Here is a 116,732-nt window from a genome sequence, read left to right as displayed (position 1 = left end):
CACTTCGTCTTTTCGCATTAAAAGTCTACAATTTCCAAAAATATTCGAAATTGAGGTGATAATAATATGCGGAATCATTTGGTATCACCAGTATTTTTCTTATAAATACTATCAAAAGAGCGTTTTTTTTAGTTTACATAATATGTTTTGCCTACTATTGACAAAATTAATACATAGTTTTATCTTACTTTAAAAGACACATAATGTAACTGGTAAAAAAAAAAAAAAATGTTGCAAAGATGATTAACATTAAAAACTAGCTGACCCGGCAGACTTCGTAGTGCCTCAATCGATAAATAAAAAACCTAAACTTTTGTATGAAATAAACATAAAACAAACAAAAGGAATCTGTCCGACGGGAGACACATCAAAGGAAAAACAAAATTGATATTTTTATTTAATTTCGAGCATTTTCATATTTATCTACCTTTTAAACCTTCTCTGGACTTCCACAAATAATTCAAGACCAAAATTAGCCAAATCGGTCCAGCCGTTCTCGATTTTTAGCGAGACTAACGAACAGCAATTCATTTTTATATATATAGATATCACAGTTAGTAAGTTTAGAGATTATACAGTTTTAATACGAGATGATGACTTTTCCTTCATTTTTGCAGGGCCGTAAAATGTTGTGGTATCCCAACCTATTCAGTGTTCGTACTACCGGCCGGTGGCTTCTGGCTCAGTCTGAGTTGGCACATCGCTGCGTAGATACGAGTTGGCGGGAGACCTGTCGATTGTCGCGATAACGCAGGGTGCGTTCGAACTTTGTGAAAATTTAACTTAAATTTCGAATTACTAATCGAAATTTGTATTTTTTCGCGGGAAAAGAATACGTTTTAGCGACTGAACGTTGTTTTAAACTGTTTTTATTATTATTATTCAATTAGCTGCAGTACCTGGGTAAGTTCCTCATTTAAAAATACGCTTACATAAATAATAAACAAATTAAAGTATTTTATTTGTAACTACTATTTAGATTTATGTATTTAATTTTTTCCTATTTATATTAATTTATTATTTATAGATAATATATTGGATAATATTTCTTATACATATTTTATGTATTTATTTATTTAGTAGTGGTTTAAATAAAAATGTTGATAACGAGAATTTAACTTAAAGAATGAAATGTATTTTATTAATAATGAATGTATGCTTTTTTTTTAAATATGCTGCGGTGCTATATATATATTTTCGAACCCTAATTGTTTTTTACGTGCTTGTAGTAAACAAGTCAATGTCTTATCGAAGCCAACTGACTGCTCACAAGTCAAATGTAATGTAATCTCGATCAATCGAGATTTTATTGGAGTTTGGTCGTCTCGCAGACGCGGCAATCAACATAATGTAATAATCTTGGAATTTTTTTACATTATCAACATTCCTAAGTTACAGAGTTCAAAAATTTTAAAGAATTCAATTGAATTATTCTTTTTTCCTATTATTTAGGTATAATATATACCAAAAGTTAATTTAGGTATCTTAAAATAGACGTTTTGTGCACATTTTGTTCAATGACTCTTCTTTATCATGCCTGAGACTAGGAAAAACTCAAATATTTCAATTTATTTTTGTAGCTTCAAAATGACTGTTCCCGATTTCAACGGTGTTCTTTTTTCAATTCATCAAATTCGTGTGATCACCGGAAGTGTCCATTGTGAGCCCGCACGCATAGCTGGGTGCTCAGTGCTGACCATTTCTGACGCGCAGTACACATTGATACAAAAACCCAAGATGCACAGTCTCATACAAAAGTAGCTCTCGAAACTGTCCCCAAACACTCATATCGTTTACCAGGGTTTTTTAATACATCAATGGCAGTACAGCATTCTAGTTTTGAACGTACGGCAACAGTTACAAAATAATGCGACTTAATGTGGTGGTGGGGTGATTACATCTGTCAACTTCAATTCACCCATAGCGTACTTTTTATCATCATAAATGACACGACGGGTATATCTACTATTATAAACACTATAATGTAGTCATTCGTTCATGATTCCACGTAGCCATAGATCTACAAATCGATTAGTAATTTGCGGGGTAGAGCAGTAGCAAAAACAGCTCTCTGTCCTGGGATAACTAAACAGATTAAACCCTTCATTTTTGTTAAAAAAATTAAGACAAGTGAAACAGCACGGCGCGTCTTTTATCGGATATTTACTAATGCCAATGAAGAGGTACGAAGTTTGTTTTAAAATAAAAGATTCACTTTAAATAAACCTTTCGCGCTTGCAGCAGATAATAACATTAACAAACTGATTAGGAATACTTAAAAAACAGTTCTATTTTGAATATTGGTGACGTAAGCGAACCATCCATGCATAAATTATTTATTAGACAGACCCAGCGTAACATTAAGAAACAATAATTAGATCATATAATTTCATGCATTTAAAAAACTCTAACCCTTTTTTTAGTTAATTTGTATATTATGGCTACGAACAGTAAAAAGCTTTTTTTACACAATTTTTTTTCTGTTATTTCTTTAGTCGGTCAGATAATTTCACATCACGTCTAATGTTATGTGGTTATGGACCATGTGATGACCATGCCATTCATCAAAACAAAATGCAGGGTACTTACGCGACAGAAATGGACTTTTTTTTTAAATGTCAGCGATAAGAATCGGATATGCCATTCCTTCATCCCGTCAGGCGAAAATCTAAATTTTGTTTATTTTCTTACGCAAAAATATTTTGTTGATTTTAAAATATAAATCGTTTTAATTTTTAGCTAAATAAAAGCGTCTATTGCAGTGTTAGCCCTGTTTAAAATCAAGCGTTCATTACATTCTCACTGTCGTTAAAGCCAGACTTCAATTACAAGTAGATTGCAACAGTGTCAATATTGAAAACCAATAGGAGAACTAACAGGGAACTAACTGTCTTTGGAATCAGTCTAAATCAATATCACGATAAGGAAGATGGTAGGTGGTAGGTGAATTGAGTTTTGTATTTAGCCAACAATACGATATATTTGTTTTATGTTATATTTTAGATCAGGATATTAGATACCAAACCACTACCATATGATTCCAATTTCGATAACAAAAACTAAAATCCTTTGACTGCTTTTCTTATAGATCTAGTACATTAAATGAATGCAAAAAACATTTTTATTTATTTAAAAAAACGTGCAGCGCTGAGAAACGACATCGTCACGACATTATTTATCATCTGCGACGTCACTTACCTTGATGAAGGTGAAAGAGCTATTCGTACAATCAATCACAAATGCGGTATTTAACTGGATAAGATGAAGGAATGTTTAACTTTTAAAAGAAAACAAGGCATATTTAAACCACATTTAGGGTTTCAATTCGCCGTTTTTTTTGTAAATCTGTAAGAATTGATTTAAAATACGACTCGCGAAAACCAAAGAAAATGCTAAAACTAAGCCACTGTTTGCTTTATAACGTAACGTCAAGCCTCCAGTACTTATGTCATTGACTCAATTTTGAATTTTATTATAAGACGAACGTGTCCCAGCAATTTGATGCGGACAAACATGTACGTTATAATTTAATAATAAATTTATTATTAAAAGGATGATGACTATAATAAAGCCAAGTCTTCCAATATCTCCCCCGATCATCATAACAAAACAAAACATTTCATATTAGCAAGTGAGGGATTGTTGGAGCAAGTACACATTTAAGAGTCTCATTAAGGTCACTACGACCTTTCCAGCCCCGTTTTCAGGATAGTGGCTGTATCCATTTCTGCCATATTCCAGTCAAATATGGAACTCTGCTAATGCTGCTAAATCACTCGCAGGATCAGCACTAGGAAACGTCAGATACACGAAGAGCAAGAGACGGTGGTCAAATATTCGATAAATATTCGGCATTTGCAAGAAGCAAATATCAACTTGCAGATAAATCGGACCAGAACTATCTAGCACATATATATACTGAGAGAACCTACTTTACTGCGGCGGCCGCCGTGCACCGTTGCCATCAGGTTCATCCGTGGATATCACACCGTGTCCTTCGAGGCGGCGTGTGTATTGGTGGGCGTGGCGCGTCTCCCTAAAAGTGAGCTGTGGGCGCGGAAGGCCCATTCTTGGCGGTCTGTGCTCGAATCGTGGTCTAGCCGGCTGGTCAACCCCATGTGGGATCTACTGACCGTCGAGGCGGTTAGCTCGGTCTTTGATGACTGGGTGAATCGTGGACGCCTCACCTTTCGTCAGGTGCAGACGCTGACCGGGCCTAGATGCTTCGGGAAGTACCTGCACCGGATAAGAGCTGAGCTGACTACGAGGTGCCACCATTGTGGACACGACCTGGAGCATACGCTCGCTGTCTGCCCCACTTGGGAGGTGCAGCGCCGTTTCCTGGTCGCAAAGATAGGACCAGACTCGTTGCTGCCTGGCGTCGTGGTGTCGATGCTTGACGCTGACGAGTCTTTAGAAGCTATACTCGACTTCTGCGAGCACACCATCTCGCGGAATGAGGTGGCGGGGCGAGTGAAGCAAAGCTCTCCTCATTACGCAGAAATCCGTCGCCGCCGAGCAGGGGGTCGGGTCACCTAAGAGCTTCGGGCTCCACCTGCTTTGTGCGCGGAGGGAGCCAGGCGTGGTGCGGCGTGCTCGGCAAGCTCGCCCGTGGTAAGAAGCCGGGTGACGGCAAGCCGCGTTCCCCCGACCGTTCCGGGGGAAGGTGCAGCGCGGCGCCATAAAGGCGAACTCCCGGCCCTACGACCGAGAGAACCGGTGGTCGTATCACCGGCGACCGCCGGACCGGCGTCTGGGGAACGGTGGGATGGATGTAATATGCCCAGCGTCGAACCTGTCTCGCCGTCTCAATGGCCCCGACTGGGCTCCAGCCCGGTCCGGGGTCGGGCGCCGACTGTGAGTGGCAGAAGTTTTTGGTGAGGTTCCACTCCTACATACCCCACCCGCCGGACGGGCGGGGTTAATGTGATTTTCTCCGGTACAAAAAAAAGAGAACCTACTACAATCGAAATACTATACTATAACTTAACGACTCTTCTTCTATCTTCAAGCACAAATTTATATTATCTGATAAAAGATGCATCATATAACTATGTGTATAACTTTATGTCAGCCAACATTATTAAATCTATTGTTTTGTTTACCCCGCCTCTTTCCACACTACAAATAACACTACTTGCTGAAGTTCAAACTGTCCAACACATTATGCAGAAACACACTACTATACACCACACTGTTTTGTAGTTTAGGTACCGGAAAGAGGAAGTTCGAAGTTCCGCCAACAGTTCAAACCTTATTTGCGGAACATGTTCATGATTAAATCCAAAGTATGCATTCATCAGCACACATAAACGCACCTTTCAAAACTAGGGTAGCGAGGCCTTTTTAACATGCATTTATTGGATTGACCTACATATGTCTATATCTATACGAGTATATGTAACAAAATCTTTGAACATAATTTTCAAAAATGTCATTTTAAACTTGATTAACATGAAAAACTGAACCTGATGATTCGTAATATAACGCAATAACAATAATTTTATAACTTTTTCCTAATATCTCGACCTGAATAATCATTATTATCCTTATAAAAAATCTTTAAATTTTTGACTATACATTTTTCAACTACATTTATATTACAAGATTATTTTACACGATAAATTAACAGTTGCTCTAAGTAACTGTAAATGGCGGAGTATGGAAGGAGAAAATATGTTTCGCCGACTCCAGGTGATTGGAAGTAAGGCAGGAGAATAATGATGACGATTTTTACTGGTGGTAGGACCTCTTGCAAGTCCGCGTGGGTAGGTACCACCACCCTGCCTATTTCTGCCGTGAAGCAGTAATGCGTTTCGGTTTGAAGGGCGGGGCAGCCGTTGTAACTATAATGAGACCTTAGATCTTATATCTCAAGGTGGGTGGGGCATTTACGTTATAGATGTATATTGGCTCCGGTAACCGCTTAGCACCAGGTGGGCTGTGAGCTCGTCCACCCATCAAAGCAATAAAAATAATAATAATAATGAAATTAACAGTGTTGGAAAGTAAACAATAACGCATTGTAATCATCATTACGGAAACTTAAAAAGGGTTGCACTTAAAATTATTAGGCCGTGTATTTGGCTACAAGCAGGTCGATTTGAAGTGTAGCCAATGGGATTTAGACTTGACTCACGACAAATCACGACTTTAGCCCTGCACGGGTAATCAATGTAATCCAAACCCCAACCGTACCGACTTAAAACATAGAATGCTTCGAACTTCTATTAGAAAAGTCGCAGAAACATATTAGTAGGTACGTACCATGTATGTCGTGTATGTTTCCACTGCCAGAAAACCGCGTTCCGACCGCAACAGCACCTGCTTCATGTGAAACTCGCATTTCAGTGTGTCTAGTCAGAACAATCAAATTTCAAATCACGATACAAAAAAAAAGAATAGCTTAAATAAAAATAACAAAATACGCTTTTATAGAAAATCCAACTAAAAAATAGAAAATAAATTTTAATAAATTTGAATTAAAAATAGTGTAAGAAAAAACGATTTTATTGTAAAAAAAAAAGCGTGGGCTGCTTTTCAGGATATTATCAAAATACCCCTTCTACTCATACCTGTTCATAAAATATTTATAACTACTGATACAATGCACCCCACGCTTTTTTTTTACAATAAAATCATTTTTTCCTACACTATTTTTAATTCAAATTTATTAAAATTTATTTTAAATTTTTTAGTTGGATTTTCTATATAAGTGTATTTTGTTAGTTTTTTTAAACTATTATTTATTTTTCATTGTTTAGTTGAATTTAAATTTTTTCATTTTTTTTTTCTTTTTTTTTATATTGAATTATCATCGGTCCTTAATTAGTATAGGTACCAAATTTCGAGTTAATCCGACGTTTTGAAGGGGGTCAAAATCATGTTCAAAGATTCCGTTACAAACATACATACGTCTGAAGCTAATAAAAGCGTATTAATTAAATAATTCATCCACATTCGTATGTATGTACACAGAGCACTGTTGTTTAAAAAACATTTTTACAATCTAACAAACACAATGTGAACCCTAGCAAGATTTCAGAAAATACAATTTTTTTAACGTGAACATTCTAAATATGCGGAGTTATCACTGTAATGTTGATTTTCTGATTAATGCTAATCTCATTGAAACCTTCGAAAAAGGCTTGTTGGAGTGCGTCAACATTTTACGCTTACGAGAACCAATTTTATATTGTTGATGACGCATCGTACATTTTTGTTTGAAAACACATTAAAAATACTAAACTAGCCGCGTTGTATTGATAAAATGGACGAAAGCTCTGGGTTTTGCTTTTTTTCTACTGTACTGAGCTGCTGTGGTACATTTACAACCGATAAAGCATTTTCACATAAACTCAGTCAACATGATTTAATTCTTGGTAGTAATACCAAGATTTCCTGCATTTATTTTACTGATAACCGGTTACGAGCAGAAAGAAGTATGGTTACACTAAAATAAATCTATTACTTTTATTTAGCTCAACTATTTTTTTTACAAAACGAAGTATGTATATATCAATTTTAGCTCGATGGGTAGATTAGCTCTCACAGTCCACCTTGTACCAGCCAGTGCCTTGTGACTTTCGTCTTTTGAATTGAATTGTATAATGGGTGACCCATTCATCAATTAATATGATTGATACACGACACGTGATATATACTTACCATACGGCCTCAATAAATACCCAACCAATAGTAAATGCGTTATATGAATCTCGTGATCGTGAATGCGTTGTAAAAAGGTATGTATAGAGAAAATAAAACAAATGACTTTATGTCTATTGAATTTCAAAGTAAATACGGATTAAAACATATAAGTAGTAAAATTATAAAATATAAAACAAATCTACGTTAAAAGAAAACTATGTTGTAATTAGTACTTTCAAACAAATCTATTAGAATTTATTCATCGCTTAAACAGTTCGATGACAGCCCTGAATGAAAATAACAAAATCGTTTAACTCATTTCAAACAATGAATATTACAAAAAATGCAACCATATTTGGGGCTCAAATATTAAAAACAATTTTCAAGCGAATTTGACTAATTTTCACCTTTATTGCAAAGACAAAAGAAGCCGTTTCATGTCCCAACAGAATCGAAACAGCTAGCAGTACCAGCAGAGTCTTTATATTATGTAATTCAATCAGCCGACGTCACGTGACCGTTTTTAGTTCTTCGAACTCAATTAGCTGGCCGCACCATCGCGTTTCCTTCAAACTCCCGAAAGCGATCCGAAGTTGTTCCAAAAAAAATTAATTTGTTTTTTGGCTCCGGTAACCATTTAACACCAGATGGGCCATAAGCACATGAACCCTACTAAGCAATAAAAGGACAATTAAAAAATCGCATCTTTTCATTAATGGCCAGCCTTATTTTTTAGTACGAATCGTATTACAGTCCTTTACGTAAAGCACAATTCAAGGGCTGGCAGAATAATAGTTTGCTCGTAATGTTCAAGTACTCTTTATTCCAAAACTATTTACTAGGGATTTTTTTTCGTCGAGTACAATCTTCTTTTAGAATACTACAATTTTTATTTAATTTTTTAGAATAATACAACACCCCGTATATATTTTTTTATGGAAAATAAGTGAATTGTTTGAATATGATTCTTTTAATATTGGAAATAACCTATTCTTATTCTCTTAATATTACGCACGCTTTCTATTAAATTAATTCAGTTCAATGAACATCCAGCATAAGTCGTCAATCAATCATGCGTAAATGAACATCAAACATGAGTTAATCATCAATCATCGTCAATGCCTATTGTAACACTGGACGTACTGTTAATCTACCTAATTCTAATTTAGAACATGGCATACGTCTTTTATTGGTCAGCAGAAATACCTATATAAGTGCTTCAGTTGCGATAAAATTTATTATTATTTTTGAATGACAGATATTTTGTTACTAACAAACGATTTAATTACCTATCTATCAAATTTTCGTATCAGGAGCTTTAAATGAATACAATTACTTAAGGAGCACACTTCAAAAAAAGACGTGTGGTGTCGTGGGACATCGGATAGGAACGAAGTTCCTTATTATAAAATATTAATTTTAAGTTCTATTCGAGATATAAAGAAAATAAAACCAGAGTTTATGCAACAACCCACGGTCATTCGGTAACGTGCGAACTTATTGTGGTACACTTCATTCACGATTGTTTGCATAAGAGTTAGTGTATTGCGCAAACGAACGCTCTGAGATCGTGGTCAATGAATGTTAAAAAATATGTTATTTTTTGTGCGTTTTTACAAAGTTAAGTCGTACACTGTGTGCAAAACTAATAAAAATCTTACGTTACGGACATTTTTTCCCGGTTAGGGTACCCCTCCGCATTGTCCCATAAGGAACTTCGGTCCAAAAAAATTTGTAGATCGCGTCTCAAATGTACCCCTGACTGTTGACGTGCATGAGCGACGGTAACCACTCACCATCAATTGGGCCGTATGCTCGTCTGCCTGCAAGTATAATAAAAATCAGGAAGTTATAAAATTAAAGTAACTTTACAACTTTAACACAAATCCATCTACTCGGTGCTTAAGATTAATAATCTATAATTTACTCGTGTTCTTAGAATGTCGCTACAATTAGTTCTGAACTATAGCAGTGCATGATCTCATTGGAATAAGTCCACGTTGCCATCAACGAACATTCCCTTTGCCCTGCGAAACCGAGGCAATCCAAACAACATCCTGAACGTATTATTTTGCGTATTGTATTGCGTCCGTGTAGCCTAATGTGTTTGTCATCCACAAGCGGCACGACTATAATGTCTGCCAATAAGTTCGAAATCAATTCGATTTTATTTGTACATCGTGCCACATGCAACAAGGCCATCGAATCCCAGATTTTAGTGGAATAATTTTCACTTTTGCCTATAAAAATAGAATCATTTGTAAAAATATGATGTTACCGAATAATTTTTAAAATTTTCATATAGTAAATAAGAGTTAGTAAAATAACAAAAGAACACGTTAATTTTAGTTTAGGAACATTTTTTTGTTCCACAAACAACTAATGACTTTAAAAGAAGACAAAGTTCTCGACAAGATTTCAAGAGATTTTATTTTTGTCAGCAGCCAACAATATTAATATTGCGCCTCTGCAATATCATCGCGTTTAAAAAAAACAAGAGGCCTTTTCCTCATTAAAGAATATTAAGTGTAATACTTTTTTCGTCGTTTACAAATGTAAATGAAAATAATCCAACAACAGAGGAAAAGTCTTGTTCAGAAGGAGGCGGCGTCCTTAAAGAAATCAGTTTTTATTTCATTTTTTGGATTAATAATTTTTAGATTATCAAAAGAAACTTCCTTACTTAATTTTATGTATTTCTTCTGTTGTGGGCACTGAAACTGGTTTTGAAGAATACTGAAATCATCATTATAATACACTGCTTAATTTTATACAAATTCTATTTACATACCTATACTTAAATTGTTTTTTATTACTCATGGTGACGGATAAGGTGAGGCCTCACCTATTTTTTATTGCTATTGTAGGCAGATTAGCATATGCACTACTGGATGGTGAATGACTTTCAAAAATACAATATATTTTTTTAATTTATGTTTTTTTAGAGTGAATGATTTTAACCATGGAGATACGGAATACCTCTTAGATAATAATACCCTCTCATTTGACCTTCACGTCCGCTACGAAATCATAAAACCCACGAATTCATTCGAGTGCCAAACAACGTCATAACGAGACAACAACAATTTTGCTCAATTTTATTGCTGGCATGGAATTGTACTGACTATTATATCCCCTAGCTGGATTACGGTTATGTTCAAACACATTATCATAATTATAAAAAGGTCCTAACGAATATTAAGTATGCCGAATAAGCCAACGTATTAGTCTATTACTTACACTTTGTGAGAAATTTACTTAATTTGTGATTAAGAACACTTTTTCTTACCCGACATTTTTTACCTGATCATTTTGGCGATCGAAAAATATTACATGAAATACACCTGTCTCTACGAAGTCTGCCCGCATCATCTCTCTTATGTTAATGTTACTAAATATGTATAGCAAAAACTTTCATTGAAGTGCTACCAATATTTGTACAAAGTTCTAACTCAAACGTCCAAGAGACGTGCGAATTCATTGAAGACAATTCATTATGAAGTTCAGCTAGAATTGCGAAATTCCGAACACACTCGACAGTAATAATCTCAAAATCTACGAATAATCCCATTTGCTAAAACTGCACTTGGCCACTTTTTCTTTTATTGCTTAAATGGGTGGACGATCTCACAGCCTACCTGATGTTAAGTGGCTACTGGATCCATAGACATCTACAACGCAAATGCGCCACCCACTTTGAGATATAAGTTCGAAGGTCTCAAGTATAGTTACAACGGCTGCCCCACCATTCTAACCGAAACGCATTAATGCTTCATGGCAGAAATAGGCAGGGTGGTGGTACCTACCCGTGCGGAGTCGCAAGAAGTCCTACCACCAGTAAACTTATCGACTCTTAGTCGCTAGAATCGTCTAAAGTGCCAACAACAACTATAAAGCTTAACAGAATATCATAACACTTACCCGAAAGCACAAAAACCCAAAAATATTTTTATTTCTATTATTTTTATATATCATATTATATATATTTAGATTTATATTATATTATACTATTTTATGTATATTTTAAATTTCTATATTAATTATCTTTTACAGTGAAAATTATCTATATCCTCAGTTACAAGTAGCAATTACTTTATAACGAACTCCATTGTACCTACATAATATAATGTCATAGTTACTATGTCCTATCACTTCATGGTATTCCAATAAAACAAGCGCAAAGTTCTCAAGGTGAGGTTGGAGATGCTAAATTAATCCAAATCCTTAGTCCTCTTGGTGATTTTATAAAAATATTTGTTCTTGTAATTTTAATATTGTGAATTTTTAAGAATAACCTTCAATGTTTGTAAGCTCTCAATGAATCATGCATATTGCAATGAACACAATGACAACGTCTATAGTTTGGTTGAAACTAATTCGTTACAAATTTTATTGAACTTTTTAGATAATTCTGGTATATTTAATAGATTAGTTCGACATAAAACGATATGACCTAACTAGATGTAAGCGGCATGTCTTAAAAATACAAATACCCTCTTGAATATTATGACAAACGAACACGTCTAATGCTTGATCTCGGAACTGGATATAACAATTGTTCCTTTATTTTTTAGAGCTAAGCTAAGGAAAACAATTACCGGTGGTAGAACCTCTTGTGAGTCCGCACGGGTAGGTACCACCAGCCTGTCTATTTCTGCCGTGAAGCAGTAACGCGTTTCGATTTGAAGGGTGGGGCAGCCGTTGTAACTACACTGAGACCTTAGAACTGATATCTCAAGATGGGTGGCGCATTTACTTTGTAGATGTCTATGGGCTCCAGTAACCACTTAACATCAGGTGGGCTGTGAGCTCGTACACACATTTAAGCAATAAAAAAAATAAAAAACATAACTCGGTAAAAACATACCAAAATTATGATCTTTAGACTAAAATGTTAAATTTTGCAAATTAAACAGGTAAATGCGATTAGCAGAGCCTTGTTTCTGTCCAAAACCGATTATGTACACCCATCGGTCGCACGAACATAATCTGGCCATGCACAATAAAAAGAGTACTTTTCTTAAATTGTAACATGACTAACAAACTAGATTTGACGACTAACAGTTCATCTTCACAATTCCGTGCAACAATGTAACTTTAATTAACTGATCAGACGTATAAAGTTCTGATTAAAACATAAAATGTAACTAGTTTTAGGGGGACTGTAAAGTTAACATCGTTTAGTTGACGAAGCGTTGTTTTATATACGGATACGCATCTGTGAATCGATCCGAGGGCAGCTACCAATCAGGCGATTCCACAAACAACTTTCCGGATGAAAGACTAACATCATGGATATTGTCGAGATAAAATCAAACATGGAATATATTGGAATTTGACGTAACCTAACTCGCATTACGTTGTTCCGCCATCCAGCGTGCTTACATTAGAAATAATATTGCAATTTGAAAAGCGTAAGCCGTAATTTCGAAGTTAATAATGATTTGAACTCAAATCTCACTCGACTAACTTTCTTTTTATTTTAGCCGCTTAGCCGTCTTGAACCGCGTATCCGTAAATAATAAATAATAATATAATAAGTAGCAGATATAATTTTTTACATTATTTTGTAGCTTCATTCCGTTGAATATAGATGGTTAATTATGAAATAATCTTGATTATTAAGCTATGATCAGATTACGTATCGTATGACTATTGAACTAGTCCTGTATTAAAAATGTTGGCTTATAATTTTATCTTTCCAGAGGTGACATTTGGGTAAAAATGATTTGGAATGACTTGGAATATAATAAACTCTAGCAAATAAAAGAGAAGGTGTTAAACTTTTCGTGAAAACATTTACAGATATAAATCGATTTAATATTAAATTTTTATACGCACTCTAGAAGTATATACGGCATGACCCGAAGTCGAAATTTCAATTGGACTACATAACGCATGCCTCACCATACAAACTCGAACGTATCATTATTTAATTAAAACCACTTTTACGGTTCAACCCCGCGTTTATTATAGTCATTATATTATTTCGAATATTTCGAATGCTCAGTTTTCGTGGTCACGGATAACTCTTCCAGGCCGATGGCACCAAATCTTTCAAAACTTAAATTTACATAGATAATTATGTCTAGAACTCGCGAAAACCGAAAAGTAATGTATGACGGCTTCCCGCCAGAAATATACAATAGCACAATAAGACACAGCGCTGGTAATTTATGTACTTCGCTTTTACTACACGATATTCTATATACTATATGTAGAAGTCGTTCGAGATTACAAGCCAGTTACGTATTTATAAAAACTATAGGTCCCGCAGTAGTCGAATTTCGACTATAATTAATTGGAATTGTAAGTTTGTACACTATTATGATTGTATTTTATACATCTATAATAACAAATTTCGCCAAGACTACACTATAAAAAATATTAACAAAGATAAACAATATTTAATCTATTCTCAAATTGACAACAGACGTCAAGAACAAAAGTTTGACAATAAATAGTATGCATGTGTGTGTGCGTCAAATACATAGTATGTAGTGTGTGTAATGTTTTTTTTATTGATTTAATGTATATTTTATACATTATTTTAAAAAAATATTAGCATTGTGCACTTCTTCTCTATATTCTCTATAAGTGTGGAAAATTTCACACTCCTCCGTCCGCGCAATTTTCGTAAAAAGGGATACAAAGTTTTTGCTTCACGTATTAATATATAGATAGGATCTGAACAACTGCATAGACGGCAATAAGCTTCATGATAGTAGCGACAGAAATTCATAGGGGAATTAGCATACAATGATACTTTAACGACACTAGATAAACATTGATTTAGTATTGTGTAAATTTCACTTGACCCACTTCCACTTTTTTTGTTATTCAACATTAACATTGAAAAACATCGTAAAAATTCTTCCTATTTTCGGTTTGGCCTGTTTTTTATTTTAGTAGATATTAGTCAAGTCTTGTCTTGTCTTCTTGTCTTAACTTGATTTAAAAAAAAAGCAAATCATTGAATTGCTATATGTTTTTATAAATTTTAATGTAGGTACATTATTTAAGGTCAGTGCCGTTGTAAATGAATTTTTAATTATTATTTTAAATTACATGAAAATCAGCGACTTTACGAAATAGAAATGTTTTTTAAACGCCATAATCTTATCATCGAAACGGAGTATCCAGATAAAAAAAAACAGCGACAGTTCTGCCCTAATAATTTATTTGTTTTGAACAAACATTGTGCAAAGCCGACATTTTCAATCTTGCAAATCAAAAATGTGTCACATGTCTACAGAAAACCCAATTTCCTTTTAATCTTGGAACAACAAGACAGGTATTAAGTCTATCAGAAGCTTCCAATGTCACCTCGTTTTACCCTAGAATTAAGGTAAATCTCCCCGAAACAGTTTGACATCCGTGGGCTGACTTCGTTCGTAAATTTTAATTTTAAAACAAGTCATGCTCGCGTTTACAAATTCTCGTTATCATGTTAATTTTTATTTTAATTATAATTTGAAATTATGCATAAGACGTTATAAGGTTTTCACTTCTACTAATGCGATCACACAACTTCAGACATGTGGATGAATTTGTAATTTTAGTTTTTACACTAAAAGCAGAAATAAATTGAATAGTCGTGGACTCAGATAACATATAGTTACATATCATGGACAACACTTAATGAAACGCCACAAACTCATATCTATACTATCTATACTAATATTATAAAGAGGAAAGATTTGTTTGTTTGTTTGTTTCGAATAGGCTCCGAAACTACTGGACCGATTTGAAAATTTATTTTTCCATTAGAAGCCGACATTGTCCCTGATGAACATAGGCTACTTTTTCTAATTATTTTTTTTTGTTTGTTTCATGTGTGTTTTAATGTTTCCGAAGCGAAGCGAGGGCGGGTCGCTAGTAATAATATTATAAAGAGGAAAGATTTGTTTGTTTGTTTGTTTCGAATAGGCTCAGAAACTACTGGACCGATTTGAAAAATTATTTTTCCATTAGAAGCCGACATTGTCCCTGATGAACATAGGCTACCTTTTTTTATTTTTTTTTATTTTATTTTTTTGGTTTCATGTGTGTTTTAATGTTTCCGAAGCGAAGCGAGGGCGGGTCGCTAGTATCAATATACACAGAGGAACAACAATACAGATAAAAGTACAACAACACTTAATAAGCACAAATTCTTTTCTATAAACAAAAACTAATGTGTTTGATGTTCTTTTTAACCGACTTCAAAAAGGAAGAGGTTCTCAATTCGACTGTATGACTTCGACTGAGTGAATCGATTTTGATGATTCTTTTTTTATTAGAAAGCTGACGCTTCCCGTGTGGTCCCATTTCAATTTAGTCCAGTCCTGATAATGGTATCCATGAGAAAACCATATAAATCTTAAATTTGCATTAAGTGCGTGCGCGACAAATATGTGAATAACTCAATAACTCAATATCACGCCAACCGATTTCGATGATTATTGTTTTTTAGTGTATATTAATTTGTTTTGGAATATCTTTTTTTTGATATTTGAAGTCGGTTTTCGTTAAAACTTGTTTATTTACAATTATATTATTAATTCCTCCTTGTGTCGATAATACTCAATGGCAAGGGTCATAGACTCTCTGAGTAACCTTCGTTTATCCACCGCTGCGTGGATGTCATTGTAGACTAATGCGTTGAAGGCAAAGCGTATCTCCTCCGCTCAGCTTATTGGTATTAAACAGTTAAATAAACATTATTTGAATAAGCCATTCAGTGTCCTTTCCAATCGACGTCCCCTAAGCACGTGCGTGAAGCCATACGTAAACTAATTAAAGCAAAATCAAATTACTCCCGTAATTCGAATCACTCAAACTTGGATCTTAGAAAGTCGTTATTGTACTGCACATGTCAATCCACAAAGGACTTGGGGTAATAACCTTAGTTCTGCGTGTAAAATCTTCAGTTAACGTCTTGTTTTGTTTCATTAATTTGCTTAAATGGTGGAATTTTTATGCGATGTTTCTGAATGAAATTTTCTTGATCAATGAATAACCTGATGTTTCAATAATGACTTTATGCCTATTGAATTTTAAGGTACAAACAAGTGAGAGTGTTAATAAAAGTGCTTAGTTGGGATTGTATTTTTAACGAATTAAGTAACTTCAGCTATTCTTATCTATATAATTTAAAGCGTCATGTTTTTTTTTTCTCAAAGCAACTACGTTTTTTTTTTTTTTTTTTTTTTTTTTTTTTTTTTTTTTTTTTTTTTTTTTTTTTTTTTTCCACAGGAGAAAATCGCCGGATCCCCACCCGCACGGCAGGTGGGGTATGTGGGAGTCGAACCTCACTAAAAACTCCTGCCGCTCACAGCCGGCGCCCTACCCCGGACCGGGTGGGAACCCAGTCGGAGTTATTGAGACGGCGGGACAGGGTTTACGCAGAGCACATTACATCCATCCCGCCGTCCCCCAGACGCCGGACCGGCGGCCGCCAGCAACATGACCGCCGGTTCCCTCGGTCGACGGGTCAAGAGCCCGATTGATAGCGCCGCGCTACACCTTCCCCCGGAGCGGTCGGGGGAACGCGACCTACCACGCCGCCCCACGCCTAAGCTCCTCCCCGCACAAAGCGGGTGGAGCCCGAAGCTCTTAGGGGGCCGGGTTACGGACGAGACCCCGGTCCCGACCCCCTGCTCGGCGGCGGCGGGTTTCTGCGTAGTGAGGAGAGCTTTGCCTCACTCGCCCCGCCGCCTCCTTCTGCGAGATGGTGCACTCGCAGAAGTCGAGCATAGCCTTCCAGGACTCGTCACCGCCAAGCATCGACGCCACGACGCCAGGCAGCGACAAGTCCGGTCCTATCTTTGCGACCAGGACACGGCGCTGCACCTCCCAAGCGGGGCAGACAGCGAGCGTATGCTCCGCCGTGTCCAGGTCGTGTCCACAATGGTGGCACCTCGTCGTCGGCTCAGCTCCTATCCGGTGCAGATACTTTCCGAAGCATCCGTGCCCAGTCAGCACCTGCACCAGACGGAAGGTGAGGCGTCCTCGGCCACGATTCACCCAGTCATCAAAGACTGGGTAAACCGCCTCAACGGTCCGTAGACCCCACGTGGGGTTGGCCAACCGCCTCGACCACGATTCGAGCACGGACCGCCGAGAATGGGCCTTCCGCGCCCGCAGCTCACTTTTGGAGGGACGCACCACGCCCAGAGCACGAAGCTCGCTGCGCCACCGATAGTCGGCAGCGAGCGACTCCGCCTCCAGCTCCCATGGCGGCGTCCCCGCCAACACACACGCCGCCTCGAAGGAGACGGTGCGATATCCACGGATGACCCTGATAGCAACGGTGCGCTGCGGCCGGCGCAGGAACCGAGCCATAGTGGCCCGGTTGCGTGGCTCAGCCCATACAGGCGCACCGTACAGGGCCATCGATCGCACCACCCCTGCGTAGAGGCGGCGCACAGCCTGATCCGGCCCCCCGATATTCGGGAGCAGTCGGCTCAAAGAACCGGCTGTCCTCATCAATCGGGGGACCAGCTCCGCAAAGTAAGTGAGCACGAAAAGCCCACCGGCTGTCCAACACGAGGCCGAGGTACCTCAACTGCACCCCGACCCCTATTCGGACGCCTCCAACCACGATGTGGGCGTCGACAGGTGGCGCTCTCCGTGGCCCGTGAAACCACAAGGCCTCGGATTTACTGAGCGCCACGTCGAGGCCCAGTCTCCTTATCCTCCCGACAACGAGGGCCACCCCCGCTGTGGCGAGACGGGCAGACTCTCTATAATCATCCCCCCGGGCCACGACCAACGTGTCGTCCGCGTAACAAATAACGCGGAGGCCCGGGAGGAGGGCACCCCTCAGCACCCAGTCGTACCCGATGTTCCACAAGAGGGGTCCGAGAACCGACCCCTGCGGAACACCCCGCACGACCGGAAAACGGTGAAGGGTCCCACCGTACCCGGTACATTCGACCGACCTGGCCTCCAAATAGGAGCCAACCAGCCGGCGGAGGTAGAGGGGCACTCCATGCCTCTCCAGTGCCCCCCCTATCACGGACCAGGGCAGGGTGTTAAATGCGTTGGCGATGTCAAGAGACACCGCCAGCGCCACCCCACCCCGTGAGACAGCCTCGTCCGAGAGGGCCCGCACCCGAAGTATTGCATCCACGGTCGAACGGCCCTCCCGGAAGCCGAACTGCTCCGCCGACAGGTCAGGTCCAACCCCGACCAGGTGCTGAACGATGCGGGCAGCCAGAATACGCTCCAGCAATTTTCCCGCCTCGTCCAGCAGTACGATAGGACGATACCCGGCGGCTGTATCCACCGGGCGCCCCTCCTTCCGCAACAACACAAGTCTGCCCGTCCGCCAGAGCAACGGGAACCGTCCCGACTCCAGGCAACTATTAAATAGCTCCAGGAGCCGGTCCCCTAGGGCATCGAGGGCCAAGGCCAGCACCCGGCCATGGACTCCGTCCGGGCCGGGGGCCGTGTCCTTTGCAGTCATCCTTACAACCGCCACACGGAGCTCTGCCCCAGTAATACGGGGCACCTCAGCAGGGGCTTCACCGTCGATGGCGTCCGACGGCTCACCCATAGCGGGGGGAACAAAACCCTCCCGCTCCTGCGGGAACAACGCCGAAACGATGTCCCGCAGCTGTTGAGGCTGGAGTCGCTCAGTCATAGGGGGGGCCCACGGGCGCAGCTTGCCGCGCACCAACCTGTACGGGCTTCCCCATGGATCCGCTTCGAGCGCCTCCAAGAGTCTCTCCATGTTCTGCTCCTTGGCCCGCCTGATGGCCAGCCGCAGGGCGTCCTTCGCAGCGCGATATTCGCCGTGCAGCCGGGTTTCCTCCTCCGCAAACGCGACGGGGTCGTCGCGCCGCAGGTGGCGGCGACGGCGGTGTCTAGCGCATTGGCGGCTCGCCCGAATGGAGACCGCGCGCAGTCTCGCAATTTCAGGCGACCACCAGGGAGACTGCCGCCGTCCGCAATGCCGAGAGCCGACCCGGGGCATTGAGGCATCGCATATGCGGTGCATCGCGCCGCGGAACCATTCGGCCTCGGCCTCCACGTCGAAAGGGTGTGGGCGCGTGGGCGTCCACGCCGCCACCATAGAGGCCTCCACCAGGAGCTCCTTCTTCAGGAGCTTCAATGCCCACCTAGGGAATGACCGGGATGCACTCCGCGGGGGGTTAACCCCGCGAGTGCCTGCGGCCGGTGTTGGCGTGGGAGCGGAAAGATCGAACCGGATATACCGGTGATCTGACAACGATTCCGCCCCCACCACCACGCCCCAGCCGAGAATGCGCTGTGCGACGGACGAGCTCGCGAACGTCAAGTCCACAATAGACTCTCCTGTCCACCGCACGCATGTCGCGACCGAGCCCCTGTTAACGATACAGAGATCGGCCGCGACCGCCCACTCCTCCAACAGCCTACCACGAGCGTCCGTAGATGGGGAACCCCAAGCGACAGACTTCGCATTGAAGTCCCCCACCAGTATCACGGAACGGGGAGAGAGGTGACGAGCGATCACCTCTAGCCCGTCCAGGAACCGCTCGAACTCGACGGTAGGCCGATTCGGAGAGAAGTACACCCCGATCACGACGGTATTTTCTAATTGTACCGCGACGATCCCGGGACCCCTGGTCACCATCGCCAGGGGGGGAATCATCGCGGATCTTCTTATATGTATGGCCGCCAAGCCATCAACGTCCCCAAACCAGCAGTCGTCTGCTAGGGGAACGAAGTACGGCTCGGCGACCACAGCCACGTCAATTGACCACTCCGCCATAGTCTGGAGCAGCATGTCCTGAGCCCCGGCGGAGTGGTTCAAGTTTCCTTGGAGGAAGCGATAGGTGTGATCCATTAAGACTGGACCACATCCATCGCCCCCTCCCTTACTCCATTGTCCCCGCTATCGGGCGCGAACGCCTCAGCGTGGGCCAAAGTGCCGGCCGGTGCTCCCCCGGCCAACAGCTTCTTTTGGCGCCGCTTAGCTTGGCGGCGCCAATTTCTGATTGCGTTTTTGCCGGCTGGGGGGCATGCCTTGCCCCCGGTCCGGTGGTCAGCCCTGCGTCCGGCCGCCGCACACAATAAGCAATGCGGCGCAGCCGAGCACACGGCCGCCTTGTGTCCAGGCTGACCACAGCGGAAACACAGTCCGCTGCGGTCAACCGCACTTACGCACCTGGCAAGGCAGTGCCCAGTGCTGAAGCACTTTAAGCACCGCCAGGCGCGTGGTTCTAGCAGGCGCACGTGGGCTGCTATCCAGCCCACGCGCAACCTACCCGGATCCCCCAAAGGTCTCCCGGGCGGAGGAGCAGCCAGGGCGAAGGCCGCCTCCACCGGGCAACGTACCCACACGGAGCCGGCCCCGCTATAACCGGGACGCAGCTCGCCTACGGTTATATTCTGCAGGGCACAGTTGCCCTGGGAAGCGACGGCCGCCGCCACCTCATCCCTGGTGGTGCATTCGTCCAGGCCGGTCACTTTCAATTCGGCCATCTTGACCGGCCTATGCACCCGCACCTCCTCTTCAGGCAGGACCGCGCGGAGCCTTGCGGCCAGACGCTCTGCGATGCCGGGACTATCGGCACCGGAACACTCTAGCAGTTTGGCCCCATTGGCTGTCTGCCTAGAGCGGAGACCCTCCCCCGCCCCGATCTCATTCAGATCGACTGCCGCGCGCGCCCGAGCAATGACATCTCCGTATGTCATGCCCTTGGCTTTGGCAGCCGGCAGCAGCGTTAGGACCACTGCCGCCGACCGCGGCGCGCGCGGTGGCTTCTTTGTTTTCTTGTTTTTCTTTTTGGCGGCTACAGGCGCTCGACCCTGTTGGGGAGGAGCCTGAGCCGCCGTGGCCGCCGGCGCTTCACCCACTTGTGGAGATGCCAGTGGGACCTTCTTGGCACCCCGCCGGGCCACCACGTTCCACCCCTCGTCCATGTTGGATGGGGGCGGAGGCAGCGGACGGGGCTGGGGTGCTTGCGATGGGCGTTTCGCGTTGGCGCCGCCCCCCCGCTTCGTTCTATCCCGTCCCGGGCCCAACCTAGTGACTGGAGTCCGTACGGGGGCGGGGTGGGCGGCTGGAGCACCCAACACTGCTGCATGTGCCGGTCGCCGTGCGTCAGCCGGGGCAATAAGTTGCGCCTCGAGGGCCGCCAGCCTGCCGTCCAGCCTTTCCAATACAACCTGGACGGTGCGAGTGATGACCTCGTCCAGGCTGAAGTTTCCAGCCAGCTCCCGTGGCCCCACGAGTGCCTGCTGCCTCTTGGTAGCGGTCATCTCCCTAGTGCGCGGCGATGGGAGACGTGGACGCTGCTCTGCCACGCGCGGTGGTGGCAGCACAGGCCAACTGTCGCCAGTCAGCGCTGGGGAACGGCGGCTCCGAGGGGCCCCAGTGATACACGACGTCGCCATCGGTACAGGAGCCGGAGGAGTCCGCAACCCAGTGGCCCGGGGTACCGCAGGTGACGCCGTCGCTGTCGCTGTCCTCTTCGAAGCAGCAGCCTCATCATCAGGCTGCTGTTGGGCTTGAAGTAGTGCTCGAAGCCTCGAATTTTCCGCCATCAGCTGTACCACCTGGTCATTGGCGGAAGCAACCGAAGGCAGAACCTTCGAGACCTGCGAGACCACCTCTCGCAGTTTACGGCCAGCGGCTTTGGTCTTAGTGCCGTTGGCCGCATATGATTTGACGGTCCTCATGGCCCTGTCTATGACCAAGGCAGGGTCCTGAAGGCCGCCTTCTTCCTCCTCTGTCGTTCGCCCGTCCAGTGAGGCGACAGACATCGACGCCGATGACTGCACCGGTGACGGTGCGCCCCTCCTCCGGGCGGGTCTTCCTTTCGGGGGCGGCATCTCCTCCGCAGCAGAGGCCGCATCGGAGACTACCAGTACCTTCTCCGGCGGGGCATCTGCGCCAGAGGATGACGTTGGCTCCCCTCCCCCCTCGCGTGAGGAAACTCGCTGGGTCTTCCTTTTCCGCCTTATCTTTTTGGCGGTTGTCTCTTTCGAGCCAGCCGCCTCGCTGTCACTGACGAGCCCAGAGTGCGTCAAGTCAGCGCTGGCGTGTCTCTGTTCGACGGGTTTTCCGCTGCCCGTCATACAGCCCCCTTCGTCATGGCAAGCTTTGCCCCCCCAGAATACGCGGGGCTGCATGCTTCCACCAAGGTGGAAGCACGGAGGGATTCTCCACCTAAGGTGGTACCCTCCTGGGGTAAATTTTTTACAAACTTTGCCATCATTAATTTTTTCCTTTGATATTTAACCAGGGGTCGGTCCCCTGGGACGGCCCTCACGACTGGACTCCCTCCAGCCACTCATCCCATCACCGGGCACGTCACAGGCTTAGGATTAGGGCATTTTTTATAGAGGTTCGCATCCTCGCGGCCCCTGCTAGGCAGCGGCCCCCGTCCCCTACTCGGTAGGGATTACGGTATGCTTCTTCGAAGCCACGCCGGTAAACCGGTACCCCCCTCTGGAGGGCCTTCCCCTTTAGCTGCCAAGAGGCAGCCGGGGACATGGCAACCAGCGACCGGAAGGGAGTGCCCTCCGGTTCACTTCTCATCCACGTGGGGTCTACCATTACTGACAGACCCACACGTCTGACCACGGCGTGACCACGCCGGCGTGCCGGTACCCTCCTCTGGAGGGCCTTCCCCTTTAACAGCCAAAGGGCTGCCGGGGACATGGCCTAGCATCCAAGAGGTCTCCAGAAGGGAGCCCTCTCCCGCTTCACGCACCCTTTGTCCAGCAAAGGTGGGAAAAAGGAACACTGTGTGCAGTCTTCTTAGTTCGCGGCACCCCTGTGCAGACAACGCTGCTCCACGATATCGGGGTGCACGCTTAAGCCCCACCGCCGCGACAAGGCGAGACCACGTTGTGTGGGGAAAGCAACTACGTAGACTAAGTTAGGTCACGATAAGATATATTTTAATTACACTTAGGCTAATCTATTCTCAACTTAGACGTTTAATCTTTTTATTATTTGAGCTTAGAAAAGTTTCAAGTACTTAAGGAACTAGTTAGTTTTTTAATGGGGATGAAATTACTGACGGGAATGGAAAATATTTTACGAAGAAATACGTTAATTCGTATCTGCTGTATTACTAATAATAATAATAATAAAGCTTTCTTTATTCCTGGAGTTTCTATTAACTGGAGCTTTCTGCTGGCTTTGAACCCAACGTATTCGCTTCAAGTAAGCCGTCCTATGTTTGAAACCATAACGATATAGATACTGAACGGTGTTGACTATTGAATGAAAATGACACAAATAACCTAGGTTCCACTTAGGAGGCCTAACGCAGTTTAAAGTACCCCGATTCACGATCCCACGTAATGGATCAGCGCTGCACTTACCTACCAATTTGCATTTGATAGGTATTGCCTCATCTGAAATGCTGATAATGCCTTGATGCTGGAATTTTCTTGCAAAAACAATTTTTATTGCATAAAACCTTCGATCAATAATACTACCATAAAACTGTTTTTTACTGGCAACGTAAATCACGGTCTCTTTTAAGAAGGTAGAACCCATAGATCAAAGCATGATATATATTAATTGCATGAGGTTTAAAACATTGCGGTAGGCAGCGGCTTGGCTCTGCCCCTGGCATTGCTGAAGTCCATGGGCGACGGTAACCACTCACTATCAGGTGGGCCGTATGCTCGTCTGCCTACAAGGGCAATAAAAATAATAATAATTGTAACTGTTAATGATATTTACATATTTATATAGTCATATGGTATGGATTGGAAGAGGTCTATGTCCAGCAGTGGACGACTGTAGGCTGTTGATGATGATGATAGTTATTGATCCTTACATGCACTTAGTATCGGAAGGTATCGGTAGGTTCGGTTATTTGCACACAAAAATTACGCAGGTATTTGGTTTAACCCATAAGGGCTTATGAACCATAATAAGATGCATCGTATTTATTGCGCCTATTTCGGTCGCTAAACACATGTTCACGTTCACACGTTACACGTTAAATACACGTTCTGCTTTGATAGGAAACTTCGACGTCAAGTGACAAGTTGGAGGGAGAAATTTTTATTGTACTGTCTATAGACCCTTTCTTTTTTTTTCGGGCAGGGGGCCAAACCTCTTACGAGGTTTCCGTGCTTAGGGGGCACGCAGGGTATGTGGGACTTGACAGTCTGCAGATGTTTGGAGTAGGCCGCGGGCCCAGGGATATTTTTAGGGCCGTAAAAAACGACTCCCCTTGCACTCTCTCAACCGAAATCTGATCACCAGCCGAGGTCAAAGCCCGGACTGATTCGCGGCGCCACTTCTAGGCGCGGCGGCAACCAGACTCGCGGCGCCACTTCTAGGAGACCAGACCGACGGGTCGTCGAGACGATAGTCGACGACTCCCTTGGTAAATAAGCAACAGAAGATGAATAGTGACCAGATTGAAAAATAGTGCAATAAAACAATATGATTTATCCTTCATTTGTCGAGCAGTCCGAATATCTGCTACGCTGCAACAAATATCTGGTAGTAGCGAATAGTCGTAAGAAAAGCGACAAACATCAAACGCCCAACCTTGATATCGCTGAGCCATGAATGAATCACACTTGTTTTTGACTGAAAGTATCTCTGTTTGATGCAATACGGTCTTTACTTATTTGTAGATGAGTATTATGAGTAAACTATTGAAATATATCTTTAAAAACGTAACATTCTATTTGCATTCGTGTTTTTAAACTAAAAGCTTAAGAGCGTGGGCTGTATGAATGTGTGTGCAGTACAATAGTGTTTTGCCTACCAAATAGATTTTGAACAATCTCATTTAGAGAGCTATATAACAATTTGATATTCATACACCACTTACAACTGCATTTTCAAACTTTTTATAATTCATAATGATTTTACGGGTTCCCTATATTTTGTCTTATTTTGAACTCCAGATCGCGAGCACCAATTTAGGACAGTGGTTCCGGAAATGGCGCACCGACATGGACCCCACCAAAAACACAGTCGTGCTCTCCAAAGGGGTCGCCCTCCCGAGACCACCAGTGCCAGTATCTCGTCACGACTTACTCCATTCCTGGCATCAAAATCTTTGGCCAGCACATACTATGGGCTTCGAAGTCCAAGAACCCAGGTGTTACCCTCGACAGAGGGATGAGATTCGGTCCCCACATAACTTAAATGCACACATAATAAACATGCACTAAAATTCGCAAGTCAAATAATGACAAAGCATACACGCTGCTTTTAACTGATGTAATAACTCATTTTCAGTATGCTTAGCGAATTAATGATTTCTTTCTTTCTTTCACATTAAACCAATACGTGACCGAGCTGTGTTCCTACTCGGTCAACTCTACCACATAAACTGCAAGCGAAATAAATTATCCCTTTGCAACAAGGTGACACTCTACAAAAGTTGCACACATGGAATTTCTTATAACTCAATTTATTAAAAAAAATAATGATGAACCTCACCGTGAATGTTTATCAAATAGAAGTAATTTTGATTGAAGCAGCCAATTTTAAAGTGGAAAAAGAGGAAGCAAATTGAAGTGGAAAATACCATTCAAAAAACGATAGAAGTAAAAATCTACGGTGTCTTTAAGATGTAAAATTTGGACTATCTAGTGTATAGATAGCATTCCTTCATAAGCCATCGAAGCTAAACGAAATGGTTTCAGATGTAGAAAATTAATATTTTACTATGCATTACGTAATAGAGTACGTCGCCTCTAATAATGCTGTCGTTTGTAATAATGCCACAATAAGCGCGTTAACGGATTTTCTGTGTCAGCACACAAAATTATCAGATAAACGAATACGCTATATCAAAATGCAGACCAATATAAATTTTATTCCTCTATTAGATTGTGGTTTTATTAGCTGGTAATGAGCGGTGGCAATTTTATGCGTTATTTTAGTTTTTCTAGTAGTTTTTTACTTTGTTATCTCTACTCTGTTACAACGTTGTAATTAAAGTTGAAATGTCTCCAGAAAGAGAAATGGGCGCTATAAATGAAAAATGTATCGGTGAATAAGCTAGGTTTATCTTTCCCCCGGTCTGCTTCGGATGAGTTCTGCCTCATCTGAGGTCCGTACGCTCTGTTGAGCGACAGAGGGTTTTAGTCGGTTCAATTCTGACAAGCCCCGCCTACCAGTCCCAACTCGTCGGCAGAATTCCGACGATTTCGTCCTTTCAAAAGTAAACACTTTGGTTAAAAGTAATTTTCTTGAAAACGGAATTTTGACGACTTTTTTAATTTTTTTTTAACTAACAACCCGGTCGATTGTATATATCTAATGTGAAACACCCAACTGTAACCTGCATAGTAATGGATTTAAAAATTTCAAATCTAAAACTATATTATTGTGCCATTTCAGATTTTGTATTTTTGCAAACAATAAAATTGGCTTAACTCACAAGTTCTTCTTATTCTTAATTATTTCTTAATTGTTCACTGCTGAGGCTCGTGACTCCATAACATCGTTTCAAAATTATGCCTCCATTTGACGGAGTCAGCGACCTGGTGAAGTGCGATGCTAATAGATATATCCAATCGGTTGGATAACTGATACGTCCAAAGTGTTGGGCTCCGACCTCTTGGCCTTTTCCCTTCCACTTTCCCTGTCACTAATAGCAGTTCCAAGTAATCAGGACTATATCTGACAATCTGCCAAAAATATCGCATTATATGCTGTAAGAAGACTGATGCAGACGTTGACAATTTTATATACATATATGTAAGACCTTCAGAATCGACACTTTTTTGCAGTGAGCTGTCCATCGTATCCTAAGCCATATACGGCAACACAACAATTCGAAAATGTCACTTTTTGCCTATATGCAGCTTTTGACATCAACATCTTAGCTTAGCATCCAATTAACTAAAGCCCTCGATACTTTTGAACAGCGTCGACGAATTAAATTGATCCGCCATCAACATGTAAGTCGCTTTGTACTCATAATTTAATTTGTACATTGCCTTTCATAACCGAACAGTATGTAAATCGATTCAATTTGTGCGCCATGTATTTGTTAAAGCGAAAGTCTCGTTTTATTAACGTATATCAATGGAATCGTGCAAACAATGATAGCTATATCGTATTCGGGAACGTTTCATTGTCAACAGCAAAATTTCCATTCGATGACGTGGGCAAAGTAACATTTCTGTTCTGCCAATATAAAATTTAAAGCGTGTTTAATCTTCATTCGAGATAAAAATTAATGCAATCGATATCACTGTGTGATAGGACTTTGAATTGGAAACAGTAAAAAAATGTACTTTATATAAAATAATATATGTAAATAAATGTTAAAAGTTAATTTGTTTCCCTGAAACCTTTTAAATAGATCGATTTTTGTCCATTTTGTATTTTTTTTTTAAGGAACTGGAAGTGTCTCTTTTGGCCCGGAGGCCTTTTTAATTTCACTAGGACAGGCAGGCGAGCACGGGCTAACCCGTCGGCTAAGGGGTGGGATTTACTAGCAGCCGCCCGAGCGCATCCGAAGGAGACCTAACAGCTCAAGGGCAGTTACTTCGCAATTGCATCTGCTACTGGATCGGAATCGCAACCCGCTGAAAAGACTCGGTGAGAAACTCAACGGGCTGATGTATACGTTGGGTTGTTCGTCGAACTGCATGCCTGTTCCTAATGCTATAGGTGTCTGTGTGTAAATATATTGAATCGGATGCATTTATAAAGAGCTATCTAGGGTGTCGACGGTGACTAGCTCCTGCGTGAGCTAGAGTCGGAGAATAGTCAACGGCGGTATCGATGTCACGATTATCATGACGCACGGCCTCATCGAAGCACCGTGCTGACGCTGACTTGTTTCTTGATCGATTCAAGACCCAGATCGTCGTACAGGTTGACGTTCCTCTCAGACTACGACGCTAACCTGCAAAAACGAGATTGGAGCGATTGAAGGGTATCTATGCGAGTGCGGACCGCGTGAGCGAAAACAATTCGCATTATAGATCGTGAGCTAGTTTTCTAAAGGTTCATCTTGCTGTGAAGGCACATTATACTTCTCTTACAAATCACGGGATAAAGTTTGCGGATGATAAAGTCGCACATAGACTTTATGTGTGGGTGAAATGTCATGGACGCACCCAGATTCATCCACTCCCAGATATTTGACCCGACCCAAGATGTTGATTGACTGAAGAGAGTGATCGAGGGAGCTGAAATGCCCCTCATAGTTTAAATTAAACTGTGTAACACATTCACAGCGAGATTCAGGGAACTAATAATCATAAATACTAGGTACTAGGAACGCGCGTAGTTTGTTAAAACTTTAATATCGTTATAATAAACTAGCGACCCGCCCTCGCTTCGCTTCGGAAACATTAAAACACACATGAAACCAAAAAAAAAAAATAAAAAAAAAATAAAAAAAAGTAGCCTATGTTCATCAGGGACAATGTCGGCTTCTAATGGAAAAAGAATTTTTCAAATCGGTCCAGTAGTTTCGGAGCCTATTCGAAACAAACAAACAAACAAACAAACAAATCTTTCCTCTTTATAATATTAGTATAGACTAGATAGAGGATTAAGAGTTGCATATGTCACTCTCTGGTCCATTTCTTTTTTTTTCCTACCTAAGCTGATAGCCTTGAGAGGCTATATCAGCGGAACCTTAACGGTGAGCTCACGGGGCTCAAACCTGACGACGTTGCTAACACGAACCCTAGCAAGAGCCGTGCTTCGCAGAATCTACCACCGGATCGGAAACGCGACCCACTGAGAAGATCTGGCGAGAAACTAACTAAACGAAACGTAGCACGATTCCCGAGAGATGGCAGCACGATTGCAGTATCGTCAGAACTCGGCTAACTTCGTGCTACGACAGAGCCTAGCCGATGGATGCACGTAGACGCCATCACACTAACCAACCAGCCTTCTTGAAGTGCGGTGCCTCCGTCCTAAGAACTGTCATTCGTTTTCGTTCGCTAACGTCAAGAGAAGATTACCAAATTGTTCAAAGACAACAAACGTGATTGGTGTACCTACTCAATATTTCTCTTAGCTCGATCACCCTATTCGCCGCCATGATGTCTGATGATGGAGTTAATAATGTGGCTTCTCTGACATATATATCTATCATGGCAACTTTTGCCATGACTGTGAATTGCTATTATGTATTTATTATGCGATGGAAGATGAAAAATCTAATTTGTTTAGAATTTACATGAAATCTATTATTCCTAACCATATATCACGAATGAATTATATTATTTATGCCAAAGGACAATGCCCAAACTTAGTACCATAGTTTTTAAATTCGTCAATAGGCAAAGGGCTTGTTAGTCCATACAGCCTTATAGTAAACCTATATGCTGCCAAACGAAAGAGTTGTCTGTGACTTGAACAACAAATAAAAAGCTAATGGTTATAATTCACAGACTTTTTAGTTTATTTTTGTTCAATTCAATATTTATATATTGTAATGATAATTATTACTTAAAACCATGAGTTATTTTATTTAATATTTTTAGATATTAATGATTCCATTAGTAAAAATCTCAATGGCCTACCATTACTCTATTCTTATTATATATAATATGATCAGAGAGTTTTGGCAGCAACCCGAGTGAAGCGTCACTTGAAGTTTTATTTTAATGTTTTTTTAATAGTTTATTGTGTAATTTGTATTATTTGTATTTGTAATATTGTGTATAAAAGGTCTGCGTAAACTCATGCTCAGTCAATGTGGTATTCGTCGAGTTGACGTCAAAACTCCCAAAAAGCAATAAAAATAGATACACCGGCTTTTTTTTGACATAAAAAATATATAACTTCGACAGACTAGGCTGTATAGGCTACGCTCTTTGCCTGCTTATTGGTGAATTTAAAAACAACAACAACAATATCGTTGCCGGCTTCCGGATTTTCATTTCATTTTATTATTAATATGAGGATATAATAATAATAAAATGTGCGTAAGGGCTTATTTCTAGCAACATTAACCACAATTAACTTATTTAATACTGTAAATAATTATGAGAGCGATTATTGATTTCGAAGAAAACAATTAACAACTTAATTTTAGCTGCAGAAAAAAACAGATTTCTCTTAAACCTGGGTGAGAATATAAAAATCGTTTTCTGAATATGAAACGATATTTCTTTGTCTATCAAATTAAGTTAAAACCATCATGACAGGACAACTTTTTTTAGGGGCCCAAACGCCCATACAAAATGGGCATTGTCCTTTATATTAGACAGTTATTTTCAGAGATTTCGTGATGAGTGACGTAATTCGCTCACTGGATTTCAAAAAATCCAAAACTCTAATCACTGTTATGAAGCTGAACCAATTAACTTGAATTCCTTAATATCATGAATAATTAAATTAAAAGATTCTTTGGAAATTAAGAATTTAAGAATAAAGTTAAAAACTTTTATTTATTAATCAAAAATATTTTCAATCATTATTAAAAAATAATATTCGAGACGAAAGCGTAATTTTCCGGCTTGGATTTGTTTGTAACATAAAATTCTTTCTTTTTTCCATTACCTCACGTATCCCATCAAACGAACAAATTGAAAGATAGCGCAAAAAACCTTTTTATCAAGATAGAATAAAGTGTCCTACATTGGTTTCTCCTATCAGGAGCGATGTGGCTGTATAAATTGCATTCGGTAGGTATTTGATGATAAATTATTTCGGAAATACAACTGTATGCATAATAGAATTGTGTTGAATATTGCTAAAAACATCGCTTAGTCTATGCATAGGTTTTTCGTTCCAGTTCAATGGTAGGACCGCCTTTATACAGTATAATTATGACTTCGACCCCATATGTCAAGCTGGGTAATGGCAGTCACGTTTTGTTTACGAGCTTCGATAACGATTTAACATTCAGGGAGCCATGACCTCATTAACCTTTGCAATAAATAAATAAATATTACACAGGAGCTGTGTGGAAAAAAAATATATTTTCAGAGCATAAGCATTTAAAAAATTTGCGCTTAAGAAAAAATCGTCTTCGGTTCTTTTTTTTCACGATATATTAAGATCAATCATTCGAAGACCAAAATAATGGTAATAGATAGAGCGCAACTTCTTCCACGTTCTGATGCACTCAGCGGCTACAAGAAAGTAGCGGATTTCATATATCTTGGGTCGCAAATAACATCCGAGGGGAGAAATACGCCGAAGATCCGGTATGGCTAAAAGTGCGATGGTCAACCCTGAGAAGATCTAGAAAAAACGTAGCATTCGCTATAAAACCAAAGTGCGCTTAGTACGGTCACTAATTTTTCCCATATTCCTCTACGGATCGGAGACACGGTGCATGAAAAGTCGCGATCGCAAAAAGATCAATGCCTTTCAAACGTGGGTGTGGCGAAGAATACCGTGGACTGCTAGGAGAACCAACGAGTCCATTCTAAGGGAGCTAAGCATCCGAAAAAGGCTCTTTGCCATCTGCCGGGAACGTGTTATGAGCTTCTTCGGACACATCATGCGGTCTCCCAGACATGAATTAGAGAAGCTCATAATTACCTCAATGAGAATTCTTACTTTACATTATTTGATTATTTTTGGTACTTACGTATTAACGCCACCGCGGCAAAAATTCTATTAAAAAGCCGATAAAAAGCAATCTTTATGTTTTTATATAGTAGTCTATCTTTTGGCCTTCTTATTGTTTGCTGATTTTTAGCTGATTTTTGAGCTTAAGTTTGAGTCCGCCTTATCTCCGGCGCTGCGGGAAGAGCAGCCCTTCCGCTCTTGCGTGCCAAAGCACGGTCATTCGTGCTCCGCTTCGCAGCTTCGGCTTGTTGGTCGACCAGCCTCAGCCGCTCCGCCTCGCACTGTTTCCATGCTCCGTCACAGCGGGCGAGGACTGCTGTCCCTCCGCGCCTCCGGTTTTTTATATACACTCTAGGGGTGGGGCAGACAAGACCAGGTGGAAATATTACATATACATAATATGTTTATTATTATTTAAGTACAGATTCATTTACCTATAATATCTAAGTAATAAAAATTCAAGTTGGATTTCAACGCACAGTTGACTGACAATTTATTTCATAATGTATATTAATTGAAGTATATTGTACGAATGGATAGGATTTTTTTTTTTGGTCAGGAGGAAGTCACCGGACTTCCGCCCTCCACTGGGGATGGAGGATGGAGCATGTCGGAGTCGAACTGACTAAAGCCTCCTGTCGCTCAACAACCCACGTCCGAACCTCACATGACACAGAAGTCATGAAAAGGCAAAGGGGGAAAGCGAAGCGTTTAGTGCGGAGCACATCTCTCCCATCACCCTCCCCCTCGAGACGTCGGACCGGCGGTCGTCGGCGCCACGACCACCAGACAAATGGATAGGATAAGGTGTTAATGAAAGTAAATCGAACAACGGGACTTAAATTGACTGAGAGTCGATTATGTCTGTGACGTTTTCAAATATTAAAAGTCGATCTTATTCATTTATACGTCGAAACTTTTTTTATAATTTTAAACAAAGTTTCTTGTAAGTTGATTGCAAGTTTTACTTTCAAATTATTTATGAGGCTTCAAATTATTTTTGTGATCAGGGCGTGATTACTTTTCTCTGAAAAATGAATAGTCATCTTCAGAAATTTTCATATGGTTTCAGAAACGCTATCGAATGAATACGAGGCCAATTCGTGTTAAAATTAAAATAGTTGCCATCCCACGCTATGCATCGAAACTATGAACGCGCGTTTTACTAATGACAGTACTACAAAAGAATAACAAAAGTTACAGAAGTGTCTCATAACTGAGGACTTTTTGGTGGAAACGCGTGGCTCTTCTGTTGTATGAATTATTTTATTTTGTTACCTGATAGTTGCTTCAGATTTTAATGTGTAATAACGGTAGCTTATTAACTGTTTATTATCTGTGAAAGTGCACAAATGCGGAAAAATGAAACAAAGCTTCATAAATCGACTGAAAAATTCTCAATATATAACCGCTATTTTACTGAGACTATATTTCATCCCATATCATCTCGTTTCATTTCATTTCATCCCAATTGATTAATGTGTCAAATTAATCAAATTCATATCATTTTTCATAATACAAAATGTAGGGAGTGATACCTTCGCCTTTCCAGTTTGAAAAATAGAACTACTTTCCTCGCATTTAAAACTCAAACGTAACTGAATAGTAAATTTAAATCATAATTAGAATATGTTTGGAATTATTATTATAAAAACAAGTTAATACCTATAGTGTATAGCATTTTCTTTTTTTTAGTTAAATCTAGCGTTCTTTATTGTCATTATATTATTATTTCCAGTGTTATAAAATATTTAACAATTTTCGTGGTCACGGACGACGACATAATAATATAATGACAATAAAAACGCGAGACTAAACCGTAAAAGTTGTTACAAAAAGATAATTCGTAGCCAAATTGAAACGTAATTTCGTTTGATTGAAAAATTCGTAGCTCTCTCCATGATTGCGAATAATATTCGTAAATTCGAAATTCGAATCATAAAAAAATTTGCACGGAACTAAACCCAAAAACATTTTAATCGTGGATACGACCCGTGAAAACTCCAGTGGATCCTATAACTTATCTCGTTATATTCAATTCAGAGGCGAAGATAAGCATAATACAACCTTCCATTGTTCAAAGGGTAATTCGAAAAATCTTGCCATGGAATTTCGGTTAATTTTATGGCATACTTTCCGAGACATTAAGATCGTGTAAAAATGTGAGAATGTCTTTATGATTATGAGCAATGAATCATCCTCCATTGGAGTAGCCTTCTCTTTTGGAGTATTATTATGTTTATTATATCACAAATTTTTTTCCGTTTTACGGCTTGGCTTTCTGTTGTTATTATTTAACTTCTAATACTCAACAGGCGTAAAGTAATAAAATTATTATTATACTTTCGAGGAAATGTTATACTTATAAAGTTAAAAATATTACCACACTTAATTAACGTGTCAACACATTCAAGTTTTAGCAACATTGAATGATTGATTACATTGAAGGTAATTTTTTAATATCCTAGTACAAATATCAGCGCTTTAATAAGATATTCATAAGTAAGTGCAATAGTATTCTATTATATTATTTCTATACTTCTATGTTGTACTATTTCTAAATAAAATAGTGTTGTATCTAGTTTTTGGTGTCGTAGTTTAGTTTATTTTCTAAATGTTTTTATTGCATTTTTGAGTTTTGATAGGTACACTAAGTTTTTGGGAATATCGCCCACTGAGTTTCTCGCCGAATCTTCTCAGTGGGTCGCGTTTCCGATCCAGTGGTAGATTCTGTGAAGCACTGCTCTTGCTAGGGTCAGTGTTAGCATCACTCCGGTTTGAGCCCCGTGAGCTCACCTACTAGTTAAGGTTACGCTGAAATAGCCTCTCAAGTCTATCAGCTTAGGTAGGGAAAAAAATGGGAATGTTGCTGTTAAGTACTATGGTTTGGATCGCTCATTTTTTTAAATGAGTAATTATTTTTTATAAGTGAAAGAAAACTGTTTTTAAATTCATTGTCCTTGTAGACAGACAAGTATACGACCAATGTGAGGGTTAGTGGTTACCGTTGCTCATGGACTTCAGCAATGTCAGGGGCAGAGCCAAGCCGCTGCCTACCGCTGAGGACGTTCTAAAAACTTCATTTGAAGAAATGTCATAGTGCTGAGGAAACACTGAGGAGGAAAGTTCAGTCCACGGTCGTGTTTGATGTGGCAAAAAAGATATCTGGAAAGGCATTATGGATACGAACGAATAGTATGGATGAACTCTGCTCCGGTGGCGGATAATGCGTTGGTAAAAATGAGATGACTGGATCGAATCAAAACAATTTTTCAGAGCACTTCTTATGGAGCATATGGTACAAAACTCAGAGAAAACTGAAGTCCCTCCGTAGTCACAGAGGTGCCCAAAGATTTTTGGCACCTCTCATATGGAAATAGGTCATATTAGTCAATCTTTGGCCAAATTCTTTGTCATTTCAAAATACGTTCTTCACCCAATTTTAATAGTTACTTCCACAACAAACCCGACCAGTAAGTTACAGCACTAAGAGTGCAATTAAGTGCCTTTCACCAAGAATCGTTTCTTCAAAGTCGTTTTCATAGTTTATTCTTGGTACAATTCAATTTCAGTCGGTGCTTAAGCTCAGCCTTAGCTTCGTGAAATTGAATTAAAAACACCGGTCTACTCTTCAACAAAGACTGGAAATAACTTCATAAGTGGTGGGTTAAATTACTGTCCCCGTTTTGCATAATGGATTCCATTAAAGCAGTTATTTTCACAATTTTGAATAAAGAATCTTCTGCATATATATTTTTTGTAATTAAAGCATTAAACGAAGTGTAAGTAATAAATGGGAAACCTGAATGTTTATTTTTTTATTTTATTTTTTTATTGCTTAGATGGGGGACCCCATAGACAACTACAACGTAAATTTGCCACCCACCTTGAGATATAAGTTCTAAGGTTTCAATTTAGTTACAACGGCTGCCCCACCCTTCAAACCGAAACGCATTATTACTGCTTCACGGCAGAAATAGGCGGGGTGGTGGTATCTACCCGTGCGGACTCACAAGAGGTCCTACCATCAATAAAAAGTTCCACCAGTTCTCCGAAGAGACTCGCATTTACTACATTGTCTCCCTCCTTATCTGTGTATACTGTTGATAACTTTATTACAGAGTCATTTGAGAGTCTATAATTTAGGTATATTAAAATATTTTTTCGCGTCTCTTTCCGTAGGTGTCGCAAAACACGACTTGTGTGACAGGAGAACGGACTGTAGCATTCTGCGAAAACCGTAATAAGCATACTGCTATCACCAAATAGCATTTATCGGAGATAAGGCGTATTACAAACCGCATTGGTAGGTACCACGAACTAGCACGTTTCTACCGCGAATAAATCATTTTTTTTATTGCCCGTATAGGCAAACGAGCGTACGGCCCGCCTGATGGCGAGTGGTTACCGTCGCCCATGGACTTTAGCAATGCCAGGAGCAGAGCCAAGCCGCTGCCAGCCGTTAAGTACTCTCCACAAGACTCGTTTGAAGAAGGATATGTCATATAAGGTTATATAAGGGTTTTGTTTTTTTTGTTCCCCTTGTAGGCAGACGAGCATACGGCCCACCTGAATGTGAGTGGCTACCGTCGCCCATGGACTTCAGCAATGCCAGGTGCAGAGCCAAGCCGCTGCCTACCGCATATACATAATTCTATTCTACCTATTTTTGCCGTGAAGCAGTAATACGTTTCGGTTTGAAGGGTGGGACCAGCCGTTGTAACTATACTTGAGGCCTTAGAACTTCTATCTCAAGGTAGGATGGTGCATTTACGTTGTAGATGTCTATGGGCTCCAGAAACCACTTAAAAACAGGTGGGCTGTGAGCTCGTCCACCCATCTAAGCAATAAATAAATAAAATATTAAATGTTACATAACCGTTCTATAATAAATTTAGGATTACGACCAACAGCAATATTGAGCTCATGCACTAATCTACACAATAAATAAGTTAATTAAAAAAGCTTCTCGATTCTCACGTCGACGAAGCGAAATCGACAAAAGTACTATCACGAAAGTCTATTCAATAAACAGACTATGGCTACGTAACCTGTCACGTGCACACCCGCAATGGATCGAGTGGTTCGTTGACCTTCTGTCTACAACGTAACTCTTTCCGTTTTTTTTATAGAATACAAATATTTATTTCTAAAATATTATGCACTTCCTCAAAATGACATTAAGGGTCAAAATAGCAAGGCATAGTCATACTTGGCCACTGGACAGAAGTTGCGACGTAACATCTATCAGTTCCAATACCATTATCATGCCCATTATATTATGATCGATCGCGACTTTAGGCTACCGTTTATAGCAGTAAATACATCTGTCGATAACTACGACAATATCTGGGTATGAAAAGTTTTTTTTTTCTTCTTTTAACATTTATAGAAAAGCTGTGTTTCAGCATGCTAATTCTTTAGTCCAATTTCGTACCACTGTAGTTAATAGAAGTACAATTGACATCTTCTAAAGGGCAAGGCCGGGCAGTCTATGGTCGTTGATCTAATGAAAAGAACATCTGCCGACACATGGCAGATTGATATGAATGGCCGTTTCATCGAATTGGACTTGAGAATGGAATCTTCTTAATGACTATTTTGTATTGTAGACGCAAGGTCAGTTTGACGGTTAGAAAAATAATTGGGGTGTAGTTAAAACCAGTTTCGTACAATTCATTGGATTCAATTCTTCTAGAGATTAAGTGAATATATTTTAGTATGTTATTATTTCAGTATAATGAATAGATATGTATACGAGAACCCATATAGTTCCCCTCGTAATTGAAAATACTTATTTAAATACTAGAATTTTATTCCATAAGGTAAATAATTTTATTATTAATCTTAGTATCTAAATACTTAATATTATACCTTTAAACAAGCAATTCTTGTATATTAATATATAATATATAATCTGAATTTCGGAAACGGCTCCAACGATTTTCATAAAATTTAGTATACAGGGAATTTCGGGGGCAATCATCTAGCTACGATTTATTTTCAGAATATGTTATTTTATTCGTGTTTTCAATAATCAACTCTTCCCGATATCTATTGGCGAATAATAATACTATACTAACCGCTTTAAAGATACAACAAGATGGCGTTATCAAAAAAGAAAACGAGCAAAGCTCGGTCATCATCTAGTATATATTATTAATTACCGAAAACATCAAAAACTCAACGCATTATGTTCCTAAACATAATTATGAGGGTATGTTTGAATTTAAACCCTGCCAGATTTTTTTTTGTTTTATTAACACTAAGCGCTTTTATCGCAAAACGAAAGTATTTAATGAAATAAGAAATCGAATTCTCGTAAGCAACGGTAGAAAAACTAAAAAGGGTATAGTTATTATTTTGCATCTTCAAAATTTTTAAAATCTATTCTCAGAATCATTTTATGTTGTTATTTTCGTTCTGGTCGTTGACCTGAAATCGTAATAAAGAATCTACAGATTATGAGAATATTTCCATAAGCGTTTTGTAATATCTTGAGATTTACAATAAGATCCAATGTTATATTTTTTAAAAGAAATAACACAATACCTACGTTTTCTTTTAGTTTGTTTTCTTAACTGGCACACGATGATGCAATCAATAGGAAATTGGCACAAAGTAAAAAAAATTATCATAGTTTAACTGTTGGGAATAATCTAACGATTTCCAGAGCATCGTCATGAATAGTTCTGCCCATCTTAAGACGCGAGCTTGAAGTCCCAATTAATGCAATAGTTGTCCTCAAAATCTTCCCACGATGTCTTTGATTTCTTCTAAGTAGATATATAGACAATAATGGATCCTATCCTATCTCTGTCCTATAATAATACTTTAAATATACACATATTTGTCTACTTTCTATGTGAGACCAATAAATACTATCACAGACAGGAAAATGGTCGCAGTAATATGAGAATCCGATACCATACCTACCTTCCGATTTCTTACCTTAACTATACTGAGACCTTAGAACTTATATCTCAAGGTGGGTGGCGCATTTACGTTGTAGATGTCTATGGGCTCCAGTAACCACTTAATATCAGGTGGGCTGTGAGCTCGACCACCCATCTAAGCAATAAAAAAAATAAAAAAATTACCATACAGGCGGTTATCATTAAAAACCACTGACCAGACATAGAACTGCTAATTATCTAAAGTTCCTATTGTAATTGTACTATAATGATGAACCTTTCTATACATTTCAATGATAAGGGAAAATGTTTAAAATAGCTAATTTAATATTGTTATACACTTCAGGTGACAAGATCCAGTGCCAAATGACTATGACTTTGGCGAAGCGAGAACAAAATTGCCAAACATAATTGAAGTAACAGAAATAAGTAATCCTTGACGTTTATTGATACTTAGTCAGGTCATAAATTCTGTCACATGTTTAATGTAAAATAATTGAAACAAGTTTATTCATTATGTAACCATTCATATACGAAAATGAACAAAACATAGATTCTTATGACACTAAAGTTTATTCAAAATGACCTCCGTGATTTTGAATACAGGCCTTCAATCTGTGCGGCCAGTCGTCTATCGCAGCACGAACGAGGTCCATGTCAATATCGGCGGCTGCCTTAATCAAGGATGTCTTGAGTGACTCCAAATTGGGATGAGGCTTTGAACACGCCTTTTCCTCCAAGTGTTGCCATATCTTGTAATCTAACGGATTCAAATCTGGACTGGAGGAGGGCCAGTCTTCGTGCCGGATGAAGTCGATTTCACGCGCCGCCAGCCAGTCTTGTGTGCTCTTCGCTCTATGAGCTGGCGCCGAATCTTGTTGGAATACCCAGTACCTGTTATTGAACATGGTATGAGAAACAGGTTCCACAAGGTTCGTCAGGACTGTATTTTGATACACAACTGCATTCGTTTTTACACCTTTCTCACAAAAATGTACCTCTGTTAAGCCCCAAAAAGAAACTCCCAACCATACCATGAGCGAGGATGGAAAATGACCTCGTTGGACACGCGGAATACGGTTGCTCGCTTCTTCACTACTGTGTGCGTACACCTTATCATTTTGTTTGTTGTAGCTCTCTTCTACGGTAAAAAATTTTTCATCCGAAAAAAGAGTTTCCCGATATTTTTTTCCCGCGTACCGCTTCAACAAAGCGCGGCATCTCTTCAGTCTCAGGTCCATTAGACGAGCATTCAAACGATGTCCTGTTTTTCTTCGATATGCCCGAAGCCCTAAGTCTTCATTTAACACCCTTTTCACCGTGGTTCTGCTTAACCCCATCTGAAGGGCCAACAGTTTCTGCTTACGTTTGGGATTTCTTTGAATTCGCGCCTTCACAGCTTTTATCACTGCTGGAGTCCTAACAGACCGAGGGCGATCACTTCTTGACCTGTCATCTACACAAGAGTCTTCATTGTATCGTTTGATGGTACGATAAGCGAATCTTTTGGTTACATTCAAATTTTTCAGTATGTTAAAAATTTGAATTTTTTAGTATGTTAAAAATTTGAATTGACGCGTAACCGCAACGATGCAACGCAATAACTGCAACACGGTCTTCTTTAAGCGTCCACTCCATATTTAAAAATGAGTAAAATTCTAAAAGTATACATTTTTATTTTCATGAACAATTCGGAATTCGAATTCAATAAACTTTTTTGTGGCCAGCATTCTAAAAGAAAAGTTTTTACTGTGTGACAATACTTATGACCTGACTAGTTATTTTTATAAATTCTGCTGATTAACAAATGTTGATATAAGTTATAGAAAGGGCTCCGTTTAGCGGTTTTAAAGATTTAATTTTAAGGAATTTTCAGAACTGTTGTTTTATTTCATACATGTAATGTGTTTTGTGATGAAACAAAGAACCGAGTTGTTGCTCTGCAAAGAGTTTTTTATTATTATTATTTTATTAACTTATTTCTACACTTACAATTATTATAATTATTTTTGAAACTGCAAAGAGAAACAACATTGAAAGCTATTGCTTCAATATTTAGACCTTTTTTTAAATCTGCAAGTTTTTTTAACCTATTAAGAAAGCACGTTATATTTTTGAATGTCCAAAGCCAGAGAGCAAATCCAATTTTAGAACGAACATAGCTTCCCCTATAGACAATACTATTATGATAGTCGAAACCAATGCGCGGGAAATTTAAATGTAATGAAGGGCCAAGAGAGCTTCATTTAAATCGCCCCATCCAGCTTTTCAAAATTCTATAGGTAATAAATTTGGTAATATGAAATAAGTTTGATTTTAATTTTTTGTAGCCCGTACATAACAGAGTCAGTAATTTCACAAGTTAACTAACGTAATAACGTTGCAAATCTAATAAACAGGAAGTCATTTATCTCTTCCCGGCCCAAGTATTTGTAGGTCAATTGATTCCAAATTACTCGTTACAAGCTCTTAGATGTTTAATAAGTAACACAATCCATCACGGCTGCCTGTTCCGATTGTTGTCGTTCCGAAACACATTAATCTACATGTTAAGACAGAGATGTTTGGAACAATTCCGTTCCACGCTCTCTGTCAGTCAGCAAATAACCTGAGAGCTCCTTCAATAAAGCTCTCAGTTCACGTCTCGTAATATACGTATGTTATACGCAAAACAATTAGGGGCTATTAAGGCTCATCACACATTAACCGAAAATATTGTACGAGGCATCATTAAATTTATTCGATGTGTCATCATCAAAAAGTATCTTATTTAAACTCCACTAAAGCTGCCTTTTCTAGTTTATAGTTTTTTGGAAAATTTATTTAACACTGCCTAAGAATGCCGGCAGATACCTCACTTGTGCATCTTCCAATCGAAATCGCAACCTCCGGCGCAAATCCGACGAGTGAATTAATCGTGCGCTAATATTGTGCGCTCAGTGTCTCTTTCAGATGGCTAGATTATCAATAATTGCTGAAAGAGATTATTCAGATATGGATTATCTTCTAGTATTAGGTTTTTTTTAATTGCTTAGATGGGTGAATGAGCTCACTGCCCACCTGATGTTAAGTGGTTACTGAAGCCCATAGACATCAACGACGTAAATGCGCCACCCACCTTGAGATATAAGTTCTAAGGTCTCAAGTATAGTTTAAGCGGCTGCTCCACCCTTCAAACTGGTAGGTATGTATTAGAAGATATTATCTTTTAAAATCCTTGAAACTTTAAACTTATCTTTTTATGGACACCTTGCACTTGTCGAATCTTTCAGGCATTTGCCTTACTCATTAGGCTCTAGGAATTTGTACATTTTAAATCATCTTGCGTATTTTTTTGGAACGAAGTTCCTTATGGGACGATGCGGAGGGGTACCCTAACCGGGATAAAACGTCCGTAACATAAGATTTTCATTAGTAATGCACACAGTGTACGACTTAACTTTGTAATAACGTACAAATTAGTAATTCTCACAGTGTACGACTTAACTTTGTAATAACGTACAAAAAACAACATATTTTTATCATTTGTTGACCACGATCTCAGAGCGTTCGTTTGCGCAATACACTAACTCTTATGCAAGCAACCGTGAATGAAGTGTACCACAATAAGTTCGCACGTTACCGAATGACCGTGGGTTGTTGCGAAACCTCCAGTTTTATTTTCTTTACTAGCGACCCGCCCTCGCTTCGCTTCGGAAACATAAAACCAAAAAAAAAAAAAAAGTAGCCTATGTTCATCAGGGGCAATGTCGGCTTCTAATGGAAAAAGAATTTTTCAAATCGGTCCAGTAGTTTCGGAGCCTATTCGAAACAAACAAACAAACAAATCTTTCCTCTTTATAATATTAGTATAGATATCTCGGATAGAACTTAAAATAAATATTTTTATAATAAGGAACTTCGTGCCTATCCGGTGTCCCACGACACCATACATCTCTTATTTTCATTCTAAGCTGGCAAAAAAACGACACAGATTACTGAGAGCATTATAACGTCAACTATAACGGGAACAGTCCGACACCTTGCGAGATAAAGTTGAGGTACATGAAATAAATTACTGTTCTCACGCATTATTGCTACACGGTCCACCTAATGTTTAATGATTACCGCGGCTCAGATTAACAACGGAATGCTGTCACCCACCTAGACACGTGAGTTCGTAGTCCCAGGCTTACTGTAAAATGCCTATCCCAGCCTTCAAATGCAAAGACAGTGACTGGTTTGTTACTGGTGGTAGGACCTCTTGTGAGTCCGTGCACGTAGGTATCACCACCCTGCCTATTTCTACCGTGAAGCCGTAATGCGTTTAGGTTTGAATGGCGGGGCAGCCGTTGTAACTATACTTGAGACCTTAGAACTTATATCTCAAGGTGGGTGGAGCATTTACGTTGTAGATTTCTATGGACTCCAGTAACAACTTAACACCAGGTGGGCTGTGAGCTCGTCCACCCATCTAAGCAATAAAAAATAAAACAAAAAAAACCTAAACTTAGTTTTTTTGAACAAGTGCACCCGTTTTAAATAATTTTCAAGCATATTTTAGTACTTATTAACGATGACAGAATTTAGAGTGCGTTACAGCACACAACACTTAGATAGACTTTGCTTTGAGAATTTCGCGATAGTTCGGTGTGGCACAAAGGTACCTACGCTTCGCTACAAAAGCATTCTTGGTTTTCGAGTATGTCTTTGCTAGCTTTATTAATATTTCGTATTCTGTCACCAAAATTTATTATTACTCACAATTCAGATATGCACTGTGATAGATAATCGTTTAATCCCAGTGAGTAATGGCAATAAGATGTTGACAATACCACTAGTCCATATTTTCTCGTGGATGTCAAAGCAAATTAATTTTATAGTTTTCGTGGTTCGTCTTCATTAGAATTTTTTTTTATTGCTTACATTGGTGGACGAGCTCACAGCCCACCTTGTGTTAAGTAATTACTGGAGCCCATAGACATTTACAACGTAAATGCGCCACCCACCTTGAGATATAATTTCTAAGGTCTCAGTATAGTTACAGCGGCTGTCCCACCCTTCAAACCAAAATTACCGCATTACTGTTTCACGGCTGAAATAGGCAGGGTGGTAGTATCTACCCGTGCGGACTGATAAGAGATCCTACCACCAGTAATTACGCAAATTATAATTTTGCGGGTTTGATTTTTATTACACGGTGTTATTCCTTCACCGTGAAAGTCAATCGGGAACATTTGTTAAGTACGTATTTCATTAGAAAAATTGGTACCCGCCTGCGGGATTCGAACACCGGTGCATCGCTCGATACGAATGCACCGGACGTCTTATCCTTTAGGCCACGACGACTTCATAACTACCGTCAATTTTTTTATAATAAATATTTCTGTACATATAAGAAAAGTACTGGATATAGTTGCTTCACTCGATGCGAACATATCAGACAGTTTACCCATTTGTTTAGATGCATCGATTACCCGAACGCACGTGCGTCATCGACCTCCGCTTAGACTAGGCCACTGATCCTGAGCATTAATTGCGCATACATTGCGTATACTATAATAATAAAAAAAAAAAACAAAATGTGTGCAATTCACACGTGGTAGAAGTGAAACCTTTCAAAATCAAAATACAATTATCCTAAACGTCTTAAGTATATGTAAAATTTTGTCATTAGTAAATAATTGTAAGGTAGCGCCTCGTGAATTGATATTTTAATTTCACGTATAATCCTAAATTAAAATTCACTACAAGAGCTTTCATACACACGTTAGTATTAAAAAATCTCACAGATGGCGCTGTATTAAATAGTATGTACTTTTCTGTCTCATTCTTTGCTGGCTTCATCCTACACATTTTTGTATTTGTGTCTCTTACCTGTCGTTTTTTTCCGTTGCATCCGGTTTGAAATCACAACGATTCTAAAGAAGTTTTCACTTCAAAATAAGTAACCCCTTCATTGTTTTTGATTGCTTCCCTTAAGGTTGTCGTGAATGGTAATGGTTTAATAACAATCACCTATTATATTTACAAAAACCATAAATTAAAACAATTAAGTATACGAATTTTTAGTGAAAATAAAAATGTTCGTTAAAAATACAATAAATGAAAAGCCCCGTCCGGTTAAATAAAGCAACAACAATAAGACTGTTTCTTCATAACAACCCTTCACCTTCACAAGAGAGTAATTTTAAATCAGCCGCCTAAATTAACTCTTGTCCGTCCGAGGCATAAAGGACCCTTATTTAAAACGGCCGGAAAGAGTGATTTAAAAAAGAACCTTTAACAGTGACTTTGTAAATTTAAATACACCTTTAACGCTCCGAAAATAAGACTCCTTTTCTAGTTTACGAAGTCACATTTCAGGCAACTTTATTGCTTTGGTAACTTGTTTACGTTTCGGTAAAATGTTGTTTTTTGTTACCCTTTATTTGAACTGAATTAACGTGTGCGTTTGAATCTGTTTCAGAAGCCTAATATTTTTTCACTATACTTATATGTACTTTAAGGTATTAAGGTAATATGCTCGTAATTGATAAATGTAATTATATTACGAGTTAGCTAAACGTTGTTTTAAATGTCAACGTAAACTATCATTTTACCTCTAACCATGAATAAACCACGGTTTTGCAGTTACCTCCTTTAAAAAGTAGAAAATAAGTGAATATAACTTCAGAAAATAGGGTGCTTAAGAAAAAAATATATCATAAAAAATTGTGAGGATTATTGTATTGTCATCGGTCCTTGATAAGTTTCAAATCAATCCGATGTTTTTAAAGGGATGAAAATCACGTTCAGAGATTTTGACATCTAAATATAAATAGTCAAGGATCTAAAATTAGACATGTAGTGAAATGATCATCATCTTTTGAATCTTATTTCGTTAATGTAGCGCAGTAATAAAAATAAAGATACTTTCATTGAGAGCAAATAAAAATCATTAGCCTCCACTCTACTGAACATAATGGCCAAATATTGAACCTCAGAAACCCGAACCACTTTAGCTTGGAACTCGAGTAGGCAGGCACGTTAGAATAAATTTGTATTAACTAATAAAATTTGAATTACTTCGTAAGGCTTCAGTGAGATCCCGCCGCTCATTCGAGATTCGATTGCCATTTCTAAGTGCCGAGACTTAACAAATTCTTATTTAAATTAGCCTCTCATTTAATACTTTCTATTCTTTGGGTACCATTGTTTCGTTTTTGACTTAAACGGTTTCTAGAACATTATTCTATAGCAAGATTTTGCACACAAGTGAATCATGTACCTGTACCATATCGATTCGAGACAGGCATATATAGACTAAAGCTTGGAAGTTCGACGTTGATGCCAGCATAATATTTTCACTCTTATAAGGTCTTGATAATTTCTATTATTATGATCGATTTCTATCTATTAAGATCTTGATAATTTTCATAAGATTATATATTTCATAATTAGTTTAGCAATAAAAAAAATCTTCTGCGAGCTTTTACACTATGGAGTATCTGTGACTTTTTCAGAACAATGTGACATTATTCAAATGAAGTTAGGTAGGTATTTAGGCAGCGTTCGCATTGACAAGTTTATGCTTATGTGCGTTTGCGATTGAGATCTAATTTTCATATTCCATACTCCCGTATGTTGGATAGTTTGTAGATTATCCGGGTAATATATACAAGAGGCATCTTCCTGTGGTGTTCCAGTTCATCCAATTACTCTGCTAGTCTCTTGGAAAATGACTTTGGCAACTCTGGTTCTGAAGATTCATTAGATACTTATGTGCACTCCAGTTGAATCGACAGTAGTTTTTCTCTCACTTCTTACATAGAACGTTTATACATTTATTGATACCGACATTATTGGTTGGTTGATTGATTTCTCCTGTGTTATGAAGACTGTAAACAAGACAGTAAAAGCACACCGAAAACTCACTATAGTTTATAAAGGCCTAATGATTGCCAAATTAGTTGCAAACGCCCCACTTTCGCTCACTAACACCTCAAGATTAGATTTCTTTAATGTATTATTACATTTCCTCTCTTATTGTACTAATGACATTTTAAAAGATGATATAGTCAGTTAGAAGAATATTGAAACTTTTCAATAACTATGAAATACATAAAAAAAAAAAAAAAAAATTCGGCTATGAAACAGAGAAAAATGGTTCTTATCTCTTCTGTTTTATCGATTTAAATTATATAGATATGGCTGATGACGAAATTAAAAGAAGAAAAAAATCGCTTAATATATCTAACAGGATGATTGCTATTGCGTCAGCCAAACTCACCTCATGTACGACGCAGATTCAAACAACTTAAAATGTTCTGTTTATTTTATTTTAAATAACGTAATAGGAACTCGCGATCGTAAAAGTTTGAAAGAACGTAAACATAATTAAAAATAGATCAAAGATGACAGTGAATAAATCGGTGTCTGAAAACATCGCGCGTGCAGCGGTAATTTAAAATTCAAAACGAGATACCTACTTCAAATACTCACATTAATTATATTCAAGGGATAAAATTACACAAGAATATTTGTAATTACGTTCGAAAATTCTCTCAATAGCTTGTTAACTGGATTTATTTAATATTCTATAATATATCACTACATAGTATAAAATAAAGTCGCTTTCTCTGTCCCTATATCCCTATGTTTGGTTAAATCTTTACAACTACGCAATGGATTTTGATTCGGTTTTTTTAATAGATAGAGTGATTGAAGAGGAAGGTTTATATGTATAATAACATTCATTAAATAGTTTAGAAATCAATAATAAATTACAGTTTCCGAAGCGAAGCGAGGGCGGGTCGCTAGTTAATATTATAAAAACTTTCAAGGTGCGTGTGGAAAACGACTTGAATGATTGTGTGCTTACTTATCGATCTATTTTATCTAATAACAAAATATTATTTTCTACAAATCGAAACACCGGTGATAGCACCGGTGACGGACATAGCAGCCGAAGTCCCTCTTCAAGGTCACGCCAAAGTCAAGCGTAACATAGTCCATCGAGAACTTGACCTAAACGTAGTATGAAGGATCTCCTGTGTGCTAAGCAGCGGCATTTCTGTCTTATCTTCTCCCTTCCAAATACATGTAGCCCCAGCCCCGTTATTTCTCTCTCTTATAGTAAATCCCACATGTACCCTACATATGGTTTCTCTATATTAAGTTCGGTTAATGAGATGCCTGGTCTTTCCAATCTTTCTGTATGGGGCTGAGACGTGGACGCTGAGGATGCAAGACCGTCGTAAGATTGACGCACTGGAAATGTAGTGTTGGAGACGTCTCCTCAGAATTCCGTGGACCGCGCACCGTACTAACATTTCAATCCTGAAAGAGCTCAACATCAAGGAGAGACTATCGTCAACAGTCCAATTACGAATCCTCAAGTTTTTCGGGCACATCACTCGTAATGAGGATTCCATTGAGCGGTTGGTGGTGCAAGGGAAAGTCGAGGGCAAAAGATCTCGCGGACGATCTCCAACACGATGGACCGACCTCATAAAATCTGTTACTCACTCCAACATAAATGTTTGCTCTCACTCTGCGAAACATCGTGCCACATGGCGTCGCATCGCGAGAGCATCGGTATCGCAGGATCCGACTGATGCATGACCACGACCACTCTGTCAAGAGTGTACGAATAGGAAAGAAAAATATTAAGCATTCCGACTTGAACAAGTTACTCTCATAATAAATCGAAGTATTTATATAGTCGTTATATATAAAATCGAAGTCGTCGTGGCCTAAAGGATAAGACGTCCGGTGCACTCGTATCTAACGATGCACCGGTGTTCGAATCCCGCAGGCGGGTACCAATTTTTCTAATGGAATACGTACTTAACAAATGTTTACGATTGACTTCCACGGTAAAGGAATAACACCGTGTAATAAAAATCAAGCCCGCAAAATTATAATTTGCGTAATTACTGGTGATAGGACCTCTTATGAGTCCGCACGGGTAGGTACCACCACCCTGCCTATTTCAGCTGTGAAACAGTAATTTCGGATTGAAGGGTGGGGCAGCCGTTGTAACTATACTGAGACCTTAGAACTTATGTAGATGTCTATGGGCTCCAGTAACCACTTAACACCAGAAGAGCTTTGAGCTCGTCCACCGATCTAAGCAATATAAAATAAACAAAGATATATCACCATGTTTATTCCAGAATTTTCATTTGTTAACCTTATATTAGTTTTGTACAACAATGGTTGGTTCAAAATAAGTGTACCAAACTATTGTAATTATTACACTCATGCAGGGTTAAAGCTTGTCAAGACAATACTTACTGACAATGAGTAACTAATAATTACGTAGAAAATTGAGTTGACTAAGACAACTTCACAGAACCAATTGGAACATTGAGAATGTTGATAACACGAAATTCCTTTCAAATCGTGTTTTCAGTTTGAGTTATAGCCGTTTGAAATGTATGTTTAGCAAGTGAGAACTCGTTAATGTTTCTACGATATTTAGCAAGTGAGAACTCGTTAATGTTTCTACGATATTTAGCAAGTGAGAACTCGTTAATGTTTCTACGATATTTAGCAAGTGAGAACTCGTTAATGTTTCTACGATATTTAGCAAGTGAGAACTCGTTAATGTTTCTACGATATTTAGCAAGTGAGAACTCGTTAATGTTTCTACGATATTTAGCAAGTGAGAACTCGTTAATGTGGCTACGATATTAACTTTTGCCTTCTCTTTAAAATGTAGTATCTATACGAATGTTATAAATGTGAAAGGTTGTATATTTGGATATTTGTTCCTTTATCAATAGTAAAGGTGACAAAACGGTTTCGGATGAATTTTGCACAAAGATATTAAATCAACCTAGATAAATATATTTGATGGTTATCACAAACGACACGGCCTACGACGGTTATGGCAAACATAACAGTGTTTTTGTTGGTTCGTGATCGTTTGTAAATTGTGATTTTGCGCACTAATGGATCTACAAATCGACTATTAACAAGTACAAATTTATAGAGAGATTGATTGACACGAGTAATTCTTTATTTCAGTACATAAATGCAACGAGCTTAATTCTTTCTGAATTATAAATTTAACCCTGGGGAAATCGCGTTGAACACATAGTAAATACGTAAAAATAAATAATTAGAATAAAATTGACATTATTAAAAATTAAAACCTTAATCGTCCGTGATCACAGATCCTCTAAAATGCCCGACGAATTCTTCTTTATTTTTATTTCGCTTTCAGAATATAATATCATTATATAGTAATAGTAACTTTCTTATCACTACCACCTTTCCTATTTCCGCAGCCGTCACACATTTTTTTAATTGCATAGAAGTGTGGACGAGCTCACAGCCCACCTGGCGTTAAGTGGTTACCGGAGCCCATAGACATCTACTACATCATAAACATCTAGTTACAACTGAACTTCGACCTCATATCATTGTGGCGCCATTAAGGTTGTGGTGTATAGCCACCGATATCCACTTAACATAAAGTGGGCCGTGAGTGGGCCAATGCTCTAGTGTTTTTACACTCAACAGAGCAACGGCCCATAGCAATAAAATAAAACTTTATAAATACAATAACGATATACTGGTATATTCCAACGATAATTTCTTTTATCGCTCAAACAAGCTGTATTCACTTACCCTCTTTCCATTTCAAACAAACCAGAAGAATAAATAAAACCATCCTATAAGCACCCTACTAAACGATATCGAAAAAAAATTGGCCCATCTTTTATTGATCCTACGAATTTCTCGAACGATTTGGAACGATCCAACTTACACTATTTGAAGTATTGAAAACAATCGTTTACAGGGTGTTCGGAAAATAGAATTTTATGTGATAAGGTGAGCGATATCTTGAATTGAATGTAGAAATTTTCTTCAACACAAATGGAATTAATCTTACAAAGCTATTTACACACACAGATGCATGAAATTTTTGTATTTGTCATTGTATTTTTGAAGCTATACTTCTTTAGGCACTTTATGAAAAATTTATGAGAGTGAAATTTTACGATGCGCGCGCACCGTGACACAAAATTAACAGAATGAAGTTGCCCACTAAATCGCTGATTACAATACGACCGACGTAACTTGGCGAGTCTGAATATAGCCACAGGTGAACTTTCCGAACCGTACCGAGAATTATCGAATTTATACGATGTCAAGAAAAGGGATGTCCAACATGCGTGTTTGAAGATGCTGTTAAATCGATTTTTTTCAAATTGATTAAAAAAAAAATTAATAAATTTAATAAAAATAAAGTATAACTTCTTAAGCGCGTACATAAGTACACGCACCCTTTTTTTTCAATCTAATAGTTTGAAATACGTTATAATCCTTTAAATATTTATACTAAAACAAAACGTTGTAAATGAATAACTATCAACAATAATAATATATTGTTCGTGTACCTACGAAGTAACACCACAAAGTCACAAGAGACGTAATATTTGCACAGTTAATTCTCGTGCTCGTGAAAATTAATCGTTTAAATGCACCGTCATAAATAATGTTGAAAACGTAATCTTTTTATCATTCTCGTTTCTATGAGGACTATACGACAAAATTTGATTATTATATTATCTTAATATTCGTTTTTATTAAAAGTTTTATTGCTTAAATGGCGTGATAATTGAAGCTATTGAAATTTTTCGTGTACAATACGAAAGTGAAAGGCTGATGACCCCCTCTTTATATATGAACAGGTTTTAATTTTATTTTCGAAATTCAGATGGATCAGAGATCAGAGAGACAGATCAGAGATCTTTATTGACCAAAAATTAAACACGCGAATTAAACCAGATTATGTAGCCTATAATGTGGCGGTCGTCAATGAATTTTAATGATCGAAAGTATTCATTTAAAGTTTCAGTACAATTACCTGTTAACAATGTACAGCGTGCTAGTCTGAATATCTCATTTGGAATATCATAAAACAACAGCGTTGAAGGTTCATTGTACGATATAAATATTAACTACTTAAAATAAGTCTTCTTCTTTTTCTCCACCTTATCCCACTAGGTGGGGTCGGCGTAGCTAATTTTTCTCTTCCATTCTCTTCTATCAGCCGTCATCTCAACACTCACTCCTCTCTCTCTCTCATATCGTCATTCACACACTCCATCCACGTCTTCTTCGGTCGACCTCTTCTCCCTCTACGTCCCCCCTTAAAATAAGTATCAAAACTGCAGATAATAAAAACTACTGTGTGTAACTGAACTAGGACAAGCACCTGGATTATGACATTGCTGTATTCTTGACTTCTCTAGTATGTGTTATTGATTTTGATAAGAAAAGAAAATCAACCGATATCTTATTGGATTTAATTTTGTTTTAGTATGAAATAAAATTTGATTATTATTGTTCAACTTTATCAGATATTAGTAAAGTTTACAGTATCATTAGTACGTCACATAGCATGAGTCTACAATAAATGTTTATTCACTACGTAAAAATGACGAAGGTGATTTTTGTTTGATCTAAAACTTATCATGCAATTATCATTAACCTTTATTGATGTAATAAAATAAATAATTGACTGCCGATCTAGTATAATACATGTATAAATACAAAGGGTAATAATTTTTGATTCGAATTTTTATTACAAAGAGGTAAATGTGTACTATTTACCAATACTATACGTAACGGACTGCGTCAGCCTAAAATTACTAATCATCAAGACTCTTCACTCTTGAATTTTGAAGTTTTAACTACTGCGTGTGCTATTTCATTCGTTCTGCTAATATTAAAGGTAAATATACGCTCTCTGTTCATTATAATAATATATCTAAAACCGTTATAGTAAATAAATTCAATTCAATTTAATTATGGCTTGATTTGATTCAACTTGGCTATGGCTATAGATTCGCCATTTTTCATCAACTGTGTGTGTAACGATTATAACTTGACACAGAAAATCACTAGGCCAAAAATAGCAAACTACTTATTATACAATTTGTATCACACCGACCGCTAGTACTTTTTTTTGGATTTTTGGGCCCGAAGTTCCGAGATCGGATTGAGTTTACGTAAAGATTCACGTTGAGGGCCACTTCAAAAGATCACAGTCGAGCTTTTCGCAGAGTCAACGCCATCATCGTTACCTATATATCGACAGGTGAATGGTTATTTGGTTTAATCGATATTTTTGGAAATTTACAGGGCAGCCATTTAAAGTTGGAAATTTGGAAAAAAATTCATACAAGAAAGAAAGAAAGAAAGAAACAAACAAAAATCTTTCTTCAGCTATTTGAATAGAGTAAACTTAATTGAAGTTCAATTAAAAACATCTAACTGTTGATGCTAATACCAAATAAAACACACCTTTAATTACAAAGATAAATCTAGTGTATTAAGGGAAATGTCGCTTAAACTAAATAGCCTTTCACCCCTCGATATGTATGTCATCATCATCATCATCTTAGGCCTCATAGCCCAGGGTGGGTCTTAGCCTGGTCCGGTATGTCTCTCCAGACTGCTCTGTTCAGGGCTTTCTCCTTCCAGTTCCTGACACCGATACCTTTAAGGTCGTGCCCTACGCCATCTAACCATCGGAGTTTGGGCCTGCCGCGACTTCTGCGGCCCTCTGATTTTTTTTTATTGCTTAGATGGGTAGACGAGCTGACAGGCCATCTGGTGCTAAGTAGTTACTGGAGCAGATCTACAACGTAAATGCGCCACCAACCTTGAGATATAAGTTCTAAGGCCTCAAATATAGTTACAACAGCTGCCCCACCCTTCAAACCGAAACGCATTACTCCTTCACGGCAGAAATAGGCGTGGTGGTACCTACCCGTGCGGACTCACAAGAGGTCCTACCACCAGTAAAGCCATAAAGTAGTTGTCTTGGCAATCTGGTCTTCTCCATACGAACTATATGTCCTGCCCATCGATATGTATGTACCTCCTTCCTATTTTACATTGGCACGATCCAACTTGTCCTATATCAAGCCTAAGTCACACTATTATAAATTATTCATCAACATAAATTAATTTCTCGAAATCTAAACGCATACGTCGTATACATTGTATAAGCAAACCAAATAAAAATGAGGTCAATTTCAACATAAATACGTTTTGAAATCAATTTAAAAAAAAAATAACATGAAAACACGGGATGTTTGACGACACTCCATTAACCGGATTCTATTCAGATCTCTTTAACGAGTTCCTGAGCAAACATTTCTCAAGATAAACAAATTCTTAAGACATTATATTATATTTTAAGAGTGTTTATCTTAAAAGAGTTTTTTTTTCGCTCCGGTTAGCTCCTATTGTGCTATTTTAGATGGAGCTAATAACCAAGGATGGCTTAATAGTATTATTATCTACAAGTAACCTTTACATTACTAGTCATTTGAAACGTTATAGCTAGCAATAAATTCTAAATTCAAATCAATTTTATTTTTTTATAACATGGAAATCTATTTTCAAATTGCGTCATTAAATGTGTTTATTGATTAGTGTTTTGTTTTCGCTGCATTTGTGTAATTTTCATTAATATGGACATTATAAGAATATGAGTAATTATGGAATACGAGTTTGTAATTATTAATGACGTGTACGGACTGAACAATACAAACGAACGCACCATTCGTTATTAATTTGAACTCGTCCGACATGGAAATTATGTAATTAAAAATGAACCCCATGATCGCCCGAAAACTAAAGTCAATAACGATAAATTAATGGCGACACTGGAAGCTAACTATACCCAATCTACCGCTAAGTTATCAACAGGTTTCAACATTCGCAGCAAAACAACTTTAAATATGAATTATAAAAGTAACAACAAAAAACACGTGAGTTTTTTGTTGTTTTCCAAGGATTACAGACTACCTTAAAAATATGAACTACGCATTACATTGAAATATATTCCACAGACTAGATATAAACTAGATGTTATATTCTTTAAAATACCCGTTAAAAATGACACAGTGAATAGGTTCACGAACATGTAAATATGAATTTTACTGAGTACACATTTAGTGAAAAACTTAATTCTAAAATATATTATAATTAAGTATTATTTACACACACAAAATACGTTACATATGTCAAACATTTCCAATTACTTAAATTAGTTATATACATAATACACATTATATTTATAAAGTATTTACAAAGACTAGAAAATAAACATGAAAATTTTCATATAAACTCATCACGTCTCCTATGTACCGGACTCCTTCAAGAAGGCATTTAAAGCTGGCAAAAATGCATGGATGCTATAGGTGCATATTTTGAGTGATAGATTTAAAAAATATTTAAATAAATGACTTTAAATTTCCGTATACTACCTAAACGGCAATTTCTAAGATAAAGTTCATAAATAGGAAGAAATCATTAAGAATAACTGAAATTCACATCAACAATATTAGTAAGATTTTTTTCTGATGATAAATTATAGGCCCTGTACGGATAAAGTAATGATACTCATTAAATACCGTTCCTTTTATAAAATAATCTGTTTGAACGAAAATTCCAAGCGCAAACTCTGTAGGTACAACCCAACAATTCGGATTCAGTAGGTATTTGGTCCCCGAAATTCCAAACTGTACAAAAAATAGCCACAGCTAGTTTCCCGGTTGGACTTACAAAGCTATTACTCAGTCATTACCTTTCTTTGCGTAGTCGACTAAAAGGCTGGATAATTTATGCTCTCAAATAAATTGTACCGAAGCGTAGGCAGGAACATTTGTTCTTACAAAATCATTACTCCACATTACGTATGTATGTATCAGAGTGAATGTAGCGAGGAATGTTTTATAAATGAACCTGGAACTTAATGATAGCAATTTACCGATACGTAATGGAAATTCGTAGTCAGTAAATTGTTGTTTCGATGAAAAAGCAATCAGTGGAAAGCAATGAAAACAAATTTAAACTAAACTCAAGGACGATTTGCACACACTATTTTGATGTTAAAAAGCTAAACAACACGTTTAGATTTAGAAAACTAAAAATAAGAAATGGCTTTCGAAATTCTTCCTTTAAATTTCTCGATTAATTCAACAGAAAACAGAACAAGAATTTCATTTAATCACAAGTTTTCTGAAAAAAAGAAACACTAGTAGTAATAAATCACTTTATTGTTCGACCGTTGTTAGAATGGATTTTTGATAAGTCGGGATCGAACGAACGAAGTTTACAGTAACATTGAGTTTACGATAAGAAAAAAAAGCCTATTTCCCTTCTAACGAATAAAAAGTAATAAATCAGATAAATATTTTAACTTAAAATAAATGTTAATATTTAATTTTAAGTACTTAAAAAATACATCTGCAAGACAATAGAAAATAAATTGTAGCTTGATCACTATGGCGCAATCAAACTAAATTAGCCGTACTCGCCCGCTTCACTGGGCATTTAAAATTAACATTATTATGCATTTATTGGCATTATTATTATGGAGTCCAACACTCATATAAATATAAGCCTATCCATAAAGTACATGTATTTTCTACATGGATACCAAGTTTTAAGTCAATCGGATGCATGGTTCAGTAGTAACGGAACATCCGTAAAAACCACTGTAGATTTATATAATAGTATAGATTCGCGTTCGCATCAAAGTCAGTAGTAGCTAAGTCAACAAACTGACATTCAAAGCCAAACCAGTTGATTATGTTTCCCTGCTTCACGGCAGCTACCAGAATGCGATCATTGACTCAGTGTATCTAGTCAGGCCATCAGTCAACGAATTATATGTACATTACTTCCCCATTAACGTGATGCGAGACGTGCGGGCTCGTATTACCCACCTACCCATTTATGTTGCAAAACAATCACACGCTCCGGATAAGAATAAAGATATGTAGAAGTAGAAAGATATATAAGAAAAAAGATATACAACAAAATATGCCGAAAGTAAGCAAATGCTTGTTTTAAAAGGTCGCCTTATCGAATTTTGAACATCATAGGCTCGATCATTGTCAAACTTCCCATCGGCCAAATGTATTGACAAATAAATCTGCTTCTGACACAAATGTAATTAGATGAGATCGGATCATGTATATACACTGTAGTTTGATTTATCTTACATTTTTATGATTGATCGCTTGTTTGACGTCAACTAGAACTTTTCAAATTCAGACTTACAATAGGAACAAAAGGCAAATCGAGATCAAAATTAATGACCCTCCCATTGACTTACAAATAAGAAGATATTGATAATACCAACATGAATGGGAAAATAGCAACCTTACAATATGTAACAGTATTTAACAATATGAATTCGAATTAAAAATTCAAAATTTTCAAATAAATTATCTTGATGGATTCGTGCGCGTTTTTTTTTCCTCACTATTATCTAATATATAAAATTCTCGTGTCACAGTTTTCGTTGCCATACTCCTCCGAAACGGCTAGACCGATTTTCGTGAATCTTAGCGTGCATATCGGTCAGGGTTGAGAATCGAACAACATCTATTTTTCATCCCCCTAAATGTTAAGGGTGGGTCCACCCCTAAATTTTATTTGTTATTTTTAAGACAATTTTTTTTTTTATGATACAGCATACAAAAATACATACAACCCTAAATTTTCATTCCTCTACGATCAACCATTATTTTTTATTTGCTAATTAAAAACTTTAATTTTTTTGGCAAGATTTTCATTTTCATTTTTATTTTGTCATGAACTAAAATAAAAAATCTGATGTTACTCTCAATTTTTCATCCCTCTATGATCAACCCCTATTTTTTATTTGTTAATTATAAACTTTAATTTTTTTGGCAAATGTATTATTTTGTTTTGTCATGACTTAAAATTAAAAAAATCATATTACTCTCAATTTTCACTCTTATACGATCAACCCCTATTTTTCCATCCCGATTAATATTTTTTTTATTCTATGCACAGATCCGCAATAAGGTTGCAAGATGGCAATCAAATATTATAATTGTAGTACGATAAATTCTTATTCAGAGTTTATAATTTCAAGTTCCTTTAATTATGATTTTTTTTAAATTGAATTTGTTCTCCCGCCCTCGCCGGTCGACTACTGATCTACTATCAATCGATCAGCTATCCCCGCCAGGTGTCACCACTCATCCAGCAAACATTACGTAGTAGGGATGAGGACGAAGCCGGTCTCCTGTCTTACTTACTCACTATACATCACAGATTATACACTTAATATATTTGAGAGCTATACAATACTATTCATTTTTCAGCCATGTTTTTTTTGGTTTTATTTGTGTATCAATAGTATGTTCAGTATGTCTGAGAATAGGCTACTATCTATTTTTCATACCCCTAAGTGAAAAGGGTTGTCCACTCCAAACATTTATTTTTTATTTTAATTTTTTGGATATTTTTTTTTTGTTTATAATGAGGTATTATGTGGTTAAATGAGGTTTTTTTTCTACAGTAGAATTTCCCTAGAAATCTTATTTAAGGCAACACAACGTTTGCCGGGTCAGCTAGTAATAACAATAAAAATATAAAAACTGGAACAAATTACGCACGTTCATCCGGCCCCAAATTAGGATTCTTTGTATTATGGGTTCCAAAGACTCGGTTATGGGTACTTATATACGATTAAATAACATATATAGATAATAAGCACTCAAAGAGCAAAGAAACCGAACATCACACGAATGTTTGCCCGATGTTGAAATCGAACCCACGACCCTCGGCGTAACATTCAGGGACGCTAACTACTGCACCATCGGATCACCATTTAAATATATTAGGATCTCTATCATATATTAGGCAGGATTTCAATCTCATAGAAAAGCGCGATTAATCATGACAGATCTATATCACATCGCATTTTAATTTTTATTCGAGTCCATTTCATGAAGAAACAAAACAGATGCCTACAAATTCTGATAGTTAAGAGCTGAGTCGCACCAGCTTGGAATGATGCCATGCATATTCATAAAGCCAAGAGGATCATCAATTCAAAGTGTAATGTATTCCAAACAATATGTTTGGCTTCTGGATAAATCTTATGACTAGTTTTTAGTCAACAAAAATGATACTTTTTCTGTTTTCCGGAAAATTCGAATCTTATTAGATTTATATGTAATATATATTATTATGATCGATACTTTTATACGTTTATCCTTTACTAAGCAAACGTATAATTACACTTTCTAAAAAAGCGCTCCCAAGCAAAATGGTTAATGACCGTTCTGAGTCTTTTACGGATAAGTCATTAATCCAGATGAATTGATTGTGAACAACTTTGCTTTCGATAGAAACTTAAGGAAAAAGAACAAAATATTCGATAAAAAAAATATTCGTATAAAAATGTGTCAATTAGTATTCTCGTTTATATTTTGTAGATCTATAATAATACTCTTCATTTGTTCCAGGTAAATTCAACAAACGGAGATAGCATGTCATCTAATAAAGAAGGAGCATGATATAATGTATGAAAATCTACGAGAATAAAATTTAAATACAGTCTAACCACAAATAAGCACAAATAAGCTATGATATGCTTTAAACGGATACCAAATAAAAACATAAAAACTACAATTCAATTTAAATATGATAAGAGTAAACCAGCTACGTTCACAGTACCGAGTTAAGAAGACTTCAAAACTATGCCGACCGAAACATGGACGTCTAACGACACAACAGCATACAATGGAACATCAATCACTGTTAACCATTCTAATGATAATGTAAACGCATCTTTCATGGACCCTATCGAGTATAAAGGAGTTCAGGCAGCCTTCTGTGTTGCGTACACTATAATCTTCGCAGTAGGAATATTCGGGAATGCACTAGTATGCTATGCCGTCATAAGAAATCGGGCAATGCAAACAGTCACTAATCTCTTTATCACGAACTTAGCGTTATCGGACATTTTGCTCTGTGTGTTTGCTGTACCGTTTACTCCTCTTTACACGTTCCTGGCGAGATGGGTATTCGGCAGTTTGTTATGCCACATCATGCCTTACGCGCAAGGTTGCAGCGTTTATATTTCCACGTTAACTTTAACATCAATAGCCATAGATAGGTTTTTTGTTATCATTTACCCATTTAAACCTAGAATGAAGATTAAAACTTGTTTAGGATTAATTATTTTCATTTGGTTCTTCGCATTATTAGTTACTTTTCCATATGGCTACTACATGTCTCTTACAGACATTTACTGTGAAGAGAAGTGGCCTTCAGATCATATACGAAAAGCGTTTGGGGCTATTACCACTATTATGCAATTCGTGATACCTTTCATAGTAATGGCATTCTGTTACACGTGTGTTAGCATTAAGTTGAACGACCGATTGAAATCTCGACCAGGAAGTAAAAATAGTAAAAAAGAAGATGCGGAAAGAGAACGAAAGAGAAGAACTAACAGAATGTTGATAGCAATGGTAGCTATATTCGGTCTTTCCTGGTTACCATTGAATCTCATCAACATGAGTACTGACTTTTACTCTTTGACTGAGATCTGGAAGTATTACATGCTAGTATTTTTCTTGGCACATTTTATTGCCATGTCTTCCACGTGTTATAATCCATTCCTCTATGCTTGGCTCAACGAAAACTTCAGAAAAGAATTCAAGCAAATACTTCCATGTTTGGGTGCTTTCGTTACAAAGAAATCTAAGAGAAAATTTAATCAATCCGATCGTACCGGAATGTACAGATCAGAAAAAACTTGCAACGGCAATGACACGGTACAGGAGTCCCTCTTAACATCAACTATAAATAAGATACCTTCAGTTAGATATAAAATAGAATTCAATGATAAACTGAAAGGATACGACGAAGAAGCCGTAGATAATATTAGTCCAGATGAAAAACCTGAAAGCAACCCGAGTCCCAACGAAGACTGTTTAAATATGTACATGTTTGCAGATAAATCTGTGATTTCTTCAGACAAGGAACCTATAGTATCAGCGCTATAGAACATAGGTAAGTTACTTGGTATCACAATTAATCTACTAATTTAGTAAAAATAATTGATCAGTCCTATTAAATTCATAACGACTCCTATTGAAACTTGTGATGATGACAATAATTCACTCACAGATTTAGAGACAAGGACCTTTTTACTAACACAAATGGATGAAACATTTTGTCTTGAGATATATAAGATATACCGGAAACGAGAAATTACAGGCATGAGCTCAAAGTCCTATTTGTAATGGAATAACGGCTATCCAACCCTCTAAACGGAGAGCATGATTACTTCGTGTCAAAATTCCACATGAACTTTATATAGAAAAGTGGAAAAGCTGGGTAGGAAAATGAAATGAGAATCTATTACTAAATCCGGAAAAGGTATGCCGGGTCACTTTGTATATCCTTATCATAAGTAGCCAGACAGACTAAAATTGTCAACTTTCTTTAGACTTCAATTTCGTACAACCGAAAATGCAGAGCCAAATGCTAAATCCTGCTAAATCACCTCGGTCTGATATGTGTGAGCATATCGACTACCCATTACAAACACTGTATTACAACATCAAAAACGAATACGCACATGATAAAAGATCCGAAATTCATTCGTTCGCTCGTGAAAATAAAAAAGAGAGCCCAGAAAATCCACTTACAATAACAGCTTTGATACAACTGAGGGTATCGCAATAACACGGACAAAATCTTGCCTAAAGCAATAAAAAATCTGGTTTTACTACCGACGATAATGTTATTTACGATTGTAAAACCACTCCGATTTGTATATTGGTCTGGTTTTACATGCCACAATGCGGACTTAGATTGATGTTGCATTTCCTGGAAATATTATTTCTAAACGCCATCAAAACGACGGTCGCTATATAAAAACATGGCGGCATTATATCATTCCAATTCATTTTATTATCATGAAATGTACTCAGAATATTGACAATTGACAATATATCGACCGTATCCGATACCGTATCCGATACCGTATCCGATACGTCGACAGCAGCAACCACTAGCTACTTCTTCAGAGCTCTTTCAGTTATTCTATAATATTATAGTAATAGCTCTCTCTTCGGTAACATTCATCTTTCTAAGCGATTCCCATTATCGGTAGGCAGCGGCTTAGCTCTGCCGCCCGCATTGCTGAAGTCCATGGGTGACGGTAGCCGCTCACCGTGTTACGCAGGTGGGCCGTGTGCTCATCTGCCTACAAGGGCAATAAAAAAAACCTCCCTAATCTTAGCGTAAAGCGGTAAAGCGTTTTGTAGTTTAGAATAATCGTATTAAAATATGGCGAATACTTCCACTTTATATCTGCGGATAGCCATTAATTTTCACACCACAAACTAACAGAATTAAAAGCTTTCGGCTAGACCTAGAATTATATTTTCCAATCTCTTATATAATTTCCATATAGCAAAACTTATTAAAATACAATTTGTAAAGGTGTTCAGAAAACATAAAATATTCGAAACCTCGAACGCAATACGATCTTGAATACATCCCGATACAAAGTTTGTACAACACAAAACTGTGAAACCTTTAAGTTCAAAATAAAAAATCCTCAGAAAATAAATAACTTTATTTTATCATCATAAAGTTATATGTATGTATTATAGAAGACATACTCATTCATCTTTGTCGCAACATAGTCAATGAATATCAATTGGACCGAATCGAAAATTCGCGGACGGCGTATCAGCTTCCGCTGTAATAAAATAAATTACCACAACATGTTCAGTATTAGGCCTTACTGAAAGAAATCCGTAATTTCAATCGCAAAAACCAGACTTACAAAACAGAGGAATAATAAAGCCCAATACAGTAAACATATTTATTTAGTCGGTTCATTTGGGAATCAAGTGATTATCTGAACCAACAAATACTACGTCTTTTCCACTTTTCAGATCGGAACGCATGGTTACTTGGCGGACGAAACAAGAATATTGGTGGAACAAAACCAGCAATGGTTTCTAACATTAGTCATTATTTTTGAGCTATCAATAAAACATCAGACGCGACTATAATAACGTCGTCCAGTAAACTAATTTCCAGAATGTTGTTTCCAATCACGATATTCCATTCGACCAAACCACACATCTTTTGATAGATTTATTATTTCCTCCTCTATTTATTATTCCCATGTTGAACGAAATACGGCTACGTTGGCTATTTGCTTATCGTCACGAATATTGTGTTAATAGAGTCATTATTTTAAATAAAATTGTAAATTGAGTACTATTTACTTATTGCTCAAAAAACATGCCAACCAAATATATTAACTACTCGTTACATTTCCAAATAATAAACTTGTTCGAATTATAAATTATACTGTACAGTTGTCTCAAAAGCTTGCACAAATTCATTTAAATGATAATTGGATTGGTAAATAAGTGCTATTTTTCAACACCAATTAAAAGTCAGATATAAATATTTAATTTCCAACCAATTTTTGTAATTAAATAGGTACTTAACAAATGTTCACGATTGTCTTTCACGGCTAAGGAATAACAACGTATAATAAAAATTATAACTTGCGTAATTACTGGTGGTAGGACCTTGAGAGTCCACACGGATAGGTACCACCACCCTGCCTGTTTCTGCCGTGAAGCAGTAATGCGTTTCGGTTTGAAGGGTGGGGCAGCCGTTGTAACTCTACTGACACCTTAGAACTTATATCTCAAGATGGGTGGCGCATTTACGTTGTAGATGTCTATGAGCTCCAGTAACCACTTAACACCGGGTGGGCTGTGAGCTCGTCCACTTTTTCGTAACCGCGAAACTTTTATTAATTGTCTGAAGCCTGCATCCCACATTTACTATAAAATTTCAGAAATATCTTTTGAAATTAATTTTTATAATTCTAATAGAAGTTATTTTTTCGCAGGTACACAACTCGAATCTTCCAAAGCGTCAAAACATGAAAACTTTAAAAACAACTTCGATTTAAACAATTAGACAAAACTCTAAATATTAAGTAATCGTTTTTAAATGAATACAAATTTATTTGTAGAAACTTTTGTAATAATTTAACACTATACCTATATTAAGGAATGGCTAATTGTTATAAATAAATATAGGCACAAAATATAAAAGCATTGCCAAAAAAAAAGCTGTAAGGAAATTAGAAATAAATTAGTAGAGTATCTAAAGGCACTCTAAATTTGTAAATATACATATATTCTAAAATAACTCGTATACCAATATTCATAGAGGTAGTAATTAAACTTAAAGAATTAAAGTATTTACGTCAATTAACCGTTCGTAACGAACTTTGAGCCCATTGACGGAATTACTTTTTTCTATAAATGTTCTTAGTAATATAGAAAGTTAGCTGTGTTAAAACTATTTTTATAAATATATGTATTAAAGGAAAAATGTAAATAGAGTTCACTAAGCCTTATAATTTAACGTCAATGTATGAAATATGTGCAATTTGCTGTTCATCAAATAAAGAATACCAAAGATAATGACTATAATATATTCGTTTATTTTGTCCTGTGAGTTTTTAAACTATTGCATAGCTTTTATCGCGGGCTTTGAGTGCGGCGACGGAATCAAGAAATTCCGTAACGAATATAAAACCTAACACCCACACTCCGCCTACCATGTAGCTCGCGTTCAACACATTCACACGTTGCGCTTGTGTAGTGTTTGTGAATAAGCGCGCGGCGTGACGTCGCACTGCATGCGCATCTTGAAAAGTCTGCCCATCTCTCTCGCGCGCGGTCTAGCTTATGAGTGTGAAGGGGACAGTTAATGTTTTGCTTTTGTTGATGTTTATAAATATAGCGTGGTCTTATTTTATTATTGTTTTAATGTTAAATTATTATTGTATAATTATAATTGTAAAAGTTGATAAAAAATACTATGCAATAGCTTTACCCCGGCAGTCCTCGAGTGCCACACGTGTCTTTTTTTATCAGAATGAAAGCTGTTCCAAGGCTGTTGGTGATAGGTGTACCAGTGTCCATAGATATAAAAACTTGAATAGCATCGGCTATCTTGAGACATCAGGCCAATATAACAAACTTTTTTTTAAGTAAATACGTACCGGTTACATTTCCACGAAAGATTTCGGCGATTAAAATATAACTTCGTGTAATATAATAAGATGGTGTAAATGAGTGATAGCGGTGACGTACTGTGTGAGTAGGTACCACTGTTCTGTCTATAGACAATTTAGACTTCCGCCTTAAGGTGAAGGGCGATATTCTAATTGTAAAGTGTTCTATCGTCCCCAGTAACTACCTTACATTAGAAAGAATAAAAAAAAGACGTGTGCTGTCGTGGGACACCGGATAGGAACGAAGTCCCTCATTATAAAAATATTAATTTTAAGTTCTATTCGAGGTTTAGAGACAATAAAACTGGAGATTTCACAACAACCCACGGTCATTCGGTAACGTGCGAACTTATTGTGGTACACTATTGCGCAAACGAACGCTCTGAGATCGTGGTCAATGAATGATAAAAAAATATGTTATTTTTTGTACGCTATTACAAAGTTAAGTCGTACACTATGTACTTTACTAATAAAAATCTTACGTTACGGACGCTTTTTCTCGGTTAGGGCACCCCTCCGCATCGTCCCATAAGGAACTTCGTTCCAAAAATTACTGCATTTTCACTGTTTAATTTTATAGGAATTACGAATTTGAATATGTTGATAAAACATAAAATACAACTAGTGAAAGCACACAAGCCTTCAGAGCTTTCCCATGCTAAAACGACGTTCCTAATTAAAAGTATTCGAGCTTTAATAACATAGTAAATGAAGGGAAAACAGTTTTACAGAAGCAAAAATTCTCAAAGCTCCAAGATACGTGTCTGATCGGCGAAGTTCGCACGTAACTCTTGCGTGACCACTTTTCAGATTCAGAGAACGAACGCTTTATAAAGTTCAGGAATTCCGTTCAATCAATCTACAATTCGCTTTAGATTATATGCTTTCCAAACGATTTGCTTTCGACAATGCGAATATCCGCTGAAGAGATTCCATTACGCCGATTTCACTAATATAATAATGTGCCAGAATCCGTAGTTAGCAAGCAAGATTGAAATATATCTTATCGCTGACTTACTTAATCAAAAGGTTACATAGATGAGCCATTAATATGACTTGGCGCTGCTGTCAATGATTTTTTTTTCGGCTTTCGGTCCGAGGAAGTCGTCGTGGCCTAAAGGATAAGACGTCCGGTGCATTCGTATCGAGCGATGCAACGGTGTTCGAATCCCGCTGGCGGGTACCAATTTTTCTAATGAAATACGTACTTGCCAAATGTTCACGATTAAATTCCACGGTGAAGGAATAACATCGTGTAATAAAAATCAAACCCGCAAAATTTAATCACCTCTTGTGATTCCGCACGGGTAGGTACCACCACACCGCCTATTTCTGCCATGAAGCAGTAATGAGTTTCGGTTTGAAGGTTGGGGCAGCTGTTGTAACTATACTGAGACCTTAGAACTTATCTCAAGGTGGGTGGTGCATTTACGTTATAGATGTCTATGGGCTCCAGTCAACACTTAACACCGGGTGGGCTGTGAACTCGTCCACTCATGTAAGCGATAATAAAAAATAAAAAAATAAAAAAAGAGGACCGTACCTTCTACGATGTCCATGCTAGGTGACGCGCCAGTATGTGGCACTTGACGATCTGTAGATGTTGGGAGCAGACCGCGGACCCAAGGATATTTTTAGGGCCTTACCGCACTAAGCAACTCCCGTGCACTCTCACACACAACGTCCGATCTCCGTCCGGAGTCAGAACCCGGTCAAAGTAGGTGTTGTCAAGGACATGCTCTTAGTGACAGCAAAGTCTCATAAAAAATAAACATCAAACGTCAACAATCAACCTACAAAAATACTTAAAAAATTTTAGTCTAATCAATTTCCGTTGGTAGCATGTTCTATATCGGAATTGGACCAAAACATAGGATACAAAAAAAAGACAGGAAAATAAAATTACAACCTGAAGTTGTACACTAAAAATATATGAAAAATAGAATGTTCTATTTGGTAATTTTGAAGCACACTAATAACTTCTGTCACTACGTAAATCTCGAAATTAACTGAATTACTATATTTCCTATTCCGCAGTATAAATGTACAGATCACACATCATTATTGTACTGATATTTCGTCACAAAACTGTCTGGTTAAAGATAATAATAATATTAAATACATTGGAAGAAAGCTTACATTGAAAACGCGCCCAGAATTTTCGTTTCAATAATAAGTAACCAAAGCTTTGGATTATTAATATTTCGCTCAATCGTTGTCATATCGCCTAAAGGAAGGAGCTTGCCAAATTCGATATCTTAAATTAATGATTTTAATTAATAAACATCGTCTCTAATGAACTCCAGTTTCTATTGATTTGAATACGAGAATATGTATCGCGATTTACGTAAATAGAAAACGGTGTTCGGGCTGTAATTGAATTGTCATTGAAACCAGAGGGCTGCTACTGGAAATTGTATCTTTCATAAAATTTCGATGTAATTTGAATTTTATATACATACCTACACACAAGCTATAATATTTATTTTACTTTGTTCGAAACGCTAGTTTTAGTGTTTGTGATTACAAACCAATACTCCTGACGTAGGTAATGAAATGGATTTCTTACCCTGACTTCACTAAATCTACAAATTTTATTAAATATTTACTGTTTAAATACAAAAGTTTATGCTAGTATTTCGAATTTTAGGAGTCCGATGTCCTATATCGAACGATGCGACAGTGCCGGTGTTCGGATCTCGCAAGCAGGTACCAATTTTGTAATGAAATACGTACTTGACAAATGTTCACGATTGACTTCCACGGTGAAGGAATAATATCGTATAATACATATAAATGAATCCCGCAATAATTATAATTTGTGTGATTACTGTTGGTAGGGCGTCTTGTGAGCCCGCGCGGCTAGGTACCACCGCCCTGCCTATTTCTGCCGTAAAACAGTAATGCGTTTCGGTTTGAAAAATGGAGAAAACCGTTGTATTGTAACACTGAAACTTAGAACTCACGTTTCAAGGTAGATGGCGGCATTGACGTTGTCGATGGCTCCGGTAACCACTTAACACCTAATGGGCCAAGAGTTCGTGCACCTATCTAGGCAATAAAAAAAAAAAAATTTTAAGTATGCTATTTGGTAAGTAAAATTCCTAGTCATATTGTTATCGTAATCGGTGAAATGGAAGCTGCTAAGTACACTAAAGCTCTGCAATCGCCCATCGAAATTATTAGTAGAACGTATTGTGAGCCGCCTGCACTGATAAGTACCACAATCTTGCCTATTTTGTAGCGTAGCAGTCACGCATTCCAATTTGAAAGGTGGGGAAAAGCCATTACATAAAACAATTGACATATCGACCTCATATCTTAAGGCAGGCGGTGTCATTCACAGTTATGATGTCTATAAGCCATGGGAACTACTATATACTAACTGGGCTGTAAGCCCATTACCAATTTACGTAATAAAAAAAATACGCAAAATTACAACAAACATACTAAGATTGACTGACACAATGAGTGCTCTAATTATGCGCATGTTTACATTATACATAGCAAATTAAAGAAGCATTTGCAGACTCTGTAATAAAGAAAATAATATGTGCGTAAGTAACACAATTTTTCCAATAAGTATCCCTAGTCCGAAGACCAAACAGAATGTAGATACATTACATCGCAAATAATATATCAATACGGGAAACCAAAACAAATTATCGTGATAAAATAGCATATAATACGTAATACAGATCCGGAAAGGAAATCTGCTAGAGGGGAAAAATATGGCGATGGTTCTCCACAGATTTTTCACGTAAATATAATCCTGGTTAATAAATTATTTAGTAATTTTCGACTGCCCAGTGGTTATTGTGAATGATAATAATAATAACAAAATATTTTATTTTTGGGTGTTGATCGATAATTTTTACTAGTAAACTATACATCGACATAAATATGAAGACAATGTTGATTACGTCAACACGAGACATTGCTGTTAGCTTCGTGAGCCAGATCTAAATGTTTTATCAATATATACATACTTTACCGCATTCACGAGTTTCTCATCTTAAGGAACGGTGATATGTACTAACACAACAATGTGGTCACCGTAGAATAGCCAATCTGTTCTCGTTTAATCGTAAAAAAAACCTCTGAAAGATTCACCAGGCAATGAGCAGCAGAGTTATCTGTATTCCCTGTGTAGTGTGCAGCTCGCCTAACCTTATATTTGTAACTGCACACACTAAATTATGACAGTATTACACGAATTGTCGACTTGAACAGTTCTCTTTTATTTTGCCTACATCACTCCAATACATCTGGCTGTAAGGCGTATTGTAAGCCCATGGGCAGATGCCACCATCCTGTCTATTTCTACCGCAAAGAATGCCTTTTGGTTTGGACAGACCCCAGTTATACAATACAGTTGATACTTCGACATCTATGTCGTATGTCTATAACTTCACACCCAGTAGAATGTGGTTTCCCCATCTTCACGAAAAATATTTTCTAGACTCACAATAATTTATTATGTACTAAAGGGCTTAGGTCAGCAGGAATTCAATAATGCGTCACTTTACACAAACAGCTTGTATTTATTTCCACTTTGCACTTACAGAGTAATTTACAGTGATCGTGCTTACACTTTCAACTCTCTGTCGAGAATGAATGCTACCTCGGTGTGCTTGAATATATATTGTCTGATCGCCCCACCACAACGGAGTGGTGGTGCGACCGACGTCACTAGACGAGTGAAGTCAACCGAGTCAATTGAACAATTATTTAAAATTATTATTAAGTTAAAATAAATTCAGTTAATTATATCTGAGATACTATTATCTATTTCCAGAAGTAATTAGATTAGTTTTAAACATATTTATCGAGATTTAATAGAATACGATCAACATCATCGGATATGCGTAGCAACTAAGCCATCACGACAGCAGACTTTATTATAATTTATGTGATATTTATGTGAACTTGTATTATGTACTTATAAATACCTAACAGTACCTTCTTAATTATCATGAGTTCAAATTTAGAGGTGACAATAGTCCTTTTCATGAAAATAGTTCGGTTCCAACGGAACGTAACATGACAATTTTCAACGACTGACTAAGGTTTGATACTGGTACATCGCTACACTGTTGTCGAAAAAACCATGCTTCAAAGCATATTGTTAACAAAGAATTCTATTCTAGTCACTCGTTTGTGTCCATGCAGGTTCTCGCCATCAACAAAACGTTAATTACGTAAAACAAGCATAAGCCACACCCCACAACGGCGTGCAACTCTTAAAATAACGACAGAAGCCATTTACTATTCTGTCGACGTAGACAAATTTATGGTGAACTCTCCAGTATTACATAAACTACGTTTATTAGCAAAAATCTTAAACTCGAATTATTTATTATTTACAAAATCAATAATGCTCAAGATTTTAGAGAAGTTTATGTTTAAACTGTCTCACTAAATTATCGAATCTCAATAGAATTGAATCAACAAAACGTCATTTCGAATCCTCCCGATCCCCTAACGGTGCTTTTGGGTACCTCAAGCACCGGTCATCGTTCTCGTCGAACCGGTCGTTTGCGATTAAGGGCTCGACGAGTAAATTAACCTACAGACACATCCCACTGAGTTTCTCGCCGGATCTTCTCAGTGGGTCGCGTTTCCGATCCGGTGGTAGATTTTGCGTAGTAATGTTCTTCAGATGAGGTTTGAGCCCCGTGAGCTCACCTATTTGTTAGGTCACGCTGACATAGCCTCTCAAGGCTACCATCAGCTTAGGTAGGAAAAAAAATCAATACTTCATAGAAGATAAAAGTAATTAACGACATCAAAATTAGATGACTGTGTGAGACAATGATAACGGAGGCACGAACGCAAACATTGGACATAATATAAGGAACGTGCCGTATCCTGTCTCGGAAAGATTTTATTTTAACCAGTAAACGTAGATTATATTCAGTACCGAGGACTTTCAAAACAAAAACCAATATCTCGAAAGAATGAAATGAAGATGAGGAAAGAAAAAAAAAACGGGCCGTTAATTCTAAACTTCGACAATCAACTATATATACAAAAAAGAATATTGATGCTACATAAGCTAAAAGATCAAAGTTTCATTCAACTTAAAATTTCCTTCTTTATTTTTATCAACTACAGATTATTATTTTTTATTAGCTAATACCAACAGAGGAACTCACAGAGCAGTTAAATAGCGCATATACAACTTAAAATGGCAACTCTTCAATTATAAGATTTCATTTTCGATTACATTGGGATTGGCTGTAAGAAAGTCAATTCAAAACACAGGGATACTTCGCGAAGCAATAGATGGTGATAAGTGTGTGAGCGATGCCATACAACCTCTATCTCTAAATAGTATATGGCATGTGGGAACTGGTGGTAAGTGTAAAAATTAATAAGGCTACTAGTTTTATGGAAGAGAAAATAATGAAGACAATATGACAGTTAAAATCCTCAGACTTGACTTAGTTACTCGATTTATTCGTTTCAAATCCATTAGCTAGCAATACCACTCAAACAAATTGGCTTGATTATCACGAAAGTCATTCACTTAACTAGGGCGTGCCTACATGAGTCTATACCATCGGGTGCATACTTTTTACATTGTAATGCTTACGTCTGTCGGGAAATAATCATGTATACCGATTTTTACAACAATTAAGTAGTATAGTCGTCATTACCTTGTATTAAGAATGATTTAACTTTATGTATCGAAGAGTGATTTGTTCCCATTGTAGTGTCTATCGGTATAAGGTTTAACACCAGATGGAAACTCCTTCATACGTCTAACTAACTTTAAATAAGGTCTTAACGTTAGTAATGTCACTAACGTAAGGTTGAGTGTCAAAATTAATAAAAGAAATATGTATGAAATAACATATGAAACACGTATCTAAAGAAGCTGAAAGATAAAAATTAAACTGTAAAGGCTTCTCAGTACATACTTTGAAACGAACTGCGGTTAATGTAAAGGGAAGTTCATTATTGATAAACATTTACTAGCGTAATGAACAAATAAAGTTACAGGAGAACTGGCAATTGAGTTTTGCATAATTCCCATTCGCAACCAAGCTTACATCCTACTTAATGACAAATTGAAAATGGTATTTCAATTTGATGGTGTGCCTGACTTGGCATTAATTTTGTAAGCTTTTATTAAATTCCCTAATGTTTACTTCCCTGACGATTTTCTCGGGAAAGTAGTTGCAATAGTTTCCCTTTTGCACCGGACTTTTCGGTTATTTGGACCCTAAGGCCTCTGCTGACCACTGTTCAGGAATGTGGTTATACCGTTACTGCTGTGTAGCTATTACCTCGTCTGTTATTTTGCGGTAACGCAAAATACCGCCGCAGACGATATATTGCCCGCGCGTGCAGTTGAAGTTGACAATTTGGCCCGGAAAGAAGTCCGTTTTCCCGTTTCCTTCCTTACCCTACACAATAATCATGACCGGTCTGTTATGAGTGAGAAGAAGAAGAATAGAAGAATTAAATTCAATGAAAATGCAAATGAATTAATAAAATTAAACTTAACTGCTTCAAATTGTAAAACGTTGTTGTCGATTAATTATCTGAAACTTAATGTAATCTGGCTTCGCAGATTACGGGTGTATTTATTTTATTTTTTACTTCTAGAAGATACTTCTTCACATTATATAACTATTTATATCATGGTTTATTTATTTCTTCTTTACATAAAGTATAGTTTGAATTTCATATTAACTTTCTCATATAGATCTCATAGATATTGTTACGTAGCAAAAATTTATTGATTTAGTGATTTGTGAGCTTCTTAGAAAGTTACTGGAGTGCAAAGGCTTAGTAGTGATTTAGAGTAATAATATATTACTAGAGGTCCCGCAGTAGTCGAAATTCGACTATAATTAATTGTAATTGTAAGTTTGTACACTATTATTATTGTATTTTCAACGCCAAGACTACACTATAGAAAAATATTAATAAAGACAAACAATATTTAATCTATTCTCAATTTGACCACAGATGTCAAGAACAAAAGTTTGACAATAAATAAATAGTATGCATGCACACACGTGTCAAATACATGGTAGTGTGTGTAATGTTTTATTTATTTATTTAATGTATCTTTTATGCATTATTTAAAAAAAAAATTAGCATTCTGCACTTCTTCTCTATATTCTCTATAAGTGTGGAAAATTTCATACTCCTCGGTCCGCGCAATTTTCGTAAAAAGGGATGCAAAGTTTTTGCTTCACGTATTAATATATAGATATCTCCCCTTAATGTAGTGTAGTACAAGAGCTATTGAAGTTGATGAAAAATGTATCTGAACGGTTCGATTCGGTTAAATTCAGTTCGGTACTAAATCACACATCGTCATATTTGTAATTTGTATGTAGCGAAAAGCGCTCCGTCGTATATAATTTTATATTTATTGCCTCGATTTGAATTGACAGGTAACCGATATTTCGTTTTTTGCATATAAGGTTTCGAATACATGTGTATTTGATACGTGTATTGCAAATTTCAAATAAATTGGCTTAATATCGGATTACAAGAGACGAAACAGAATATAAAACATTTTTTCTAGGCAGAACTCTCTATTTGGGAACAGATGAGGTAAAGTATGGAATAGCGCCTGCCATAATCTAAAGCTAGTGACTAAGGCTTTGATATAGGATCGAAGTTTCCAATAATTAACCTTTGTTAATCGAACCTACTTTGATATTCAAACCACAATGAATATCAAAGTTGGAAATAAACTTTCCAGGAATTAATCCATTACAACTAATGAACTTCACTCAAATGACGAATTCAAGTTTAGAGGTAACAACAAAGGGGAGATCTTCCGCCCAGTGGAGGAATTTTCTCGGTAGACCGACGTTCCGAATTTTATTGTTTGGAACTTCACATAAAGTATCTTGAAAATATCGCTAGCGAGATTCAGGAATCTATCAAATATCTCGTGTTCTATGATTGCGACCGCCCAAGAAACATAACTCCTTGTTACAGTGATATTTGAAGGTAATCATTTTTGGGTATGTCAAACGCAATGTTACAAAATTTTCGATTTCATTTCCTCGACACATTTTCCTTTTTTTTCCGAGACCGCTATTTCTGTCATTTTTCTTTCTATATTTGTTCACTTTCTTGAGAAAAATAGCTACGGTCGAATCATGAACGGATAATTCCCTAATGGAACAATAAGCCGTGGAGAGATTTTGACGGAAAAACATAACAGCCTGTGGACCGCCAAATTTACATAATAATTAATTATTTGGGTTCCCTATAAAGTGGCAGCAAAACAACAAATATTACTTAAATAAATCGGCCTACTTCGAAATTTTATTTCAATACATTATACAGCAAGCACTGTTTGCAAAAATCAAACATATTATTATAGCTAATACTTGCTTTCTGTTCTTTTTATTGCATAGATGGGTGGACGAGCTCACAGACCCCTGGTGTTGTTATTCCTTCACCATGGAAGTCAATCGTTACGTCGAACATTTGTTAAGTACGTATTTCATTAGAAAAATTGGTACCGGCCTGTGGGATTCGAATACCGGTGCATCCCTACCCACGTATGCACCAGACGTCTTATCCTTTAGGCCACGACACCTCTGCTTTACTACATCATACGTCAAATATAAGTACTCGAGAAATATCAATGCTATTTTATCGAGAAAAAGATACATAAACGATGGTCATGTTATCCGAAACATAATGACACGATTAGCCTGGGGACCAAAACCTCAACTTTACATAATGTAACATTCCAACACAGAAAGAGGTCAAGTGCGGTCGCATCTCATAGAGCCTTCATATCCCCTCGTTAAGTAGGCACTCAAAAATTGATGTTTCATGGTCATTTCGTAGTTGGGTAATGTACGTAGTACGTATAGAATCTAGCCTATGTAACTCAAATTATAATAACAAATTGTGCTAGTCGTAAGACGCATTCTGTGCCCACAGAATTTTAAATTTAGGTATTATTAGATTTAAGTTTATAGATTAAGATTACAGGCAGCGGCAGAATAACAGCGACAGTTTCAGCTATCACAAAGCTGAGCCGCGGCCTTTTTATTGAAGTTATACTTCTTTAAGCGCGTTATGAAAAATTGATGAGATTGAAATTTTCCGATGCGCGCGCACCGTGACACAAAATTTACAGAATGAAGTTACTCACTAAATCGCTCATTACAATACGACCGACGTAACTTGGTGAGTCTGAATATAGCCGCAGGTGAACTTTCCGAACCGTACCGAGAATTACCGAATTTATACGATGTCAAGAAAAGGGATGTCCAATATGCGTGTTTGAGGATGTTGTTTAATCGATTTTTCTTCGAATTTAAAATTATTTAAAATTTACATAAAATAAAAAAGAAATAAATTTAATAAAAATAAAGTATAACTTCTTACGCGCGTACATGCACCTTTTTTTTCCACTGTGATAGTATATTGTAATATTGTTTAGAATTAGAATTTTTATGTCATGTTAATTGAATTACTATCCAGCCACGTCCACATCTGAAATACTTTTCCCGTTAGTGGTCGGAACTAATCGGTAGCCGGTGCTTATAATAGGTTCTAGCAGCAGTAAATAATGATGCTGCTGCTCCTGACCGGATATACAGCCTCGAGGCCCACTCCATACCTCCCTAAGCGGCATGACAGTCCCTGTGGAGATGTTTCTGGCGGTTCTCCTCTGAAATCCACCTTTTACGCCACCCACGGTATAAGGTATGTTGGTGCTATTTTAGGCCATAAAGTCTTAAAATAATCTATATATTAATACGTGAAGCAAAAACTTTGTACCCCTTTTTACGAAAATTGCGCGGACGGAGGAGTATGAAAATTTCCACGCTTATAGAAAATATAGAGAAGGAGTGCAGAATGTTAAAATTTTTTTAAATTATGCATAAAAAATACATAAAAAAAACAGAAAAAAACATTACTCACACTATCACGTATTTGACACACACACGCATGCATACTATTTGTTAATTGTCAAACTTTTCTCATTGCTTATAGTCTGTGGTGAAATTGAAAATAGATTAATTATGGTTTGTCTTTATTAATATTCGTGTAATCAAGGCAAAATCTGTGATTATAGAAGTATAATAGTCTTTGAGAATAGAATCATAACAGTGTACAAACTCATAATTTCAATGAATTATAGTCGAATTTCGACTACCGGGGGACCAGTAGTAATAATAGAATAAATATTCTAAAGACATTTTTATACCTTTACCTGAACTGTACAATTCACGTAGTTACAGTTCACTACAGTCCACTGGTAACCCAATTGTTTAATAAAACACCCAGACCATTGAAAAGGCAATAAAGTTTCATTGTCGAGGTTCAATTTATAGCCTGAAGGTGTCGGCGAATTCATAAAAACACAAGACTTTTTTGTGTTGTAAGAAATGTGTAGATTACGCTTCAACGTGTTTTTATGTTAGCAATTTTTGGCCTCTTTTACTGACGTCAAAAAGTAGAAACATTATACTATATAGAAAGTACCGTCTCAAAAAAAATCATGGCTTTTCTAGTTTAAAAAAACACTACCAAGTAATGACCAGGCAGTCATTTTTGAATCTTTGAATTGAGTGAATTATAGAATCAAATATCATTGATTCTGCCAAAAAAAGATGTTTGTTTAGCAACAAAGTTTTTCTACATGCGTAAAGACTCAACGCCTATTCATTCATAAAAAAATTGGGCGGAATACTTAATAGTATTTTCTATGAAGAAACCCTTGACATCTTAGAAACAATGGACCTGTTATGGTTGCGATGATGGCTTAGTGTGGGACCATAGTTATTGGTGGCTTGTGTTGAACTGCGAAAGCGGGAGCAACCGCAATCTGTATTAATGACGCTCTCATAGTGTCAGTATGAAGGCTGCAGTAGTTCTGTCGTAGATCACCAGTTTGGGGAACGAAAAAAGGAAGAAGTTCCTCTAAGCGGGTGTTTTTGCTTGGTAGATCAATTGATCTATTACTAATGATGTTTTTACCCAACTGCTGGGAAGGGGAAAGCATATATGAGCATATGTATGTTTAATTAATTCTTTGGCACGCTCTACAACCATTTGATTGATTGCAACATATGAGATATCATTAGATTCGTTTTAGTTGTCTGAGAGTGCGAATATGAAAGTGCAATAGTGCGATCAATGAAATCAAAAATCGATCAATTTGAATAAACTGAAACTGAAACTAAAATGCAAAAAACAAACTATCTATATATTAATACGTGAAGCAAAAACTTTGTATCCCTTTTTACGAAAATTGAGCGGACGGAGGAGTACGAAATTTTCCACACTTATAGAGAATATAGAGAAGAAGTGCACACTGCTAATTTTTTTTTTAAATAATGCATAAAAGATACATTCAATCAATAAAGAAAACATTACACACACTACCACGTATTTGACACACACATAGACTCTTTGTTTATTGTCAAACTTTTGTTATTGCTTAAAGTTTGTGGTCAAATTGAGATTAGGTTAATATTTTTTATTTTTATTAATATTCGTCTATAGTGTAGTCTTGGCTAAATCTGTGACAATAGAACCATAATAATATTTAAACATAAAATTTCAATTGATTAAAGTCGAATTTCGACTTCTGCTGGACCACTAGTATTAATAAAACTTTAGGTACTAACGCGGCTTGTTTTCACTTATTTTTACGAGTTAATCTTTTTTTTTAAAGATTTTTTTTTCATTCATTCTACTAGTTATTTTCACGATGTTTCTGTAAAAATCAGTAAAACAAGTCATTATTCCGCCGTTGCGAATCGTAAAAAATTCACGAGGGTCTTATACGGCTCTTCCCTTTATTGAAAATAATAGCGCCTACGATTTTCTTCTATAAATTTGTTCAGTCTTATTCGATTTTTTACGGCCCGTTTCAGCTTCACTACCTTAAAGTTTTGAAAAGGAAAAATTATTGCTGACATAAGCTAGACACCCATGACTAATGTTTCTGGATCGTTTACTTTTTAGGTGTAACGTATCTGGACAGTAAACAGAAATTTTAACATAATCAATTTCGCCGCTTTGAACTTTTGAAGTAATATGTATAATAATAACAATAATAATAACTGGGCGCAAATTACGCACGGTCACCCGGCTCCAAATTAGGATTCTCTGTGTTATGGATACCAGAAACTGACATGTATACGTCTTAAATGTATACAAATATATAGATAATAAACACCCAAACAAAGAGCAATTAAACCTGTTCATCACCCGAATTTTTTACTGGTGGTAGGACCTGTTGTGAGTCCGCACGGGTAGGTACCACCACACTGCCTATTTCTGCCGTGAAGCAGTAATGCGTTTCGGTTTGAAGGGTGGGGCAGCCGTTGTAACTACACTGAGACCTTAGAACTTATATCTCAAGGTGGGTGGCGCATTTACGTTGCAGGTGTCTATGGACTCCAGTAGCCACTTAACACCAGATGGGCTGTGAACTCGTCCAACCACTTAAGCAATAAAAAAAATTAAAAGACGTGTGGCACTCGGGAACTGCCGCGGTAAAGCTATTGCATAGCATTTTTTATCAATTTATGCAATTATAATTAGACAATGATAATTTAACATTAAAACAATAATAAAACAAGATCACGCTATATTAAACATTAAAAAGTTGTAGATGTATCTGGGCTCCAGTAACCACTTAACATCAGGCGGGCCGTGAGCTCGTTCACCATCTATGCAATAAAACAAACAAAAAAAAGAAGTTGTAAATGTATCTGGGCTCCAATAATCACTTAACATCAGGCGGGCCGTGAGCTCGTTCACCCAACTATGCAAATAAAAAAGTATAAATTAGTTCAAGAAGTCGGCTTATGCAAAGAATCCAATCACTGGTACAAAATTTTAAAAAATCAAATATCTAAAAATAATAATAAAGAAATCAATAATTTCATGATGCGCATGCAGTGTGACGTCACGCCACGCGCTTATTCACAAACACTACACAAGCGCAACGTGTGAATTTGTTGAACGCGAGCTACATGGTAGGCGGAGTGAGGGGTTTCAGGTTTTTTTCGTTATGGAATTTCATTATTCGGTCGCCACGCTCAAGGCCCGCGATAAAATCTATGCAATAGCTTAATAAAAAAAAGAATATTTGTCCGATTTGGGAACCAAACGCACAACCATCGACCCGGCATTATTACTGCTCCACCGAGCTATTCAATAATAATATGCAAAATTAAAACTTGTTCTAAACAAGCACATTGGTAATGGCGGTAGATACTACGATTGTTCCGTAAAGAGACAAAAGATATTACAAATTAGAATGCATACATTTACATTTTTTGATTACACAAAGAGAAAAATCCTGAATATTTGTAATTCAATAGGGCTTATTCAAATTTTCTTGAACTTGAGCACTAACAACAGGCTCAGGCCTTCGCGAAAATTTGCATCTAATTCAAACTATTGCAATTGGGTTTTTTTTCTTTTCTTCGCCAAAATCGAAGTGTGTAGTTGAACTGTTATACATTTTTCGTTTGGTGCTTGGAGCTTTTAATTACTGTTAACTAGTCGCAATATACTTAATTACGGCTTGTTTACATTTCCTACACGATAGCCATTTTTAAATAAATCCCACTCAAAAGAAGCAGAGTGAGTTTTCGCACTAATTTGTCAATATATTTGCATGTTCTATACTCAAATACAGACGAGAAAATAATCCTAACGAAGGTCATGAAAATAAGTAAAGATATTGCAAAGAAAATTGTTACGTGATTAAATACCATTTCGTTGTTTTTTTGTACGTTTTATATCACGAACAAAATGCCTATCAGGATTATATTGTTAGGAAAGATTACTAGATTATTAGTGTTAATGTGGAAATAGGATTTAACCTCCTAAAACCCCAACCAACAGGAAATAGCCTCGGAAGCACAAAAAATATACTTTTGTTTTAACAACCCAAAACAAACAACACAATGACATGGTCCGTGAAAGTGCTGATTTCAGCTAAAATACGACGTTATAAAAGCAACACCATGAAGTTAACTATGGTTATACTAAAACTGAGGAAGATTTTAGCCAGCGGGCTTGTGATAAAACTTGAACAATATACTAAAATGTAATCACGGGAGGTATCGCCAAGCGAATCCCGGCGATATGGTTAACGAACTGTGGAATTTGCCTCAGAAGAACGATGATATGACATTTTGCTAAATTGAGTAATACAGTAAGAAACTATAGTTAACAAAATTTTCACAAACCCTACACTAAAAGATTCCGCCTCCACCACCTGCCTTCGTAAGATCCTGAAGCTTTTAAATCACATGGCCCAAGTGGATAGAACTCAGAAAGTACGTATTACTGGGAAGATTGATACTAAAAGAGGTTGCACTACAATCAGATGCTCCGACCAAATTCGCTCAATTGTCAAGATCTGGTACTGGTGGTAGGATTTCGTGTGAGTCCACACCACCACCCTGCCTATTTCTGCCGTGAAGCAGTAATGCGTTTCGGTTCGAAGGACGGGGCAGACGTTGTACTGTTAAAAGTGAGACCTTACAACTCATGTCTCAGGGTGGGTGGCGGCTTTTACATTGTAGATGCCTATGGGCTCTAATAACCACTTAACACCAGGTGGGCCGTGAGCTCGTCCACCGTCTAAGAAAAGAAAAAAAACAAACTACCTGATGCTCTCGATGACGCCAAGGGTAGAAACAGACGAAGAAGCACCGTCAAAGAGAAATTAATCTGTCGTCGAGGGAACCACGTGCCTCAGTAATGAAAAAGACGACGCGAGGAGGATACTGAAATTGTAAATTTTTAAAACGACGAGTGCATTAACTTAAGCAGATTTCAACGTCAAAACATTTCAAAGTTCATGGGATTTAAGAGAATTTTCAGAGTGCTTGCTGCCTGTGATAATTAAAATAAATTTTGAAGTAAAGCGTTATTCTAGTAACTAGCGACCCGCCCTCGCTTCGCTTCGGAAACATTAAAACACACATGAAACCAAAAAAATAAAATAATAAAAAATTTAAAAAAAGTAGCCTATGTTCATCAGGGACAATGTCGGTTTCTAATGGAAAAAGAATTTTTCAAATCGGTCCAGTAGTTTCGGAGCCTATTCGAAACAAACAAACAAACAAATCTTTCCTCTTTATAATATTAGTATAGATATAGAAAAACACCCCGTATTGAATACCTCGTTGAAGACTGCCATTGTGAAACGTAATATTATTTTTTATTTATTGCTTAGATGTGTGGACGAGCTCACGGCCCACCTGGTATTAAGTTGTTACTGGATCCCATAGACATCTACAACGTAAATGCGCCACCCACCTTGACATATAAGTTCTAAGGTCTCAGTATAGTTACGACGGCTGCCCCACCCTTCAAACCGAAACGCATAGGCAGGGTGGTGGTACCTATCCGTGCGGACTCACAAGAGGTCCTACCACCAGTAATGTAATCAGTCGAGATATATTACAATCTGCAACACAAGTAACAAACCCCAAACACATTTCATATTAATGTTAGTACTTCAAATAAAGAGTGAGAACACTACAACATATATTCGCCTGATTACAGAGTACAAGAGAGGAGTCAAGATTCAGACAAATTGCGTCATTCACACCAGTGTCTCGATAGAATTAACTCGCACGCGAATAACTGTACGAAGTTCCACATGTAATTCATTGCGAGTGTACAGTTAACAGAACCATACAACAAAATGATTTAACCAACATTGTTAGTTTATAATTGGAGTAGGAGCTATTCAGTTTTTATTCATAGTGAGTTTTTGGGTATGTTGTCAGTATCTTAATGTGAACGCAAATAAATTTTTACTGGTGGTAGGACTTCTTGTGACTCCGCGCGGGTAGGTATCATCCTTTTTTTTTTTTTTTTTTTTTTTTTTTCGGGTAGAGGGCCGAACCTCCTACGAGGTCCCCGCGCAAAAGGGGCGCGCGGGGTATGTGAGACTCAACGATCTGCATGGTGTTGTGAGCAGACCGCGGGCCCAAGGATTTTAGAGCCCACCCACTAAACGACTCCCCTGCACTCTTACACCCGACGTCCGATCCCCTCCGAGGTCAGAACCCGGATGAGGTAGGGGGGCTACCGCGGTCAACACTACAACCAGACAGCGCGGCTCACCCCAAGGACGCCCAGCCGACGGAGCCTTCGAGGCGAATCGAAGGCTCTGAAACGTCGGCCGTCTCGGTACGGCAGCCCGTCGGGCCGCCCAGACGGTGCCGCTGGTGTCCCGGAATACCCCGCTGGACCAGAACCAGCCTGCCGGGTCGGGACGCGATACACCGTCGACCGGTCGCTCTATTCACTCCACGGCAGCGCGCTAGAGTGCTGGTAGCGCGCCGCGCGGCCTCACCCCCTCAGGTCGCCCCTTGACCTTCACCGGGGGGAGGCCGCCACCTACAGGGGCCGGGACGTACGGGCGTATTCCCGCCTCCGGCCCCCGGCTCGACGGCGACGGATCGGTGCGGAAAGGGAAGAGCTCTCCCTCTCTCGCTCCGCCGCCTCCTTCTGCGAGATGGTGGACTCGCAGAAGTCGAGCATCGCCTTCCAGGACGCGTCGCTGCCGAGCATCGTAGCCACGACGCGCGGCAGCGAGAGGTCCTCTCCTATGACCGCGACGAGGGCGGCGCGCTGCTCGTCGAATCCAGAGCAACGCGCCAGCGTGTGTTCCGCTGTGTCTTCCTCGTCGCGGTCCGCGCAGTGGTGGCACTGCGCCGTCGGTTCCCTTCCGGCTATCTTGTGCAAGTACCGGCCGAAACAACCATGGCCGGTAAGCATCTGCGTTAGCCGGAAGGTGAGGCATCCGCGGTCGCGGCCCACCCAGTCCGCGAGAACCGGGCGGACCGCCTCGACGGTTCGGAGGCCGGCCGACGGGTCCGCCAAGCGGCGAGACCACGCCTCCAGCACGGACCGCCGAGAGTGGAGCCTCCGCGCTCGAACTACACCTTCGCCGGGGCGCCCTTCCCCCCTAGAGCGGAGGTCGCTACGCCACCTGTAATCGGCAGCGAGCGCCTCCGCCTCCAGGTCCCAGGGTGGCGCCCCGGCGAGCAAGCACGCCGCCTCGAAGGAGACGGTGCGGTATCCTCGGATCGCCCTGACCGCGATCGCACGCTGCGGACGTCGCAGAGCCGCGACGTTCTTGCGGGTCAGGGCGCGGCACCATACGGGAGCCCCGTATAGTGCCATCGACCGCACCACCCCCATGTAGAGGCGGCGCGCCACCTGATCGGGACCCCCGACGTTTGGAAGCAGCCGGCTCAGAGAGCCGGCCGTCGCCATCAGTCGAGGGCCCAACTTCTCAAAGTGAGCGCGGAAGTTCCACCGACTATCCAGTTCGAGGCCGAGGTACCGAAGACCGGTCACCCCAACCCCGACGCGGACGCCTCCGATCACGAGGTGGGCACCCACAGGCGGCGCTCGTCCCGGCCCGTGAAAAAGCAGGGCCTGGGTTTTATCGAGCGCCACCTCGAGCCCCAACCGTCGGATCCTAGTGGGGTAGGTATCATCCTGCCTATTTCTCCCGTGAAGCAGTAATACGTTTCGGTTTGAAGGGTGGGGCAGCCGTTGTAACTATACTTGAAACCATAGAACTTATATCTCAAGGTGGTTGGCGCATTTACATTGTAGATGTCTATGGGCTCCAGTAACCACTTAACACGAGGTGGGCTGTGAGCTCGTCCACCCATCTAAGCAATAAAAAAAAAAAACACCTCTAGGTTTTAGATTAACTTCGACAAACTACTTTCACTTTTTTATTGATCAAGCACGTAAACAAAAAAAAAGAAATAAGTCGACAAACGATTGAGAATAGGTATGTTACATATAGTAGGTACATGCAAGATCGCAAGGAGTACAGATAATTTAATAGATATGAGACTTTTTAGCGAAGCATTAGATTTTAGGTTTTACAATACAGCAAATTAATAATTAAACATTAAAGTGAACTAATTCAAAAATAAGCATTACTATTGAAAAACCCAACCAAAATTTCTTTTCGATTGGATGAATTTCGAATACAAAATGAATTTTGAAAAACCTAAATTTGAATTTACTTAACCTTTAAAATCTTTCAATTTCCTTCTTAAAAAATAAAATTAAATAAAACCAATTTGCATATGAAAATTCAGTTGGAACAAAAATATTGAACCTTTTCCGTATTCCTTTAGCAATATTATAAAAACGGTGGTGCATATAAAAATAAACCTTACTATAGTTGAAATAAAGTTTTACTATTCTGCATATAAAGCTTGCTTCAAAAGTCAAACCTCCACGACCGATACAAAGTGGCTATTATGAAACTACACTTTACAGTGGTTTGAATCGATTCAAATATTTTTCAATATTTGAATAAAATGGCTTTTATAATAAAAGCGAAAATTACCCGATTTTATTAACAGGAATAGAGACGTTTAAGTGTGTATAAATTTATTGGAGATATTTCCAAAAATGTTAATAATGGTTTTTTTTATTTTATATTTTCTTCATTTTTGTGAACGCTTTCTATAATACGGTAGATCGGATGCTGGGTGATTGCGGCAGCCCATAGACATCGCAAAGTGTATGCCGCCACCGATCTTCAGACGTGAAGCATCAATAATGTTGTATAACAACTACCCTGCCCCTTAAACCGGATCTCATGACTGCTTCACGGCAGAAAGGTGGCACTTACCCGTACGGACTTACATATAATACACCCTCCGACATATTTAGATGAAAGTGTGTCCGAAACATTTACATATTTCTTTTCTGGTCGTCTTTTAGTTGGTACACATACAGGCACATAGTTATGTACATATATACTTAATATACTATTCACAAAACATGAAATTATAATACTAAAACGAATAGTATTTATGCCACGTTATGTCGCGCTCATTAAATTTGCTAAATTTATTTTTGACTGGACAAATGAATATTTCTTCCATTTATATTAAACTAATTATTATTATTATGTTAAACTAATTCACTTTACGGAATTCTACGAACGACTTCAATCTACAGAATGAAACAGTACGAACTTTTTGTCTGATTTTCTCTGAATTTTGCATGCTAATTGCCGCAATAGCCTTTAACTGTGGCTTTCAATAACGATCGGATTAGCATAGACTTTCTTCCACTCCAATTAGTTGCCAATTAAAATAAATATAAAAGAGCAGAACACAGAAACGCTATTCATTTGTTCATCTATTTCACTTTTATATTAAAAAGCGCATAGAGATGAAAATGACAAAACCGTACATAATCTAAAAAAAAATACTTCCCACATTTCTGGAAATTGGTTAGTAATAAATAAAAACCAATCGAATTTAAAAGATGCCGCACCTCGTACATTTTTGTATTTAGCACCGACCTTTTTGTTAATTACCATAGCATAATCGTTGTAGCGAGATCTCGGTGATGCCCCGAGGCTATGACTCTTCAATTTTGCACCGTATTAAAACGATCATTAGGTATTAAAAGGATATTGAATTTATGTAAATCAAGTTTCGTCGTCGTCAAGATTAACATCACGGCTTAACAGTACCTAAATAATACCTTCCTAGTTATCTGTTATAAATTTAAACTCTGTCTCGCTGTAAAGTGGAAATTAGGTACCAAATTTGATCAAGCTGATTATTGCTACGTATATTCGGATAGTATTATATTTTATGTTCGATACAAACAAATGTGCTGAAGGTATCTCCAAAAATACCAATGGAATAAATAAATGGATAAACCAATGGATAAATGGAAGGTCTGAAAATGTCACTTACCCTAATGTCTGATTAATCTGGACTTCGACTGTTTTATTTGGGCACAAATTAGCCTTTCAGTATCACATCTTGGAATAGAAAGAATCAATTTACAAATAAAAATTATAGACAAAGGCAAAACAATTAAACACCAGTTTCTCTCTTGTTTGTCAACTGTTTTTTTTTGTTCAGTAACTATTGACTTGCTTTAGTGCTATCAATATTTTTGTGGAAATAGTTTAAGCAGAATGAACATTTAATCACAATTAATGTAGGCATTTATTACACATTGTAGGCATTTGGTTTTTTAAAAGGTCAATATCGAAACACAACAGAAAATGTAATACATTAACTTAATCTTTTCATTAACTTACATTACCGTAGTACATTAACTTAATCTAGATACTGAAGTTTTTAGTGATGATGGTCGAATCAAATCGAATGGGTGGTGCAATAATCAGGCAAACACTAGTCTGACCGAATAGCAAACAAAATGCGAATGTAGATATTCTTAATTAAATAGATGTACCTTTAATTGCGGCTGTGGTTTCTACAAACAAACATAGCTTCAACTGTAGCTAGATTTTCTTTCTCTGTTAGTTAAATTACTCTTTCGTCTGCACCGACCATAAGTTTGACTAAGCAGTGACAGAGACCACGCTGTGTATTTAATTAGTAGAATTCAGGTTAAACATTCTACTTTACGTATAACTTTGTAAAATGTGTGATGTCTTGGGTCTACGGAATTCGTGACGCACATTTCAGGCACAATTTTGGTACATTACTACACTTTTTATGTTAGGGCTGACACCTGAAAATATTTGTGGCTTTAATGAAATGTCACAAATTTTATCTGATTTTTTATTATACATTCTTTCTGGTGCCAATCACTTGGTGCCAATTACTCGTTTTCGTGGCTGAAGCCTATAGATACAAGATAAATAAGACTGATTCTCATGAGACAATGTTTCCAAAGCAAATTAACACTTAAACGATTGTTGTTTAAACAAGAACCTGTCAATTATCCAAATTTATGCTATTAATTATGGCATATTGTGAATTACACGGATATATCAGGTGGAAATCACACGACGGCAATCACTTTAAGCCACGACGACTTTTAGCAAGTCGTCGAGGCCTAAAGGATAAGACGTCCGGTGCGTTCGTATGTAGCGATGCACCGGTGTTCGAGTCCCGCAAGCGGGTACCAATTTTTCTAATGAAATACGTACGTAACAAATGTTCACGATTGACTTCCACGGTGAAGGAATAACATCGTGTAATAAAAATCAAAACCGTAAAATTATAATTTGCGTAATCACTGGTGGTAGGACCTCTTGTGAGTCCGCACGGGTAGGTACCACCACCCCGCCTATTTCTGCCGTGAAGCAGTAATGCGTTTCGGTCTGAAGGGTGGGGTAGCCGTTGTAACTATACTGAGACCTTAGAACTTATATCTCAAGGTGGGTGGCGCATTTACATTGTACATGTCTATGGGCTCCAGTAACCACTTAACACCAGGTGGGCTGTGAGCTCGTCCACCCATCTAAGCAATAAAAAAAAAACACAACTACTTAACAAGTAAGAAATACATAATAGTTTTGGGACAGATTAATGATTTAATACCAGCCACGGCAACGTTTTGAAACGATATATTTCATTTAATATTCAATTTTAAAATATTCTTATATTATATTATTATGCGAATCTGTAAATAGTCAAAACCTTATTACTCTTCTTAGTCTGGCAGCCGAGCTTATGAGAAGCCAATTAAGAAAATAACAATGAGCAATATGAGGGTTCTTAGTAGTGGTAGAGCCCGTCTAAATTATTCCATTTCTGTCACCATTGAAATTTAATTACATATTCCGATTTCAAAGCTCGGATAATGACAAAACGTGAAACGCTGAAGGTTAAGTTTTTTTCTTCAGAAATTTCTGTGTTCTTCCAGTCCTTAAATAAGATATTTTAAAAGGAATATTTAATAGTTTTCGATTATAAAATACAAACGTAAGATTAAAGTGTAAAAGTGGCTTTGTTTATGTCTACGACCCGAATATCGGAGCACTGTAAATTTATCTCAAGCATCTATATATTAATACGTGAAGCAAAAACTTTGTACCCCTTTTTACGAAAATTGCGCGGACGGAGGAGTATGAAATATCTAACACTTGTAGAGAATATAGAGTAGGAGTGCACAATGCTAAATTTTTTTTTTAAAATAATACGTAAAATATATTTTAAATCAATAAAGAAAACATTACACACACTACCATGTATTTGACACAACACATACATAAAAATATACTCTTTGTTTACTGTCAATTGGGAAACTTTTGTTATTGTTTAAAGTCTGTGATCGAATTGAAATAGATAAATATTATTTATCTTTAATATTATTGATCTATAGTGCAGTTTTGGCGAATACTGTGATTATATTATCGAAATATAATAGTGTTTGACAATAGAACCATAATAATGTATAAAGTTATAATTTCAATTAATTATAGTCGATTCTCGAGTACTGCGGGGCCACTAGTTTTTTTTTAATTGCTTAGTCTGGTGTCACCCTAAGTGGTTACCAGGGCCTATAGACATTACAAGGTGAATGCCTATGCTATGTCAAATTTGAATTGAAATTACCCAAGTGCGTGTTTGCGTCTTATACAAATTCGCTTACTATTAATTTCAGTTCGTTTCAGCTCAAAGAATGAAACGTAGTGCACGAATTGCCACGAATCTCATCAACAAATTAAAGGTTTTTTTCATATAGCCGCCTATATTCACTCTAAAGAGTTCAAGAGATTTGTTAGTCATGAATAGTTTCATATTCAAACATCATAATGTCAACCATAAGTCGCAAAAATAATAATAAATTATTACGTTTACTGAATAAGGGTAGCGCGATGGAAGTCACGTCCTATGAAGGTCACATACAACGAGGTGTTATTGTGTTCCCGAATGTTTGCAGAGCGACTGCGGACCTCAATTAGCGGAGCACAAATATGGCCGCCACTCCTTATTGGTCGCGGTTATGGTGTAAGGTATAAGTTCTTGCACTCATCTTGCTGTAGTATATATTGTAACATTACAAAAAAAAAATTCTGTAGTTTCTAATCCTTAAGTCTTTTGAAACCACCCTCGAATCGTTGGTCGGACCTCGGGGAATTCCCCTGCAATGATAATCTCCCTACCCGATTGGGCAGGGGTGAAGAGTGTCGGAATGTGTTATCTGTATATGGTATGGTATTCTTAAGAGCGAGACTAAAACTAAAGTTTTGTGTCATAGCGTTTTTTGTTTGCCGAGAATGCAGCAACGGTATAACACAGACAATAAGCTAAATCTAACCGAAATTTACTACTGCTAGACTAAAGCTATAATGCGGTAAGCAGCGGCTTGGCTCTGCCCCTGGCATTGCTGAAGTCCATGGGTGACGGTAACCACTCACCATCAGGTGGGCCGTATGCTCGTCTGTCTACAAGGGCAATAAAAAAAAAACCTACTACCGGTACTTCTACATAAAAGATTTTTTGTTGCCCTTGTAGGTAAACGAGCACACGGCCCACCTGATGGTGAATGGTTACCGCTGCTATGGAAGACAGCATTGCCAGAGACAGAGCCAAGCCGCTGCCTACCGTTAAGTACTCTACACAAGCCTCGTTTGAAAAAGGACATGTCATAGTGCTCGGGAAACACCGTGGAAGGGAGCTCATTCCAATTTTTTTTTATTGCTTTAATGGGTGGACGAACTCGCAGCCCACCTGGTTTTAAGTGGTTACTAGAGCCCATAGACATCTAGAACGTAAATGCGCCACCCATCTTGAGATATAAATTCTAAGGTCTCAGTATAGTTACAACGGCTGTCCCACCCTTCAAACCGAAACGCATTACTGCTTCACGGCAGAAATAGGCAGGGTGGTGGTACATACCCGTGCGGACTCACAAGAGTTCCTACCACCAGTAATAAAGTCAAATGGTATGTACGTGGCAAAAAATATCTCTGGAAACGCACTATGGATGAACGCAGTGGCTCCAAGTAGTATGGATGAACTCTAGTCGCGGGTGGTGCGATGGTAAAAACGAACTAGTGAGGGAGACAACCACCGATTCCCAATCTTATATTATATGTTTTCTTTTTATTAGCTAACATGTTTGGATGAGAGTGATATCCACGCCCTAATTACGGCAGATTTACTGTAATTTTTTTTTATTTTCCACCTACCGTAGACTTTATTACGCTATTACTGTGCCACATTCTACCCTAATTTTATCTGTGTCCTAAAGATCTCTATAATGGCTTAATATTTAATTTATCACTAGCGTTCAATTTAGTTAAATATTAGTATTTTGTAACAACACCACCGCAACGGAGAATAGGGGAATGAATGGGATTTCAACTTTTGACAACTAAAATTTTATATCTGTGAGAAAAAAAAAACAGTGGACGTGCGTGGGGTGATAAAAAAAAGGAAATTGATAAAAGACCAACTTCTCTAAACTCATCTTTCAAGTTATTACCCCGTATAGCCTCCACGACCATTAAAGTTCCGCAGACTATGGACGATGAAAAACACTTCCATTCCAAAATTTAACCAACAAAATTAAACTCAGTTGGACAAACAGGTTATTAAGAAGAGACCATTTTTTAATTTCTAGTTTAAATTCTAGCAAACTCGTGATTTTATTTTTTTATTTAACGCTACTGTAATATATTTGATACAATAAATTAATCAATTTGTAACACGCTTTCGCTCCTAAAAAGTGTCATTACTTAATACAACGTCATTGTTTACATGCTCCGATACAAGGTTAGTGTAAGGTTGCATTTTAATCATCCAAATGCGGCCGATCATCGACTTGTGCCTTCAGAAATAATTATCTTCAAGTTTATTGCTTAATTCTACGAATTAAGTAAGAAATAATAAGAGAACAATGCTATTTTAATGCTATGAAAAATCCAGATCCACCAGTACTTACTCACACTTCATAACTCAGCAAAGCAGACTTATTTCTTTTACTTATATTAACTGTTATATATTATTGTCTGTAATGATTTAGAATCTCTTTCCTGAATAGTTTTAAGCGAAGTTGCCATCTACCCTGTTTCTACGCTTGCTTCTTCTGAGTCACATAATCGATTTTGACACGGCTTTCACAAAATTTCGCAAATTTATGCTTAATCTTGTACAAAATATAAATTTAACAGTATTGTATCGGAAAAACAGTTTTCATACGCCAACAAGGCTAACGCAAGCCAAATATAAAGGAAAAATAAAATCCACGCGGGCGAAGCTGCGGCTAGGAAGCTAATATACATGTTATTATATTATTATAATTTACGTGCAAGCTATAATAGAATATTTTATTGTCACCATAACTGTCATATTCTGCACCGAATAATAAAAGTACATCTTTTCATTGAAAATATGATTTTATTAAAATGAAATAGGGTACATTTTCTACAATCTCAAAAATAAAATAGAAATTAGGCATTATAATTTATTGTTATTATAATATACTAGCTTTTGCCCGCGACTTCGTCCGCGTTGAATAGTTCACAAATAATGCTTTATTTTAAAAAAAAATTGGTTAGCATAAAAAACGTTTTAGTGAGCCAAACTTAACATATAGACATATGCCTTCGCGAACTTTTTTTAGATCTTTTAAAGGGGAACAATTCTGTCATACATTATTTTACTGAAACTTTAAACTTTTCTGCAGCGCACGCAGCAGAAGCTCTCAAAAGGTAAAAATAACCCCGATTTTGAAACATTCTTTATTGGTGCTCCGCTTGTATTGGTCTTAGCGTGATGTTATATTCCTTGATAAATGCGCTATCTAACACCGAAAGATTTTTTCTAATCGGACCACTAGTTCCTGAGATTAGCGCATTCAAACAAACAAACTCTTCAGCTTTATAATATTAGTATAGATTTCTTCACTGACTAATTTCGAGCACTATAAACCATAGCGCTATTGGCCTCCGACAAGAGAACTGATGCGCAAATTTTATTTTCAACTGACTTCAAAAGGGGCATGGCTGTTCTTATTCAGAAGAACCGTTTATCTTTTTTTAAATATATAAATTTAATCTATACTAATATTATAAAGAGGAAAGATTTGTTTGTTTGTTTGTTTCGAATAGGCTCCGAAACTACTGGACCGATTTGAAAAATTCTTTTTCCATTAGAAGCCGACATTGTCCCGGATGAACATAGGCTACTTTTTTTAATTTTTATTTTATTTTATTTTTTTGGTTTCATGTGTGTTTTAATGTTTCCGAAGCGAAGCGAGGGCGGGTCGCTAGTTTTGTAACATAAATTGAGTATTGTTAATCTAAATTTCTAAATATATTATTAGAGCGCCTATCATATAACGGAGCAATATCTTTAAAAGAAATACTCTCAAAACTTTCGGAAGGCTTTCCGTTTCCAATACTTTGTTAACATTCATGCTTAGATGTGTTAGGCTCTTAATGGACAATCAATAAATAATAATGTACATACGTTATTTTAAGCAAGCTATTGTAGGTGTTGGTTTACAAACATTAATGACATAAACACTATTATAATAATTTGAGAATGAAAAATTAGAAAAACAGATGAACCATGATTATTTAAATCTATACTTATTATTTTTTTAATATTATAAAGCTGAAGTGTTTGTTTGTGTGAACGCGCTAATCTCAAGAACTACTGATCCGATTTGAAATAATCTTTCAGTGTTAGATAGCTCATTTATTTAGGAAGGCTATAGGTTATATAACATCACGCTAAGACCAACTGACAAGCGGAGCACCGATAAAGAATGTTTCAAAATCGGGGTTTTTCCCTTTTCAGAGCTTCCGCTCCGTGCGCGGCAGAAAAGATTAAAGTTTCGCAAAATAATGTATGACAGAATTGTTCCCCTTTAAAAGATCTAAAAAGAAGTCCGCGACAGCATATGTCTATATGTTAAGAATAACTTAGCTCACTATAACGTTTTTTATGCTAACCAAATTTGTTCTAAAATAAAGCATTACATATTTAATTTTGTGAACTATTCTACGCGGACGAAGTCGCGGGCAAAAGCTAGTAAACGTATATAAGAATTAAAAAATGAACGAATCAATTCACGTCTGCTTTCTTTTTCGTTGAAATTTTATTTTTAGCCCGGTAGAGCTTTTAGCTTTTAAATTAAGCAATATAAATAAGTTATCATCTGTAAAAATATTCTCAATCGTAAACTAATCAACTTTTTCATAAACTATATAGATACCAGTATTTTACTTTTTTTATTATTACATTCAAAACTAAACTCAGTTCTTGGCTCAGTGGACTATAATTAGATTGAAAGAGAAAAAGTCTTAAGTAGCCCCCGGTCCCAATGGGAAATCCTTTCAAGACTTTGCTGCTTTGGATAAAAAAAAAACTAAACGTGAATTTTCATATAATACGATTTTAAGAAGCATCATGAAATAATAAAATGAACTAAAATTCCTTCAACAAAACTCCATCAATTCGTTTCGATATTTTTATCTCTTTTCGTAATATTATTGAAATATTTAATCTTAAGGCTGTAACTAGGCCACAGAGCTAGATTCCCTAGAGGTTAGGCAGAATGATTCTACAAAACATAAAAAAAACACTGGCTAAATCAATACGACCTTGATATCAAGCACGCGTAAAGTGAATTCGACAACGAACTTTCGGTATAAAACATTAAACCTTCCATCAATCTCTGTCAATTAGAGATAATACTGAATATCGAATGTACGAGACAACCCACGGAAGTTTTAAATTTAGATGACGAAGTTTCAACGCTTCTCTTTTTCGTTTATTGGACCGCTGTATTCGCGAATGTTCTATGCGAACGTTAAATTAAAATAGAGGGATTGTTCTGTTAATTTATTACATCAATATCCTTCTCAACGAACGCAGTACTGCAGCTTATCTAAAAAATTGTCTTGTGATTAATTAGTATTTTAGTAAATTGTAAGTGAATTTTTTGTTACATCGTCTCAATTTTTTTCGTCTGCGTGTTGCATGTCGCGTGACGGTCGGCCGCGGAGTAGGGATAAAGTGAAAGGCGCTCGTCAGAGCAGCGAAGGCCAATATGGCGGTGCCTATAGTTCGCAGCAGCTGACCGTGTAGTGTATAGACTATTACTCATTTGTGCCAGTGTTCCACGCTATTTTTTTAATTGTTTTTGTCAGTGTTTAATGTAAATGTTGTTTGTCAGAGTTAAATGTCTATAATATGAAAAAAAGTTTCACTTTTACCGTGGTTTCATAAAACCACACAATCCTTTTTTTAGAATTACCAATTGTCTAAATTAATTTATCATTCATAATTCAATTTGAGCTTTATATGTGTGACGGGAACGGCGGTCACAAAACATATTTTTCTTTTATTTGTTTATAAAAGGATAAATATGCAATAAATCAACTTCAATGAAAAAATCTATATCCACAGGTGACCTAGAATATGTTTAATTTTTATTTTTACATCAAGCCCCACTACAATACTGAGGGCGATGCAATTACTAATTAGGTCATGCAACGCAACTAACCATATTAGGTATACGGTGCCTGTGACTCTGAAACAACTACAATAATTTAAAATGATATCTATTTCAAATTAGTTTAACATAAGTAAAGTAAATATAAGTAAATAAGGTAAGCTATAAATAAGAAGTGGCGTCATAAATATATAAAAACTAATAAGTAAAAGAGATTGATTTGGTGATGTAGTGGTTAGCGCCTTTTTTTAGCGCCCTTTAGCGAACTTTGCGCCGGTGGTCGTAGGTTCGATTCCCACATCAGGCAAACATTCGTGTGATGAACACGTTTGTTTGCTCTTTGTTGGGTGTTTATTACCTAAATACCCATTTGTAACAAATCATCTGTTTGGAATACAAATTTTAAACCAGACAATATAGACTTTCTGTTCAATCCGAACCCAGCCCCCTCGTGGCAGCCTAGGGCTCCGGAAACCAGCACAAGGGGCCCGTCGAACACGCCGCGCTGTACAAATTTTCTTTAAAAAAAAATTGGCTTATCGACCTCGTCGAATCACGTCTTATCACTTGGGTGGAAGGCTTCAAGGTGAGGATGACGTGATGATGAAACACCGTAGCGAAACGGAAACGCATGTATATCTTTCCGTCCGAGAAGCAAGAAGAAGTGACAGATGTCAAGTCGCGAAGGCACCGTCAAATCGTGACCAGTGTTGCCGTGGTAAAAACTTAAAAACTATGACTAAAGTAAAGCACATGTTAATAGAGGAGAGAAAGAATATAATAAAGCCGAAATATTAATCTAGAAGGTTTTATTGTTTACGACTTTTTAAATAATTTCAGTATAAATAAACTTTTTATATAGAAAAAATAAGACCAAATCTAAAATAATGATGTTAATAGAATTTCCACTTGTTTCCCGTTCGTGAGCTGAATTCAAACGTATTGAATCTTTAGAGACGATATGGTAGCCTTAACATACGAAGAGTAGTGTGCGAGGTTGCTAAATTAAAAAGGCGTACTTCAAATACTTAGATAGACAACGAAAGGTGATAATGTTTCACAATTAATTCACAAACGCCAGAAGATCTTCTCAAACAAATGATTCAATTTCACATCCGAAGAGATCCAAGCAGTTTTATTAATGGCAGTACGACTATTCGAAGTCAAATTAACTAAGTGATGAATGAATCTGTTATTTCTAAGGGCCTGAGAACTTCCCTTTATCCCTTCCCTAATCTTTCCTTGAGAGCTTCAAACGATTGCCGTTAGTTGTTTCATACAACAGGCACGCTGTTCTTAATTAGAACATTTCAAATATTTTATGTAGATCAAAACTCAGTTAGTGAGAACTGATTACATAGAGGCCAATAGACATGTCATATGATATTAATATATGTACGAAGATAAAAATTATATCATCACTCATTCAAAAAAATTCCAATGCCGTCTCGCGAAAATCCTAAGAAAATGTGAAATTTCATCATAGAGATTTATGAATGTAGTTTTTGACCCTTGGTCTTTAACATTTGAATTAATAAAATTACATTTTTACAAAAGAATCAAAAGCACAAAACGACCAAATAAAATAAAAAAATACTGAAAAGAATTGGAACTAAAAACAAATACTTCGCAAAGTATCAATTATTTGAACAATTTATGAGGAAGACACGTGCTATGCCTTTAATCCATCTTCATTAAAAATCTATTCATTAAATTATATATAAAAATATACTTATCAGCTTTTCTACTTTATCTATTTCTATCTATATATACTTTTCTTCTGAAACTATTACATATCTGCTGTGATTAATAAAAGGAATTATAAGATGAAAAATAACTATAAATAATATGTCCTTGAAAAATGATCGAAAATTTTGACGGTAGTTATCTCAATATTCAAATGTCAACGAATATCACCTTAGTCACCCGTGACTGCAAAAATTATAAGGTATTCCAATCGTCATAAAATAAAAACTCTACATTAAGCCATTATAATTAAAAAAACTAGTTATAATAATCATAGATGAAACAAAATACGACTTATCATATATTTTACATGTCTACTTAAGCAGTGTACTCCACATTACTCTATGAGGTCGTTCTGTATTTAAAATGAACTAATAAAAAATTCTATCAAATTAGGTATCTTTAATTAAAAGTGAGCCTTATACAAAAGGATTTGTTCAGAGTTGTTACGCTGTTGTAAATTTCTTGCGTTACTTCTTTGCGGTAAATGGATAAATGAGATCACTGCTTAAATTGTCACTGTATCACCGCCCTTACATGCTGTATCAGTATCCTTTACAAAAAAATAATTACACAAGTTTATTTTATTTATTTAACATATTTTGTACGCACAGCTGTTAGAAGAAACACGACAATGAGGATACAGAGTACAAGGGCACTAAGTACTTATTTCATGTTGAAATCTCTTCCAGTAGGCCCGCAGAAGGAAAGAAGAATTAGGAACATAAGCCTAGTGCATACAGTAAACATATATATGTACAGATACTTATATACATACATATGCTTACTTTATATTATAATACATTATGCAAATATAAGTTTATTGTTTATTCCAGTTTATTAGACGATTTTACTCGTTCTTCGTCATTAGAAAATGATTTTGTTTGAAAATGATGTTGAACTAATTTTTTTAATGGGGTTTTTAAGTTTTTAGCTATTGTTTCGTGCAATTTTTTCATTTTGATTTTTATTTCTAATATAATATTAAAACTATAGTACCTACTTAATACAAAGTGAGCGCATCCAACCGAACTGAGAGCAACATTTGATTTTGAAATTGAACACTTGAAATTACCAGTCTACTGAATATCATCCTATGGTTTGGCTCAGCCAAGAAGGGATGGGATTTGCGAACAGCTGCTTCGCTAATCAATCTACTGCCGGATCGGAATCGCGACCGCTGAGAAGATCCGGCGAGAAACGCAGTGGGCTGATGAATGGGGGTCGTATGGTGGATGTATATTTCTACAGGAGAATAAGTGGCTTGTATTATATTCGTCGATTCTTCATCAGGCCTTGCTAAATGAAATTATAGAAGAATCCTCCCACGGAATATCATGCACAAATTGATCAATGCGCAATATAGAAAGAAACTCGAAAGGCATGAAAACAACTTTAAGGAACACGAGTACAATGTTTCCTTTTTGAGAAGGACGTCTCATTAACAATGGCGTAAATAAGTGTCGCAGGGTGGTACAGCGTGGCGCTTGCGAGTGTTAATGCAGCAATAAAGCCCACGAAACGACGGCGCCCTTAAAAATTTTGTGTGAATTCCAGCTAAAATTCTCATTTGAGGTATGAACGGACGAGGAATTCGCGTTTAACTCGACACTCCACCGTTATAAAATACTATTGAGCCTTCAACCTTATGTGTCGTGGTGGATCGTAGCATTCACCTCATGATTGATGTTTATGGTTCCCAGTGAGTGGACAATGCAGTGGACACAGATTTCGTTAACCCGTTTATGAAAATCCTTTGACTTTTTTCCATAACGAAGCTGGCGAGGACTGTTTGAAATATTGATAATCTATAATTTCACTTTCATTTTGTAGCTTCTCAATATACTCAACGGTACCTTGTGGGGGAAATGGAAAGTTACTCAGATGATACCAACATATCCGTTCTGTCCTAAAATCACCCATCACCGCAAAGGACATATTTTGTTTCAGTTGATCATTTGTACCTACCGCACTCGTTTATTGATAACAAATATTCTTAATTAGTGGAATTACAGAATGATCATGATCGAAATGATAATAATGATGATTCCTTGTTATTGCATTAACAGACAAAGTTGATTTCGCAACACTACATATCATTCTTCGTACAAGGCTTGGAAAGTGATTGTCAATGAGCTGCAATTAAGCTATACTTCTGCAATAACTGATATACATCAGCTTCTATCGCTTTTTAAGAAATAAAAGGTGATACGCACTTTAATGTTCAACGACATTTCTAAATTAGATTCAGTTTTACTATGATTTTTTGGAACGAAGTTCCTTATGGGACGATGCGGATGGGTACCCTAACCGGGAAAAAACGTCCGTAACGTAAGATTTTTATTAGTAATGCACACAGTGTACGCAGTCATCAACAGTGTACGTAATGCAAACTTTGTAATAACGTACAAAAAATAACATTTTTTTTTTATCATTCATTGACCACGATCTCAGAGTGTTCGTTTGCGCAATACACTAACTCTTATGCAAACAACCGTGAATGAAGTGTACCACAATAAGTTAGCACGTTACCGAATGGCTGTGGGTTGTTGCGAAACCTCCAGTTTTATTTTCTTTATATCTCTAATAAAACTTAAAATTAATATTTTTATAATAAGGAACTTCGTTACTATCCGGTGTTCCACGACACCACACATTTTTTCTCTTTTGTTTTGTCATTATCTTATCATTGGTAAAGGTGGAAAAACCTGTTTCCATTAGTTTTTTTAATGATAATATGTACTAGCAAAATTAAAAGCTACAATTTAAAAAAAACCGATTGACTATAAAAGCACAAAAAGGTACAGATGTTTTTTGTCTTTGCCTGTGTATAGAAGTTGCTGAAATAAAATTAGAGTATGTTTATGGTTTGCAAAATTTTTTGTTTCTCCAGTTTTTTCGTGACTTATATTTTCTTGTCTTTTATCTTATCTTTAGATAGCAACCACCAAAATAGATCGCAGCTGGCGGCCTGGTCTTAGTTACGAAATCAACTTTTTTAATATCATCCATCAATTTATTTAGTTAAGAAATCCTCGGCAAGCCACTCACAAAGTTTCAAATTGTTTTTGACCCGTACTGAGTACAAAACAAAAATTTTTATTTTTTCACGTCTCAAAACTCAAACTTGTTTTTCGATCGAGAATCTGACCTAGCAATTTATATACCTTAGTAGTTGTAACATTAGCCAATTTAAAACTTTCCGATTGGTTCCGTCGCGTCGTCAGAAGTTTCGCTTCGGAAAAATCTCGATTAACTTGAAAATTGCCCTATCTTTATACGTATGAAGTTTCGTTAGTTTCAGTACACAGCCATTCAATATACCTGTTTTATTTTGTTTCTAAAACCAATTCCAAACCATGATTCGATCATAAATCTCTGGATGTACGATAACTTCTATTTTTGAGTTTGCGATCGTTATTCATTTGTAAGATTAATTACAAGCAGATTTCGAATTAATTCTGCCCTCTGTTCAAACAACCTTGGCGTTTAGAGCCGAATCAATAACGATGAAAATCATCATTATAATTGTTTTTATTTGCCACTGTTCACGCATCTGCTATGCTGAGGATCTCGATCTGTGAAATTATTGTATCTGTACTTTGTTATTAGTATTATTATAATATTAGTATTATTGTGACGCTTGAAACGTGTGCGGTTGCTATTGAATAAGAATATTTTTCCCTGACCCCACTATCCTATAAAACTGTAAGATTACTAATTCAGAATACACACGCCAACTGGTATCTCAAAAAATAAACATCTTTTAATTACACCGAAACAGTCCTCAAGTCCAAAAGAACAACAAAATTCGAAAGCGGCATATCTATTGCCGCTACAGCCACTTTATTCGACCTTCTGAACTTACTTAATCAAACAATTCGACAAACATAACACAGCCGTTGATATGGAGGTAGACTCGGAATGAACATTTGTCATTTTAATATAAAATTACAATTACTAGAGGTCTCGCAGTAGTCGAAATTCGACTATAATTAATTGGAATTGTAAGTTTGTACACTATTACGATTGTGTTTTATAATTCTACTAGCGACCCGCCCTCGCTTCGCTTCGGAAACATTAAAACACACATGAAACAAAAAAAAAAAAAAAAAAAAAAAAAGTAGCCTATCTTCATCAGGGACAATGTCGGCTTCTAATGGAAAAAGAATTTTTCAAATCGGTCCAGTAGTTTCGGAGCCTATTCGAAACAAACAAACAAACAAATCTTTCCTCTTTATAATATTAGTATAGATTAGTATAGATAATCACAAATTTCGCCAAGGCTACACGATAAAAATATATTAATAAAGACAAACAATATTTAATCTATTCTCAATTTGACCACAGACGTCAAAAACCAAAGTTTGACAATAAATAGTATGCATGCGTGTGTGCGTCAAATACATGGTATGTAGTGTGTGTAATGTTTTCTTCATTGATTTAATGTATCTTTTATGCATTATTTTAAAAAAATATTAGCATTGTGCACTTCTTCTCTATATCTATATCTATACTAATATTATCTATACTAATATTATAAAGAGGAAAGATTTGTTTGTTTGTTTGTTTCGAATAGGCTCCGAAACTACTGGACCGATTTGAAAAATTATTTTTCCATTAGAAGCCGACATTGTCCCTGATGAACATAGGCTACTTTTTTTATTATTTTTTTATTTTTTATTTTTTGTTTCATGTGTGTTTTAATGTTTCCGAAGCGAAGCGAGGGCGGGTCGCTAGTTCTCTATAAGTGTGGAAAATTTCATACTCCTCCGTCCGCGCAATTTTCGTAAAAAGGGATACAAAGTTTTTGCTTCACGTATTATTATTACAATTATGAGTTTCGTATAGCGTAAATTTAGTCTCTCAAAGCATATTTGTAAAGTTCACACACCCACTAGTTACTTACATCCATATACCTTTATACCAGTGAAAGGCAACTAACTAGTAAATTAATTTCGGTCCTGACTATTGGATCCCAAACCTGACACGAATCAACAAAACAAGATTTATTTAAGTCCACATTTTCGGTATGTTTTCCAACCAAAGAATGTTTCACACCTAACCGTTATTAAACGCTTCTCACTTAATCTCATAAATTATTTAAAAATGACCGCTCGTCTGAATATCTAAATTAATTTAATCCAATTAATGTATATGAGTCGACTATTATCAAAGCCGGCAATGTGACTTTTGGACAATTATTGGTAAATCAGAAAAACGAATTATTGACTTTGTATTCCGTTGGCAGTCACAAAACTCTTCTGAACGACATCTTAGATAAATAACAGGTTAAGTATTAACCTTTATTTAATGCAGGTTTTGAACCGTATTCTTTGAAGGAGACGATTATATTCAAATCAATCTGTATTGACATATCAATAATTTTTTTTTGTCCAAATGCACAGATTGCCACCTTTGATAATAGACGACTCATATTACAAAACCATACTAGAAATTATTGTACAATAACAAAAGACAAATAATGAAAAAATACTATTCGAACATTTATTTTCAATTACTTAATAGAGGTTAAATAAAATGTAAATGCAAACATATTTTTTTCTCCTTTAGGTACAGTCCTTCACATTTGTATTCAAAAGGTCAGTCTGTTCCCAACAAGAGCATCACGTCTGAATATTGATTTTTATAAAACAAATTGGCTGACTCTGTTTTAATGACATAAGAAAAAACTACATTTCCTAAGAATACTGTAGAAGTAGTTGTATTAGTTCTGCTTCTAACTGTATTAGGTAGGCGCTGACACGAAGGATGGTTTACACAGTGAGTATAAATATGTACTGCTTTGAATAGTTTATTGAAGATAAGTATGTACACAAACAAACTATAACGAGATTGGTACGATAAAGAAATAACATATAGGAGTAGTAAAGCACTGACACGAACGATGGGTAGCACAGCGAATCTCGATATATACTGCCCGCAGTTTTTAAGATTGCCGAAGTGTTGAACAACAAAAATAGATGATTGCCTGAATTCATAGGCGACAGCGATTTTGTTGAATTGTAAGGCGGTTGCCCAAGTAGTGGCGGGTAAGTGAGTCGCACCAATACCTTAAAAAACCGCGTTGTCCAGAAATGAGCCAGTCTAAATTAATAAGAGTTATTCGTATTTTTATAATAAAAAAACTCAGTTCTGATAATATCTATTTTTCTTAATTTAAATTTACTAATGTGGTTACCGACCTTATCGCAACGCTGTGGATCAAAATTTCCTTTTAAAGCAAATAATGCAGAAGAGATAAGATAATTCAAATATGTGTTCGAAAATTAAAATAAAATGACCATAATTCTCTAAAAACACGTGTACTCATTAAAAGGCGAATCAGTATTATGGTATGTATGATATGCTTATTGTACGAGTATTGGCGACTGCGTAATTTTAAGGCATATGTACATATTATGATAACATCAATGCTGCCACTCACTCAAACGATATTGTCTATCTCCTTTTAAGTATTTATCTCCAATAAAATTCAAAGTTTTAATAAAAAATACAGATTTTTTTTACGTCTCATTCCGTAAATTATTTTAAAAGAAAATTTAATAGAATTACACTGACTATAGGAATACTCGTTGATCGTCGTTCCGTAATATTAATGCCACGGATGATTTCCAGGGGGAAATCATCTCAACAGCCCAACATCGCTTCGGCTCACTATTGCCACTAATCGGCACCTGTCAATCATTGGACCAGTAATGTACATTTCAACTGTGCATTTCGGTACACTGCTTTTAAAATCCATTTAGATCGAAGTTTTGGAATTTCAAAAATATTTATAAACATTTTTTTAAGCTATTGCATAGCTTCTATCGCGGGCCTTGAGCGCGGCGACTGAATCAAGAAATTCCGTAACGAAAATAACCTGACACCCCCACTACGCCTACTGTGTAGCTCGCGTTCAACACATTCACACGTCGCCCTGGTGTAGTGTTTGTGAATAAGCGCGCGGTGTGACGTCGCACTGCATGAGCATCATGAAAAGTCTGCCCATCTCTCTCTCACGCGGTCTAGCTTATGAGTGTGAAGGGGACAGTTAATGTTTTGCTTTTGTTGATGTTTATAAATATAGCGTGGTCTTATTATTATTAATGTTTTAATATTAAATTATTATTGTCTAATTATAATTGCATAAGTTGATAAAAAATGCTTTGCAATACTTTACCGCAGCAGTCCCCGAGTGCCACACGTTTTTTTTATTACTTAGATGCGTGGACGAGCTCACAGCCCACCTAGTGTTAAGTGGTTACTGGAGCCCATAGATGCCTACAACGTAAATGCGCCACGCACCTTGAGATATAAGTTCTAAGGTCTCAATATAGTTACAACGGCTGCCCCACCCTTCAAACCGAAACGCATTACTGCTTCACGGCAGAAATAGGCAGGGTGGTGATACCTAACCCTGCGGTTTCACAAGAGTTCCTACCACCAGTAATTACGCAAATTATAATTTTGCGGGTTTGATTTTTATTACACTATGTTATTCATTCACCGTCAAAGTCAATCGTGAACATTTGTTAAGTACGTATTTCATTAGAAAAATTGGTACTCGCCTGCGGGATTCGAACACCGGTGCATCGCTCGATACGAATACACCGGACGTCTCATCCTTTGGGCCACGAGGACTTCAAAAACATTTTTATTTTATTTATTGAAGAACCAAACCGAAACATATAATGTTATGTTTATTTGGCGTTAACGTACCTAGTATGATTGTACATGTTTTTACTGTGAATATTTGCAAAACTCATCTTTTGTCATTAAAATTTAATAAAGAAAACGGTAAATGATGAAATAAACATGTTAATTTAATGCGAGAATACAATTGCAAAACAACAGTAATCAACAGAAGCTTTTACTTAACTTGAAAAGCAAATTACACGCTGAGTACAATTTATACAAGAACCAAATTCACCATTAGACGAGCGAAGTTCCTCTCAATCGCTACAATAAATCAAATTCTTGTTATAAATAACAAAAGCCCCTTAATTTTGGTCTATGTCATCATGGTAAAACGCTTCTGTGTCTGCGGGTTTATCCTTTTAACGTTCCTCAAAGACAATCTAACCGATTTCGTTGCCAGTAATTTTCCTAGAATTCACTTTACTTAAGTGTTTTGCTTTTGCTACAACAAATCTTTAATCGGAACAATTTTTGATTATTCAGTAATGGCCTTACGTACATGTTACCCGCATACCAGAAACCCTTGTCGATGTATAAATTAACAAAATATATTATACAATAAATGAATTGAAATCATTTAACGGCCAAGAGAACAAATAAATATATCCTGGATCAGCTTCGCATCCGAGTCAGGCTCTCAACAATCTGTTACCAGAGAATCCTCAGCTACTTCGGTCATATTGCCCGCCGACAGTCAGATAACTTGGACAAAGTGATTGTGACGGGCAAAGTAGAAGGAAAGAGACCCCGCGGCCGATTACCTAGCCGATAGTGTGATCAAATAACCGCTCTAACTGGGTTGCCAGTGGCAACCGCCATTCGAGAAGCTGAGAACCGAACGAGGTGGAAACAGCTCACGATATAGGCCACGGTCAAGTTTCAGGGACACGACCTCCAGCAATGAAGAAAGCGACGAAGAAGAAGAACTATAGTGGAGAATAACACACATGAGTACTCAAATAAATATAAATTATTTTATTATGAGTGTACATACAAATGTAAAATTTAAAACAATTGTCTTACAGCCAAATAACAAAAACATCAAGATAAATCCAATAAAACTCTTCGTAATTAATGAAATATCTTTTATAGAATTAAAAAAAACTATAAAAAAAATTCGTAGGAACAGTCTAGGCACTCAGACGTGGTATCGTGCTTAATAACATCTGATTGATGTGCCAATCTTACCTCGGTCACTGTAAGCTTACTGAGTAATGACCAAGTGAGAAAGTCAAATTTATCTAGCACATTCGGATTCGGTATGATTCGGCCATATTTAAAGCGTCCCAAGACGTTCAACTACATAATTTCGCTTGCTTACTATTTACTTTTGCCTCCAATGATCGAAGTCTGTTCGATTTTAAGATTAAAATTTTGAAATGTCCCTCCAATTTGTCCGGTAATCGGTAATAATGTGACCAAATGAGCATTGCCGCAGTGTGTACAACAAACAGCCTTGCAGTCATCAGCAGTTGACAGTTAGTCCGTATTTCTTAGAAACTTTAAAATTCAAAAAAACCAAGTTAATAAGACCAAGTCGGTCAATATAAGTCTTATAATGGTAGTTAGTATATGACGATTCTTGACTTTTTCATATTCCCGTGTCGCCGAACGAAGCGATGGAGCATGCAGAATAAAGAGTTCTTCTCTCTCTTTACCAATACGTGGCCCATTTACTGTCGGTTTAGTAAACACAAACATATTACATGGATCGATTCTATTTAATTCATTGAGGTTTACAAAATCTACACCTAGTCTGTGTAATATATTTTTTATTGTTTAAATGGGTGGACGAGCTCATAGCTCACCTGGTGCTAAGTAGTTACTGGAGCCCATAGACATCTACAACGTAAATGCGCCACTCACCTTGAGATATAAGTTCTAAGGTCTCAGTATAGTTACAACGGCTGCCCCACCATTCAAACCGAAACGCATTAGTGCTTCACAGCAGAAGTAGGCGGGGTGGTGGTACCTACCCGTGCGGACTCACAAGAGGTCCTACCATCAGTAATTACGCAAATTATAATTTTGCGGGTTCGATTTTTATTACACGATGTTATTCCTTCACAGTGGAATAACAATAATTACATAGTTTGGGTATGGAACGATAATAAACGAAAATCAATAATAATGTGAAATTAATTTTCATTATTCACTTGAGCCCGATAGAAATACTCAGAATCATAAGAGGCGACTCAGAGTCAGAAGAAAACTTTCATCAAAAGCTATCGACAAAGCTTGGTAAGTTGCAGTGCCGTGGCAATGCTAGCTACAGCAGCGTGATAAATTCCGAAGATTTCACAAAAAACCTACTGGAAACAGACCATTTTCACTATTTCTCAAAAAAAAAAACATACACACTATTCCGATACATAATTCAATATATACCCAATCAAATTTACAAAAAAAAAAACAAACACTAAAACTCGTGTAAGTGAATTAGAAGTTTAGTCGATAGTTTGAAAAAACCCGACCCAACGTCACGTTCCGCCAAAAACTTCAGCTAACTTCTATCCGTTACGATATTTCTTGAGCTATTGCTTTGTGCTTGTTTCTTTTATTACGCCCTTTTTTTATTAGATACCATTGAAAAAAATCCAATGTCAAAGTCTTAACAATTCGATTCACTAAATCATTGCTCCCAATACTGAATTTAAAGTAAAGTATTTAAAATTTTTCAGAAATTCCACCTAAATTTAGGAAAATTCAACTTTATCCCGTGATTAATGAATAAAATGACGATAAGTCTCTTAAAACACGTGTAGTCATCAAAAGGCGAATCAATATTATGGTATGTATGATATGTTTATTATATTGACAGCTTTCCAATTCTAAAATGTTCATGTATAAAAACTAACGAAACGATACCTATCTTATGTACAAACTTATCCGATTGTGATAAATATTAGTGCAATCGTTATGGCTAGGAAAAGGTGTTTGTTATACTCCTCCTCCTCCTCGCGTCGTTTTCCTCATTACTGAGGGTCGTGACTCCAACGCTGCGTCCGTTTCTCCCGTACGATTTCCCTCCATCTGCTACGATCCTTAGCTTCATGATTTGTTATACATACATATATTAATTACAACATAGATCGAACAACATAGGTAGGTCGAGTGTGAGTCTTCTTCTTCTATCTCTTCTCTCCCGAGCCTCGCCACAACAACCGGTACAGCGCTACCTGCATCCAGTGAATTCTCGCAACCTTTAACGGGTCGACGGCCCACCTTATTGGAGATCTACCTACGCTTAATCTTCCGGTACGCGGTCGCCACTCGAGAACTTTTCGGCCCCAGCGGCTAGCTATTCTACCAAAAATGTGCCCTGCCCACTGCCACTTCAACCACGCAAATCTTTTGTATTTATAATCGAGCGTGAGTAGTTTCAACAAATGTCAGCCATTCAGCCATTCATCAGGAAAGCGCCGGATTTTAATAGCTACAAATAAACGCACCACTTTATTTTTATTTTTTCTTTTATTACACTTCATGTAAAATTTACATTGGCGGACTTAATGCCTAAGGCATTCTCTACCGGTCAACCAAAGGTAGTGCAGAGTGAATAGTGGTAGGTGCAATGAAATTTATATTAATTTACAAATACATACACAAAAAAAAAGTATATACATACATATATATACACTTTAATATTTTGGACCACAGCAAACTTTACCACCACTGCTTTTCATCATAAAGTAGATTAAAATTCAGTTTTATTATTAGTGGTGATTCGAAGTATGGGTGAACTCTAATGGGTGAGTTCCATATTATAATTCGTTCCGAGCTCCTTCTTTATATATTTTTACCAGTACTTACCAGTCACCATCACGTGGGCCGTGTGGCTAGCATACCAATAGTGTCCATAAAAAAATCGACGAACGCTTGTAAGCCATTATTATTATTATTTTTTGAGATTTATTAAAGCATGACCATTTTAATGACCGTATTTTCGCTCGTATTCTGTCCGACTCTATTTATCTGCATGTATGCTTTGAAGCAAAAATCATATTTCCTGAAAACGTTTTGTTCGCACTTCTCCCTGTGGAAGCGTCCTTAATTAAATTGAATTTAATTAGCTTGAATTTTTCTAAAGACCTCATGATAATTTAATATGAATGTCCTATTCGTTTAAAGCACACGAAGCTCTATGAGAAAAAGTCTTCTTGCTATTTTCAAAAGCTCAGACATTAATTAATTTTAAATCCCGTTCTTGCTGCGAGTATTTAGCCTAATGGTATGAGGATTTTAATTATTCGATTTTACTTTACATAATTACATTTAAATTCACTACGTTGTAAGAAATAAAGTTCACAAATGGATAGCAAATGAATTTTTAGTAGATTAACACTGTATCACGGTAGACCTGTCCTACACAAACAAATAACAGAACCCTTGAGCATTGTTTGTGTTTATTATCGAAACCAGAAAGTTAATCCAACCTTTCAAGAATTAATGAATTAATTATTATACAATCTATACTTATTTAAAAACTCATTAATTATACTTTTTTTTAAAAGATATTAAAAATACATTTTTTTTAAAACACCATATAGAAATAGATTTCTGCTGGCGGTGTCTACGACAAAAGCCACCAGTGGTTAGGACTCAAGAGTGAGAAACCTCCTCACAATTTGCGCAGTATGGAGGATAACTGCCTTCTGTATCAAGCCCCTAAACCAGTTGGATAACGAACGTTACTTAAGGTGTTGATCGAAACTTTTCGCTATCAAACCGTGTACCGACACAGCTATTGGAACAATGATGGTTGAATCAACATGCCATATGGCGGTAGTCTCGTGGGCCAGGTCTAAATATTTTATTAATTTGTCCTTTTCTGCCTTGACGAGGTTCTCGTCATGAGGAATGGTGATATCAACCAACACTGCTAATATTAATTATTATTATTAATAATAGAAGAAATTAACGAATATATTTCAATACTAATATACTTCCGCTGCATAATAATTAGACTTGCAAATTTATTGTTCTGACCCAGACGTAGCTACTCGATTATGGTTAACTTATTACATAAAGAATAAAGAAAAATTAGAAATTGTCAAAGATAAACTTTCAATTAATTTTCGAAAACAACACAATGTGATCGATACCAATATATTTTTTCTATAATATAATATTTACAACAAAAGAAAAACGAATTTTTAATTTTAGGACTGGTCGCCACGTGAAGTCAGTACCAGCTGACTATACGTGTGAGTCTGTTTCGCTATTTACTCTTATTTCATCATTGTCTCTGATAGAATAACTTCCACACAATAACTTCAACACGATCTCACACCCCAAACGAAGAAGAAGAATATTACAACGAATCAACTAACATATACCTCCACACCATCGAAAATGACCCAGGTTTCAGCCAATAACACCCAATTATTTTTTCAGATAAGTTCCTTCACAGCTCCGGCATAATATTGTATTTGACCAAAAACTAGTATGATTATTAATAATTCTCGTCTAGTAAGGTATTTCACACTAGGACTCGCGTATTATACAAGTACCTACTTACGAATTATTCAGCGTAACACGACCTGCCACTTAGTCTATTCCGTGTAACAATGCCCACGAGAAAGACGGCATTAAAGTTAAGTAATGAGAAATGCTTTCTGTATGAGACCATCATAGTTTTGCCTAGTAGACGAGCTACGTAACCTTTATGACTTTTACTGTTCAGTTGCTGTCACTCATTTTTCGTACACCTAGATCGTAAGTCGTAGACATATTATAATTAGAACTAAGTACTTTTACGATTTAACCTCGCGTATTTTCTATCGTGATATTGTTTTCGATGTTTTAAAAATAAACGGTAAAAAAAGAAAGAAAGAAAGAAAAGCATTTATTCGCTAAGCATAGTGAAAATGAGTTATTAGTTACATAAGTTAAAAGCAGCGTGTATGCTTTGTCATTATTTGACATGCGAATTTTAGTGCAGTGCAAGCTATTTTAGTGCATGTAGTTAGCAAAATATTCAAACATCAACAACGTTTTAGTCGTCCGTAGCCATGAAACCCGTAAAGTACCTATTCGAAATGTCTGCAATAATTTAACGAAATCAAAAAGATCGCGAATTAAACGCTAAAAATACTTTACTTTGTGTTCTCATAATATGCTAATTTTTATAGTCAGTTTCATGAACTGACATGGAAGCTAAGTCTAAGGGAAAATTTGTTGCTAAGAACACGTGTTGATGAAAAAAAAATTCCTAATTACCTCAAGCTGTCAAAGAAAATTGCGAACAATTCACAGACAGTAAAAATATAATGAAGAAAGTTTCTAATTTGTTCATCTTCAATAGATTCTGTTAGCGAATTTTAAGTGTATATTACTTCAACCTCTATGAATGCTGCTCTCTTTGACGCCTGACTCATTGAAAGCGTGGCTTAATTTAGGATTTTTTAATTACTTTTACCAGAATTTATAACATCGTTGTAGTGAATTTCCCACTAATAAAGAATAAATAATCCAAGGCTATGAATGAGCTAATGATTTTAAAAAGTTTTACAATTTCAGGTATCTCTACATAAAAACTTCAATAATAATTTGTTGACATCATCAGTTGCCTAAAGTCGAATTTACCGAAATTCGCTTTGATATGGAAGCGTGTTGTTTTAACGTTTTTTTTTGGGGTTTCAATTCTAGATATGTAGAACACCTATCTGGGCTATATAATAAGTCTAAGATTAAATTATATTTAATTAAAATGTCTTAGATGGGACCACTGAATTAATAATAACAATGTGAAATTATAATCTTCATAAATATATTACTTATTGAAGATGAATGAGAAATTTTTTTTTTTTTTTTTTTTTTTTTTTTTTTTTTTTTTTTTTTTTTTTTTTTTTTTTTATTGCCTTTGTAGGCAGACGGGCATACGGCCCACCTGATGGTGAGTGGTTACCGTCGCCCATGGACTTCAGCAATGCAAGGGGCAGAGCCAAGCCGCTGCCTACCGCTTAATACTCTCCACAAGCCTCGTTTGAAGAAGGACATGTCATAGCGCTCGGGAAACACCGTGGAGGGGAGCTCATTCCATAGCCGGATGGTACGTGGCAAAAAAGATCTCTGGAAACGCACTGTGGATGACCGCAGCGGCTCCAGGTAGTATGGATGAACTCTACTCCGGTGGCGGGCGGTGCGATGGTAAAAACGAGATGCTGGTATCATCTCGAACAATTCCTCAGAGCACTCCCCATGGAACATACGGTATAAAATACAGAGGGAACCGAAGTCCCTCCGCAGACCCAGAGGCTCCAAACGATCCGAGAGAATGGGATTATCGACAATCCGAACGGCCCTCCTCTGTATGGAGTCAAATGGAAGAAGCTGGTATTTGGGAGCCCCGGCCCAGAGATGGGAGCAGTACTCCACGCGAGGCCGGACTTGTGCTTTATAAAGCAAAAGTCTTTGTCCAGGCGTGAAGTACCGCTTCGCTCTGTTGAGGACTCCCAGCATTTTGGACGCCAACTTGGCTTTGCCTTCCAAATGACTCCGAAACTGGACATCGCTCGAAATGTCGACCCCAAGTATCCCGATACTCTCGGAAGGTTGCAGGGATACTCCTTGGAATTGCGGCGCCATGACAAAGGGGTCCTTCTTCGCAGTGAACGCGCAAACTTGTGTCTTTATCGGGTTGAATTGAACCAAGTTCAATTCACCCCATTCGGAGACTCGCCCCAGAGAGTTCTCCACTTCAGACACAAGTTTTGATCGTCTCTCTTGCACCGCGCTCCGAGAAAGACTCTGATGGCCGATATATCGCGCATCCCCCGTGCTGTCATCCGCATAGCAATGCATGCCATCAATAGACAGCATGTCATTGATATACAGGATGAAAAGCGTGGAGGAGAGCACCGAACCCTGTGGAACGCCAGCGTTAATGGTCATGGTATCAGAACAGTCACCGTCTACAACGACCGTGATGCTCCGCCCATCCAAAAAGCTAGCGATCCACTTGCAGAGACCCTCTGGGATTCCGTAAGATGGTAGCTTCGATAGAAGTGCCCTATGCCAGACCCTGTCGAAGGCCTTCGCGATATCAAGGCTCACAGCAAGAGCCTCGCCCTTGCTCTCCAAGGCTTCAGCCCACCTGTGAGTAAGGTATACAAGAAGATCACCAGCTGAGCGACCGTGACGGAAACCGTACTGTCGGTCACTGATCAGCTGGCGATCCTCAAGATACTTCAGGAGTTGTGTATTTATTATTCGCTCCATCACCTTGGAAAGCAAGGAAGTTATCGCGATAGGCCTGTAGCTCGATGGGTCCGACCGGTCACCCTTCTTGGGGATAGGGTGGACGTGGGCGGTCTTCCATGAAGACGGAACCCTGTTAGTGCAATAAGAGAGGCGATACAAACGCGTTAGCGCAGGTGTCAGCTCAGGAGCGCACGTTTTCAAAACCACTGCGGGGATGCCGTCTGGCCCACTCGACTTATGGACGTCCAGGAGTCGGAGCTCCCGCCTGACTGCACACTGTGTGAAGCAGATATCCGGCAGGGAGCTATCACACCGGGGGATGTTGGGTGGTGTGGCACCCCCGTCGTCCACAGTCGAGTTCGAGGCGAAGAGTTTGACCAGAAGGTCAGCCTTCTCTTTCGCGCTGTGGGCCAGATTGTCATCGGACTTGCGCAGTGGTGGGAGACTTGACCTGCAAAAGTTTCCTTCTGCAGCTTTGGCGAGCGACCAAAAAGCACGGCTCCCGGAGGGATAGCTCTTCAATCGCTCGCCAACTCTAGCGACGTGCTCCGACTTTGCCTTGGCAATCACCTTCTTGTAGGACCTGGAAGCGGCGTTATATTTCCGCCTTTCCCCTGAGATGTTAGGATCCCGACGTCTCCTGGCATTATCCCATGCCACGTATGCGGACCGCTTGAGGTGTGCAGCATCCCTGCTGGCATTGTTATACCAGGGTCTGCTGCGACCCCCAACGGGCACTTTAGAGGAGGGAATAAACAATTCCATCCCCTGGAGCACCACGTCTTTAAGACGGTCCGCACAGACGTCAGGATCAGCAGAGGAAAAGCAGAACCGCCCCCATGGGTAGGATGCGTAAAATTCACGCAATCCATCCCAATCTGCTGACATATACCGCCAAACTCTTCGATACCCGGTCGTCGTTCGACGATCAGGACGAGAGAGTGGTACGGCAGCACGAATAAGGCAGTGATCAGACGATCCAAGCGGAGCGTCGACCACCACACTGTATCCGGCCGGATCTGTGGTCAGCAGAAGGTCCAACAAAGAAGGCTCGTGCCCCTCGATATCTGGGACACGGGTGGGCTGTGTCACCAGCTGGGAGAAGCCGTAGGCCAAGGCGAAATCGTAGGCAGTCCGACCCGGGAGGTCAGTGGTTCTGGACCCCAACCACTCTTGGTGATGAGCGTTAAAGTCTCCAAGAACCACCACCTCCGCAGATGGGTACTGCTCAAGCACGCGGTTAGTCCCCTCTTGCACATGCTCAAACAGAGCTGAACCTGCATCACTGCTGTGGGACCTGTACAGGCACGCGTAGATTCGGCTACGGCCCCCGTGATCTACGCGCAGCCACAAGAGACAATAAATTTTCTTGCTAGAATTCTCTGACACGACCAAACGGTTGACAATCCAATTGATAGCTTCTGAAAATAAATGAAATAGCGATGACATTCAACCTTTGGGCTTCTTCAGATGATAACGTCTTTTGTTATATTCAACAATAAAGTTCCTTATTTAATATTTGTTCAAAATTTATCACGGATTCTCCGTAATAGGCGCAGGGATACCTTGACGACTGAAGCGTTTCATCTTTTTAACGTTCAGCAAATTTCAAATTCACAGACACTGAACTAAATCATGAACCTTGGCGTCCCGTGAATAAAGTTCAATTTATTTTTTAATCGTACTATCGAAATGTAGCATTTAATTTGTATTTTTTGGCAATAAACGATCACGTATAACCTGTTGTGGCCTACGCTGTGCTCGTGGACGTAAATCTAAATGATGCTCGGAAACAATGAAATTTGATTTTTTATTTTCAATTTTTATTATTCTATATACTTTTATCACCCGAGGTCGTCAAGATCGGTTAGGTTCGAAAAAAGGTACTTGGTAGCGTGTTGCTCGACTCCCGTTTGTAATCGATTTGTGCATTCGATTTTGCTCTGCTCTGTCATTCGATGAATCCATACGTGGATACCGATTGGCGTGTTGGATGTCAACTTTAAAATTAATTTACCACAAAAACAGTTTAATTGGAATTTCGAAATTTTTGCAAAAAATTATTTTCCTTTTTTTTATTGCTAAATGGGTGGACGGGCTCACAGCCCACCTGGTGTTAAGTGTTTACTGGAGCCCATGGACATCTGCAACGTAAATGCGCCACCTACCTTGAGATATAAGTTCTAAGGTCTCAGTTAGTTATAACGGCTGCCCCACCCTTCAAACCGAAACGCATTATCTACTGCTTCACGGCAGTAATAGACAGGGCGATGGTACCTACCCGTGCAGACTCACAAGAGGTCCTTCCACCGGTGTATGTAATTTTTAACTGGCTAACAAAATTTAATTAGACCAGTTTACGCTAGATACCAAAAACTCGTTTTTTAACCATTAACCAGACCTCAGAATATTGTTTAATTGTAGGTTTGCTCTATGTGGAAATCGTATACACGACCTTAGGTTTAGCTGTTAGGATTACTAACTTCTGCACCACCCTGTAACTCAAAAGACGCGATATACAGGATGTAACATAAAGTGTACTAGACGATGACCGAGCTTTGCTTTTCTTTTTGATAACGGCATCTTGTTGTGTCTTTAAAGCGGTTAGTTGCCCTCAATTAAAAAAAATAGTATTACTATTCGCCAATAGATATCGGGAAGAGTTAATTATTGAAAACACGAATAAAACAACATTTTCTGAAAATAAATCGTAGCTAGATCGATTTATCGCCCCCGAAATCCGAAAGTATACAGATACTAAATTTTATGAAAATCGTTGGAGCCGTTTCCGAGATTCAGATTACATATATACAAGAATAGCTCGTTTAAAGGTATAAGATATCAAACCGAAACGTGTCTAGAGCACGAACAATGTCGATCACATTAAAACGTGAAAAAAATCTTTGTCATAATCAGTAGTTACATACAAAAACTAATTTACGAATAGTTCAACTATTCCACGACAGCCCTAAATTCAGAAAAAATAGGTATCTTTAAGCCATTCGTTCGTTTACAGTGATAAGCATATATAGTACCTAAGTGGTCATCATCCATGACGATGATATAAGCTTATATAATATACTAATCTGTGAAATGTTTTAGCTTAAATTCAAGACCACAAAAATACCGCAAAACTTTATATTCTCAATTTCTTAGATAGCGATTTAATAATATAACCTTTCATTGTCAATGTTTCTAAAACATTGCGACTTTATATCCGCCCTACACCAACGCAAAATTCTGAAACTGAAAGGCAATTTCCAAAACAGAATTTCCGAGAAAGGGAAAATCGTGATTTATATTTAAAACAAACATGTTTTCGTCGGTTTTTCTTAAATAGCTTTGTAAAGGATTTAAGGCTGAAATTCATAATATTTAAAGAAAACTGAAAAAATGTCACAAATTTAAGAAATTGAGAATCCTTTCTTTATTTTTTCTTTGCATTCTTTTCTTAAACTAAAACCTTTTTCGAGACTACAAAAACATTTACATCATTTTCATTCAATTTCATTATGATAAAATAAATAATGAATACATAATATTACAGTGTTATTTGAGGTTGTCGTGGCCTAAAGGATAAAGACCAATCCAGTGCATTCGTGTTGAGCGATGCACCGGTGTTCGAATCGCAGGCGGGTACCAATTTTTCTAATGAAATACGTACTCAACAAAATATGTTCACGATTGACTTCCACGGTGAAGGAATAACATCGTGTAATAAAAATCAAACCCGCAAAATTATAATTTGCGTAATTACTGGTGGTAGGACCTCTTGTGCGTTCGCGTGGGCAGGTACCACCACCTTGCCTATTTCTACAGTGAAGCAGTAATGCCTTTCGGTGTGTAGGGCGGGGCAGCCGTTGTAACTATGCTGAGACCTTAGAACTGATACGTCAAGGTGGGTGGCACATTTACGCTGTAGATGTTTATGGGCTCCAGTAACCACTTAACACCAGGCAGGCTCGTCCATTCGTCTAGCAATAAAAAAAAATGAATTGTATTAAAACCAACGTATTACTATTGTAAATCACATCTATTAAAACTACTAAAAGAGCAAAATATCCAATTTCATTTACTTATAATATACGAATATTTTCAATATAACCGTATTGTAGTTAAGAAAACAAACTACAGATTTTTAAGTTATGCAGGACCAATCGGAAAGTATATCCTTTGAAATAAGTTATCTGTATTCGCGAAAACTGTAGAGTAACTAAGTATTCGTAAATATTATAATGGCGTCAAAAAGCACGAGATTAAACCGTAGTAGTTTTAAATGGTTTTGCAAATCATTTCATAAATTACGGAAGAGAACTTTCTACTTGTTTTTGAAATAGAAAAAAAAACTACAACCGTTTGAAAAAAATTGCTCTAAGAATAAATGATTGAGTTTATTCGATTAATAATTATTTGTGGAAAAACAAGTTTCCGACTAAACAACGACTAAACTGTTGATTTATTATGTGTATGTAAGTATATTAGTATGTATTGTATGTAAGTATGTATATTGGTATATATTATATGTAAACGGTATATATCTGTTTATTGTATGTATATATTTTCTATAATAATATATTGTCTATGGTACACCGCAACATACCTGCTATATTTTTATATTTTCCATAATTTCTGTAAATTAAACGGTTGTCTGGAAGAGATCGCTTTTAGCGATAAGACCGCCTATTGTACAAATTTATCTGCTTTTTGACTGTTTTTTTGAATGTAAATTGTGTTGGTGTGCAATAAAGTGTATACTCTCTCTCTCTCTCTCTAAACAGTTGAAGAGCAGTCACCCGAAAAACTGAAACTAGAAAACGTAAATAACCACCTTCATACACGAAATGGAAATTTCAATTGGAGTAAAGTGTAACCAGCCCATTTACCGCTACAAATAGACCAATTGTGTTTTACG

The 116,732-nt window shown here is 37.6% G+C and overlaps 1 protein-coding gene across 1 annotated transcript; it reads left to right on the top strand.

Annotated features, from left to right (window-relative positions):
- Positions 1 to 684: 684 nt before the first annotated feature.
- NGR-A10 (neuropeptide receptor A10) lies at positions 685 to 64,349 on the top strand. The gene is made up of 3 exons (XM_089731059.1): positions 685 to 903; positions 59,325 to 60,879; positions 63,761 to 64,349. Exon 2 carries the CDS (start codon positions 59,559 to 59,561, stop codon positions 60,870 to 60,872), a length of 1,314 nt encoding a protein of 437 aa, XP_089587185.1. The 5' UTR covers positions 685 to 903; positions 59,325 to 59,558; the 3' UTR covers positions 60,873 to 60,879; positions 63,761 to 64,349.
- The last annotated feature ends 52,383 nt before the right edge of the window (positions 64,350 to 116,732 follow it).

The sequence above is a fragment of the Bombyx mandarina genome, chromosome 11 (assembly GCF_030267445.1).
Source record: "Bombyx mandarina strain Sakado chromosome 11, ASM3026744v2".
Lineage (NCBI taxonomy): Eukaryota > Metazoa > Arthropoda > Insecta > Lepidoptera > Bombycidae > Bombyx > Bombyx mandarina.
The sequence above is the reverse complement of the archived record's forward strand: the minus strand, read 5'-3'. Positions and strand labels throughout refer to the sequence as shown.

Bases quoted from the DNA above. Each gene is read 5' to 3' on its own strand.
- NGR-A10 (XM_089731059.1), top strand. From the start codon at position 59,559: ATGCCGACCGAAACATGGACGTCTAACGACACAACAGCATACAATGGA.